Genomic DNA, 134,005 nt, shown 5'->3' on the forward strand with positions numbered 1-134,005 from the left:
CACACTCCAAGAGTGATAATATGAGCCTCACATACACCAAGAGTGATAATATGACCCCCCCCCAGACCCCAAGAGTGATAATATGACCCCCCCCCCAGACCCCAAGAGTGATAATATGACCCCCCCCAGACCCCAAGAGTGATAATATGACCCCCCCCAGACCCCAAGAGTTGATAATATGCCCCCCCCCCCAGACCCAAGAGTGATAATATGCCCCCCCCCAGACCCCAAGAGTGTGATAATATGACCCCCCCCCAGACCCCAAGAGTGATAATATGAACCCCCCAGACCCCAAGAGTGATAATATGAACCCCCCCAGACCCCAAGAGTGATAATATGAACCCCCCCCCCCCACACTCCAAGAGTGATTAACATGACCCCCCACACCCCAAGAGTGATAATATGAACCCCCCCAGATCCCAAGAGGTGATATTATGAACCCCCCCAGACCCCAAGAGTGATAATATGAACCCCCCCCCCCCACACTCCAAGAGTGATAACATGACCCCCCCACACCCCAAGAGTGATAATATGACCCCCCCCCCCCCACACCAAGTGTGATAATATGACCCCCCCCCCACACACACACTCCAAGAGTGATAATATGAGCCCCACATACACCAAGTGTGATAATATGACCCCCCCCCCCCACACACACTCCAAGAGTGATAATATGACCCCCCCCACACTCCAAGAGTGATAATATGACCCCCCCACACTCAAGAGTGATAACATGAAAACCCCCCTCCCCCCAGAGTCTTATACCCACCATGGCCCCATGGTACTCACTTGGCACACTGAGGCCTGCATGATGGCATCGAAGACTCCTTCCGGGGCGTCGCGGTTTCGGGACACCAGCTGGTTCTGCACTTTGGCGTTGAACTTGCTGACTTTATCGGTGAGGGAGAGAACGTGCCGGAAGCCGAAGGACGGAATACAATTCGGGAACGGCTTGAATCTGCGAGAAAAAAGGGGCAGACCGGTCAGTCTCTGACAGCACTCCTTCCATACAATGTACCCAGGAGCCTCCTTCCATACAACGTACCAGAGCCTCCTTCCATACAACGTACCCAGAGCCTCCTTCCATACAACGTACCCAGAGCCTCCTTCCATACAACGTACCCAGAGCCTTCTTCCATACAACGTACCCAGAGCCTCCTTCCATACAACGTACCCAGAGCCTCCTTCCATACAATGTACCCAGAGCCTCCTTCCATACAATGTACCCAGAGCCTCCTTCCATACAACGTACCCAGAGCCTCCTTCCATACAATGTACCCAGAGCCTCCTTCCATACAATGTACCCAGAGCCTCCTTCCATACAAGTACCCAGAGCCTCCTTCCATACAACGTACCCAGAGCCTCCTTCCATACAACGTACCCAGAGCCTCCTTCCATACAACGTACCCAGAGCCTCCTTCCATACAATGTACCCAGAGCCTCCTTCCATACAACGTACCCAGAGCCTCCTTCCATACAATGTACCCAGAGCCTCCTTCCATACAATGTACCCAGAGCCTCCTTCCATACAATGTACCCAGAGCCTCCTTCCATACAATGTACCCAGAGCCTCCTTCCATACAATGTACCCAGAGCCTCCTTCCATACAACGTACCCAGAGCCTCCTTCCATACAATGTACCCAGAGCCATGACTGTCAGACACTTTACACCCCCCTCCCCCTCACCTTCAGTCTTGTAGGTGTATCGGCTCCTCTCCTGGATTAAAACGGCTTCCTCTGATTCTCACCCGCACACTGTGAGCTTCTCACCAGGTGCATTAGAAGCAACAGCAAGTCAGATAGAGCCCCGCCCTCATTTCCTGGCTGGAGGATGTCCAGCATCATCTAGCTCAGGGATAGGCAATTAGCGGACCTCCAGCTGTTGCAAAACTACAAGTCCCATCATGCCTCTGCCTCTTGGTATTGGGCTTGTGGCTGTCAGAGTCTTGCTATGCCTCATGGGACTTGTAGTTCTGCAACAGCTGGAGGTCCAATAATTGCATATCCCTGATCTAGCTCTTTCCTCCCCAGCCTAATTATCCCTGGCCCCGCCCCTTTCTTCCATTTCAGTTCTTGCCTTAATGGAGGTGTGGCCTCCCACGTGGGCAGTCATGCAAATACAGCCTGCCTAGGAATGCCCACTCCGCTGACTTACCCCTTTCCTCTACCCTCATCCAATCACAAAACACCTTTATCCTGGTCACACAATACAAGGCGCTCTGTGAGTGGATGAGGGGCGATGATGGGGTGGTTAGAAAGGATTTCCCCTTGTCCATTCACAGAACGCCTTGTATTGTGTGACCGGAATAAAAGTGTTTTGTGAATAGATGAGGGAACAAGTAAAAAGGGAGAGTGAATGGGACAATCTGCACCGTACAAGAGTCGCTTGGACCAGAAGAAGAGAGCGGAGTGTGTGATATCCAGCATTACGGAGACTCATTTCTACAGCCACCGGAAAACACTTCACTGGGTCTTACTAATAATAATAATAATAATAATAATAATAAAAAAAAAAAGTTCAACTTCAAATGGAAAAAAATAGACATGTTAGGGCCCCTCCCCCCCTCCTCCCCCTTTACCGGGAGAAGTGGCCGAGTTGCAGCTCCTTCCCCTCCAATGTCTTCTATGATACGTTTGTTCCACAAATAAAGCAACTATGTAACTCCGATCACTCATAGTTCCCGGGACTGCGAACCAACAATCGAATGTTCCCCCCTCCCCCTCCTGTACAATCACGCGGCTCACACTGCTACCTGAAGAACAATACCGACTTATAGACAAGAAGAGGAAGAGAGCGACTGGAAGGAACACCATCGTGTCTGCCGGGTACTTTGTTCTAACAATAGGATTCATTTTACTGAGTTGACTATATGAGACACTAAAAGATGACGGGACTGTATGGGAGAGAAGAAGAGGAGGAGGAACAGAGCCCACACAGAGAAACATCGGGATCCACAGTATAGAATATCATCAGAAGATTCTGAGAATCTGGAGAAATCTCTGTGTGAAGGGATGAGGCCGAACCCAATATTGGATGGCGGTGATCTTCGGCCCTCAGATGGTACTGCAGTAAAATCAGGCTCAGGAATACCGCATGGGAACACAGATCGCTGTGCCATCCACAAATCCAAGGTAAAGCTCTAACATGGAAAGAAGAAGCCGGATCTGAATATGATCCAGAAACACCGCTGTCTTCTCTAGGCCAAAGCTCATTTAAAATGGTCTGTTGCAAAGTGGAAAACTGTTCTCTAGGCAAAGCTCATTAAAATGGTCTGTTGCAAAGTGAAAAAATGTTCTCCAGGCAAAAGCTCATTTAAAATGGTTTGTTGCAAACTGGAAACCTGTACTCTGGGCCAAAGCTCATTTAAAATGGTCTGTTGCAAAGTGGAAAACTGCTCTCTGGGCCAAAGCGCATTTAAAATGGTCTGTTGCAAAGTGGAAAACTGCGCTATGGGCCAAAGCTCATTTAAAATGGTCTGTTGCCAAGTGGAAAACTGCGCTCTGGGCCAAAGCTCATTTAAAATGGTCTGTTGCCAAGTGGAAACTGTTCTCTGGGCCAAAGCTCATTTAAAATGGTCTGTTGCAAAGTGGAAAAGGGTTCTGTGGTCAGACAAATAGAAATTTGACATTCTTTTTGGCCACCATGTCCACTGGACTAAAGAGGAGAGGGTCCTTTCCAGCTTATCAGCACTCAGTTCAATAGCCGTGGGAGGGGGGGAATTAGTGTGCATGGAATGGGCACCATCAATGCTGAAAGATAGATCCAGGTGTTAGAGCGGCATATCCTCCCATCCAGAGGACATCTTTTTCAGGGAAGGGCTTCAGCAGGACAGTGCTAAACCGCATACTACGTTTGACAACAGCATGGCGTCCTAGTAGAAGAGTCCGGGGGCTTAACTGGCTGCCTGCAGTCCAGACCTTTCACCAATTGGAAATATTTGGTGCATGTTGAAATGAAAAATACGACAAAGAAGACCCGGGACTTTGAGCGTTTAGAATCCAATATCAGGCAAGATTGGACAACATTCCTTTCCCAAAACTCTGGCAACTGCTCCTCCTCACTTCCCAGACCCTTGCAGAGTGTTGGTGATAGAAGAGGGGGAATGGCTTCACCGGGCTGAACATGGCCACGCCCCCAACTTTTTTGAGACATGTTGCTGCCATCAATTTCAAAATCACCTTTTTTTTTTTTCTTAAAATGGTCCATTTTCTCTGTTTAAACATTTGATACGTTTTCTATTTTCTATTGTGAAAAAAAAATATGGATTTATGAGCTTTGCAGAGCATTGCATTCTGTTTTTATGCAGATTTCACACAACGCCCCCAACTATTTTGGAATTGGGAGTAATATCTTACATGGTAAATTTATGAGCAGAATACGAGGAACCTGCGATGACTGAACGTGTCTGAACTAGAAGACGAAGGTCACACAAGCCTCTCTCCTTCTCTTCCCGTGTAGATGATTATTAGTTTTCGCTGCCTGCGGGGGGCGTCGGTGTCGGGGAAGGGTGACCTCTGTAGTATGCGATCTACAGGAGCGCCGTGCCAGCGAGGAGGGATTGGAAAGGTGGATGCGAGGGCAGTGGAAACTCTAGAGGACAATGGAGGCCGAGGACGGGGCGCTCCAGGGAATTCTAGAAATGTGCGGCTCTTTGTTGACTCTCTTCCCTCCTCGCTGAATAATTCTGCTGAAATTGGCTCCTTCAGATCACGCTGAGCCGGGCTGTGTGGCCCCGAGCCAAGGAAAGGCAAAAGAATAAACACAGAGCCGTCCGAGACAAAGGAACATCCAACATCGGGACCAGCCGAGTGAGGAGCGGAGGACTGGAGAGAAATGTGCGCTGCCCGCAGCCAACAGACCCCCCCCCCCCAAATCCAGGTCACCCCCTATATACTGCCAGGGTTTAACACCCAACCGAAATCCTCCGAACACTCCAGGTGTTTCAAAACAATAAAGTCTTATAGCAGCCACAGCCTGAGCAAAAACGCCTGTCCCCTGCCAGAACACTGCAGATAAAGACCCTTGCTCTCGGGCTAAGGAAGCAGTGGTCTCTTTGCAGAGGTACAACACAGTCTAAGCAAAAACGCCTGTCCCCTGCCAGAACACTGCAGAGAAAGACCCTTGCTCTTTGGCTAAGGAAGCAGTGGTCTTTCTGCAGAGGTACAACGCAGTCTGAACAAAAAAAGCCTGTCCCCCTGCCAGCAGGCTGCAGTGAAAGAGTTTTGCTCTCTGGCTAGGGAAGCAGTGGTCTCTCTGCCGAGGTAGAATACAGTCTCAGCAAAAGAAAAAAAAAAAAAAAAAACAGTCCCTGCCAGCATGCCACAGAAAAAGACCCTTGCTCTCTGGATAAGGAAGCAGTGGTCTCTCTGCAGAGGTATAACGCAGTCTGAGCAAAAAAGCCTGTTCCCCCAGGATGCTGCAGTGAAAGACCCTTGCCCTCTGGCTAAGGAAGCAGTGGTCTCTCTACAGAGGTATGACACAGGGGGGGGGAGAAACTAAAATTCCAATTGTTAGACAGAGGTGGTATAGATTTAAGTGAGGGAACTCATATGTACAGTCATCCACCTCCCTGCACCCGCTGTCATTCTGGGGCCCCGGAGAGGGTAGGGGCCCTAAGCAATTTCCCAGTCTGCCCCCCTCCAATGCTGATCCTGTGGGGATCTATGATGGTCGATCGTTCACACGCCGAGATCCCCGGACAGAACGCAGCTGCGATGAATCATTCTGGATGAGGATTTGATCTTTTATTGGATTGTTTTATTGCCCTATAAAATGATTTCATTGGATCTTTCACAGATTTCTCGCAGCCAAAACCTGCCGACACGTTCAGCGACTGGACTCCTCCCCCTGCAACACGTTCAGAGTCGCTCACACTGGACTCCTCCCCCTGCAACACGTTCAGAGTCGCTCACATTGGACTCCTCCCCCCGCGACACGTTCAGAGTCACTCACACTGGAATCCTCCCCCCGCGACACGTTCAGAGTCGCTCACACTGGACTCCTCCCCCCGCGACACGTTCAGAGTCGCTCATACTGGACTCCTCCCCCCGCGGCATGTTCAGAGTCGCTCATACTGGACTCCTCCCCCTCTGACACATTCAGCGACTGAACTCCTCCCCCTGTGACACGATCAGAGTCACTCACACTGGACTCCTCCCCCCTGCAACACGTTCAGAGTCGCTCACACTGGACTCCTCCCCCCCGCGACACATTCAGAGTCGCTCACACTGGACTCCTCCCCCCGCGACACGTTCAGAGTCGCTCACACTGGACTCCTCCCCCCGTGACAAGTTCAGTCGCTCGCACTGGACTCCTCCCCCCCGCAACACATTCAGAGTCGCTCACACTGGACTCCTCCCCCCGCGACACGTTCAGAGTCGCTCACACTGGACTCCTCCCCCCGTGACAAGTTCAGTCGCTCACACTGGACTCCTCCCCCCGCGACACGTTCAGAGTCGCTCACACTGGACTCCTCCCCCCGCGACACGTTCAGAGTCGCTCACACTGGACTCCTCCCCCCGCGACACGTTCAGAGTCGCTCACACTGGACTCCTCCCCCCGCGACACGTTCAGAGTCGCTCACACTGGACTCCTCCCCCCGCGACACGTTCAGAGTCGCTCACACTGGACTCCTCCCCCCGCGACACGTTCAGAGTCGCTCACACTGGACTCCTCCCCCCGCGACACGTTCAGAGTCGCTCACACTGGACTCCTCCCCCCGCGACACGTTCAGAGTCGCTCACACTGGACTCCTCCCCCCGTGACAAGTTCAGTCGCTCACACTGGACTCCTTCCCCCGCGACACGTTCAGAGTCGCTCGCACTGGACTCCTCCCCCCGCGACACGTTCAGAGTCGCTCACACTGGACTCCTCCCCCCGCGACACGTTCAGAGTCACTCACACTGGACTCCCCCCCTGTGACTCGTCACATTGATCAGGTTCCTGTTTTGACTTTCTGCCAAGTTGGTATTTGTTAGTTGCACAATATCCCCCCCCCCCCCCCCATTAATCCTCCTATCAGTGAACTGCTACAAATATCCTTCAAGATAAACCGGATACATTCCGAATGGAGATCAATAATTATATAACTTACACTGCAGCGAGCTGAGAGTATCAATAATACAAAGTTACATCGACCACAAAGTGCATCAATCGATCAATAATGTCCTGGTCTCTGTACATCTTAGTGAACGCTCCTCCTCGGATCAATTATCGATCGATAGACTTTGCGTTGGATGTGACATTGTATCATTTTAGGTATTAGGACTCGTTCCACACTGGGGGCTGCCCTTCGTGCCCCTCTGAAGAGCGATTCCCAGTCCAGGGAGGGTTTGGAATCTTCCCCGGAGTTCAGCCCCCCCTCTGTCGGTGACACTCACCCGGTGCAGGGGTTGTTCTGATATTTGGGGGCCGTGTAGGAGAACGGAGAGACGTTCTTGTCTACGAAAGTGCCGAATCCCAGCCGGAAGTTGCTGGTGAGTTTCGCCATCTCCTCGGCCAGCCGCGTCCCCAGATTCCGGATATTCTCCAGATCGTCTTTCATGGACAGAGATAAATCCATCAGGTAATAGAGATCCACCGGGTAGTCCTCCACCTGCCTCACCTGCACCTTAAAGGAGGCCGCCGCACCTGGAGGGGGAGAGAGAGAGAGGAGCCGTGAACCTCAGAGGCCAAAACATTAAATACATCCGAAAAAAAACATTTCATTATGTGATGAGATTTATTAGACTTGTGTGTTTTCCTGGGTGAGGCGACCCCCTGACTCTGGACCACCCGACCTCACAGCCAGCTTTGGAATTGCGGTGGTGGGGGAGGGGAGGGGAGACTTTATTTTACTTAGTCCAGGTAAGCATTAAATGGTCACCCGCTGTGCCCATTATGAGGGGTTCCCACCATCCCTGTGCTGAGTTCCCAGGTCTGTACACCCGTTGTGCCCATTATGAGGAGTTCCCACCATCCCTGTGCTGAGTTCCCGGGTCTGTACACCTGCTGTGCCCATTATGAGGGGTTCCCACCATCCCTGTGCTGAGTTCCCGGGTCTGTACACCCGCTGTGCCCATTATGAGGGGTTCTCACCATCCCTGTGCTGAGTTCCCGGGTCTGTACACCCGCTGTGCCCATTATGAGGGGTTCCCACCATCCCTGTGCTGAGTTCCCGGGTCTGTACACCCGCTGTGCCCATTATGAGGGGTTCCCACCATCCCTGTGCTGAGTTCCCGGGTCTGTACACCCGCTGTGCCCATTATGAGGGGTTCCCACCATTCCTGTGCTGAGTTCCCGGGTCTGTACACCCGCTGTGCCCATTATGAGGGGTTCCCCCCATCCCTGTGCTGAGTTCCCGGGTCTGTACACCCGCTGTGCTCATTATGAGGAGTTCCCACCATCCCTGTTCTGAGTTCCCGGGTCTGTACACCCGCTGTGCCCATTATGAGGGGTTCCCACCATCCCTGTGCTGAGTTCCCGGGTCTGTACACCCGCTGTGCCCATTATGAGGAGTTCCCACCATCCCTGTTCTGAGTTCCCGGGTCTGTACACCCGCTGTGCCCATTATGAGGAGTTCCCATCATCCCTGTGCTGAGTTCCCGGGTCTGTACACCCGCTGTGCTCATTATGAGGAGTTCCCACCATCCCTGTTCTGAGTTCCCGGGTCTGTACACCCGCTGTGCCCATTATGAGGAGTTCCCACCATCCCTGTGCTGAGTTCCCGGGTCTGTACACCCGCTGTGCCCATTATGAGGGGTTCTCACCATCCCTGTGCTGAGTTCTGGGGTCTGTACACCCGCTGTGCCCATTATGAGGGGTTCCCACCATCCCTGTGCTGAGTTCCCGGGTCTGTACACCCGCTGTGCCCATTATGAGGGGTTCCCACCATTCCTGTGCTGAGTTCCCGGGTCTGTACACCCGCTGTGCCCATTATGAGGGGTTCCCCCCATCCCTGTGCTGAGTTCCCGGGTCTGTACACCCGCTGTGCCCATTATGAGGAGTTCCCACCATCCCTGTGCTGAGTTGCCGGGTCTGTACACCCGCTGTGCCCATTATGAGGGGTTCCCAACATCCCTGTGCTGAGTTCCCGGGTCTGTACACCCGCTGTGCCCATTATGAGGGGTTCCCCCCATCCCTGTGCTGAGTTCCCGGGTCTGTACACCCGCTGTGCCCATTATGAGGGGTTCTCACCATCCCTGTGCCGAGTTCTGGGGTCTGTACACCCGCTGTGCCCATTATGAGGGGTTCCCACCATCCCTGTGCTGAGTTCCCGGGTCTGTACACCCGCTGTACCCATTATGAGGAGTTCCCACCATCCCTGCTGAATGTTTGTATTATATGATGAAGAATACAATGACTACAGCCATCACACCACATCTCTGCTCAGGATATAATTGTAGGTGGAGCAGCTTCATTAATGACATATCTCTGGTCAGGCAGCCGGTGGGTTTGAGGTCAGGGGGGTTGGACGAGGTCTAAATCTCAGATTTACAGGAATATTCCATGTTGGGTGGGGTGTCGGTCCAATCACTGTCGTTCGGTGGGGGTGTCACTGACCTGGTCGCAGGGACATGGAGAGGCTCTGCGGGGTGACCTGGATGATGTCGGACTGCGATGACCCGGAGCCCTTGCTGCTGAGGGGGAGCTTCTTCGTCACACCGACTCGGCTGTTGGGACCCTCGATATACTCCGCCCCGCACCCCTTCCCCAGGAGATTCTCCATCAGGTCACATCGCGACACCACCGCCTGCGAGCCGCCAAACGTCTACCGGGGGAGGGGGAACAAAATCCACATTATTACACTTCTATTGTTAGCATCATCTCCATTATTGTTACATTGTTACTGCTGAGAGAGCAAAGAATCCTTATTATATACATTATAGATTATATTATATACACTTCTATGCTTAATAATGACATTACATTGTAACCGCTGATAAAACAAAGTATCATTATATTTCACACTATATATAAATTTATTATACATGATTATATAGCACCAACAGTTTGCGTAGCACTTTACAACATGAGGGCAGACATCACAGTTACAATACAATTCAATCAGGAGGGATCAGAGGGTCCCGGATCGTTAGAGCTTACAATCTAGAAAATATTATCTACACTTCTATTATCGAAATCATTTCTACTAATAAAACAACATTGTTACTTCTGATAACACGAGTTGTACAAGCTGACTGACTGTAGACTGCGCTGTCCACTGTTAACTCTTTCCTGTGAAGACAGGAAGTTCAGGGAAGCAGCGTAGAGAGAGCAGAAGCCAGCAGCATTGAAGGTTGTAAACTGCAAGTTTTGGGGGAGGAATTATTACAAAGTTTACTGGGGAATGTTTTTTTTTTTTTTGTAAAAAATGCAGAGGGTTCAATACTACATATAACAGAGGAGGTGGCGGCTATATGAAAAGGAGAAGAAAGAAATGAATACAAATATTAAACATTGTATCCAATTCTTCACTATGGGGGTGCAATAAACCAAATTCACCACTAATCACAGCAGCCAATGAAATCGTGCCAAAGCCTCATTTGTGGGGTCTGTAGTTCCCTTTGGATTGTAGATTTATCCCTTTACAAGGCTCTCTATGGGCAGACTCTCTACATGTGGGCTCTATATATACAGACTCTCTACATGTGGGCTCTATATATACAGACTCTCTACATGTGGGCTCTATATATACACAGACTCTCTACATGTGGGCTCTATATATACAGACTCTCTACATATGGGCTCTATATATACAGACTCTCTACATGTGGGCTCTATATATACACACAGACTCTCTACATGTGGGCTCTATATATACAGACTCTCTACATGTGGGCTCTATATATACACAGACTCTCTACATGTGGGCTCTATATATACAGACTCTCTACATATGGGCTCTATATATACAGACTCTCTACATGTGGGCTCTATATATACACACAGACTCTCTACATGTGGGCTCTATATATACAGACTCTCTACATGTGGGCTCTATATATACAGACTCTCTACATGTGGGCTCTATATATACACACAGACTCTCTACATGTGGGCTCTATATATACACAGACTCTCTACATGTGGGCTCTATATATACAGACTCTCTTCATATACAGACTCTCTACATGTGGGCTCTATATATACAGACTCTCTACAAGTGGGCTCTATATATATATATATATATATACAGACTCTCTACATGTGGGCTCTATATATACAGACTCTCTACAAGTGGGCTCTATATATACAGACTCTCTACAAGTGGGCTCTATATATATATATATATATATACAGACTCTCTACATGTGGGCTCTATATATACAGACTCTCTACATGTGGGCTCTATATATACAGACTCTCTACATGTGGGCTCTATATATACAGACTCTCTACATGTGGGCTCTATATATACAGACTCTCTACAAGTGGGCTCTATATATACAGACTCTCTACAAGTGGGCTCTATATATACAGACTCTCTACATGTGGGCTCTATATATACAGACTCTCTACATGTGGGCTCTATATATACAGACTCTCTACATGTGGGCTCTATATATACAGACTCTCTACATGTGGGCTCTATATATACAGACTCTCTACATGTGGGCTCTATATATACAGACTCTCTACATGTGGGCTCTATATATACAGACTCTCTACATGTGGGCTCTATATATACAGACTCTCTATGTGCAAGCTCCCTATGCTCAGGCTCCCTCTATGCGCAGGCTCGCTATGAACAGATTCCCTCTATGCTCAGGCTCCCTATGCGCAGGCTTCCTATGAACAGGCTCCCTATGAGCAAGCTCCCTCTATGCACAGGCTCCCTATGAACAGGCTCCCTATGAGCAGGCTCCCTCTATGCGCAGGCTCCCTATGAGCAAGCTCCCTCTATGCGCAGGCTCCCTATGAACAGGCTCCCTATGAGTAAGCTCCCTCTATGCGCAGGCTCCCTATGAGCAAGCTCCCTATGAGTAAACTCCCTCTATGCGCAGGCTCCCTATGAGCAGGCTCCCTCTATGCGCAGGCTCCCTATGAGCAAGCTCCCTCTATGCGCAGGCTCCCTATGAACAGGCTCCCTCTGTGCAGAATGACATTTGTTGTAAAGCGTCCCGATCTATCAGAATATTTTGTGTCCCAGTACAGAATCTTCTCCTGTATGAAGGACGAGGTCACTGCGGAGACACCACAACGCCAGGCGGAGGGAAGGCAGGAAGCCGAGCGCTGACTCGCTACTTCCAAAATAAATCTGAGCGAGGTCATTCACCCCGCAATCCATCCAACGCAGGAGACACGAAGGACGGGACGCAGGGGACGCGGCTCTGCCGCCTGCTGACCACATTATTGGAGGACAACGTGTGCGATTCACACCAACATCTCCGAGGAGCCATTCCCAATTCTACAATCACCGAATACACTGCATACAATGTACCGATGTATAGGGAATCGCACCGGACGAGGACGACGCAAAGTGCAGAACTGTAATAATAATAATAATCCTCAAAAAACGAGAAGATAGAATTTTAATAAACCGGAATGCAGAGTGGGGATCACCGCTGTCTGGGGGGCTGCGAAAAATCTCTAGAATGACTAAAAAACATGGAAGAGAAGAACACAAACTATAAAAAAAAATAAAAATATATTATAGTCTATAAATAGAAGGAAATGTTTACATTTATCAGGTTGTTGGAATGTAAACACTGAGCGGAGATCTGGGCGGTTTCATATTATTTTGTATCGGAATAAATTTCTAAATACTGTAAATAACAAAAGGAAGTCAAAATAAACATTGCGGCCCGACTTTAACCCCTTCGTGCCCAGCCCAATAGGAATGGTCAGCCAATCATGTGACCACTCCACTTGGCTGCCACGATGGTCACATGATCAGGAAGCGGTCCCGCCAGCTCCTGATCATCAGGCTGCATTCACACCTCAGCGTTTTGTAGCTTGAAGCTCAAAAACACTGGAGGAGAAAAAAAAAAAAACGAAACAATTATTCTCTATGGAGACGGTTTCCATCTCCACTCCAAATCACCTGAAGCCGAAAGCCTGAAGATCAAACAAGTTCTGGAGCTTTTTTTTGTTGCTCAAATCGAGCAGATTTAGGCGTTTTTGGCGCGTTTCTATTCTCATAGAAATTACTGGAAATATTTACGCATTTTTGTGCGTATTCGTGCGATTTTCTGCTCAAATTATCATGTAGCCTCTTTGCAGCAACTTCCTTTCTACATGCACTCCAACAATGGCTACAATTTCTCAGGGCGGGTTTCCTGATATCAGCGGTCTTGTGCCTGCGTAATGTCATCGGTAATCCTTGGGACAACGCAAGGGGTGGAACTGGGACACAGGGACAGAGCGTTGTCACCATAACAGGAAGTGCCTGAACAAGGACCTCCATGGCAGGATCATTGGACATTACGGTAATATTTAAAGTCATAGTCAACCTGGGAAGATCTAAACACCAGATCCAATAGATCATTAGAGGACATTTTCTCTTCCTATATATAAAACTTTTATTTTTTCTAATATTGATGATCTAACCGATTATCAATTTCCAATCATCTATGGTTGGGGGATGGGTTCATCTATTTCAGGGCAATGACACCAAAGGCTCAACCTTTTTAATAAATATAAAGATACCCAGCTGGGGGAGGGGCGGGTGAAGGGTGATCAGTACAAGGCCAACATGTGGTCTCCAGTTTCGGAGGTGAAGTGTCACCATCACATCTCATTCCTTTCATCAATTTACACATCAGTGCTACTTTCCCCTGGAGGTCTTCTCCGTTGAATCCTCAGGGGTCTCTGCTGAATTCTGGAACTCTTCTCCACTGAATCCTGGGGGTCTCTGCTGAATTCTGGAAGTCTTCTCCACTGAATACTGGAGGTCTCCTTTGGGGAGCGCTGGAGGTCTCTTTTGAGGAACACCGGAGCTCTCCTTGAGGAACACCGGAGCTCTCCTTGAGGAACACCGGAGCTCTCCTTGAGGAACACCGGAGCTCTCCTTGAGGAACACCGGAGCTCGCCTTTGAGGAACACCGGAGCTCGCCTTTGAGGAACACCGGAGCTCGCCTTTGAGGAACACCGGAGCTCGCCTTTGAGGAACACCGGAGCTCGCCTTTGAGGAACACCGGAGCTCGCCTTTGAGGAACACCGGAGCTCGCCTTTGAGGAACACCGGAGCTCGCCTTTGAGGAACACCGGAGCTCGCCTTGAGGAACACCGGAGCTCTCCTTGAGGAACACCGGAGCTCTCCTTGAGGAACACTGGAGCTCTCCTCTGCAGAATCCTGTGGCTCACCCACATTCTGGAGACTAGAAAGCTTTGTAAGGCCCCAAGAGGTTTGAAGGAGACAGGATCCTTTTATAAAGTCCACATAGCTGCAGAACAGATATCTGAAGATCTACAAACCCCTCCAGCCAGGAAGACGGATGTTCCTAAAATGCACCAGATGATCTCCAGGATGGACCCTTCACTGCAGCCGGCACATCTAATCCCAGCTGAGATCATAGATAACAGACACTGTCTAATGAGACGATTGGAATGTGAATGGAGGTCTGCAGATGGGATTTATCGGTCAACCACACATGGAGAGACCAGAGGGCAACACACCAAGATAGTCCAATCACAGACCAATCTCATCCCGAATACGGCCACCTTCACCCAACACAATACTGTCCATTCATGTCATCTACCATTCTATATCCGAGTTATCTTGTCTATAGATATACACCGAGATTGGAGGAAGATTTCCGGGTTGCTTTTCATACAATGTAACAAAAAAATTGCTGCATTTCCACCGACCGCACATCCCATAATAAGAGACGGCGGAGAAGGTTTCCTGCTACTGACAACATGATGTAAACGTGAGAACATGTGTGCAGAGCGACCGCAGCCAGAGCCTCCGCACTCAGCAACCACCGAGAAGTGACATCTGTGGTGTGTACACAGCAAACATCACAATCACCGCCGAATTCCCTCCACACACTGCGAGCAAAGCAACACACAGAGTTCAGGGAGAACACAGAGACCAGACCCCGCACACAGAGATCGGGGAGAACACACAGAGATCGGGGAGAACACACAGAGATCGGGGAGAACACACAGAGAGAGATCGGGGAGAACACACAGAGAGAGATCGGGGGGAACACACAGAGAGAGATCGGGGGGAACACACAGAGAGAGATCGGGGGGAACACACAGAGAGAGATCGGGGGGAACACACAGAGAGAGATCGGGGGGAACACACAGAGAGAGATCGGGGGGAACACACAGAGAGAGATCGGGGGGAACACACAGAGAGAGATCGGGGGGAACACACAGAGAGAGATCGGGGGGAACACACAGAGAGAGATCGGGGGGAACACACAGAGAGAGATCGGGGGGGAACACACAGAGAGAGATCGGGGGGGAACACACAGAGAGAGATCGGGGGGAACACACAGAGAGAGATCGGGGGGAACACACAGAGAGAGATCGGGGGGAACACACAGAGAGAGATCGGGGGGAACACACAGAGATCGGGGGGAACACACAGAGATCGGAGAGAACACACAGAGATCGGGGAGAACACACAGAGATCGGGGAGAACACACAGAGATCGGGGAGAACACACAGAGATCGGGGAGAACACACAGAGATCGGGGAGAACACACAGAGATCGGGGAGAACACACAGAGATCGGGGAGAACACACAGAGATCGGGGGGAACACACAGAGATCGAGGAGAACACACAGAGATCGGGGAGAACACACAGAGATCGGGGGGAACACACAGAGAGAGATCGGGGAGAACACACAGAGATCGGAGAGAACACACAGAGATCGGGGAGAACACACAGAGATCGGGGAGAACACACAGAGATCGGGGAGAACACACAGAGATCGGGGAGAACACACAGAGATCGGGGAGAACACACAGAGATCGGGGAGAACACACAGAGATCGGGGAGAACACACAGAGATCGGGGAGAACACACAGAGATCGGGGAGAACACACAGAGATCGGGGAGAACACACAGAGATCGGGGAGAACACACAGAGATCGGGGAGAACACACAGAGATCGGGGGGAGAACACGCAGAGATCGGGGAGAACACGCAGAGATCGGGGAGAACACGCAGAGATCGGGGAGAACACGCAGAGATCGGGGGGAACACGCAGAGATCGGGGAGAACACGCAGAGATCGGGGGGAACACGCAGAGATCGGGGGGAACACGCAGAGATCGGGGAGAACACGCAGAGATCGGGGAGAACACGCAGAGATCGGGGAGAACACGCAGAGATCGGGGAGAACACGCAGAGATCGGGGAGAACACGCAGAGATCGGGGAGAACACGCAGAGATCGGGGAGAACACACAGAGATCGGGGAGAACACACAGAGATCGGGGGGAACACACAGAGATCGGGGGGAACACACAGAGATCGGGGAGAACACACAGAGATCGGGGAGAACACACAGAGATCGGGGAGAACACACAGAGATCGGGGGGAGAACACACAGAGATCGGGGGAGAACACACAGAGATCGGGGGGAACACACAGAGATCGGGGAGAACACACAGAGATCGGGGGGAGAACACACAGAGATCGGGGGGAGAACACACAGAGATCGGGGGGAGAACACACAGAGATCGGGGGGAGAACACACAGAGATCGGGGGGAGAACACACAGAGATCGGGGGGAGAACACACAGAGATCGGGGGGAGAACACACAGAGATCGGGGAGAACACACAGAGATCGGGGAGAACACACAGAGATCGGGGGAGAACACACAGAGATCGGGGGGAACACACAGAGAGAGATCGGGGAGAACACACAGAGATCGGGGAGAACACACAGAGATCGGGGGGAACACACAGAGATCGGGGAGAACACACAGAGATCGGGGAGAACACACAGAGATCGGGGAGAACACACAGAGATCGGGGGGAGAACACACAGAGATCGGGGAGAACACACAGAGATCGGGGGGAGAACACACAGAGATCGGGGAGAACACACAGAGATCGGGGAGAACACACAGAGATCGGGGAGAACACACAGAGATCGGGGAGAACACACAGAGATCGGGGAGAACACACAGAGATCGGAGAGAACACACAGAGATCGGGGAGAACACACAGAGATCGGGGAGAACACACAGAGATCGGGGAGAACACACAGAGATCGGGGAGAACACACAGAGATCGGGGAGAACACACAGAGATCGGGGGGGAACACACAGAGATCGGGGAGAACACACAGAGATCGGGGGGAGAACACACAGAGATCGGGGAGAACACACAGAGATCGGGGGGAACACACAGAGATCGGGGGGAACACACAGAGATCGGGGAGAACACACAGAGAGAGATCGGGGAGAACACACAGAGATCGGGGAGAACACACAGAGATCGGGGGGAACACACAGAGATCGGGGAGAACACACAGAGATCGGGGAGAACACACAAACTCGCACAGATATTCTGGCTCAGCAGGATAACATTATGCGGATCGATGGCGGTGGGGAGTCGATCACATCTGTGGGGTGTAGACGTGACCTCAGACCTCTCACTGTAGAAGGAAATACGGCTCAGCAATGTTCTGCCTGCAGGCACTCTGAACTCCGAACCAGGAAATAGAGTTCAGGAAGACACAGAATTCATCCCGATATACACTATATCGTCAAAAGTATTGGGACGCCTGCCTTTACACTCACATGACCTTTAATGACATCCCAGTCTTAGTCCGGAGGGTTCAATATTGAGTTGGCTCCGCCCTTTGCAGCTATAACAGCTTCAACTCTTCTGGGAAGGCTGTCCACAAGGTTTAGGAGGGTGTCTATGGGAATGTTTGACCATTCTTCCAGAAGAGCATTTGTGAGGTCAGGCACTGATGTTGGATGAGAAGGCCTGGCTCGCAGTCTCCGCTCTAATTCATCCCAAAGGTGTTCTATCAGGTTAAGGTCAGGACTCTGTGCAGGCCAGTCAAGTTCCTCCACCCCAAACTCGCTCATCCATGTCTTTATGGACCTTGCTTTGTGCACTGGTGCACAGTCATGTTGGAACAGGAAGGGGCCGTCCCTAAACTGTTCCCACAAAGTTGGGAGCATGAAATTGTCCAAAATGTCTTAGTATGCTGACGCCTTAAGAGTTCCCTTCACTGGAACTAAAGGGCCAAGCCCAACCCCTGAAAAACAACCCCAACACCATAATCCCCCCTCCACCAAACATTACACTTGGCACAATGCAGTCAGGCAAGTACCATTCTCCTGGCAACCACCAAACCTAGACATGTCCATCAGATTGCCAGACAGAGAAGTGTGATTGGTCACCCCAGAGAACACGTCTCCTGTGCTCTGGAGTCCAGTGGCGGCGTGCTTTCCACCACGGCATCCGACAGTTTGCACTTGGTGATGGAAGGTTTGGATGCTCGGCCATGGAAACCCATCCCATGAAGCTCTCTATGCTCTGTTTTTGCGCTAATCTGAAGGCCACACGAAGTTTGGAGATCTGTAGCTATTGACATTACAAGCAGTTGTCGACTTCTGTGCACTTCAGCATGCGCTGACCCCGCTCTGTCATTTTACGTGGCCTACCACTTTGTGGCTGAGTTGCTGTTGTTGTCGCTTCCACTTTGTTATAATACCACCGACAGGTGACCGTGGAAAATTAAGTAGTAAGGAAATGTCACCGATGGACTTATTACACAGGTGGCCACCTATCACAGTACCACGCCTGGATTCACAGAGCTCCCGAGAGCGACCCATTCCTTCCCAAAGCCGCCTGCATGCCGAGGTGTGCGATTTTATACACCTGTGACTATGGAGGTGATTGGGACACCTGAACCCAATGATTTGGAGGGTTGTCCCAATACTTTTGGCAATATATAGTGTATATAGTTACAATGTTACAGAACACAGGAGTACGACACCTACAATGTCAGAGACGGAGGACCGCAAACACTCAACCCCGACCCTTAAATCTAACATGTGACTTTGACACATAAAAGTTCCTTCACCACAGAACTGTCATATGTCCCCATTATCTAAAAAAATACCGCTGCGGAAACAAAAAATAAACCAAAAGTGTGTTCAAAGAGGCAAAACGCAAAATGTTCTGCAAGAACACATCAATAGCAACCTGCATAGAAGTGAATATATAATAAAGGTAAGCCAACCCCCCCCCCCCCCCCCAAGAGATTTCTACCGGATCTGTGATAATTGGTCTTTCATTTCCTGACAAATAGAAATCTCTGGATTTATTTATTATCAATTAAAAACAAAAAACACTTGTATATTTCTAAACATTATTATGACTCCCCTCCCCCTCCTAAAAACAAATCCTCCTCCTGGCCTGTACGGGGACACGGCGTATGTGAGCGTTATTCGTGGTTTGTGGCCCATCAGCGCACATTTTGCTGACATTTTTCTGCCACCTAAATCACACGGATACTTTGTATTTCCTCTGAGGATGAAGAGACACAAATGTATCACTTTCTTCTTAAAGGAAAGAATGCAGCACAGGGGGCGGAGTCTAAGGATCCGTTCCCACCATACAGGTGCAATGGAGCGCGTGTCATGTGACGGGCAGATCATTCAATGGGCCGTCCTTCACAGAGGAACTCATACAAGAAGTCCCTGACCCGTCTACAAAATCACGTCACACCAAAATGTCGTGCGCAAAAGACGCACAGGAAGCGCCGTTGTGTTCCAGAGGATGGAATCCACGCTGGAGGGAGAAGAATCCCGGCTAGGAGGAGCTCACAACCTGCAGGACATGAAACCGATCCATGAGAGTCAGAGAACCCCCCCCAATTCCTTCATAGGAAGGGGGTCTCAGTGTCAGACAATTGGGGGGGGGGGATTTAAGAGCTGAGGGTCTTCCAATGGATAAGCAGCAGTTGATGAGCGATCACATGACCAGCGCACTCCGGGGTATCAGACCAGTGAGGTGGTGACTCCAAGTTGAACACATATATGGTACAGGACTCTGTGCAGGCCAGGCCACACACACACACACACACACACACACACACACGGTGACACCCACATAGTGCAACACAAACAGGGCAAGACACACACAAGGCTGCACCCGCACACGTAGGGCAACACACACAGGGTGACACACACACACATACAGGGCAACACACATACAGGGCGACACACACATACAGGGCAACACACATACAGGGCAACACACATACAGGGCGACACACATACAGGGCGACACACATACAGGGCGACACACACACACACACACACAGGGAGGAGGCATACACACACACACATATACAGGGCGACACACACACACACACACATACAGGGAGGAGGCATACACACACACACACACACACACAGGGAGGAGGCATACACACACACACACACACACACATACATACAGGGCGACACACACACACATACAGGGCGACACACACACACACACAGGGCGACACACACACACACACATACAGGGCGGCACACACACACACACACATACAGGGCGACACACACACACATACACACAGGGCGACACACACACACACACATACACACAGGGCGACACACACACACACACACAGGGCGACACACACACACACACACACATACAGGGCGGCACACACACACACACACACATACATACAGGGCGACACACACACACACACACACATACAGGGCGACACACACACACACACACATACAGGGAGGAGGCATACACACACACACATACATACAGGGCGACACACACACACACACACATACAGGGAGGAGGCATACACACACACACATACATACAGGGCGACACACACACACACACACACACACATACAGGGAGGAGGCATACACATACACACACACACACACACACATACAGGGCGACACACATACAGGGCGGCACACACACACACACACACACACACACACACACATACAGGGCGACACACATACAGGGCGACACACACACACACACATACATACAGGGCGACACACACACACACACATACAGGGAGGAGGCATACACACACACACATACATACAGGGCGACACACACACACACACACACACACATACAGGGAGGAGGCATACACATACACACACACACACACACACATACAGGGCGACACACATACAGGGCGGCACACACACACAGGGAGGAGGCATGCACACGTCTCCTTCCACATACAGACGATCCATATAAAAGGACACAATGTAGCGAGTCCAGAGATGAGAAGATCCGGGGAAGTGTCAGTTATGAAATGTGTGAACAGAACATCTGGAAGGAAGCCCAGCGGAACGATCGTGCAGCTTCCATCGCTCACAGGACTCCAGCCGGCAGGAGAGCGCTCAGCTGTGCGACTCATATAATGGAAAACAGATTATCCACATAAAGTATAAACAGAGAAATCCCTGATCACCCCGACGGGAATTCCACTCCATCTACACACAGCGCAACACATTCCCACCAATCACAGCCCCCGACATCAGAATAAAGACATTAAAGGAGAACCCCCCCCTCCCCCTTCATGTGTACCGGCTCCTCTCCTGGACTGAAATGTCTTCCTCTGATTTCACAGCACACTGTGAGCTTCTCACCATGTGCATTAGAAACTACAGCAAGTCAGATAGACCTGCCTTATTTCCTGGCTGGAGGACATCCAACATCATCTAGGACTTTCCTCCCCAGCCTTTCACTCCCATGTACCTTACTGTGTACATTCACATAAAACGACTCCATTTCACATGAAACGTGTGATGATGAAAAGGCCAAGGTGGAGTATTATTATTATTATTATTATTATTATTCTTTACTACAGAGTTGGGGGAGCCTGGGATTGTCCTGTGATTGAACCGCAGTGCGGAGACCCCCTCCCCCCCCCCGTACAATCTTATCCCCGGAGGTCACGACTTTCCTTGTTTGCTGAGTAAACGGAGTGCGGAGTTTGCTTTATACACAGATCAGGGGGATGGGCTGACACCAAACCAATCAGATCTCTGGGCCCCCGGGGGTCCCATGACATTCATCACCAGAGAATACAGAGACAGATGGGGGACTTACCTCCTGGGAGCACCAGGCACAGGAAGGGTGGAGGAGCAGGCAGTCCTGGCATGATGTGACCGAGATGGTACGGCCGGAGCACACATTGGCACCTGAGAGAGAGAGAAAGAGGGGCAATCAGATGAGGCGAGGGGGGGGGGGGCAACCTCTGTGTGCAACGGTACTAATAGGGTTACCTGCTGACTGAACTGCCCAACACCCACCAGAAACTTTCCAATGGTACAGCCCCCCCCCCCCCCGAAACCTGCACACTTTGCTCCCCCCACCAGGTACTATTTGGTGGCGCTGTCCAAAGCTTCCTCCCAGGACTGTCCAATGGCACTGCCCCCCCCACTTCCACCCCATGACTGTCCAATGGCACTGCCCCCCCCCACTTCTACCCCATGACTGTCCAATGGCACTGCCCCCCCACTTCCACCCCATGACTGTCCAATGGCACTGCCCCCCCCCACTTCCACCCCATGACTGTCCAATGGCACTGCCCCCCCCACTTCCACCCCATGACTGTCCAATGGCACTGCCCCCCCCCCCCACTTCCACCCCATGACTGTCCAATGGCACTGCCCCCCCCCCCCACTTCCACCCCATGACTGTCCAATGGCACTGCCCCCCCCACTTCCACCCCATGACTGTCCAATGGCACTGCCCCCCCCCCCCCACTTCCACCCCATGACTGTCCAATGGCACTGCCCCCCCCCACTTCCACCCCATGACTGTCCAATGGCACTGCCCCCCCCCCCACTTCCACCCCATGACTGTCCAATGGCACTGCCCCCCCACTTCCACCCCATGACTGTCCAATAGCACTGCCCCCCCCCCACTTCCACCCCATGACTGTCCAATGGCACTGCCCCCCCCCCCACTTCCACCCCATGACTGTCCAATGGCACTGCCCCCCCACTTCCACCCCATGACTGTCCTGCCCCCCCCCCACTTCCACCCCATGACTGTCCAATGGCACTGCCCCCCCACTTCCACCCCATGACTGTCCAATAGCACTGCCCCCCCCCCCCCCACTTCCACCCCATGACTGTCCAATGGCACTGCCCCCCCCCCCCCACTTCCACCCCATGACTGTCCAATGGCACTGCCCCCCCACTTCCACCCCATGAATGTCCAATAGCACTGCCCCCCCCCCCACTTCCACCCCATGACTGTCCAATGGCACTGCCCCCCCCCACTTCCACCCCATGACTGTCCAATGGCACTGCCCCCCCCCCCCACTTCCACCCCATGACTGTCCAATGGCACTGCCCCCCCACTTCCACCCCATGACTGTCCAATGGCACTGCCCCCCCCCCCCACTTCCACCCCATGACTGTCCAATGGCACTGCCCCCCCACTTCCACCCCATGACTGTCCAATGGCACTGCCCCCCCACTTCTACCCCATGACTGTCCAATGGCACTGCCCCCCCACTTCTACCCCATGACTGTCCAATGGCACTGCCCCCCCCCCACTTCTACCCCATGACTGTCCAATGGCACTGCCCCCCCCCACTTCTACCCCATGACTGTCCAATGGCACTGCCCCCCCCCCCACTTCTACCCCATGACTGTCCAATGGCACTGCCCCCCCCACTTCTACCCCATGACTGTCCAATGGCACTGCCCCCCCACTTCTACCCCATGACTGTCCAATGGCACTGCCCCCCCCCCACTTCCAACCCCATGACTGTCCAATGGCACTGCCCCCCCCCCCCACTTCTACCCCATGACTGTCCAATGGCACTGCCCCCCCACTTCCACCCCATGACTGTCCAATGGCACTGCCCCCCCCCCCACTTCCACCCCATGACTGTCCAATGGCACTGCCCCCCCCCCCACTTCCACCCCATGACTGTCCAATGGCACTGCCCCCCCCCCACTTCCACCCCATGACTGTCCAATGGCACTGCCCCCCCCCCCCCACTTCCACCCCATGACTGTCCAATGGCACTGCCCCCCCACTTCCACCCCATGACTGTCCAATAGCACTGCCCCCCCCCCCCACTTCCACCCCATGACTGTCCAATGGCACTGCCCCCCCCCACTTCCACCCCATGACTGTCCAATGGCACTGCCCCCCCCCCCACTTCCACCCCATGACTGTCCAATGGCACTGCCCCCCCACTTCCACCCCATGACTGTCCAATGGCACTGCCCCCCCACTTCCACCCCATGACTGTCCAATGGCACTGCCCCCCCACTTCTACCCCATGACTGTCCAATGGCACTGCCCCCCCACTTCTACCCCATGACTGTCCAATGGCACTGCCCCCCCCCCACTTCTACCCCATGACTGTCCAATGGCACTGCCCCCCCCCCCACTTCTACCCCATGACTGTCCAATGGCACTGCCCCCCCCCCACTTCTACCCCATGACTGTCCAATGGCACTGCCCCCCCACTTCTACCCCATGACTGTCCAATGGCACTGCCCCCCCACTTCTACCCCATGACTGTCCAATGGCACTGCCCCCCCCCCCCCACTTCCAACCCCATGACTGTCCAATGGCACTGCCCCCCCCCCCACTTCTACCCCATGACTGTCCAATGGCACTGCCCCCCCACTTCCACCCCATGACTGTCCAATGGCACTGCCCCCCCCCCACTTCTACCCCATGACTGTCCAATGGCACTGCCCCCCCCCACTTCTACCCCATGACTGTCCAATGGCACTGCCCCCCCACTTCTACCCCATGACTGTCCAATGGCACTGCCCCCCCACTTCTACCCCATGACTGTCCAATGGCACTGCCCCCCCCCCCCCCACTTCCAACCCCATGACTGTCCAATGGCACTGCCCCCCCCCCCCACTTCTACCCCATGACTGTCCAATGGCACTGCCCCCCCACTTCCACCCCATGACTGTCCAATGGCACTGCCCCCCCCCCCCACTTCCACCCCATGACTGTCCAATGGCACTGCCCCCCCACTTCTACCCCATGACTGTCCAATGGCACTGCCCCCCCACTTCTACCCCATGACTGTCCAATGGCACTGCCCCCCCCCCCCTTCTACCCCATGACTGTCCAATGGCACTGCCCCCCCCCCCACTTCTACCCCATGACTGTCCAATGGCACTGCCCCCCCCCCCCCCACTTCTACCCCATGACTGTCCAATGGCACTGCCCCCCCCACTTCTACCCCATGACTGTCCAATGGCACTGCCCCCCCCACTTCTACGCCATGACTGTCCAATGGCACTGCCCCCCCACTTCTACCCCATGACTGTCCAATGGCACTGCCACCACCCCCACTTAGTACTGTCCCCCCACCCCCACCCCTGCCATTGGACAGTGCAATGGCTCTCTATCCCCAGTACTGTCTGATGGCACTGACCCCCCCCCCCTTACCCCTCAGGACTGTGCAATGCACCCCCAACTTTGTCCAATAGTACTGCCCCCTCCCCCAGTCCTGTCTAAGGATACTGTCCTTCCCCCCACAGGACTATCCAATGGATCTGCTGCTGTCCCCCTCCCCTTCAACACTGATGACAGAGCTCTCACCCCCTCCCTACCCCCACAGTACTACTTGATGGCACTGCCACCCCCCCCCCCCACTTAGTACTGTCTGATGATGTCCCCCCCCCCTTGTGCTATTGGGTAGTGTGATGGCTCTCTATCCCCCAGTACTGTCTGATGGCGCTGCCCCTCTAACACCGTGCAATGGCTCCCTCCCCAGTACTATTTGATGATACCGCCCCCCCCCCCAGTTCTGTCTTACAGCACTGCCCCCCCCCCCCCCACAGGACTGTCAATCCCCCCCCCCCCCCGACACTGTTCAATAACTCTGCCCCCCTCCCCCAAGGACTGTGTGACGGCATGCTACCCCCCTCCCCTGAACACTATCCAATGGGCCCCCCCCCTAAGCTCTGAGAACAATGACTCCCAGAGCGCCCCCCCCCCACAATAATGACAGATGCCACAAATCCCACCTCACCAATCATTAGATGTGACGGCTGCTTTCCCTTTCCTTTAGGCCTGTCACCCCCTCTGTTCTCTCCTGATCTGGCCAGTAACACCCCCCCCTGTATTAGAGCGCCCCCCCCCCCACTCTGGATGAAGGAGCACAGGGAGGCACCTATGGACAGCAGTCTTATCAGTCTGGGGGGAGGGGGGGGGGGGGAGTGTTCGATGGACTAGCAGATTTAAATGCACCAACAAACTCCAGATCACACTTCATAATCAGTTTTCTTCCTTTTGGGGTAAAAGTTTTATATGAATAAATAAAAGCCGATCGTTGTAAGCGCCCCGGTCAGTGATAAACGTTCTGTCTCAAAACTTTAACTGATACATCTGCAGGACAGCTTGTTTTTGATGAAAATAGAAGAGAAAAAAGTCTAAAAAAAGAAAACGAATTCAGCGTCACTTCTAATGATCTGCGATAGAAGAAACGTCTGTAATACCGACTTATAATAACTTTATATAGGAGGGGGAGGGGTCTTCTATCACTGAATACATCACTTCTATAGATCCCCCTCCCATCACTTCTATAGATCCCCCTCCTCCTCCGATCACTTCTATAGATCCCCCTCCGATCACTTCTATAGATCCCCCTCCCCCCATCACTTCTATAGATCCCCCCTCCCCCTCTGATCACTTCTATAGATCCCCCTCCCATCACTTCTATAGATCCCCCTCCCCCTCTGATCACTTCTATAGATCCCCCTCCTCCGATCACTTCTATAGATCCCCCTCCTCCTCCGATCACTTCTATAGATCCCCCTCCCCCTCCGATCACTTCTATAGATCCCCCTCCTCCTCCGATCACTTCTATAGATCCCCCTCCGATCACTTCTATAGATCCCCCTCCTCCTCCGATCACTTCTATAGATCCCCCTCCGATCACTTCTATAGATCCCCCTCCTCCTCCGATCACTTCTATAGATCCCCCTCCGATCACTTCTATAGATCCCCCTCCTCAGGGCTGGACTGGGACAAAAATTTGGCCCTGGACTTCACCCAGACTGGCCCACTTTGACAGGTCTCTCCCATGCCGGCTTGCCACCCAAGCCCCCCCCCCCACTAGCTATTAGCCGTTCTACATTATTTCTCTTATAGGCAGTACCAGTGGGGAAGCTAGACATTATTTCACCTGGGGCAAAGAATCAGTTTGGTGCCCACCCCCCCAATGGAACAAGATTAGGCAGGAAAGTGAGGCCGCCCTCCTTCCAGATCGTATGATGAGCTTCTAAGTGTTGACTCCTGAGCATCATGTCTGTATTCAGGCGCGCTGCATAACTAGCCAGGGAGAGGAGGTGAGCAGTGCGGGGGGGACAGAGGACTGGAGGGAGGCAGCGGTCCACTGTCACTGAAATCGGCCCACTGAGCCATCGGCCCACCGGGAAACTCCCTGTAGTCCCAATGGCCAGTACATGCCTGCCCCTCCTCCTCCCATCACTTCTATAGATCCCCCTCCCCCATCACTTCTATAGATCCCCCTCCCCCCATCACTTCTATAGATCCCCCTCCCCCCATCACTTCTATAGATCCCCCTCCCATCACTTCTATAGATCCCCCTCCCCCTCTGATCACTTCTATAGATCCCCCTCTGATCACTTCTATAGATCCCCCTCCCCCCATCACTTCTATAGACCCCCCTCTGATCACTTCTATAGATCCCCCTCCCATCACTTCTATAGACCCCCCTCTGATCACTTCTATAGATCCCCCTCCCCCCATCACTTCTATAGATCCCCCTCCCATCACTTCTATAGACCCCCCTCCCCCCATCACTTCTATAGACCTCCCTCCCCCCATCACTTCTATAGATCCCCCTCCCCCTCTGATCACTTCTATAGATCCCCCTCTGATCACTTCTATAGATCCCCCTCCCCCCATCACTTCTATAGATCCCCCTCCCCCCATCACTTCTATAGATCCCCCTCCCCCCATCACTTCTATAGATCCCCCTCCCCCCTCCGATCACTTCTATAGATGAAGAAGATACATTGTATCAGTCCGCCCCTCCCCCCCCCGATACTTTGTATCAGAAGTTCCCGCCCACTCGGGGGGCTCTCACCGGAGGTAGTGTGTGGTGCCCGGGACAGGAGGGCGGAGATCAGGAGGACGGTGTCCGCTCTCATCTTCTACCGATCCGCCGAGAGGCCATCACTGATCCCGACCGACACAGACCCCGCCCCTACACCGCCATCACTCCGCCCACCATACAGAGGGAATACGAGACAGACACGCCCCTACATAATCTTCACCCGCCCCTCCGGGAGAGAATGCGAGCTGGCCACGCCCCCAGATCCCGCCCACTATATAATCCTCACCCGCCCCTCCGGGAGAGAATGCGAGACGGCCACGCCCCTGGATCCCGCCCACTATATAATCCTCACCCGCCCCCCAAGAGAGAATGCGAGCCGGCCACGCCCCCGGATCCCGCCCACTATATAATCCTCACCCGCCCCTCTGAGAGGAAATGCGAGAAATCCACGCCCTCCGATCCCGCCTCTACCATAATCCTCACCCGCCCGATCTTCACAGACCCGCCCCCTATCTCCGCCCCCATCATAATCCTAATCCGTCCCCTCTGAGAGGGAACGTGAGAACCTCCTAACCAGCGCCGCCCCGATACCGCCATCGCTCCGCCCCCTCCATAATCCCTCTTCCTCCCCTACGAGGGGTAACAGGGAGACCCTCTGGAGCAGCCCCGCCCACATCCGTCCTCTACGTTATCCCCGCCCACACCATAATCCTCAACCCAGCCCCCCGACAGACGGTGTGAGCCGGCCCCGCCCACAACACATTGTTAACTCCTTCTTGACTGCAGTCCTGTATATTCTGCCCCCCCACAAAGTGCACTGACCCCCCCATAATGTATACTGACCCCCCCCATAATATATACTAATCCCCCCATAATGTGTACTGACCCCCCCATAATGTATACTGACCCCCCCATAATGTGCACTGACCCCCCCCCATAATGTATACTGACCCCCCCCATAATGTATACTGACCCCCCCATAATGTGCACTGACCCCCCCCCATAATGTGTACTGACCCCCCCATAATGTATACTGACCCCCCCATAATGTGCACTGACCCCCCCCCATAATGTGCACTGACCCCCCCATAATGTATACTGACCCCCCCATAATGTGCACTGACCCCCCCCCATAATGTGTACTGACCCCCCCATAATGTATACTGACCCCCCCATAATGTGCACTGACCCCCCCCCATAATGTGCACTGACCCCCCCATAATGTATACTGACCCCCCCATAATGTATACTGACCCCCCCATAATGTGCACTGACCCCCCCATAATGTATACTGACCCCCCCATAATGTGCACTGACCCCCCCCCATAATGTGCACTGACCCCCCCCCCATAATGTGTACTGACCCCCCCCATAATGTGCACTGACCCCCCCCATAATGTGCACTGACCCCCCCATAATGTATACTGATCCCCCCATAATGTATACTGATCCCCCCCATAATGTGCACTGACCCCCCCATAATGTGCACTGACCCCCCCATAATGTGCACTGATCCCTCCCCCATAATGTATACTACCCCCCATAATGTGCACTGATCCCCCCCCCATAATATATACTGATCCCCCATAATGTGTACTGATCTCCCCCTCATAGCTTCTATTACATTCCAGCCCTCAGATTTGCCCCCCTCCCCCACCAGTTGACAGCAAATCAGAGAGATCCAGCAAAACTTTTATAGCACCCCCACTGCTCCCCCCCCCCCCACTTCACTGCCCAGCACCCCTCAAGTCACAAATCCTCAGCAACATCCTCCCCTTCCTTCACCCCCCCCCCCCCCCACTACTCAGCAAATCCCCCCCCCCTTCCTCCACCCCTCACCACTCAGCAAACCCCCCTTCTTCACCACCCATAACTCAGCAATACTCAAATTCCCCCCTTCCTGCTCCCCCCACTAATCATCAGATCCCCCACCCTTCCTTCACTCCCCCCCCCCACTACTTAGCAAATCCCCCCTCCTTCCTTCACCCCCCAACAAATCAACAACCCCCCCTTCCTTCACCCCCAACTACTCATCAAATCCCCCCCTCCTTCCTTCACCCCCCCACTACTCATCAAATCCCCCCCCTCTTCCTTCACCCCTCCCCCACTACTCAACAAACCCCCCCTTCCTTCACCCCCCCACTACTCAGCAAATCCCCCCTCTTCCTTCCCCCCTCCCCCACTACTCAACAACCCCCCCCTTACTTCACCCCCCACTTTTCAGCAAATCCACCTCCCCTCCACCCCCCCCACTACTCAGAAACATCCCCCCTTCCTTCACCCCCCACTACTCAACAAACCCCCCCCTTCCTTCACCCCCCACTACTCAACAAACCCCCCCCTTCCTTCACCCCCCACTACTCATGAAATCCCCCCCTCTTCCTTCACCCCTCCCCCACTACTCAACAACCCCCCCTTCCTTCACCCCCCACTACTCATCAAGTCCCCCACCCTTCCTTCACCCCCACCCCCCACTACTCAACAAACCCCCCCCCCCCTTCCTTCACCCCCCCACTACTCACCAAATCCCCCCTCTTCCTTCACCCCTCTCCCACTACTCAACAAACCCCCCCCCCCCTTACTTCACCCCCCCACTTTTCAGCAAATCCACCTCCCCTCCACCCCCCCCACTACTCAGCAACACCCCCCCCTTCCTTCACCCCCCACTACAAAATAGGAGGGGGAGACGGAGGAAGATACCAATGTCACATAATCGTAGTGGCCCAAAACCTCCACTAGATGTCAGCATAGAAGAGAACAACAGCAACCTGATACAGATCAATATGTCACAGAAAATATATGTAAGGTACACTGATTATTATTATTTTTATTATTATTACTATTATTTTTATTTTCATTATTATTGTTATTACTACTAATACTATTATTATTATTATCTGTCATATTGTGGCCTTTCTCAGAGAACTTTCTCCCGCATTGATCTCTATGGTTGATGGATGAACATAATTTGGGGCTCTTTATTTCACACTCATAGATATAGTCTGTGTCAGTGTCAGGACCCTGAGGAAGGGGGTGTCTGAGCCCCGGGAAGTGTCGGCTTTATATGTTACAATGGAAGGAAGGAACTTGTGTCTGAATATTTACTGTATATGATGTGTGGGGCTTTTATATTGTACAGGGGGAGGGGGGGGTCACCCTTCCATTCTCTACAATCCCCCCCCCTCAAAAAAACCCAACAACTTTTGGCTATACATAAAATGTAATGTGTAATTCTCTCCACAAACTCTACAAAGGTTCTGGGAGGATCTCATGCACCCCAATACAGGGGGACAGGGGGGTCCTCACATCTCTATGGGGGATGGGAGGTGACACGGAGGGGATAAATGTGAATGGGAGGAAAAAATCTCTTCATGCAGGAAATGTGTGAATGTCTCCTCTGTATGATGAATCTCCTCTCCCAGGGGCGCCCCGTCCTTCCTGCTGGAATGTTCTATCCATCTCACCAGATCGGGGGGGTGTCACCTCACTGTCCCCCCCCCCCCCCTTTTTTTTCGGTTCTCTCCCCCTCCCCCCCCCTTGATATTTCTTTTTCTTCTCTCTATTTCTCCTCATTATGGTAATTGTATAATCTCTTTCAGATAATATCTCTCTAGTTCTCACTATACAAGCTAAGACCCCCTTCACACGATTGGACCGTTCAGGTCGGCCTGTCAATTTTTTAGGTGGACCTGAGCGGAAGCTCCATGCAGGTCTATGGAGAGACGGATGTCAGTGGTGACCATGTCCGCTGACATCCGATCCACTAAAATCAGATGTATGGCGATACGTTTGTATCTGTCCTAGTGGATCGGATCGGATGAGATCTGATGAAAACAGACATGCTGTCCATTTTCGTCCAATCCCTCCATAGGAATCGGGACAGGCCCCTCCCCCACTCAGAGATCAGAGACGGACCTGTCATCAACGGAGAGATCTTCTGAGCTGCCGGACTCCGCAGAGCGGATCCACCTCGTGGGAATGAGGCCTTATTCATCAATCATTTGAACCCTGAATGCCAGATCCTTTGGCCTCCCTGCAATCTGCAATTACAATAGGAGGGCTTTCCCACCGAGCCGCCTAGGGCGTCAGCGGTAAAGAGGCGCTATTTTTAGCTCTGATTTACCGTCATTTTAGCGGCGCTATTAAGCCGCTAGCGGGGCCCGCAACACGCCGCCGGAGCAGTATCGCAGCGCTGCAGCATTGATTTCAATGGGGAGCAGCGGTGGAGGAGCGGTGAGTTCACCGCTCCAAAGGAGCTGCTGGCTGGACTTTTTCTGGCGCCATGACAGCGCAACGCGAGGGCTTTCACACTGGACTGAATGGAGCCGCTTTTTTCAGGTGCTATGCAGGCGCTATCTTTAGCGCTGTAGCGCCTTAAAAACGCCAGCAGTGTGAAAGGGGTCTAAAACCTTGGTTTTGAGAGTAACTTGGTTTGAGAGCGTTTTGCAAGACAAGCAAAATTTTTTAATAAACTTTGACTTAATATACAAGTAGCGTCAAATAGTCACAACAGAGTATAAAAGAGAAGAGAGGCGCCTCTTAGTGTAGCAATATGGTTACATTTAATGAAGGTACAACATTTAGCAACATATTGCTACACTTAGAGGCTCCTCTCTTCTCTTTTATACTCTGGAGCTCCTGCTGGATTTTTTTTCTAATCCCCTTGTGGAGGCTTCTATTTGTAGATGGACATTTTATGGTTACACAACCTACATTGCTATAATCTTTTTATATGGACTATAAACTGAAGGACTTCTGAATAAATGTTTGTGGAACGAATCATCTGAGTTTCCATTATTTCTTATGGGGAAATTTGCTTTGATATACGAGTGCTTTGGATTACAAGCATGTTTCTGGAAGGAATTTTGCTCACAATCCAAGGCTTTACTGTACTGTCTATCTAAGCAGAACTACCACTTACTTTTTGCAGGTTGAAGGAATTGTTTCCTTCTCCTTTGCTTGCTAGAAACTGAGTTTTTTACTATAATCTATCACCCCCGCCTGTCCCACCGCTCCTCGGGTTGCCTCGGCTCACCATGGTGGGGGTTATTTGCTCTTGCCCCCCCCCCCCACATCACATTTGGTCTGGGAATATTCAGCGCCCGGCTATGTATGGAACTATGACCATGTGACTTGGTAGACAACCTATAAATACTGTTTATTACTATATATCAATTGTTGGTACTTATTGTATTTTTTCCCACGCAGAGTACCTACCCGAAACTCCTGAAGAAGCGCGTCAGACGAAACATGTAGAGCACTGAGCAATTAAGCTCTTCTACCCGTGACACCAACCCACAGCAGTCCTACAACTGATATACATGACCCTATTTATAGAGGTCGCGTTACAATATGGCCTAAGGGTAGTGCTGGGGATGTCCATATGCTTGTCTAGCGTATGTTGCTAGCAATTTTAATTGCATCGTTGTCTGTGGTTTTTATAATTTTGTATCAATAAATGATTATATTTTTGTGGTGCCTAAAAAGTCCCTCTAGAGTTCACTCATCCCATTATATCACTGACATCACAAATCAGAGATTGCAGATGCAGGCAAACAAATATTGCAGGAGGACAGCGCCATCTAGTGGGGACAGTCCTGTATTTACTAAAACCGCTGTACATAGAATCTGGTGCAGATGTGCATATTAATAACCAATCAGCTTCCAGGTTTTATTCCTGGTTCACACCAATGCGGCTTTGAAATCCCGCTACTTCAGTGCGGTCTCAAAGCCGCAGAACAGTGCGATTTGCACCTCCCATTTCATTGCGGCTTGCAACTTCATGTAAAAGAAGTCTTTGCAAGTCGCAATGAAATCAGAAGAAAGTAGCACAGGAACCTTTTTCAAAGTCGCTGCAACATGAATGGTTCCATTGCCGGCAATGGCGTGCGACTTTTTGGAGCTGTCAAATCGCATTACAAATCGCACCGTGTGAACAAGGGCTTATTGTCACGATAGAAGATGATCCAGCTACACCTGATTCTGTGTGCTCCAATTTTTGTAAATCTCCCCCAATGGATATAATACAATGTATATAATATAATGTGTAGCAAAGTCTTTTACCTCTTTTGGTCTAATGAGAACCTCCAAGGCCAGAGACAGCCGACATCCTTCAATATGTGGTGGGTTGTGAGGCATAGTGGATGCCAGGGGCGTTGCTAGGTCTACAAAAGATCTGGGGCTAGAGCCCATAGCAGCGTAGTAAAGAAAGTCATATGCTTGGGCGAGCATACACATGTATATACAGTAATATACGTGTGTGTGTGTATGTATATCCCCAGAGAGCCCCCTACTTACATCAGGTTCCCCAGAGAGCCTCCTCCTTACATCAGGGTTCCCAGAGAGCCCCCATTACATTAAGGTCCCCAGAGAGCCTATCCCTTGCATCAGGGTCCCCAGAGAGCCTTCCCTCCCTTTGGGGACCCCTGCAGAGACTTGGGGCTATTGGCCCCAGATTTGGGGCTATAGCCCCAAAAGCCACCCCCTAGCGACGCCCCTGGTGGATGCAAAGATGGTGAAAGTCATTGGGCGCCAGACACTTCTCGGATGTAAAAGAGGTTTTATTTCTTTTGACAGTCCTTTTTATATATTTTGGGGGGAAGAGGGTTAGGGCCAGGACATCCTTAGATAGTTGCCAACTCAATTGGCAGACTGAGAGACTTCAATAGGAGAACAGCCATGCAGGGAAAGACCCCAGCAAGGCGCCATGCTGTCTCCTAAGGTAACTATGCTGTCTCCTATGGTAACAGTCCTTTAACAGTTCCTAACTCAACGTATCAGTTCTTTCAGCTCCACTACAGCTGATCCTTCTAGTTCTTCCACACTGAGCTCCTGGTCTCTCACTAGACCCTCTGATTCACTGACTATGAATCCCTTGATCTCCTCCAAGGTTTACAGTGGTATCCCCTCAAGCGTCACCCACGCTTCTCTGCTGGGTCCTTAGCTTGGCACTCCAGATACTCCTCAAGCTTCACCCCTGCTGGCTCGCTCGGTCCCTGGCTTGACACACAAGGCTGCTCTGCAAGCGTCTCCTCCGCGGGTTGGGTCCCTGACTTGATCACCGCCTGAAGTCTCCCGATTCTCCACCGTGCCCGTTCAGTGAGAATATGGTTCTGGTACTTGCTTCAGTTACTCACTGTGGTCCCTGGTAAAGGTCATTGGACCCTTTGTGGCGACAGCTTCCCTTCTACCTCCGACCACGACAGGTTCTCCGGCCGGCAGAACCGTAACTTTTGGTTGGACTGCAAGCCGCAATCCCAACCCTGCGTTGCCCTCTTACTTCTGGATAGGCCCTCACACAGCCTGGCAGCCAGATGCCCCCGGTATAGGTCCAATTTCTGGCGGGGCGTGCGACACACGTCCACCCAGATGGCAGTCTGGGTGGCACAGAACACAGATCACCTGACCTCACCCGAATATATAGGCTCTCCCAGAAGGCCGAGGGATTAAAGAAAACCCTGCCCGTTGGCTGGGACACCCCACATACCCATAACCTGACCCTGGGTTGCCCCTCTCATATCTACTACCACCAAGTGCCTGGCCACCTAGTGGTAGAAGAGAAAAGTACAAAAGGCCAAACTTAGGGAGAAATCAATGGATCTCTAACAACTTAAAGGGGTTGTAAAGTTATTTTTTTTTTTTTTTTTTTAAATAACAAACATGTTATACTTACCTTCACTGTGCAGCTCGTTCTGCACAGAGTGGCCCCGAACCTGGTCTTCTGGGGTCCCTCGGCGGCTGTTTCAGCTCCTCCCCACAAGCATTTACCACCTTCATGCGAGCTCCCTCGCACGGTGGTGAGTGCTTGCGGGCGCGCTCCCGTGATACAGCCGGCGGCTATAGCTGCTCGCTGTATCACTCGGCCCCGCCCCCCGGCGCGCCGCGTCATCGGATATGATTGACAGCAGCGCGAGCCAATGGCTGCGCTGCTTTCAATCCATCCACTGCAGCCAATCAGCGACCAGGCTGAGCTGCAATGAAGATGACGAGCACGAGCAGCGAAGATTCGAGGCGTCAGGTAAGTAAAACGGGGGGGGCTGGGGGCGGCGGTACTGTCAAAAGTTTTTTCACCTTAATGCATAGAATGCATTAAGGTGAAAAAATTTTTACCTTTACAACCCCTTTAACTATGGTAGCTACCCCTGCTAAGGAATTTGGTGAGGAGCTCCCTGACTAAACCCCAAGGCGCTACATATGTATGTAATATAATGTGTACAATGCAAAGTATATAATATAATGTATATAATATAATGTGTACAGTGCAAAGTATATAATATAATGTGTTCAATACAATTTATATACAGTGGAACCTCGGTTTGCGAGTAACGCGGTTAACGAGCGTTTCGCAAACCGAGCACTGTATTTCTAAAAATCCTAACTCAGTTTGCGAGTGTTGTCTCACAAAACGAGCAGGATTCAGGCCAAAAGAGGTGTGCAGTACCACTTTTGGGCTGAGGTGGGGGGCGCCGGAGCCGATCGGCGCCGTTCGGAAATGCACAGGTCCAAGGCCCAAGGACAGTTCGGCTGACCTCGGCAAACCTCGGAAAGGCTCGTGAGCGGAGTCTTTACGAGGTTTGCCGAGGTCAGCCAAAGTGTCCCTCGGGCCTTTTCGGCCGTTTCCGAGGCTCTCCAGCGCCCCCTGCCTCTGGCCGCATGCGGTATTGCATCCCATTAAAGTCAATGCGGAACAAGTTATTTTCGTTTCCATTGACTTCAATGAGAAAACTCGCTTTGATATGCAAGTACATTGGATTACGAGCATTCTCCTCGTAATCCGAGGTTCCACTGTATAGTAATATGTGTATAATACAATGTATATAATATAATGTGCACAATGCAATGTATATAATACAATGTGTACAATACAATGTATATTATATCATGTATATAATACAATGTACAGTATATAATATAATCAGTTAAAGCTTGTACAGCGTATTAACAAGGGCCAGTTTTGCGTCGGATGACATCCAGGGAAATGCTGTCTATGGAGCGCGGACAATATTCCTTCCTTTCTCCTCCCTCTCAGAATAATTCCGACTTCAAGGAATTCATAGCTGATTGAACAATTTGTCTGCCTTCTATCTCTGACATAATCCGCTGCCTCCTATATTATGGTCTCAGCTGCTTTATAATGTAATCCTATGATGTACAATTACAAAAGCAATCATATTCCACATATAAATGATGAGATGCGGGATATACTGTTGTTGATCCTGCTGGAGAATCGCAGGGGGTTCTGTCGCCCCTCATACAGCTGGAAGGTATCTCTGAAGTTTGTCATTTGAAGATTTGGTGTTTTTTCCACCCTCAGAGCCCTATAAAATGGAATAGACAGCCCCCTCCCCCTGCTGAAAAGGTATTTATTTATTTATTTATTTTTTTGCTTTGGTACAGTGGATATAAAAAGTCTACACACCCCTGTTGTCAGGTTTCTGTGATGTAAAAAAAAAAATGAGACAAAGATAAATCATTTCAGAACTTTTTCCACCTTTAATGTGACCTATAAACTGTACAACTCCAACAAACTGAAAACTTTTAGGTGAAGGGAAGTAAAAATAAAATAATCTGGTCACATAAGTCTGCACACCCCTTACACTAATACTTTGTTGAAGCCCCTTTTGATGTTATTGCAGCACTCAGTGTTTTTGGGGGATGAGTCTATCAGCATGGCAGATCTTCACTTGGCAATATTTGCCCGCTCTTCTTTGCAAAAACACTCCAAATCTGTCAGATTGCGAGGACATCTCTTGTGCACAGCCCTCTTCACATCACCCCACAGATTTTCATTAGGATTCAGGTCTGGGCTCTGGCTGGGCCATTCCAATTCTTTAAAGTGGATGTAAACCCAATGACATCCTTTCTAAACTCCTGCCATAGGGGTCATCTATAAGGATATACACACCTCCTGCATGTATCTTTACCTGTCAAATGTCTCCCCTCTGTCTGTTATGAGAGCCGAAAAACTGCAGATTCTGTGGGCGGGGTCTGTTGTCTGGAGCTCGGTGGGTGGAGTCGTGATGTCAATAGACTCCCCGCCCACCTCTACACTCCCCTTGTCCATATGCATTTTCTCCTGTGTATTTCTTACACTGAACTTCTGCTATGATCTCCAACATCCAGTGAAAAGACAGGAAAGTAACCACATGACTTCAGCATGCCCAATCATGGTGAGGTGTGGAACAGCCAATCCTTGCAGAGCTGCTGAAGAAAAGAGTGGGGGAGGGAATTAAAAAATCATGCCGGTCTCTTAGGGTAGTGCATGAGATGTAAATCACCTGTCACTCACAGCAAGGGGGAGGATTTGACAAAGTTTTTCTCTGTTTGTCAAGTTTTATCTCACTGAACAATAAAAGAGGATTGCTCAGAGATGGAGTAACTCTGTGTGGCAAGACTGGGCTCAATGATAGGAAATCTTATACTCTATATTATGACATAAAAAAAAAAAAAAAAAAAATTCAGGTTTACATCCACTTTAATCTTCTTCTGGTGAAGCCATTCCTTTGTTGAATTGGATGTATGTTTTGAGTCGTTGTCATGCTGAAAGATATAGTTCCTCTTCATGTTCAGCTTTCTAGCAGAAGCCTGAAGGTTTTGTGCCAATATTGACTGGTATTTGGAACTGTTCAGAATTCCCTCTACCTTGACTAAGGCCCCTGTTCCAGCTGAAGAAAAAACAGCCCCAAAGTATGATGCTGCCACCACCATGCTTCACGGTGGGTATGGTGTTATTCTGGTGATGAGCAGTGTTGTTTTTGCGCCAAACATATCTTTTGAAATTATGACCAAAAAGTTCAGCCTTGGTATCATCAGCCCAGAACACATTTTCCCACATGGTTTTGGGAAACTTCAGATGTTTTGCAAAATTTAGCCGGCTTGGAGGTTTTTCTTGGTAAGAAAAGTCTTCCGTCTTGCCACTCTACCCCATAGCCCAGACATATGCAGAATACGGGAGATTGTTGTCACCACACAGCAAGGACTTGCCAGATATTCCTGCAGCTCCTTTAATGTTGCTGTAGGCTTTTTGGCAGCCTCCCTGACCAGTTTTCTTCTCATCTTTACATCAGTTTTGGATGGATGTCCAGTTCTTGATGATGTCACCGTTGTGTCAGATTTTCTCCACTCGATGATGACTGTCTTCATTGTGTTCCATGGTATATCCAATGCCTTGAAAATTCTTTTGTACCCTTCTCCTGATTGATACCTTCTAACAATGAGATCCCTCTGATGATTTGGAAGCTCTCTGAGGACAATGACTTTTGCTGTAGGATGGGACTAAGAAAATGTCAGGAAAGACCTACTAGAACAGCTGAACTTTATTTGGGGTCAATCAGAGGCACTTTAACTGATGGCCGGTGTGTACTGACTCCTATAGAACATGAGTTTGAATGTGATTGTTTAATTCTGAACACATCTACATCCCCAGTTATAAGAGGGTGTGCAGACTTATGCAACCACATTATTTAAGCTTTTATTTTTTTACCCCCCCCTAAAAGATTTCAGTTTCTTTTTCAACTGCGTTGTACAGTTTATAGGTCACATTAAAGGTGGTAAGAGTTCTGAATTGATTTACCTTTGTCTCATTTTTTACATCACAGAAACCTGACATTTTAACAGGGGTGTGTAGACTTTTTATATCTACTGTACATGCCCCCCACCCCCTGTACTCGCCCAGCTCCCCATGCCCTTTCTTTTCAATCCTTTGACTATTAGCATTGAAAATGGACAGAACGGATTTCCAAATTATGCCCGCCATTGCCTTCAATGGGGTTCCTATTAAAGTTCCAAATTTCCAAAATGAGTTCACTGGACGTTTCCATAAACGGGCGGATTCACTCATCACTGCTCAGCAGTAGAGATCAGCTTCGGGTTCCGGCTGAACATGAGTTTGACCCTAACCCAGGCTCAGTGGCGGTGCTGCAACTTTTTTGGGGCAGTGCAAACAAACTGAAAAATACTGAACCCCCCCCATCAATTGCAGCCTCACTGTGCCCATCAAATGCAGCCACTGTGCCCATCAAATGCAGCCACTTGCGCCCATCAAAACGCAGCCACTTGCGCCCATCAAAACGCAGCCACTTGTGCCCATCATATCCAGCCACTGTGCCCATCAAATGCAGCCAGGCTCGACTATCACTTCACTAACCCCCCCCCCCCCGTGTGCCGGGGCTCTGCTCCTCTCTTGGAGCGATGGGGCTCTCCTTCTCGGCGGGAATCAGCGGCTGCGGCTCCTGTGTCCGCTTGGCTTGTCTTCAGGCTTCCTCCGCCGTGTCTCCTCTTCCGCCAAAGCGTTAGGCATCCAATAGGATCGTCTAATGCTTTGGCCAATCGGGAGACAGGTCTCACTGACGACGTTAGTGTGAAAATAGCAAAAATTCATTTGATTTGCCACACATCAGGGTGGGATCGGGACGCAGTGCTCTGCGCCCCGAGCCTACCCTATTTTGAAGCCTATTAGAGCCTCTGGCTCTTATCACGTGCTTCAAAATACCCACCCCCGCCTATCCCTGCCATAGTATTTCATGTCTCCGGCATCCTGAAAGGGGCCGGGCACGTGAATAGGGAGGGCGGCGGAGGCGTCATGGGGAGCGGCACCTGTGCGCCCATAATGCACGGGCCGCCACTGCCAAGGCTGCTCACAATTTTGGTGAACGGTCAAACCAAATTTTCCATATTCGGCCAGTTTGCTGCCCCCCTCCCCTTGCAGGGCACTTTGTCCCCTCATGTTGATGGGGACAAGGGCCACATCCCCACATCCTGTCCTCCAAGAGGGATGTGGAAGGGTTATTAGAATTTGTGCCCATGATATGCAGCCACTCTGCAGCCCCCCCCCCCCCCCGTGCTCGCTGTCTGACCGGCACTTACCCCATCTTGGTGGCGGGTCAGGCAGCGGGTGACGGCGTCGAGCTGTGGGACGGGTAGCGCGGGTCAGGCGATGTCTCCTGTGGCCTCTGTGTGTCTCTTCTTCGCTTCTGCTAGCTGGCCAATGGGATCGCCTGTGCCTTCAGTCAATCAGGTGACCGGTATTAGACCTGCATCTCCTGATTGGCAGTTCAGTGTTAGAAAAGCAAATATTAATTTGCTTTTCTAGCAAGCCTGGGTGAACTGCGAGCTCAATGCTCTGCGCTCCAAGTCCACCTTTTTTGAAGCCTATTAGGCTCTAATCAGGTACTTCCAAAAAACACCCTCGCTGCTGGATTTCAGGCCCCCAGTGGGGGTGGCAGCAGCGGCCATGGATAGATTCATGCAATGCAATGCATTGGGCGGAGCCAACTGAATATTGGACCCTACGGACTAAGACTGGGATGCCATTAAAGTTCATGTGCGTGTAAAGGCAGGTGTACCAATACTTTTGGTAATATAGGGGTTTATTTACTAAAGGCAAATACACTTTGCACTATAAGTGCACTTGGAAGTGCAGTCACTGTAGATCCGAGGGGGACATGCAAGGAAAATAAAAAAACAGCATTTTTGCTTGCACATGATTGGATGATAAAATCAGCAGAGCTTCCCCTCATTTCAGATCTTCCACTCAGATCCAAAGTGACACTTCCAAGTGTACTTGCAGTGCAAAGTGGATTTGCCTTTAGTAAATCAACCCCATAGTGTATGTTTACTTTGTAGCGACTTTTGTCAGCTTTTCACATACATATTATCCAGCAAATATAAGAACCACTAGATGGTGCTGACATCATACAGAAGAGCATTTTCATTACCAAGAAGATTTTTTTAAATTTTAACCCCTTTTACAACCACCTGACACGTGTGGAAGCAAAATGTTGATTAGGATTAGGGGTCAGGTTAGGATTTGGGGTTATATGTTAGGTTAGGAGTTATGTGTTAGGGGTTAGGTTAGGGTGAGGGGTTAGGTTAGTGGTTGGATTAGGGTTAGGGGTTAGGTTATATTAGGGATAGAGGTGGGTTAGGGGTTAGATTAGGGGTTAGGGATTAGGTTAGGATTAGGGGTTAGGTTAGGGCTAGGATTAGGGATTAGGTTAGGGTTTGGGGGTTAAGTTAGTGCTAGGGGTTATGTATTAGGGGTTAGGTTAGGTGTTAGGTTAAGGTTGGGATTAGGAGTTATGTTGGGGGTTATGTGTTAGGGTTAGGTTAGGGATTAGATTAGGAGTTTGGTTAGGTTAGGGTTGGGGGTTATGTTAAGGTGTGCATTAGTGGTTAGGTTAGGGTTTTGTGTTAGGGATTAGGTTAGGGGTTATTTGTTAGGTTAGGGGTCAGATTAGGGTGAGGAGTTAGGTTAGGGCTAGGATTAGGGGTTAGGAGTTATGTTGGGGGTTAGATTAGGGGTTTGGTTAAATTGGGTTTAGGGGTTATGTTAAAGTTTGCATTAGTGGTTAGGTTAGGGATAGGGGTTATATGTTAGGTTAGGGTTAGGATTAGGAGTTAGGTTAAGGTTAGGGGTTAGGATGAGGGGTTAGGTGTTATGTTAGGAATTAGGTTAGGATTAGGGGTTGGGTTAGGTGTTAGGTTAGGGTTGGGATTAGGGGTTATATTAGGGGTTATGTGTTAGGGTTAGGTTAGGGATTAGGTTAGGGTTTAGGTTAGGGTTAGGGGTTATGTGTTAGGTTAGGGGTCAGATTGGGGTGAGGAGTTAGGTTAGGGGTTATGTTAAGGTTAGCATTAGGGGTTAGGTTAGGGTTAGGGGTTATGTGTTAGGTTAGGGGTCAGATTAGGGTGAGGAGTTAGGTTAGGGTTAGGATTAGGGGTTATGTGATGTGTTAGGGTGAGGGCTGAGGGGTTAGGTTAGGGGTCAATCTTAGGGTTTGGGCTCTGTCATGGAGCTGGTCTGGTTCAGATGGAAATTACAGAACATTTCCCCACCTTCCATCTGAGATGTCACATGGTTTAGGGAGCCCCATAGTGCTGGATCAGCAGTGAGGAACCTGAAAGGAGTATTTAGGTGCAGATATCTGACTTCACAAGGTGGGGGGGGGGGGGATAGATGTCCATTAGGAAGGAATAGAGGGGGGGTGGAGGGGGAATGGTAAAAAAAAAATTAGTTTTAGCTGAGTATGGGGGTTTTATACACAATCCAGTGACTGCAGTATACAGGAGTGTGTGCCTATCTGACAAACCGACTGTCAGATGAAAGTGATCTGGCAGCCATACAGCCTATTGTAAATGCCACCCCCCACCTCCCATGACCCTGCCATATTTCCCAGGTTCCGTACACCCATTGGCAGACCCGGGACCGGCATGGCGGGTGCGGCTGGGTAGAGAGGAGGGAAATAAATGAATGTCTATTCACTGATCTCTTCTTCCTGTTAATGTAGTGACCTGTAAAACGTCACTTCCGGGTCCTGGTGTCACTTCCCCCAGCCAGTATGTCCGAGGAAGAAGCCCATGGAGCGCAATCTACACTCTTCCAGCTCTATTAGAGGACAGGGGAGACATTAGGGGTCTTTTAGTCTTCTAGACCCCTTATGTCTCATTAAAAAGAACCTTTTACCAAAAACTCATCATGTAGGGGACTTTTTGCCAACCCCCCACATACATGCACCTACCTTCATGGGTTGGAGGCACCTAAAGCACAAAAATGCTGATTGTGAGAGTGAGATCAATAATTCTCGGCCCATTATTCGCAGTTATCTATACACTAATGACCTGTAGGGGGCTTTTAAATCATCACCTATGGAAAATACAGGGTACCAAAATGTGTTGCCATTTGACAGGTGCACACAATTTTAACCACTTGCCGCCCGCCGTATAGTAAAATGACAGCGGCGAGGCAAACCTCTCGTTCTGGGACGACATCATATGAAGGTAGAATAGAAACCTCAAGAGATTGGGATTTTTGGGGCAACAAAAAAACAAAATATATTAAAAGATTACAATAAATTTTATTTATACAAAAGATTATTAAAAAATGAATTAAACATATAACCATATATATTTGAAAAAGAAAAACAGTATGATATACTATAGACGTGGCACAAAATCTTATAATCCGACGCGTTTCGAAATAGTAAAATTTCTTCTTCAGGGATAAGTTTTTGCCATTATCTGAAAGGCACAAAATTGGCATAAGTGTACATACATATGTGTTTACAATACCAAAAGAGAAATAATATATGAAAAAAGCTTACAGCAATCATGATTGACCCAACAAGTTCTCAGAATGACACTCCAAAGACTCCCCCCTTCCTTCCAGCTGGTAAGCGGTCTTTTATCGTGCAAAAGAGCCCCCAGAAATTGAGATCCAAGGAGAGACGCCAAATTACCCCAGACGAAAGGAAAACGCTGGGGGAAAGGAGGGGATGTAAAATCTGAAAAAAACATGTATATATATATTTATATATCATCTGTGTGGGAGACATGCCATCTGTGAAAGTCAAAACCAACCTTGTATGAAGAAAATAGGTGGAGTATGTCTTCAATAAACAATAGAGAAGGAAAGTTTTCCTTCCTATAAAGAAAAAAATGCAAAAATATGAGACATAAAAAATGAAAATAATAAAATAAATATAAAATTAAATTGTCTAAATAGCAAAAAAAACGGGCAAATAGCCGAGCAATGTATGGGCGTAAAGGCCTAGAGATACAGTGAAGAGGTGAAGGATCGCCCCCAAAGGGGGAGATAATCATTCTACTCTTCAATAGTTTAAATACTTTTACTTCTATATGAATGATTGAGAACCCTCTATTGGCCATTCATGTGCGGCCATGTAGAAAAATCCCCCCAAAGAAAAGAGGGGAGGAAAAAGGTATCTCACTTCCCAGATGGTGTCCATCATATGGGGAAAGAAGAGATCCGGAAAAGAGAGGTAGTTAAACATGGGGTGTACAATGAAAAAAAAAAAACAATTAGTGATTGGGACTTACCACAGTTTTATTGCATGTCTCCAATAGATGAACACAGATTCCAAAAAGGGTCCAGGAGGGGACAAAACGCCGTCCCGAACCTCAGCATAAGCCCCAAGAGATATCCAATCTCATAAATAAGTGACCGAGAAATGGCGCTGGCGGCTCAGGGGCTCCCGGCGTTCTCTTTATGAGCCTGTGCTGTCAATTAGCTGAAGGGGCGTGGGGCGGTGACGCCAATCCGATATGCGGAAGTGACGTCATTCCCCCGCTCACCTTACTGGTCGAACAGGCGTCCATGTGACCGGATCGTGGTGCAGGACAGACCGGAAACCCGCCTCCTCCCCCACGTCAGTCGCCGGAAGCGCACTGTGATAAAAAACATCCATTGCTGACACTAAAGTGAGCGCCCGCCTGTCCGGAAGTGAGGACAGGCCGGCATTCCGCTCCACCTACCCTTCAATCTACAGGATCAACGGATGTGTGTCAAAACAAAATATTACCGATACTGCTGAGAGAACATTCATAGCAGATCCTGGAAGGGGCAGAGACGTCCTCCACCAAATCTACACATACAGGGGGACATGTCAAAAGACAGTAGAGAACAAAAGCCCCCGACACAGAAAGATCCATTATATGCCAGAAGATGGCATCACAAGGCACCATCGAGTGGCAATGGAGAAAGGGGGCCCCTACATTGAAGTCTGAGCCCCCCCCTTGTGCCGGGTGCACGATATGACCACGCATCCGAAAGGGAGGGGGGGGGGGGAAACAGAGCGCCATCCGAGAAAAACCGTCATATCATGAAAGCTGAAGCTACAAATTATATACATACAATTGAATAAATAAATGGATCCTGGAGGACACTATCATGGACGGGAAAAGGAGAAAAGGATCAAAGCCTAAAATTCTCCAAACCAGCCCATGAGATGTCACTCCATGGAAAAAAGAAAATAAACGATTTTTGCATAAAACCAACATATAAGCGGAAATCTCCAAGAAATCTCCAAGAAATCAATTTTTTGGATGTTACCATCTACAAGAACAAAAATGGTCGAGTTGCTAGTACTCTGTTCAGGAAGGAGACTGCCGGCAACACCCTTTTGCATGCTGACAGTTTCCATCCAGAACCCTTAAAAAAATCCATACCCTTTAGTCAGTTTTTAAGATTAAAACGTAACTGCACCACTATGGAAACTTTCCAGTGTGAGGCGGATAAGCTCAGCAAAAGACTGCTTTCAAGGGGATACACCAAGTCCTCCTTGAAAAAAGCATTTAATCGTGTCAAAAACCAAGACAGACACGCTTTAATTTTTGGGACCAAAACCCAAAAATCTGATGACACGACAAGGATCATCCTACGCTATTCTAATGAACACAACACTATAAGGAAAATCCTTACGAAATACTGGTCAATTCTGACTGATGATCCAGTTTTGGGAAGTCTGTTAACTCCAAAACCACAAATTACCTTTCGGAAGGCAGGCTCTTTAGCCGATCTACTCACCCAAAGCGAATATAAGGGGAACCAGAGAGGGGACCCATGCAAAACATGGGGGACCTTTCCCTGTGGCAATTGTTCTTTCTGCAATGTGATTGGGAAAAGGACTTCATTTTTATTACCCAATGGGGAGCGTTTTCAACTAAAACATTTCGCCAATTGCCAAACCCGAGGGGTTGTCTATATGGTACAATGCCAATGCGGGGCATTTTACATTGGCAAAACCCGCCAGGAATTTAGACAGCGCGTCAGCAAACACCTGCTGAGTATGCAGATTGGCAACCTGTATCTTCCCCTCGGCAGACATGTAGCCAGGGGACATGGATATAGGATGCCATCTGTAAACTTCACAGTGATTGATCGTGTCCATGTCCCCCTACGTGGGGGTGACTGGAACAAGACTCTCCTGCAACGCGAAATGCGTTGGATCAGACATCTTGATGCCACTACCCCACCAGGCTTAAATGAAGCAGAAAGTTTTAGACCTTTTCTTGAAGGTTTTAGTTCTGGCAAAACAGACTGATGTGATCTTTTCTGCCTCTCCTTTGCTTTGATGGCTTGAACCTCCTCTCCCCTTCTTTCTCTCCCTTCTTTTCTCTTTCTTTTGCATTTCTCATCCATCCTTTCCTACATCTTTATAGCTTATGGATTAACATGTGAAATGATAAATGTCTAATAGGGGTATTTTTCCGCTTATATGTTGGTTTTATGCAAAAATCGTTTATTTTCTTTTTTCCATGGAGTGACATCTCATGGGCTGGTTTGGAGAATTTTAGGCTTTGATCCTTTTCTCCTTTTCCCGTCCATGATAGTGTCCTCCAGGATCCATTTATTTATTCAATTGTATGTATATAATTTGTAGCTTCAGCTTTCATGATATGACGGTTTTTCTCGGATGGCGCTCTGTTTCCCCCCCCCCCCTCCCTTTCGGATGCGTGGTCATATCGTGCACCCGGCACAAGGGGGGGGCTCAGACTTCAATGTAGGGGCCCCCTTTCTCCATTGCCACTCGATGGTGCCTTGTGATGCCATCTTCTGGCATATAATGGATCTTTCTGTGTCGGGGGCTTTTGTTCTCTACTGGAGGATTTATTCCCTTCTTTGGGATTATTCTCCTATAAATGAGTCACTGCTCTAATACTAGACACAGAATAATTTTTCTCCCAGCTGTCTAGTTATATATGATAATAACTTTTGATTTTTTGCTGTACACTTTATTAACACAAATTCTTTTTTCCATCAAACAACAGGTTGGAAACTGTCTTTTGACATGTCCCCCTGTATGTGTAGATTTGGTGGAGGACGTCTCTGCCCCTTCCAGGATCTGCTATGAATGTTCTCTCAGCAGTATCGGTAATATTTTGTTTTGACACACATCCGTTGATCCTGTAGATTGAAGGGTAGGTGGAGCGGAATGCCGGCCTGTCCTCACTTCCGGACAGGCGGGCGCTCACTTTAGTGTCAGCAATGGATGTTTTTTATCACAGTGCGCTTCCGGCGACTGACGTGGGGGAGGAGGCGGGTTTCCGGTCTGTCCTGCACCACGATCCGGTCACATGGACGCCTGTTCGACCAGTAAGGTGAGCGGGGGAATGACGTCACTTCCGCATATCGGATTGGCGTCACCGCCCCACGCCCCTTCAGCTAATTGACAGCACAGGCTCATAAAGAGAACGCCGGGAGCCCCTGAGCCGCCAGCGCCATTTCTCGGTCACTTATTTATGAGATTGGATATCTCTTGGGGCTTATGCTGAGGTTCGGGACGGCGTTTTGTCCCCTCCTGGACCCTTTTTGGAATCTGTGTTCATCTATTGGAGACATGCAATAAAACTGTGGTAAGTCCCAATCACTAATTGTTTTTTTTTTTTTTTTTTCATTGTACACCCCATGTTTAACTACCTCTCTTTTCCGGATCTCTTCTTTCCCCATATGATGGACACCATCTGGGAAGTGAGATACCTTTTTCCTCCCCTCTTTTCTTTGGGGGGATTTTTCTACATGGCCGCACATGAATGGCCAATAGAGGGTTCTCAATCATTCATATAGAAGTAAAAGTATTTAAACTATTGAAGAGTAGAATGATTATCTCCCCCTTTGGGGGCGATCCTTCACCTCTTCACTGTATCTCTAGGCCTTTACGCCCATACATTGCTCGGCTTTTTGCCCGTTTTTTTGCTATTTAGACAATTTAATTTTATATTTATTTTATTATTTTCATTTTTTATGTCTCATATTTTTGCATTTTTTTCTTTATAGGAAGGAAAACTTTCCTTCTCTATTGTTTATTGAAGACATACTCCACCTATTTTCTTCATACAAGGTTGGTTTTGACTTTCACAGATGGCATGTCTCCCACACAGATGATATATAAATATATATATACATGTTTTTTTCAGATTTTACATCCCCTCCTTTCCCCCAGCGTTTTCCTTTCGTCTGGGGTAATTTGGCGTCTCTCCTTGGATCTCAATTTCTGGGGGCTCTTTTGCACGATAAAAGACCGCTTACCAGCTGGAAGGAAGGGGGGAGTCTTTGGAGTGTCATTCTGAGAACTTGTTGGGTCAATCATGATTGCTGTAAGCTTTTTTCATATATTATTTCTCTTTTGGTATTGTAAACACATATGTATGTACACTTATGCCAATTTTGTGCCTTTCAGATAATGGCAAAAACTTATCCCTGAAGAAGAAATTTTACTATTTCGAAACGCGTCGGATTATAAGATTTTGTGCCACGTCTATAGTATATCATACTGTTTTTCTTTTTCAAATATATATGGTTATATGTTTAATTCATTTTTTAATAATCTTTTGTATAAATAAAATTTATTGTAATCTTTTAATATATTTTGGTTTTTTGTTGCCCCAAAAATCCCAATCTCTTGAGGTTTCTATTCTATATTGTTAAGGGATGATGGCAACTTCTTCACACTAAATTTCTGAGAAGTCTATACACCTTCCGACATCATATGAAGGTGCCCCAGAACCGCCGCTCTCGTGCAACCGCGGGGGCATGCAGCATGGGGATCGTGGCTACGCAGTGTTCCTAGGACATGCCGCGACCCCGATCTCGGTAAAGAGCCGATGACGCAGCATCTTCCTTGTGAACAAGGAAGTGCCGTTTATCGGAGTGTGAGGAGAGGAGAGCCGATCAGCGGCATCTCCTCTCAGTGGAGACCTGTATAGGTAATCAGTGCCCTGATTACAGTACAAGAGAAGAAAAATATTACAGCGCACACATGCAAAAAAAAACAAAAAACATTCACCTCCAGCAAGGCTAGTTTAAAGACACCTAAACATTCTCAAAAAGACATTTTCAAAAATATGAGGATTTGGTCACAGCATATTGCTATATGTTGCTAAGCCCACTTACTGCGACAAAGTACCCCATGATTAGTGGGTCCTACACTATCCATAGATTTGGGAGATCCTCCTTCTCTGAACCATGAGAGCTACACTCTTCTATATGGGAGAATTTTGAGGTCTCCACCTATGACACAAGTGGACACTAATGAGAAGTACTTAATGAGGGAATAAGGTGCTCCTATCCCAAAAAGGATTTGGTCATAATCCATACAATACACAAACAAGATATTTGGGGGGCACACCTTCTCATTAAACATGGTGCAGCCATAAGACCATACAATAGAAGAAAAATGTCTTTTTGAGAATGTTTAGGTGTTTTTAAACTAGCCTTGCTGGAGGTGAATGTTTTTTTGCATGTGTGCGCTGTAATATTTTTCTTCTATTGTATGGTCTTATGGCTGCACCATGTTTAATGAGAAGGTGTGCCCCCCAAATATCTTGTTTGTGTATTGTATGGATTCTGACCAAATCCTTTTGGGATAGGAGCACCCCACTCCCTCATTAAGTACCTCTAATTAGTGTCCACTTGTGTCATAGGTGGAGACCTCAATATTCTCCCATATAGAAGAGTGTAGCTCTCATGGTTCAGAGAAGGAGGATCTCCCAAATCTATGGACAGTGTGGGACCCACTAATTATGGGGTACTTTGTCGCAGCAAGTGGGCTTAGCACCATATAGCAATATGGTGTGACCAAATCCCCATATTTTTGAAAATGTCTTTTTGAGAATGTTTAGGTGTTTTTAAACTAGTCTTGCTGGAGGTGAATGTTTTTTGCATGTGCGCTGTAATATTTTTCTTCTATTGTACGGTCTTATGGCTGCACCAGCTTTAATGAGAAGGTGTGCCCCCGAAATATCTTGTTTCTGATTACAGTACTGTCCCCATCAGTGACACCAATCAGTGCCCATTAGTGATGCCAGACAGTGCTGCCTTTCAATACCTGGTCATCAGTGTTGCCCATTAGTGACGCCCATTAGTGCCCATCAGTGCCACCTATCCGTGCTGCCTATCATTGCCCACCAGTGCCACCTATCAGTGCTCATCAGTGCGGCATATGTGTGGCAAATTAGTGCCTCCTCATCAGTGTCACCTATTCAGTGCCCTTCAGTGCCGCCTCATCAGTGCCCATCAGTGCCGCCTCCTCAGCGCACATTAGTGAAGGAGAAAAATTACTGACAGAAAATGAAAAAAAAAAATTCTTTTTTAAATTTCAGGGTTTTTTTGTTTTGTTTTAGCGGAAAAAAAACCCAGAGGTGATTAAATACCACCAAAAGAAAGCTCTATTTGTGTGAAAAAAATATAAAAATGTCCTATGTGTACAGTGTTACATGACCGCGTAATTGTCATTCAAATTGTGGGAGCGCTGAAAGCTGAAAATTGGCCTGGGCAGGAAGGGGGTGAAAGTGCCCGGTAGGCAAGTGGTTAAAGTTTGACATGTTGAGTATCGGTTTACTCAGTGCAACCTCCTCTATTATATTTTACTAAAGATTGGGGTAATATATTGTGTCTGTGTGCCCTGAAATTAAACTTTAGTGTATTTTTTTTTTTTTTTTTACTGAAATTTTGTGCTTCAAACCTCTGCGCTAATATTATGTGACATAAAAAAATAAAGAAATTAAAGAAATAAAGAACTACCACTATTTTATTCCTCAGGGTATCTACCTGCAGACAATATATCATGTTTGGGGCGTTCTATGAAATCTTCAGGCGTTTTTTTTTTTTTTTTTTTAAGCATGTGTGCAAAAAAAAAAAAAAGGCGAAAACGGCTCTGGCAGTGAAATAGTTAAACCCTCACTCACTCTTTCCCCATTCCTCTTCCTTTATACTGGATTTTGGAAATGTAAAAATGTAACAATTTAGAAATCAGATAAAAGGTTAAACATTGTAACACACTTTGTGTTTGATAAATAGTGAATTTTGTTTATACATCAGACAAAAAAGAGGGACAATTGAGGAGGAATGAGGGACGGGATTGGGGGGACTTTATCGGGGACAGACCCCTCAGATCGGGGACAAGGCTGACATACGGCACATATAGGTGTCACAGGGCCTCCAGATATAGCTGAGTATATAACAAGTCATGGGATAGGACGGGGCGGAGCTCTGTTAAGAAATGAAAGTGAAAGAATATTTCTGACTTTCTCGGAGCAGAGACGGGCCTAATACTACATACCCTGCCCCCGCCTCACTGCCCCGGACACCTTCACCATGGGGGACACCGAGTACCCCTACCCTGTGGCCCTCCAGTGGAAGGAGGACCCCAAGGTACTGAAGAAACTAAAAAATAAACTTCTGGTGTATTTCCAGAAGAGGAGCGAATCTAATGGAGGAGAATGTGAGATCCGAGACACCGACTGCACCCAGGGCCACATCCTCATACACTTCAAGGAGGAGAAAGGTAGGTACTGGGGGGGGGGATGGGGAGGAAGTTCTATACAAGAAAAGATATACCTGTGCTCAAATCCCAATCACCTGTACATGTATTTCAACTATGAGGTGCTAAACGGGTGTGACCACATATTACACTACAAATCCTGGATGGACCCTCTGCACCCTTCCCAGCAAACTATGCCATGAATATAGGGAGTATAGCTGTGTACAGAGGGTGCATCCAGGTAAGTACTGAGGACTGGAGGGGATCCTCATACACTACAAGGAGGAGGGAGGTAAGTACTGAGGACTGGAGGGAGATCCTCATACACTACAAGGAGGAGGGAGGTAAGTACTGAGGACTGGAGGGGATCCTCATACACTACAAGGAGGAGGGAGGTAAGTACTGAGGACTGGAGGGGATCCTCATACACTACAAGGAGGAGGGAGGTAAGTACTGAGGACTGGAGGGGATCCTCATACACTACAAGGAGGAGGGAGGTAAGTACTGAGGACTGGAGGGGATCCTCATACACTACAAGGAAGAGGGAGGTAAGTACTGAGGACTGGAGGGAGATCCTCATACACTACAAGGAGGAGGGAGGTAAGTACTGAGGACTGGAGGGAGATCCTCATACACTACAAGGAGGAGGGAGGTAAGTACTGAGGACTGGAGGGGATCCTCATACACTACAAGGAGGAGGGAGGTAAGTACTGAGGACTGGAGCGGATCCTCATACACTACAAGGAGGAGGGAGGTAAGTACTGAGGACTGGAGGGGGATCCTCATACACTACAAGGAGGAGGGCGGTAAGTACTGAGGACTGGAGGGGGATCCTTATACATTACAAAGAGGAAGGAGGTAAGTACTGAGGACTGGAGGAGATCCTCATACACTACAAGGAGGAGGAAGGTAAGTACTGAGAACTGGAGGGAGATCCTCATACACTACAAGGAGGAGGGAGGTAAGTACTGAGGACTGGAGGGGATCCTCATACACTACAAGGAGGAGGGAGGTAAGTACTGAGGACTGGAGGGGATCCTCATACACTACAAGGAGGAGGGAGGTAAGTACTGAGGACTGGAGGGGGATCCTCATACACTACAAGGAGGAGGGAGGTAAGTACTGAGGACTGGAAGGGATCCTCATACACTACAAGGAGGAGGGAGGTAAGTACTGAGGACTGGAGGGGGATCCGCATACACTACAAGGAGGAGGGAGGTAAGTACTGAGGACTGCAGGGGATCCTCATACACTACAAGGAGGAGGGAGGTAAGTACTGAGGACTGGAGGGGATCCTCATACACTACAAGGAGGAGGGAGGTAAGTACTGAGGACTGGAGGGGATCCTCATACACTACAAGGAGGAGGGAGGTAAGTACTGAGGACTGGAGGAGATCCTCATACACTACAAGGAGGAGGGAGGTAAGTACTGAGGATGGGGGGGATCCTCATACACTACAAGAGGGAGGGAGGTAAGTACTGAGGACTGGAGGAGATCCTCATACACTACAAGGAGGAGGGAGGTAAGTACTGAGGATGGGGGGGAGGGGCAGCTGATGTCTCTTTTCGCTTTCTATATATTCTATTCCGGGAAGGGATCGGAGTGTTGTCACCTCGGATTAGATTTCTGCAGGAATTGGGGGGGGGGGGGGGGGAGATGTCGGATATCTGACATGTAGGTGTAATGAGGGGTGTAGCCACTCCATCCTTTCATCGATGTACGGGGTATACTGTAGGTGATGTTTTGTAGATGTTCATAATTACAGAATAGATGTCAGTCTGGTGAATGTTCTGCTTTCTCTGGTGTTTTATAAATATTTCCTTTTTATTGTAATCACATGTTTAGGCGTGGCGCACACAGGCATTAAAAAAAACGCCACTTTTCCAGGCGTCCAGCATGTATTTTCTTTTTCTGTCTTTGAATGTGACTCTATGATTGATTTTCTGCCATCTCCTGGTGGAAAGGTGCGGTGTAGATAGGAGGATTTTAGCACACCTGTGTGCATCGGGCTGTATGTAGCCATGTGATGTGAAGTGGGCAATGCGATGAGCAGACAGGAAGTGAGCGGCGTGTAAGAAATGTCCTCCCCGGGACCAGAACTTTCTCTGATTCTGATTGGTCTTTACAAGGATGCTGGATTCCTGGCAGGACCAACAGGAATTTTCTGTATAAGCATTATTGTACCTAGCCTGAAAATTGAAAACCAATGCAGACTCCACTTCTAATGCCGCGTACACACGAGCGGACTTTACGGCAGACTTTGCCCGGCGGACGGGATTTCGTCGGACAATTCGATCGAGTGTGGGCTCCAGCGGACTTTGTTTGCTCAAAAGTTGGACAGACTTAGATTTGAAACATGTTTTAAATCTATCCGTCGAACTCGAGTCCGGTCGAAAAGTCCGCTCATCTGTATGCTAGTTAGACGGACAAAAAGCCACGCTAGGGCAGCTATTGGCTACTGGCTATGAACTTCCTTGTTTTAGTCCGGTGTACGTCATCACGTACGAATTCGACAGACTTTGGTGGATTGTGTGTAGGCAAGTCCGTTCATTCGTAAAGTCCGTCGTAAAGTACGGGCAAAGCCTGCCGTAAAGTCCGACCGTGTGTACGCGGCATTAGACTAGGTTCACACCTGTGCGTATGCTTCTTCATCCGTTCTTTGGTGCATTTTGACAGCATGTTTCTGGGCATTTTTGATGTGCCTTTTTTCTGTAGGAGGAGACTGGTTGGTAAACACAAAATCCTACCAAAAAAACATGTACATGCGTTTTTCATGCACTTCCATTGAAATCTATGGGGCCAAAATCACATCTTCCAAAGAAGTACCACCAAAAGAAGGGCCCCACCTCTTCCAAAAACACTGCAGGAAGATGCATCAATGCAAATGTGTGTTGTAGCACTTCAGCACAGATGTAAACTAAGCCTAAAGCTACATGACGCAATGCTTTTTTTTGCGCGCTTGTCCCTCAACAATGTACAGCAGAACATTCACTTGCACGAGCTTTCCTATGCACAAGAAACACACCAAAGTATGTCCTGCATTTTTTTTTTGGCAGTGAGCCAAGTGCATATTGCGTGTTTTAGCGCGTATATCGTGTGTTTCCAGGTACACAAAGGTGTGACTGCAGCCCGAGGACAGGTAATCTGCAATATTTGACTTTCTTGTTCTTGGGTTTGGATACAATTTTTAGACATTTTTGTTCTCAGGTTTGGATACAATTTTTAGACTTTTTTGGTTCTCAGGTTTGGATACAATGTCAGTTTTTCTTCTGTATTTTCAGTTTCCTTGAACTGTAACTTGGCAGCAGAATTTCTGTTTCACATTCCTGACCTCACTCCTCTCATATTACAGACAGGGATGGGGTGCTGCAGAAAGACGCCCATGAACTTAAATTGCCTGGAGGGAAGAGGATCAAACTAGACATTCGGTCTCCGGGGGTGGACGGCGGTGGGAGCCCTGAGGAACCATCAGCGGTAAGTTTGACTTGGGCTGAGTAAAGTTTGAGAAGTACCTACGTTTGATTTGGTGTCAGCCTGTTGCCATTCCTGTACAGCAAAGCTCAGACTGGGAGAGCAATAGAAGGAGCCAATCAGGTGTGCTGTAGTGCTCATGTGTCAACAAGGAACATACTGATAGGAGGAGACAGCAGTGTGACAGAGAGATGTCACATGCCGGTGTTCTGCCGAGAAAGTTCCGCTCGGCGTATAATTTCCCCCCTCTACTGCGCCTGCGCAGTAGGTATCGGCGGAAATAGCCGAAGCAGAACAGCTGAAAATCAGCTATACACGGCACCTGTAAGAGGGCCCCTCGCAGGCTCGCTTAGCTCGCCATGCTTCGGGCACGGCCTCGCTGCGCTCGGCACTTTTAGATTCCCCCTCTATGTCCACTTGGATGGTGGGGAAGGAACCTGGACCCAGAGCGCAGGCGCCGTGTACAGCTGATTGAAGCATTTGAGCTTCGGCTATCTCCGGCGGCTGAGAGTAGTATGTACTGCGCAGGCGCTGCGCCTGCGCAGTACAGGGGGGGAACTTATCCGCCGAGGGAACATTCTCGGCAAGACACCGGTAAAAGAACATGTACACTAGAGCATGCATGGCAGAGCGGGCACTGTGATCCCCCAGAACAGCAGACAATGTATTCCCCCAGCACAGAGGGCACTGTGATACCCTCAGCACAGCGGGCACTGTGATACCCCTAGCACTGTGATACCCCCCAGCTCAGCGGGCACTGTGATACCCCCAGCTCAGCGGGCACTGTGATCCCCCAGCACAGCGGGCACTGTGATCCCCCCAGCACAGCGGGCACTGTGATCCCCCCAGAACAGCGGGCACTGTGATCCCCCCAGCACAGCGGGCACTGTGATCCCCCCAGCACAGCGGGCTCTGTGATCCCCCCAGCACAGCGGGCTCTGTGATCCCCCCCCCCAACACAGAGGGCACTGTGACCCCCCCAACACAGAGGGCACTGTGACCCCCCCAACACAGAGGGCACTGTGACCCCCCCAGCACAGAGGGCACTGTGACCCCCCCCAGCACAGAGGGCACTGTGACCCCCCCCAGCACAGAGGGCACTGTGACCCCCCCCAGCACAGAGGGCACTGTGACCCCCCCCAGCACAGAGGGCACTGTGACCCCCCCCCAGCACAGAGGGCACTGTGACCCCCCCCAGCACAGAGGGCACTGTGACCCCCCCCAGCACAGAGGGCACTGTGACCCCCCCCAGCACAGAGGGCACTGTGACCCCCCCCAGCACAGAGGGCACTGTGACCCCCCCCAGCACAGAGGGCACTGTGACCCCCCCAGCACAGAGGGCACTGTGATGCCCCCCCCAGCACAGAGGGCACTGTGACCCCCCTGCACCTGCCTGATTCTTTTTTGGCAATGTCCCGCAACGCAGGTGTGCTGCTTTAGTGCTTTGGGGTGATGCACAATAATGCACGCACTATTACATTGTGATAACATGAGCATTGCAAGAACTAATGCCGCGTACAGACGATCGGACATTCCGACAGCAAAATCCATGTTTTTTTTTTCTGACGGATGTTGGCTCAAACTTGTCTTGCCTACACACGGTCACACAAATGTTGTCGGAAATTCCAAACGTCAAGAACGCGGTGACGTACAACACATACGACGAGCTGAGGAAAATTAACTTCAATAGGCAGTGCGGCTCTTCTGCTTGATTCCGAGCATGCGTGGACTTTTGTGCGTCGGAATTGTGTACACACGATCGGAATTTACCCAAACGGGAAAATTTGAGAACCAGATCTCAAATTTTATGCGACGGAAATTACGATGGAAACTGTCTGATGGAGCCTACACACGGTCGGAATTTCCGACGACAAGCTCCGATCGCACATTTTACATCGGAAAAGTTGGACCGTGTGTACGGGGCATTAGAGGTGTGAAGCCACCATTAGATTGCTCGGATAGACCAATAAGACATTGGAAATCACAATTTAACTTTAGGCAGAGGTGCGTATGTGCGGACGAAGGAGCGTATGTGCGGACGAAGGAGCGTATGTGCGGACGAAGGAGCGTATGTGCGGACGATGGAGCGTAAGTACACCGCAGCCTGTGTGCATCCGTGCGAGGATCAAGCTTCAGTAAATAAGGCCTGCTATGCTGGTGATATAATATCTCATATATATGTGTGTGTGTGTGTGTGTGTGTGTGTGTGTGTGTGTGTGTGTGTGTATATGTATATATATATATATGTGTGTGTATATGTATATATATATATATATATATATATATATATATATATATATATATATATATATATATATATATGTGTGTGTGTGTGTGTGTGTGTGTGTGTGTGTGTGTGTGTGTATATATATATATATATATCAGTTGTCCCGCAGTTGGGTTGGGTCGGGTCTTTGTAGTTATCTCCTTCCAGCAGCTCATCTACAAACCTCTACATTGAGTACAAAAAATAAAATTATGAAACAGTCCAAGTAAACTTATAACACGAGATATGAGCTCATGGAACGTACTTCTCCTTCTCCTCGTTGTTTGTCGGAGAACGTCCTTGTTCTTTGTACATTATATGTGCCGTGTCATTCACATGTGAAGATAAGGAGATATCGGGACAATAAAACTTCGCTGATCCCTCAGGCAGCCATACACAGCTGTATATTGTGACATGGGGGAGTTCACTCCAGAGCCGGATCTAGCCTGTCTGATGTGGGGGTGCAGTAAAAATGTCAGGGGGGGCAGAGGATGGGAAGCCAGCAGGGCAGAGGACAAGGTCAGCAGTTTTCAGGGCAGTGTACAGAGGCCATTATTTGTAGGGAAGTTTAGAGGGTGTCAGCAGGGCAGAGGACAGGGGTCACCGCTGGCAGCAGGGCAGAGGACAGGGGTCACCGCTGGCAGCAGGGCAGAGGACAGGGGTCACCGCTGGCAGCAGGGAGGACAGGGGTCACCGCTGGCAGCAGGGAGGACAGGGGTCACCGCTGGCAGCAGGGAGGACAGGGGTCACCACTGGCAGCAGGGAGGATAGGGTCCAGCAGAAGGGAGGACAGGGGTCACCGCTGGCAGCAGGGAGGACAGGGCTCACCGATGGCAGCAAGGAAGACAGGGTTCACCGCCCGCAGCATGGAGGACAGGGGTCACTGCCGGCAGGAGGGAGGACAGGGGTCACCTCTGGCAGCGGTCACCACCGGCAGAAGCTTACTCAGCTTCAACTGCAGTACCACGCTGCACCTCATACCTCATCACACCTTGTATCCGGGACCCTGTCCACCACCACCCCCCAACCTAACCAGATTTAAACCTTGTATCTTGTATCCTGGGCCCTGTCCACCACCACCCACAACGTGAGCAGATTTGCACCTTTGGAAGAAGTGCAAAGCAAGCGACCTCCTGTGGCCAGTGTGCAGAGGGGAAACCACTTGCCCAGAACCCAAAAGATGGCGGTGATCACTGTAGTTCTGTCCACCACCACCCCAACCTGAGTAGGTTTGTACCTTTTAGGTTTGTTAACTTTTCGTAACAATAACAAATGTTCGTTATGATAAATTTAGGGGCTCCCACCATCCCTGTGCTGTGCTGACTTCCTGGGTTTTTAACTTTTAGGTTCCACCACCACCCCAACCTGAATAGGTTTGTACCTTGTATCTCGTATTCAGGACACTGTCCACCACCACCCCCAACCTGACCAGGTTTACACCTTGCATCCAGGACCCAGTCCACCACCACTCCCAACCTGAACAGGTTTACACCTTGTATCAGGGACCCTGTCCACCACGACCCCATCCTGAGTAGGTTTGTACCTTTTATCTCATATTCAGGACCCTGTCCTCCACCACCCTCAACCTAACCAGATTTACACTATGTATCCCACACCCTGTCCACCACCACTCCCAACCTGACCAGGTTTACACTTTGTATCGGGGACCCAGTCCACCACCCCCCCCCCCAACCTGACCAGGTTTACACCTTGTATCGGGGACCCTGTCCACCACCACCCCATCCTGAGTAGGTTTGTACCTTTTATCTCATCCACCACCCTCAACCTAACCAGATTTACACTATGTATCCAACACCCTGTCCACTACCACTCCCAACCTGACCAGGTTTACACTTTGTATCGGGGACCCAGTCCACCACCCCCCCCCCAACCTGACCAGGTTTACACCTTGTATCGGGGACCCTGTCCACCACCACCCCATCCTGAGTAGGTTTGTACCTTTTTATCTCATCCACCACCCTCAACCTAACCAGATTAACACTATGTATCCCAGACCCTGTCCACCAACACTCTCAACCTGACCAATTTTGCAGCTTGTATCCAGGACCCAGTCCACCACGACCCCCAACCTGATCATATTTACACCTTGTATCCGGGACCCAGTATACCACCACCCCAAACTGGCCCGGTTTACACCTTGGATCTTGTATCTAAGAACCTGTCCAACACCACCCCCAACCTGACCAGGTTTACATCCTGTATCCAGGACTCTGTCCACCACCACCCCCAAGCTGACCAGATTTACACCTGGCATCTTGTATCCTGGACTCAGTCCACCACCACCCCCAACCTAACCAGGTTTACACTTTGTATCCGGGACCCTGTCCACCACCACCCCACCCTGAGTAGGTTTGTACCTTTTATCTCATATTCAGGACCCTGTCCTCCTCCACCACCCTCAACCTAACCAGATTTACACTATGTATCCCAGATGCTGTCCACCACCACTCCCAACCTGACCAGGTTTACACTTTGTATTCGGGACCCAGTCCACCACCACCCCCAACCTGACCAGGTTTACACCTTGCATCCAGGACCCTGTCCATCACCACCCCCAACCTGATCAGGTTTACACCTTGTATGAGGGACCCTGTCCACCACCACCCCCAACCTGACCAGGTTTACACCTTGCATCCAGGACCCTGTCCATCACCACCCCCAACCTGATCAGGTTTACACCTTGTATTAGGGACCCTGTCCACCACCACCCCAATCTGATCAGGTTTACACCTTGCATCCGGGACCCTGTCCAACACCACCTTAACCTGATCAGGTTTACACCTTGTATCAGGGACCCTGTCCACCACCACCCCCAACCTGAGTAGGTTTGTACCTTTTATCTCATATTCAGGACCCTGTCCTCCACCACCCTCAACCTAACCAGATTTACACTATGTATCCCACACCCTGTCCACAACCACTCCCAACCTGACCAAGTTTGCAGCTTGTATCCAGGACCCAGTCCACCATCACCCCCAACCTGACCAGATTTATACCTTGTACCCGGGACCCAGTCTACCACCACCCCCAACCTGGCCCGGTTTACACCTTGTATCTTGTATCTGAGACCCTGTCCAACACCACCCCCCAACCTGACCAGGTTTACATCCTGGCATCTTGTATCCTGGACTCAGTCCACCACCACCACCAACCTGACCAGGTTTACACCTTGCATTTGGGACCCTGTCCACCAGCACCACTCCCCAACCTGGCCAGGTTCACACCTTGTACCTTGTATCCTAGACCCTGTCCACCACCACCCCTAACCTGACCAGATTTACACCTGAAATCTTGTATCCTAGACCCTGTCCACCACCACCCCCAACCTGACCAGGTTTACACCTTGTATTCGGGACCCTGTCCACCAGAACCACCCCCCAACCTGGCCAGGTTCACACCTGGTACCCTAGACCCTGTCCACTACCACCCCTAACCTGACCAGATTTGCACCTGAAATCTTGTATCCTAGACCCTGTCCACCACCACCCCAACCTGACCAAATTTACACCTTGTATCCGGGACCCTGTCCACCTCCTACCTGACCAGATTAACACCTTGTATCTTGTATCTGGGACCCTGTCCACCATCCCCACCCACCTGACCAGATTTAAACCTTGTATCCTGGACCCTGTCCACCACCACCCCCAACCTGAGCAGGTTTGCAGCTTGGTAGCATTGCAAAGCAAGCAACCTCCTGTGGTCAGTGTACAGAGGGGAAACCACTTGAAAAACAGAAATGGAAGGCGCGCACACCAAGTGCATTACTAAATTATTAAGATAATTTAATAATAATGTTTTACATAAAAGTGGGTACTTACAAAATGCAACTGACAAAAGGCCATAAAAACAATGCATGGGCATGCACAGAACACAGGGTACAGCTAACGCGTTTTGGGGGCGCACCCCCTTCCTCAGAGCTAGGCCCAGGGGAAACCACTTGCCCAGGACCCAAAAGATGTTGGCGGTGATCACTGTAGTTCTGCCATCTACTGAAGTGAATTCCAGCTTCTCCAGTGCTCCCATGAGTACGAGATCATAGACTGTGCCAAGCTGGAGTTAACTGCAGAGTGCCCAGCGAGTAGAAGGGACCACACATGCTAGGAGACCTCTGCCTGGCTATGTCCTTCATCTTCATTGCAGAGACATTGGTGATCGGTCTGCTCTGCCCTCTTTCACCTGCAGATCTGTTGGTTTCTACTCTACATGTGAGATGTTTGCAGGCATGAGCTGGCTGGCAGAGTTGTGTGTCGTTGGCAAAGCTGCCATGTGGTATTATGGCCTTATTTAGAGCTCCTGCATGGGCAGCTCGGACCTGTTTGACAGTTGTGACTGGGAGACAGAGGTGTGACCGCAGAGGTTTCTATCAGAGATGCAGCTGAAATATATTTTTAATGATATAAATGAGCCTGGGGCAGTTCCCCAACTTGGAGATGAGCCTTCACTGTGTGCGGTAAAATACAGAGTTTTTCTGAAACGTGCTGTCCCGTGTCACTACACCCTGTATCTGATGTATGTTGCATTAGGAGGGATGTGCTGAGCCTATGCCGACTCCACCAGTCCAGCGTACCTCTGTTACCACTTTCCCAGTAACAGAATGGGTTCCCGCCATGCACATAGCACAGGCGTTATGCGTGCAGTTTTTAACTACTTCTTTCCCGTACCATGCGACAAGGCTATGGATCTCTGTAAAACACTGTTTGGTATCCAGTTGCTACTGGAAACCGACTACTGGGGAGGAAGCCAAATCATCAACCTCCTTCGCTCCCGGAGGACCAGTCATCTACACCAGGTACCAGGCTTCCCAACTGGTTGCAATGTACCTTGCACTAGTCCTTGGTTATCTAAAGCAACTATTGTCTTGCCGAGTGAACCTTGTAGTAGTGGCTTTGCTTCATACCCCACATGTGCTTTACTGACCCAAGTTCTTTTGATACACCAGAAACCCTCATGCGCCCCTTTAAATTACTTCAGACCAGGCTTAGAATGGTAGATGCAACTTTACTCAAAAATCTTTAAAGATACAGTTCAACATGAACTATAATTTTAAAAATGCCCCTAAACTATCTCTACTTGGCTGACCAGGCATACCTGCATAAGATAGTACATTTCAGGCATTTCCCAGAAGCTGGTATATCTCTGGACTCCCAGTGCCTCCGACAGACTGCAAGGCACAGCAGTCCTCCTCTGCAGCAATCGCATCCCTCCGTAGAGAAGGAACAGACTGGCGACCGAGGCCCCGGACCACAGCCTTTCCCCCACTTTTATAATACGGGGCGGATAGGCTGGACCCAAAAAGCCCAGGAACAGCAAGGCACAGCCTTAACCCCTTTCCAGCCTGAGCCACTGTATAGCTAGAAAACCATAGGCAACCTGCCTACACACAACTATAAGTTAGAGAACATCATTGTCTCTGCAAGACTTCACCTGCTCTAAATAAATCCTCTTCTGGAATTAGAAAGGAAACTCATTTATTATTACTGTAACATTTGTAACATGGAACATACAATGGTGTAATGATGGTTCTGAAGACAATGCCTATATTCTATTATGTTTGTACATATCATCAGCATCTACTTCCTAGAATAGGTTACTATTTTCGTTGAGTAAAATGTTTTTTTGTTTTTTTTTTCTTAGGTTTCCAAAGTGGATCTCACCCCCCAATCCCCAGGTAATGTGCTCTAAACATATGGCTGTTTAATATATCGGAGATGATGTTGTCTGTAGGACATGATGGTGGCTGCAGTGGGCAGAGAACATAGGACTGTAGGTGGTTTCTGGATATCTTGAGATGGTGGAGGCTGTAGGACACAATGTTGGTCCGGATGGTTGCAGGAGGTGATGGTAGTCATGGTAAACGCATAGGGGGATATTTACTAAAACTGGAGCGTGCAACATCTGGTGCAGCTGTGCATGGTAGCCAATCAGCTTCTAACTTCAGCTTGTTCAATTAAGCTTTGACAATAAAACCCGGAAGCTGATTGGTTTCTATGTAGAGCTGCACCAGATTTTGCACTCTCCAGTTTTAGTAAATCTCCCCACAGTATGATGGGTCTTATGGTGAGTGTTGAATGTCATGTGGTCCTGTTAGAATCAGTCTTTCATAACCCTCTGAACTAGGAGGAACCCTTGAAATAACTTTCCGGTCTTAGGGAACCCCTGTTAAACCTGAATTCCAGGAATTCAGTAACTTTTTAAAAAGTTCAGGTACACTATGAGTTAAAATGATTGTAAAGTCTTGTTTTTTTAATTAAAGATAACAAACATGTTATACTTACCTGTTCTGTGTGATGGTTTTGCACAGAGCAACCCAGATCCTCCTCTTCCTGGGTCCCTCTTCGTTGCTCCTTGCCCCTCCTTCCTGTTGAGTTCCCCCACAGAAAGCAGCTTGCTATGGGGGCACCCGAGCTGAGTCACTGCTCTGTGTGTTCTTTCAGACATGGAGCCGTGGCCCGACCCTGCCCCCTTTCTCTTTTCATTGGCTGCCTGACTGACTTTGATTGACAGCAGTGGGAGCCAATGGCACTGCGCTGCTGTCTCAGCCAATGAGGAGGGGAGTCCTGAGCAGCCAAGACACTGCTGCCACCTTTCGCTGGATCTAGATGGGGCTCAGGTAAGTATGAGGGGGGGCTGCTGTACGCAGGTTTTTTAATCTTAATGCATAGAACGCACCTTCTGCTTTTACAACCACCTTAAGTCCAATTAGGTGCATGTCACCCCCGGATGTATCTCTATTACTTATATGGCAAAAGGTTTATTGCCCCCGGAGGATACACTCCTGGCTGTGAGAGGAGAGAATGACACAGGTCAGCTATATCTGTCCCTCCCATCTGCTGTCCATTCACAGAAGCCTTTGTATTTTGTCAATGAGCTCACGTAATACAAAGGCTTCTGTGAATGGGCAGAAGGAGTAGAGGGGTGAGCATAGCAGTTCCAGTGATTCTGCTCTTGAAGGAACTGAGACCACAATGAGCAGTGTTGGAGCTCTAGAAGTTATCTTCCTGGAGCACAATAAACATGCTAGATGTGAATAATAGAGATAAGTCCAAGAGGTGGCAGGCTCCTTGTTAGACTGAACTCATGGTATGCCTGCAGTTTTTACAAAGTAGCTAAATTCCTGGAATTCAGTGTTAATTACAAAACCTTCAGCTCCCAGTACATTAGCATGGCAGTAGTAGGGAAGAATGCTTCTTACATTTATGGTCAGTGGGAAATATTCAGTCCATACAGATGGCTACAAAAAAAAAAAATTGTCAATGGTTACTTATCTGAGCGTAAAAAATTCCTCATTGCTCAAGGAACCTCTAGTGACTTCTGGAGGAACCCTAGGGTTTCAGGGAACCTTGGTTGGGAAAAGCTGTGTAAACTGTTGGACATAATTGAGGGGCTGTAGAACATGACAAAGGTTATAACGGCTGTAAAGGGATTATTGTAGTCAAGGAGGTTACATGACTTAATAGTGGTTGCATTTGCTGTCAAATATATATTTTTTTATGGTGGCTATAAAATACAATGGTGTTCATGCCAGCTGTGGAATATGAGGGTGACCTGGATGCCTGTATAACATGATGTTGGTCAAGGTACATGTAAAACATAATGGTGGTACTTCGGGCTGTAGAACTTGATGATGGCCACAGCTGGTATATAAAATGATGGTGGTCCTGGCTAGTGTAAAACATGATGAACATCATGGTTGGTGTATAATATGGTGGCGGTCATGGCTGGTGTAGAAAATAATGAATGTCGCAGTTTTTGTGTAATATGGTGGTGGTCATGGCTAGTGTAGAAAATGATGAATGTCACAATTGGTGTATAATATGGTTGCGGTCATGGCTGGTGTAGAAAATGATGAACCTCATGGATGGTGTATAACAGTAGTCTCCAAACTGTGGCCGTTTGCTTGCCTTTATCCTTCCCTTGAGGCATAATTCCTGCCACTGACACCAACAATGGGGCATAATTCCTTCCACTAACAACAAAAATGGGGCACTAATCCTCCCGATGACACCAACTATTTCTCCCCCTAATACCAAAGATTGGGCATTGCTTACTCCCGCTAGGTCCATCCCCCCTAAAGTCTGAAGGATAGCCCTTTCTTTAGAAAGTTTGGAGACCCCTGGTGTATAAAATGGTGGTGGTCATCGCTGGTGTATAATATGGTGGTGGTAACGCTGTATCCTGGCCTAGGCCGACAAGGCCCAGGCCTAGGGCAGCACTTTGCAGGGGGGCAGCACAGTAAGAGAGCAAGTGTTAGTGTATTGTAGCACCAGTCTTTTGGGGCGGACTGGGCTGAGAGGCAAATAAGTCTAGCGCCCCCATAAAGCGTCTGCTTCCGGTATGCGGGTGGCCAGCATTCCGCAACTGTTGGGGGGGGGGGTGCCGCTTCTAATTTTGACTGTCCTCACGTCCTGCACCACAAACCTTCCTCACAGTGCTATCTGTTTTCTGCTGCGCCATTGGCATGGCTATATCTTCTTAGTCCTCTATCAGAAATTTGTACTTAAAGTAGAACTATAGGCGACACTTTTTTTTTTCATTTTGGATAGAATAAGGGAGGGTTTATTTTTTACCATCCCTGTCCCATTGCAGAGACTTCCCTTCACTTTCTGCCCCATAGCCAAACAGGAAGTAAGAGGAAATCTATGCAAATTAAGGAAATCCAGGGCGGGTTTTAAACAGCAAGGGGTGTGATCTTGACATGAAGGGGTGAGTCATATTTAAATTGAGGGGTGCACGAGTTTAGTCAGGCCTAGGGCAGCACAAAACCTAAATACACTACTTGGTGGTGGTCATGGCTGATGTAGAAAATGATGAATGTCACGGTTGGTGTAGAAAATGGTGGTGGTCATGGTTGGTGTAGAAAATGACGAATGTCACTGATGGTGTATAATATGGTGGTGGTCATAGCTGGTGTAGAAAATGATGAGCGTTATGGCTGGTGTAGAAAATGGTGGTGGTCATGGCTAGTAATAAAAACAATGAATGTCACGGTTGGTGTATTTTATGGTGGTGGTCATGGATGATGTAGAAAATGATGAACGTTATGGATGGTGTATAATATGTTGGCAGTTTGGCTGGTGTAGAAAATGACGAAAGTCATGGTTGGTGTATAATATGGTAGCGATCATGGCTGGTGTAGAAAATGATGAACGTCTTGGATGGTGTATATTATTGTGGCGGTCGTGGCTGGTGTAGAAAATTATAAATGTCATTGTTGATGTATAATATGGTGGTGGTCATTGCTGGTGTAGAAAATGATGAACATCATGGATGGTGTAAAACATGGTGGTGGTCATGACTGGTGTAGAAAACGATGAATGTCAGGGATGAGGTTGTATAATATGATGGGGGTCATGGATGAGGTAGAAAATGATGAACGTCATGGATGGTGTATAATATGGTGGCAGTCATGTCTGGTGTATGTAGAAAATGGTGAATGTCACGGTTGATGTATTAAATGTTGGTGGTCATAGATGATCATGGTGAATCTGGTTGGCAAATAAATTGATGGTGGTCATGGTTGTTGGAGAGGCCTGATGGTGGTCACAATATTAAGCTATAAGAGACAATCCATTTCATGATGGCTGAAGGAGATGATGGTCATATTGAGCAGAGTGAATTTTAGCTGCAGCGGTATGAAGTTTTATATACTGGCTGGTGATAAAAGATCAGTTTAATGTTTCTCTCTTTAATTTAACAGCTGCCGAGGCTTCAAGTAATCAATCACACGTTACACAGGAACCCCAAACCTCTCTGATTCTGATAGAGAACATCCAGGACAGCTACTCTTCGGAGATGTTAAACCTTCTGGTGGAGAATATAAGTGGCATTAACGAGGACACGGACTTCCAGGTGGAGAGAATTCCAGAGAAACAAAGTGCAATCATCACCTTCACATGTGATATCGGTGAGAACCAACACTGACCCCAATCCCTTCTCTTATGAAGTACACAGATATGCGGGTGATAATAGTCTCTATGTCAGGTTATTAAAACAATTTTATTGTATTGCGGTTCTGAACATACTTTATTTTCCTAGGTATAATCGTGCTTCATTGTATGCTCCGTGGCAAATGTTCATGAGTAGAATCCTAGATGTACTAAAAAAAGAACTTTGAGCTCAATACTTATTTTAAATTTCTCTGCTAAGGTACCCGTAGTCCTGAGAAGTCAGCTCCCGATCATAGTCCTGGAGACACCTCTGGGTGGCACTTCTCAGGACACATCTGCTATGGACAATTATTTCTAATACCAGGACAATAATGACTAAAAATGCCAACTGAAAAAAAAATACAATCAAATGATACCAAGGGAAACAATTAGGAAAATGTATCCAAACAATTTAATCAAGTAATCAATCAGCTTTCAAGATGAACCGATAAACTTTAATAAGGCTTGTGGTCTAAAATCCATTTCATTCTCAGCTCTTGTGTTCATTCTACACGGCTGGAACCTGGTGGAATGGCTGCCATGAGGGTGCTGGTGGGTTTCCACTTTACATATTCAGAGGGCAGCAGCCCAGAACTTGCTGGTGGGTCTTTCATCTGACTTTGCTGCCCTGGCTTTGTATAGCTTTATGGAGCAACCATGTCACAGAATTAAAGTGTATCTCCAGGGAACAAGGTTTTGGATAGAGTGATTAAGGGTTAGACTCCCTGTCAAGTTCCCATTGTTATCATTGTCCCCATTGGGGGGATCCACAACCCAGACTCTCACTGTGGAGACTCTTTCTCCAAATTCCACCAACAAAACATTCCAAGATAGTTGGAGAACAACAATTTTTTCCAATAACTTCTTTCTGCAAAGTCATCCCAGCAAGTGAACACTTTATTATATAAAGAACCTAACATTAGCATATAAGCACTTAATATTGTTATTTGATAATTAGTAAAACACATAATAATTATTTTTATTGATAAAGAAAGTGAAGGGAAATCTAAAACTTTAGAGTTGTCCCCAGAACAAGAGATGAGTAGAAATCTTCCAATGGGGACGCTGGTTCTGGTGACAACTGTTTAAGCTAAGAGGGGACATCCCCCCACTGTGTGAGATTTTCTCATACTTCCTGTTGCATCTCTGGGACCAAAGGCTCACATAAGCTGCTGATCCTCTGGTGCCTGACTTTTTTATGCCGCGTACACACGACAGGACTTTCCGTCAAACTAGGTCCGACGGTCTTCCCGACGAACTTTTGGCAGAGGTCCGACAGACTTTCAGAACGAACGGACTTGGCCACACTTCGATCGGACTAAGTCCGATCGAAAGTCCGTTCGTTTTGTACGTGATGACGTAAACGGGACAAAAAAAGGAAGTTCAATAGCCAGTAGCCAATAGCTTCCCTTGCGTCGTATTTGGTCCGCCGGACCAGCACACAGATGAACGGTTTTCCCGATTTTTAGTCCGTCGGACTTGAATCCGTCGGACAGATTTGAAGGATGTTCTATTTTTAGGTCCATCGGATTTTTTACCCAAAAAACGATCGGACTAGCCCACACATGATCGGATTGTCCAGCGGACTAATCCCGTCGGACCTAGTTTGCCGGAAAGTCCTGTCGTGTGTATGCGGCATTAAAGCTTTTATGCTGAAAGTAGTAAAGAAGATTGCAAGATTCAAGATAAACAAAACCTCATCACCGGTGTACAATATGTCCTGTCACAGTTTAGCAATCACATTCATTCATCATTCAACCAACTTCTTTTTTTTTTGCCAGATGTTTTAAAATTTGTTGAAAATTTTTCAAGAAACTCCAACATCCGGAAATGTAAAATGAAGGTAAAGCCTCTGGAAGAAACACGAACGATCAGGGTTGAAGGCCTCCCACCCAACACCCCTGAGGATTACATTGGCCTGTATTTTGAGAACCCGAAGCATGGCGTTCCTGGAAGTACGGAAGACACCATGGCCATTCCTGAAGAGGGCGCCGCACTGGTTACATTCTCCACTGTAGAAGGTACGTTGGGTGTCAAGCTGGACAGCACCGGGTACTCTGATCACAGAACCGCACGCATACCGGGGTGGGGATGGCCGGCAGTTTATCATCATGAATTAATATGAAGAATCTTTCTGAAGATCTCCTGATAAAACTAAGCATTGCGGTATCAATTCTCCAAATTAGTTCTAAAAAGTTAAATCGCATTATTGTTTTTTGTAATTTAAATCTTATACTACTACATACAAAGGCAGATCATTGGTGAAGATTTCCTGCTTGTTTTATACTCATGGGGCTTATAGAGCTGCTTAGTTAGAGGTTATATCAACCAGCCGCCTGGACAGTTGCCATGTCGGACATAATAAATCATTTAGATACGAATTAACACAAGCAACACACCATTAATTACAAGAGACATTACCGTATTTATTGGCGTATAACACGCACCCCAAGTTTAGGAGAGAATTTTAAGGAAAAAAACTTTTAAGAGGAAAGTTTAAGGAAAAAAACTTACATTTAAATGCCCATCAATGCAGCCTCATCAGTGTCCATCTGCAGCCTTGTCAGTGTCCATCTGTAGTGTTGTCCCCCATTGCAGCCTTGTTAGTGTCCATCTGTAGCCTGTGTCGTTTGCATCTTTGAAAATGGCGCTGCCGTTCTCGGCCGCTTTCGGCCATTCTTGGCGGCTCTCGGCCGCTTTCGGCCATTCTCGGCGGCTCTCGGCCGCTCTCAGACGCACTCGGCTTTCGGCGGCTCCCGCAGGACTGCGAGAGACGTCGAGAATGGCCGAAAGCGGCCGAAAGCCGTCGAGAATGGATGAGAATTGCCGAAAGCGGCCGAGAGCCACCGAGAATGTCCGAAAGCGGCCGAGAACGGCGGCGCCATTTTTAAAGCCGCCGAGAAAAGCCAAAAGCCGCTGAGAGCTTTCGAAAAGCTCACAATCTGCGGGGGATCAGCATATAACACGCACCCACGATTTTCCCCTGATTTTCAGGGGAAAAAAGTGCGTGTTATACGCCGATAAATATGGTAATTCCTGTTATTTTGGAACACCTGATCAGTATTACCTTAACCCAGACTCTCCCAGTACACTAAACTAAAATACACTAAACTTACTGGTAAATAATAATACTACATTAATAATCAGAGGTACAGGGGGGAGGATGCAATAATTCTTGTACTAGAGGGCTTTTTTTGGGCTTGTTGGTCGTCATTAGTGGAGTACATGGAAACTATGGCTTCTATGGAGTAGTGAGCAATGAGAAAGGATAACCATACAGTTAATTGGGAAAGGCACCAAAAAGACTCCACTAGACCAATGAAAACAGCAGATATCAACATGACCCCATCCCCCATCACAAATCAAAAAATGGCTCCACCCACTATCCTAAAATGAAGAGTATGTCCCCCTGTATATTTTTTAGCTGTGTGGAAGTGAGACCAGCTCTCCTACCTCCACACCTTGAACAGACTGTACCATATAATAAAATAACATTGCGGGGAGTGGGGGGGGGGGTTAAACCGGAGCCGCAGGGGCAGCTGAGCATGGCAACCAATCAGCTTCTATCTTCAGCCTGCTCAGTTAAGCTTTGGAAATGAAAGATAGAATCTGATTGGTTGTCATGCACGGCTACTCCAGATTGTGGCTATATATGACTCTCTATATCTTTAGAAGCTGCCAGATTAATAATTGGTAATTGGAAATAGAAGACATTATGGAAAGAAAAATTTTTTTTCTTGAGGTCAAACTGAAAAGGAAACAATTGGACAGGTTTGGGTTTTCACAATATCGTTTGATGGGGTTGTAGTATTCAAAGTGCAGAATATTTTTTTTTACCTTCAATTATTTATAGAAAAAGATGCAAAAAATAAATAAATGATCAAATGGAAAAGGCGTTCATATTTATAGGAGAGGTGATTTTTTTGGGTGGGAGTTGTGCTGGGGGGGTTGGGGGGGGGGGTAGAGTGATTTGTGCTGGGAGGGGAATTTTTTTTTGGGGGGGGGAGTATTTGTGCTAGCAGGGGTGATAGGGGGGATTTGTGCTAGGAAGGCTGATTGGGGGGGGGAGATTTGTGCTGGGAGGGGAAATTTTGGAGGGGGGGGGGGAGAATTGCGCTAGGAGGGGTGGTGGGGGGGGGGTATTTGTGCTAGGAAGGGGTGATTTAGTGGTAGGTTGAAAATGTGTGCTAGGAAGGGTATTCGAGGGGGGAGGGTAATTGTGCTAGGAGCAGGGCTTTTTTTCAGCAGGAACTAGGGGGAACTCAGTTCCACCACCTCTGGCTCAGGTCTTCTGCTCCCTGCTCACCACTATCACTTGGTAATATTGAAGTCCAGCTTCTGCGTTTACAAGTGATAACTTATCTCCCAGTAGCTCCCACAGGTCATATCTCCTGCGCAGATCCCACTGAGTGCCGGACAGGGACAAGGGAGATACAGAACGGGTGCCCAGGGTTCAGTGCAGTCATGGGCAGGAGAGGGTGCGTGGTAGGCTGCACCCTCTGTGGTCTCCATTTTGTTCCCTGGTGACCAGTTGTTGATGCTCCTACTGTATGATCTCCCTTGCAAGTGAATGTAGTATAGTATAGTATGCTGGGAGGTACTACAGCCAGATAGGTGCTTCAGCTTAATGCAGACAAGCAAAGAAAGTGTTTCCACCGCTCAGGCTGACACTGACCCAGGTGTAAGTAGAAGTTTCAGAGCAGAAGAGCTCCAGGTGCTGGCTGAATGCTAGGCAAAGCAGGCTTGAATGGAGGAGAAGATTTGGATGCCGCACACTGGATGTAGTCAAAAAACTTCACTTTATTGAAAAAATGGGATCATCAAAACAACAAGACTGTCATGCAGAAAGTACAGGTAAGCTGACGCGTTTCGCACTCAGGACTGAGTGCTTACTCATAGCTAACAAATATTAAAAAGACAAAACTCTTATATAGCTCAATGGAGTATCACATGATTGCCCAATTAGATGGTCATTGAGTCTCAGCTGGAAGCCAATTTAATGAGGTCTCGGCATCTGCTGGCTATTTGGTGTGTTAACTGATTGAGAAATGTTTTCAAAACCGTGACATGTAAATAGATGACAAAGAATGTGAAAAAAGATGTGTATATGTACATGTGTAGGCAAAAAATATATATGTGTGTGTGTATATATATATATATATATATATATATAGTGAATCCTATCAATAAACGTGTATATAATAATGAATGTACTTCTATAACGTGTGTATATGAAAGGTGATAAGTATCAAAAAAAGGGGTTACTATTAAGTGAAAGGAAAAAATGTGTAAAAAATATTTCTCATTAAAAAAAAAGAGAGAAAATATGTTGATAAAAATATTCAGACAACGTGCAAAGTAAATGTGAAGAGTGAATGTAATAAAACTATATGTGAACAAAATATATAAATATGATGAGACTCTCTATAATATGCCGGTGAAGTGGATGAAGCTCTCTATAATAAGCCGGAATAATACAGGTGAAATATAGAGCAATGTGACCTGAAATAATGCGTGATATGCCCGCGGTTGATAACAAGGTACATATAGGGCCCTATAATAATAAAAATAAACTGTGGGATTCAAAGACATAAAATCACGCTGATTTTATGTCTTTGAATCCCACAGTTTATTTTTATTATTATAGGGCCCTATATGTACCTTGTTATCAACCGCGGGCATATCACGCATTATTTCAGGTCACATTGCTCTATATTTCACCTGTATTATTCCGGCTTATTATAGAGAGCTTCATCCACTTCACCGGCATATTATAGAGAGTCTCATCATATTTATATATTTTGTTCACATATAGTTTTATTACATTCACTCTTCACATTTACTTTGCACGTTGTCTGAATATTTTTATCAACATATTTTCTCTCTTTTTTTTTAATGAGAAATATTTTTTACACATTTTTTCCTTTCACTTAATAGTAACCCCTTTTTTTGATACTTATCACCTTTCATATATACACGTTATAGAAGTACATTCATTATTATATACACGTTTATTGATAGGATTCACTATATATATATATATATATATATATACACACATATATATTTTTTGCCTACACATGTACATATACACATCTTTTTTCACATTCTTTGTCATCTATTTACATGTCACGGTTTTGAAAACATTTCTCAATCAGTTAACACACCAAATAGCCAGCAGATGCCGAGACCTCATTAAATTGGCTTCCAGCTGAGACTCAATGACCATCTAATTGGGCAATCATGTGATACTCCATTGAGCTATATAAGAGTTTGTCTTTTTAATATTTGTTAGCTATGAGTAAGCACTCAGTCCTGAGTGCGAAACGCGTCAGCTTACCTGTACTTTCTGCATGACAGTCTTGTTGTTTTGATGATCCCATTTTTTCAATAAAGTGAAGTTTTTTGACTACATCCAGTGTGCGGCATCCAAATCTTCTCCTCCATTCAAGCCTGCTTCAGCTTAATATTGCAACAAAGGTAAGAAATATGACAGATGGTGGAGCTTTTAAGGAGGGGGGAGGGATATGTATGCAGAGGGAAAGGAGGGGTATGTATGCAGAGGGAAGAGCTATTTGATGCCATTTGTCAGGGGTATGTGTGTGTGGCGGGCATGGTTGAGTTCCTGCACCTATTCTCTGAGAAAAAAAGCCCTGGCTAGGAGGGGTGATTTGTGGAGTGGGGGAAGATAGGGACGGGATTTGTGCTGGGGGGGGATTTATGCAACTTTAGGCGACTTGGTGAGTTCCTGCCGCAACAGCAGCAGACAGCAGAAACACTCTACAGGTGTAGTAGCAGTGAACTCCCTACAGGAGTGGTGACAGCAGCAGAGAAGAGGAGAGATTCATAAAGGGGTAAGGGCTGTGTGCATGCGGCGGCATGTGGTTTTCCATTTTTGCTTGGGGCGCTAGATGACCATGTCCTGGCACTGGTAATGATAATAATTTAACTGCATTTGAAATAACTCAGGAAACAGTAACAAGTAAAACCTCGTACACACAATCGGGCCGTTGGCGGAAGATCCAACCGTTTGTACGCTCCATTGGACAATTGTTGTTGGATTTTCCGTGGACAAATGTTGGATGGCAGGTTTTAAAATTTTTCGCGGACAAATGTCTGTTGTTGGATTTTCTGAGCGTGTGTACACAAGTCTGTTGGACAAAAGTCCAAAGTACAAACACGCATGCTAGGAATCAAGGCTCATTAAACACGTCATTAGGAAAAGGTGCCCAAAGGATGGCGCTCAAGAGCTGAAATTTCACACAATACGTCACTATGTTCGTGTTTGTGGGCAGACAAATATATGCCGTTTGTATGCAAGACAAGTTTTTGGCCAACAAAAGTCCGAGGCTTTGTCTGTGGAAAATCCGATCGTGTGTACTAGGCTTAACAAGAAAATACTTCCAACCTATAAAGAGATTATATATATATATATATATATATATATATATATATATATATATATATATATATATATATATATATATATATATATATATATATATATATATATATATATATATATATATATATGCAAGATTGATGTGTGTGTGTGTGTGTGTGTGTGTGGTATGAAGTAAGTATTGGTGAAGAGTTACAATTGTAGCAAAGAGAAACAGACCCGCATTCCCCAAATTCCTCCATTCATGAATTGTTAGTAAAATTGTAACTGTAAAAAGTATTCTTGATATTCCAGCAATGAGATTCTGATGACCTTTTTCTTCCTCTGTTCTGTGCAGCTGCTAAGAAAGTTCTGGGGAAGAAGCATCGGTTTAGTAACACAGAAGTATCTGTTTATCCGTATTATCCCGAACAGGATATCGTGCTTTATGGAGACCAAAGACCCCAAATACGAACACCAGAGCCGCTTACCTTCCCAGTAAGTCCGTACATTCTGGAATTCATCCTCAGTAATGACCAGCTCAAGGACAGCATGGAAAAAACAATGAGGACTCGTACATGTGAGATCAAATGGCCAGATCTACTCTGCCCCAACCCCGTCATCACATTGAGCTTTCCTGAGGCTCAGTCTACTGATCTCAGGTTATTGGTGAAGCTTGTCCCAACATGGAAAGATGAGGTCCATCTGGAGTTCTCACGTCTCATATCAAAGTACAAAGTCGAAGAATATAAAATGGATCAGTTGGTCTGGGATGCTGTTAAAGAACATGCCAGCAGCTCCACATATAAGGGAGTGCTTATCAAACCTGAGTTAGGTTCAGGTAAAGTTTTCCTAGTGGGAATGGTAAAGGATGTTACCAACACTGATCCCACATTTAGACAACTGGTAGAGAAAACCACCAAAGAGGTGGAAAGAACGAGCCAAAGTATGACTGAGACCTTACCCATGTCTCCAGCCCTCTATCAGATTATGTGTAACAGCGGCCTGCAGAAGAAGATCCTGGACCAAGTTCCAGAGCTGAAGATGGACTATGATGTGTCAAGAAAGGCGATCCAGCTATCTGGACTGAGAGATGAAGTGCTCACTGCCAAATGTGAGATACTCAACATCAAACAACAAATGAAAAGTAAATCCATCCAGATGAACCAGCACCTTGTCCAGTTCCTGATGTCCACTGATAACGAGGAGCTGTCCTCTCTGCTATTTGTACGTCACAAAATCAACGCAATGCTGGAAATTGAGGATAACGCAGTTCAACTGACGGCTTACTCAAGGAAAGACTTGACAGAGGCTGAAGAACAGATGAACCAAGAACTCATTTGTAGAGAAGTTCCGGTTGAAGAAATGAGTACCCTAAAAATTCCAGAGTGGGGAAGTCTTCAGTCATATCTTCTTGAGTCATATAATAAAGAAAAAATCACAGTCCTGATACTGCAATCCAATTCTGGAGCGGAGAACAATGTGGTCATCGCCGGCCTGTCTTCAAATGTGGACATATGTTACCAAAAAGTCAGCGACTTTCTAGAGAAGAACACTCCAATGAACAAGAACATTAAAGTGAAATCAATGGTGGTCATGCAGTTCCTCAAAGAAGAGAAGAAACAAGTGTTAGATGGTCTGAAAAATGATAACCTGAGTGTGGTAATCCGTAATAAAAATATACGCTTGAGAGGCCCCAGGCTCTATGTAGCAGAAGCCCACTCCCATATTAGTAATGTCCTGAGTTCCCTCTGCTCCGACACACTGACCATCGATAAACCCGGAGCCAAGAAGTTTTGTTTGGCAAATGAAGAAATTTATATCACTATGGCAAAGAATACCTACAGATGCCTCATACGTTTACAAAAGGAAGAGGAGGAAGAAGAGCTTGAAGAAGAAGAACCTGAGGAAATGGAAGGATCACAATGCCAAATAAATCTTCCAAATGGAATGGTCATCTCAGTGCATAAAGACGACCTGTGCCGTCATAGAGCTGATGTCATCGTTAATGCAGCCAATGAGGATCTGAAGCATGTTGGGGGTCTGGCATTGGCTTTACTGAAAGCTGCAGGTCCCAAACTACAAGCTGATTCTGATCACATTGTCAAGACAGAAGGGCGATTGTCCGCAGGGGAGGCAGTAATAACAGATTCTGGCAGACTGCCATGTAAGCAGGTTATACATACAGTTGGTCCCAGATGGTACAATGAACAACCTGGAAAGCGTGAACGTCTTCTACAGAAAGCCATAACCAGCAGCTTGGAGCTGGCTGAGGAGTACTGCCATACCTCCATCGCCATCCCAGCCATCAGCTCCGGTATTTTTGGTTGTCCTGTAGATAAAAGCGCAGAGAATATTATCAAAGCCATCAAAGAATACGCGGAAAAGAAACCTAAAGGCAAATCTACCCTTAAAGAAATTCGTCTGGTGGACACTAACGTGGATACGATACGTATCTTCTCCTCCACTTTGAAAAGAACGTTTGGGGAGGAAGAATCGGAACCCCCTCCGAAATACAGAGTGAATAGAACTGAGAGGGGGGAGAGGCCTGTCCCCAGTGAGAGAGTCTATGGATCCAGAGTATCTGCTAATGAATCCAGAGTATCTGCTAATCAGATGATGACCAAAGAAAACATCGTCATTAGAGTCAGAGAAGGATTCATCCAAGATGCAGCAGTAAGTACTCAAAACTTTCTATACATATATATATATTTTTTTAATTTTTTGGGATAAAGTACAGAATGTTTAAATATGTTATTGTTTTTTGTTGTTGTCCATGTCCTTTTAGGAAGAATTCCCTCCTGGTGACACACCAGGAAATGAGAGATAATCACTCCAAAGTGAAAGGAAATCACCCCTTTGGCCCATTTAAAACATTTTGTAGAATGATTTTTAGCCGATACAGATAGAGGTGAAGGAAAAGAAACAAAATTGCCTAATTAGATGTACTGTAATAAACAGTTTACTATGCTTCAGTTATGAATGGACACAGGAGCAATTGATACCGATCACTCACTCTGTTCAAAGGAAAGGATCAGTAAATGACATATTTACTGGCCCCTTCCCTGCTCTCCATCCTGACCCATCCCCCTCCGTGTGTCTGCAGCATCCAGCGAGAGAGAGAAAGGGGGGGGGGGGAGCATACAGCCGGGCACACAGCAGGGGAAAACAGATTTGGGCAGGACAGGGTGGGGGGGGATTGGTGCATTGGGGGGGGGGGGGAATTACAGGAAAAAGGCCATATGTCTCTCTCCCTGCAACAGCTAAAAGCCAGTGGGAGACAGTGGGAGAACCCATCTTTCAGCTGTTGCAGAGAGCATCGATCCTGTAATTGCCCCACTACCACCACACCAATCCCCCTCCCTGTCCTGCCCACTTTTGTTTCCCCCTGCTGTCCAGGCCCCCTGTATGCCTGGGCCCGCTACAGGAGGACCGGTGGTACTCCCTTATCGGTGGCCCTAGCTGTCACCAATGCTTGTTCTGATTCAGGGACTTAGAATATTAAACCTATTAGATCAGCATAACAAATAAGTACATTTTGCAGTTTATATACATTTTAAGATTTTTTTAAGTACCGGATTATATATTTTTTTTTAAAGTAAGAGATACACAATCCCATTAGGTCCATCCTCACAGGAAGGGCACACAGGATGAAAACACAGAACAACATAAAAGGAAAAACAGGTACAAGTATATTAGGTGTGAGGTAACTTTATGGTGCAGCAGAATATCTAATATATACTGTAATTGAAGGGTACGTGTAGTATAGAAATCAAGGGCCCAAGAGCATCCCTTAGGGCCCAAGGAGTGGTAGGTGTATGGATAATCCATGGTAGAGGTCACTAATAGTAAAGACCCAGTAGTGTATGGAAAGCCCATGAGCTTGGTATGTAGGATACATTGTATGAATATCAGTGGCCATTAGTGGATCATCCAGCCAAGGTGCCCATACTTTGAGAAAACCAATGGTTTATATAGATTGGTATTTATAAGGCTTTTCCAAAACGTTAGGATAGGCAGCAAGACTTTTTTTCCAGTGAATTCTTGATTATTAAAGTAGTAGACCTATGAGTAGTAGACCTATGTGTAGTAGACCTATGAGTGGACCAGGTTGTCCACTAGTCCTAACAGACACCCATCATGTAAGTACGGTAACTGTCTCAGGACAGAAGCTCTGGATCTTGACACATGTCCAAAAAATGTTAGAGATTAGTTTCCATCATCTCCTTCGCACCTCCAACAGGATGAGAAAAGTGGATTTGTTCAGCTTGTGCAGCCTTTGTGGAGTCAACTATGCTCTATGTAGGAGCTTAAACTGTATCTTACATTTTAGGTGTGCAAACTGCACCGCTACAGATAACAGGTTGGATCACAAAGGTCTTTCCCCAATGCCAAATAGTCTCCAGAGGGGTCTACAGGACCATACCTAATCTGTCCCTTCTCCTCAGGAACTTTTCCCTAGGCTTAGTCTACCTTTCCCTAACCAGTAGGTATCTGCCCCTATCTATTTATTCGCCACACTACTGATGCACCAAAATGATGATTCAGTTCGTAAGGAATAGATTTTCGTACGAATTTGTTAGTATTCGTACATTCGGATCAATTCGAACATCCGAATAGCTGAAAGAACCAAAATACGAAAATTATGAATAAGCAAAATAACGAACATGCGAAAATACGAACTTACGAAAATACGAAACTCCGAAACAGTAAAAGAAAGAAAATGACATCAATAACGAATGATTAACATTTTGTATTTTCAATCCTTTGTCTGTTCATAATTTCGTATGTTCGTATTTTCATTCGTGTGTTCGTAATTTTGGTTCTTCGTCTGTTCCTAATTTCGTTTGTTCCAATTCTCGATTCGTTCTTTTGAATGGACAGTGTAAGTGTATCTTAATATGTATGTTCGTAATTTCGTATGTTCGGAATTTCGTGTTCTCGAATCGTTCTTTCGAATGCGCAGTGTATTAGTGAGTGATGTATCTTACTTAATATCTTTAGCCAATCAGCTTATCCCTTTTTGTGTCTGAGTCACACGGCATTCCTGAATCTGTTTAGATTGAGTTGAGGAGGAGACGGAGTCCGGTCTGGTGACTGAGGGAGTGGACTGGAGGAAGTACACAGGACTTATTAGAAAAGCAAGCATAGGATTATTATTCTTTATTTCCTACGAAAGTGCGAATCAACGAAAAAGGCGATCTCACAAAAGTAACAATTACTAAAATCCGAGTAGTGTACCGAATAAACGAAAATTATTATCTAACAAAATTACGAATTTTTAAATCAAAGAAAATTAGACTAACGGAATTACGAATCATTTCGTATCAAAGAAAATATAACTGTTACGAAAATACGAACGAGTCCAAATATGAAACCTTTCGTCTTACGAAATTACGGATCGTTACGAATCAACTGAAACGTAACAAAACGAAACAAATCTTTTTGTTGTGCACATGTCTAGTTCTAATTATTATTATTATTATTATTATTATTATTATTATTATACAGGATTTATATAGTGCACTTGTTCATAAAAGTGGATAACACCAAGTGGATAAAATAATAACTAAAATTCAAAATATTAGATGAAAAAAAAAAAAAAAAAAAATATATATATATATATATATATATATATATATATATATATATATATATATATATATATATATACACAAAATGACTGTTCAGTCCATATCTTGATAGAAGGGAACCAAATATCAATCCAACAACAAAAAGGAATCAAGGAAAGAAAGCCACCACCAAAAAATGTATATATTGGTCGCTCACCTCCAGGTATGACTAATGCCGTGTACACACGGGGGGGGGGGGACTTTTCGGCATCAAAGGTCCGACGGTCTTTCCAATGGACTTTCGACGGAGTTACGATGGACTTTCGGCGGACTTTCTAATGAACGGACTTGCCTACACACGATCACACCAAAGTCCGACGGAATTGTATGTGATGACGTACGACCGGACTAAAATAAGGAAGTTCATAGCCAGTAGCCAATAGCTGCCCTAGTTTCGTCCGTCGGACTAGCATACAGACGAGAGGATTTCTCGATAGGAACTGGGTCCGGCGGAGTTCTGGCGGAAAGATTTGAAACATGTTCCAAATCCAAAGTCCGTCTGATTTTCAACAAAAAAAGTCAGCTGAAGGTCCGATGAAGCCCACACACGGTCGGATTGTCCGACGTTTTGTTCCGACGGACCAGTCCGGTCAAAGTCCGCCCGTGTGTACACGGCATAAGAGGTCAAATATGGCTCAACAGATAGCTGATGGAAATCCTGCTGATATGTCTGTGAAGACACCCTCCAATACCAAGCCAAAACACTACTCCAGATATAGTCGTAGGATCAGACCATTATAAGATCACCAATGTGAAATTCCAGCAGGTCTATGCAGGCTCGCTCCAATATGATTGCTTCTTGTATAAGCGTCACTCAGAGAGAACAAAGACATCTTTTATGTATTATGTAACCTCAGATATGGCTGTACTCAATTGGATTGCAATGAAAACAGGGCTGGTGCAAGGATTTTTGACAGCCTTTTTGAAATCCTTGCACCAACCCTGTTTTCACTTGGACAACTTTTTTCATCTAATATTTTGTGTTTGAATTTTAGTTATTATTTTATCCACTTGGTGTTATCCACTTTGATGTTTTGAGTGCACTTTCAGTAATTGCATCTGTTCACAATCAACATTACATACACATTCTTTGATGTTTATAATTTTTTCAGGTTTCACATAGCAGCGCGCACGTTATTCCCATTAGCACAAAATTTACTGTATATAGTGCCAACAGTTTACGCAGCGCTTTACAATATAAAGGGGAACAGTACAATTGCAATACAGTTCAATACAGAAGGAATGGGAAGGCCCTACTCCTGGAACTTACAATCTAAAGGGAGGGCGAGGTGGTACAAAAGGTAATGGCTGCAGGGGAAGATTTTATGGAGGTGACTCAAATACGGTTCTTAGGTGGAGGTGGGGTAGGCTTCCCCAAATCGGTGAGTTTTCAAGGATTGCTGAAAGGCGTACAGGATAGGAGCTGACCTGACATACTGGAGCAGGGAGTTCCAGAGGAGGAGAGAAGCTCTGGAGAAGTGCTGGAGGTGAGCATGGGAGGAGGTAACAAGGGAGCTATAGAGCAGGAAGTCCTGGGAGGAGCGGAGAGGACAATTTAAAGCCCATCTGGGTCCAAGATAGCTGCCTAAATTTTTGGGGAACTCTGTGTCCAATCAGGCACAGGCTTCCCCAAAGATGGCCGCTGGTAGCCAAATGCGGAGGTCAAGTAAGTCTTTTGCAAGGTTCTCCCAGTACCAGAGGTAGGCTAACCAAGAAGTGAGCAAGCGATCTGTGGAACATCGTCCAACTATCCATGCTTGGGCTTCACAACACGGTCCTCTATGTTAATATAGTAATCTAATTACATTTCACAATCATTTTTGGGCATCACATTTATGACATTTTGACCTCCTGCACAAAGTCACAGGTGAACTAATCAGTGCACTTATTCTATGCTGATACTAGCTGTCACAGCGGGGACACTATCCAAAGTCTGGAGAACGTCACACACTACTACGACTAGAGGATCTCACCATTCATTGTGAACTTTGTGATGTCTTTCAGACAGATGCCATTGTGAACAGTGTGGGGAAAGACTTGTTCCTCGGCAGCGGTGGAGCATCAAGGGCTCTTCTAAGCAAGGCTGGGGACAAGCTTCAGAAATGTCTGAAGGATGTCAGTTCTGGAGTCCAGGTGAAAGAAGGTTCAACGTTCATCACTGAGGGCTGCAACCTGAAATGTAAGACTGTTATCCATGTCGTGGTTCCTGATTGGGATGGAGGACAAGGTTCTTCTGAGAAGGTAACAAATCGTAACAAAAATGTAACAAGTTGCAGCTTACCAGTTCTTACTGTAGATGTGGTGACTTCATTCATTTTCTTTCCTTTCACCTGCCAGTTACTGTCCTAGGGTGACAACACTTACTCATTGAACTAAATTTATTAAGGAGCTGTGTTGCCACTCTAGAAATACAGAAGATCTCCCCCTCTTCTCCTCTCCTTTGCCTGGTTTGGTGTTATGTAGTATGCATAAGATATCTGGTAAAGCTGATAACAATGTTTGAGACTTCAGTTCCATGTACAGGAAGTTACAAGGACACTGCAACAGGTATTTTCTGCTACTTGCAGAAAAAGTGCTTAGGTTCAAAAAAATGAAAACTAATGTGGCCACCAGATCCAAAGACTGATAAGCTGCCAAAAATATATAAATATATTGCAACCTAGGTTTGTTGTTGTTACCGTGTGATATCCTGGCTAGTCACATCTTTGCTAAGGTCGGTTTTTGATAACTGTTCAATTGTAGATTTTCAGGGACATTGTGAGGAGCTGCTTGTCTGAGACAGAGAAGAAAAAACTGAGATCCATAACATTCCCGGCCATCGGGACCGGAGCTCTGGGATTTCCAAAAAGGACCGCCGCCTCTTTCATGTTCGAAGAGATTCTTAAGTTCAGCAGCAAAAGTAACTCCCAACATCTGAGAGAAGTCAACTTCATTCTGCACCCCAATGATAAAGAAACACTAGTGGTAAATCAACTTCAATATGAATAATAAATTGTGACTTGAGGTCGATCTCAAAGCAATACTATAAATAAGATCTCCCTCCCCCAATACCTTACCCTTACTAACCCCATTTATGGTGAAAAAGTCACATGAAACCTGGTCATGTGATGTCTCTGCCAAACAAGAGGTCCCAACAGCCAAGTTAAGTATTTTGGGGTTCTCTTTTATTGGATTGATCTGCCTGATGGATACTAGGTTGACCATAGTTCTGTAGTAAGTCACATAATTCAGAATTCTATTTCTCTGTATGTAGAAGGTCTACTGTGGTAAGATCCCTTGATCTGATTCATAGTTCATCCATATTACTCAGGTTCTCATTCTGTACACTGTGAGGTCACACAGACATTTGTGAGGGATGGAGAGGCTGAGTATCGGGTGACATTATAAGGTGTGTGATTGGCGACCAATTGTGAACTGCTGGGCTTGTGGTATCTGAATGATCTGTAGATGTCAGGGCAGGAACCTATTCTTCCATTATGAGTTCATCAGACAGACAATCAGTGAGTTTAAAAAAAATTCCATTTGTAAAATAGACAAAAAGAGGCCTGTGCACAGCAATAGGGGCCAATAAAATGGTTATATGGGGCCTGCTTATGGGGGTCATGTGATGTTGGGATTCACTACCATCAGGATGAAGCCCTGGTCTCAGAAATCCTAACCCCAACCCAGCCATTAGAACTTGAAGGTCTATATAACTGAAGACCTCTTTAGAAGGCAAAAACCCTCCTCACGGCAGGTGAGTTAACACCCCCAGAGGTGATTGGACAAGGGTAAGAGTCCATACCTCCATACCTCCCAACTGTCCCTGATATGGAGGGAATGTCCCTGATTTGAAACAAAGTCCCTCTGTCCCTCTTTCCTCATTTGTCCCTCATGTTGGTCTAATCTATATAATTGTATATAAAATGCACTATTTATCTTTTAACCACTTACGGACCGCCCGCCATCATTATACGTCGGCAGTTTGAAGAGGAATACTGTTGTTATGGCAGCAGATAGCTGCCATAACCCCGGTATCCTCTTCTTTAGAGGGTGGTCCGCTTTCAGATAAAAGTGGTCTCTGTGGCGGATTCACCGCAGGATCACTTTTATTGGGGGCGGGAGAGGGGCCCCCCGCCACACTCCGGTCGTCTCTGCCTCTTACCGGAGCCGTCAGTAGTGGCAGAGATGATCACGTCCACTCTCCTCTGAGCCTGAATGCCGAGTGAGGGGAAGATGGCCCCCAATCGGCTCCATAGCATTGGAGGGCAGAAGGGACGTCAAACGTCACTTCCGCCCAATGCTCTTAAAGGGGAATTTTCTTCTCCTTGCATTCTAGTGTAAATATGAGATCTGAGGTCTTTTTGACCCCAGATCTCATATTTAAGAGGTCCTGTCATGCAATTTTTCTATTACAAGGCATGTGTACATGCCCTGTAATAGGAATAAAAGTGACCCAAATGTTTTTTTTTTATTAAAAGGAGAGTGTCAAACAAAAAAAAATGAAAGCTTGCACGCAGAAGCGAACGCATAAGTAAGTTGCGCCCGCATATGAAAACGTTGTTCAAACCCCACATGTGAGGTATCACTGCAATTGTTAGAGCGAGAGCAATAATTCTAGCCCTCTAACTCAAAACTGGTAACCTATAGAAATTTTTAAACATCACCTACAAGGCAGAGGCTTCTCCCCCTCCCTTACCTACAGGGCAGAGGCTGCTCCCTCTCTCTCACCTACAGGGCAGAGGCTTCTCCCCCTCCATGACCTACAGGGCGAGACTTCTCCCCCTCCCTCACCTAGAGGGCAGAGGCTTCTCCCTCTCCCTCACCTAGAGGGCAGAGGCTTCTCCCTCTCCCTCACCTAGAGGGCAGAGGCTTCTCCCCCTCCCTCATCTACAGGGCAGAGGCTTCTCCCCTTCCCTCACCTACAGGGCAGAGGCTTCTCCCCTTCCCTCACCTACAGGGCAGAGGCTTCTCCCCTTCCCTCACCTACAGGGCGAGACTTCTCCTCCTCCCTCACCTACAGGGCGAGGCTTCTCCTCCTCCCTCATCTACAGGGCAGAGGCTTCTCCCCCTCCCTCACCTACAGGGCAGAGGCTTCTCCCCTTCCCTCACCTACAAGGCAGAGGCTTCTCCCCTTCCCTCACCTACAGGGTGAGACTTCTCCTCCTCCTTCACCTACAGGGCGAGGCTTCTCCTCCTAGCTCACCTACAGGGCGAGGCTTCTCCCCCTCCCTCACCTACAGGGCAGAGGCTTCTCCCTCTCCCTCACCTACAGGGCAGAGGCTTCTCCCTCTCCCTCACCTACAGGGCAGAGGCTTCTCCCCCTCCCTCTTCTGCAGGGCAGAGGCTTCACCCCCTCCCTTTTCTGCAGGGCAGAGACTTCACCCCCTCCCTCACCTAGAGGGCGAGATTTCTCCCCCTCCCTCACCTAGAGGGCGAGACTTCTCCACCTCCCTCACCTAGAGGGCGAGACTTCTCCCCCTCCCTCATCTACAGGGCAGAGGCTTCTCCCCCTCCCTCACCTACAGGGCAGAGGCTTCTCCCCCTCCCTCACCTACAGGGCAGAGGCTTCTCCCCCTCCCTCTCCTACAGGGCAGAGGCTTCTTCCCCTCCCTCTTCTGCAGGGCAGAGGCTTCTCCCCTTCCCTCTTCTGCAGGACAGAGGCTTCTCCCCCTCCCTCTTCTGCAGGACAGAGGCTTCTCCCCTTCCCTCTTCTGCAGGACAGAGGCTTCTCCCCCTCCCTCTTCTGCAGGGCAGAGGCTTCACCCCCTCCCTCTTTTGCAGGGCAGAGACTTCACCCCCTCCCTTTTCTGCAGGTCAGAGACTTCACCCCCTCCCTCACCTGCAGGGCAGAGACTTCACCCCCTCCCTCACCTGCAGGGCAGAGGCTTCTCCCCCTCTCTCTCCTACAGGGCAGAGGCTTCTCCCCCTCCCTCTTCTGCAGGGCAGAGACTTCACCCCCTCCCTCACCTAGAAGGCGAGATTTCTCCCCCTTCCTCACCTACAGGGCAGAGGCTTCTCCCCCTTCCTCACCTGCAGGGCAGAGACTTCGCCCCCTCCTTCACCTGCAGGGCAGAGACTTCGCCCCCTCCTTCACCTACAGGGCAGAGACTTCTCCCCCGCTCACCTACAGGGCAGAGGCTTCTCCCCCTTTTTCACCTACAGGGCAGAGACTTCTTCCTCCCCTTCCATATGATTTTGTCCAAGGTTTTATTCAGAGGCAGAAAGCCTAATGGTGACCCACCTATACTGTTGTCTTTTTGGTTAATGCATAGTACTCTGGGAATTATTTTATGTACAAAAATTTTTTACATATGGTATTAAGAAGATAGAAAACATCAGTTTAAAAAGTTTTAGAAATCAAAATAAAATTAAAGCAAAGCTATTATAGTTTCCATTTAATGCAATTTTAATTCAAGCCAGCCACAGAGATGAAATGTTATCTCCTGTATGACAACATCTTTTGTGTGGGCTTTAGGAGACTCCATTAAATGACCAACTTTTAGAGAAAAGATTGATTGGACATGCAGAACCACCTTGTCTGATGACTTTTCTTTGAGATAAAATACTGTATATACATTAACAAACAGGTCTGGGTGCCCTAGTGTCTAGTGTCCAGATTGGGCTTACTCATCCAGCCATCCTCTGAGGTCTATGGCCATCCTTGGCTTGGGCATTGATTGGCAGATATGACCCCAAGATCTTCAGATAAGGGTGGGAACAGCTGCAGTTCCTGCCCCATGACAGACAAGGATTGCTCTCATAACCTCCTAGACACACTGAAAATGTGTCCTCTCACCAGGAATGATTGGAATGCCAGATCTTGGTGTCTTGAGTCTTGACACACAGGCCACCACTGGGATGAGTTGCAGGGTTTTTCCCCTGACTTGGCCAGCAAATGGAGGAGGTGCATGTAAAAGGCTTGTTTGTGAAGAGATGAGTTTTTCAAGATGTCAGAAATTCTCTGCATGCAATAACATCACTTATATTATTTGAAGCTGCTCTTTGTAATTCAGATCATGAAGCTGGGCTCGACAGCATCTGTTAGAAGCAGGGGCGTAACTAGAAATGGCAGGGCCCCATAACAAAATGTTGTATGAACCCCCCCCCCCACCACAGCTGCCCTAGTGTTAATGCAGTGTGACCTGTGCCCCATACAGCATGACCTGTGCCCAATGCAGTGTGACCTGTGCCCCATACAGCGTGACCTGTGCCCCATGCAGCGTGACCTGTGCCCCATGCAGCGTGACCTGTGCCCCATGCAGCGTGACCTGTGCCCAATGCAGCGTGACCTGTGCCCAATGCAGCGTGACCTGTGCCCAATGCAGCGTGACCTGTGCCCAATGCAGCGTGACCTGTGCCCCATACAGCGTGACCTGTGCCCAATGCAGCGTGACCTGTGCCCAATGCAGCGTGACCTGTGCCCCATACAGTGTGACCTGTGCCCAATGCAGCGTGACCTGTGCCCAATGCAGCGTGACCTGTGCCCCATACAGCGTGACCTGTGCCCCATACAGCGTGACCTGTGCCCCATACAGCGTGACCTGTGCCCAATGCAGCATGACCTGTGCCCAATGCAGCGTGACCTGTGCCCCATACGAGACCTGTGCCCAGTGCAGCCTGACCTGTGCCCCATACAGCATGACCTGTGTGCCCCATGCAGCGTGACCTGTGCCCCATGCAGCGTGACCTGTGCCCCATGCAGCGTGACTTGTGCCCCATGCAGCGTGACCTGTGCCCCATGCAGCGTGACCTGTGCCCCATGCAGCGTGACCTGTGCCCCATACAGCGTGACCTGTGCCCAGTGCAGCGTGACCTGTGCCCAGTGCAGCGTGACCTGTGCCCCATACAGCGTGACCTGTGCCCAATGCAGCGTGACCTGTGCCCAATACAGCATTGCCTGTGCCCAATACAGCCTGGTCTGCCTGTGCCCCATACAGCCTCACCTGTGCAGAGGAAGAGGCAAGCCACCCGGATCAGCAGAGAGCAGGATTGCCCGATGTAATAGCTTTCATTTGAATTTCCCGTCTTCCCGGGGCTCATCGTCACATAGCCCCACCTCTTGGTCTGACGCCTTTGATGACGTCACATGTTCCGCATTGGATTGGCGTTCTGTCTAGCAAAGGCGCCGGGCCACGAGGTGGAGCTATGTGACATGAGCCCCCGGAACACTGGAAGTTCTAATGAAAGCTATTACATCGGGCTGATCCGGGTGGCTTGCCTCTTCCTCTGCACAGGTGAGGCTGTATGGGGCACAGGCAGACCAGGCTGTATTGGGCACAGGCAACGCTCTATTGGGCACAGGTCACAGCTTGCCTCTTCCTCTCCTCCCTCTTCCCCTGGCTGGGAGACTGTGCTGGCGGTGCTCTCATCCTCACTGGGCCCCACTTGGCTGTGGGCCCCATAGCGCCCGCATGGGTCGCTATGGTGGTAGTTACGCCCCTGGTTAGAAGCATAAAGACACACATAGGTCTGCTCATGATGCAGGTTTATTGCTCAGGTTGCCAATGCAGCAGAAGAGTGTAAATAATAAGATTGGCTGAACAGAATTACCATTCCCCGAGTAAAACTGTCTACATATGTGAACTATTAGTCAGTTAAAATCACAAAAAAAGGTGAGCAAAGCCTTACCGTTTTGTTTTCTTTAGAAAGCAGCCACAGCCTGAATAGAAAGCCTGTTCCCTGCCATTCCACAGAGAAGGAGTCTTGCTCTGCAGGGAAGCAGTGATCTCTATCCAGAGGTCTGGCACGCTCCCTGCTGAGTTAGACAGTCAGCAAAGCTCACACTCCCTGCTAATTGGAGAGCTCTAGTTTTGACTCACTAGGGGGCACGTCAGAACTCTGCAGAGAGACCACTGCTTCCACACAAAGATTCAGGATGTTTATAACAAAAGGGGACACTCAAAGGAGTACAGACAGAAGGGCTGCGCACCCCACAAGATGCATAAGATAAACACAAAACCCCCTAACGGGGCTTTAATGCAGCCAATATTATAGAATTAAAAAAATGAATAGATAATCAAAAGTAGCTTTATTGGTACAAAAAAAATATAAAAGTAGTAAGTTCCGACATTAAAAGTCAAGACATGAACTGGAGTACAAAATTAGATAAAAAAAAGACAATGCCCATGATCGGGAACAATGTACAATACAGTGTATCCAAGACAACAAGATCAAAAGATAATAAAATCCTGACGTGTTTCGACCCTGACTGGGTCTTCTTCAGAGGATAGATGGTTATCAGCTGTAAGGATGTAAACATGTATCAAAAAATCTTTTACAATAGCACAAAGCAACAACAACAATGAATTTGTGTGTATGCATAAACAGCTTCATAAGTTGCATAATTACCAGTCAAAAAAGTTCCCGATGACTATGAATGGCCATGATATGAAGAAAGTAACCCCTCCTGTGTCCTTGACTTCCTGAGTAATAGGCTGGTTCCCCAGAGAGCAGGTATCAAGCCAGCATGCCTTACAAGGGATCACACATAAACTACCCCCGAAGGAAGTTGGAGAGGGTGAGGGGCACGCACTGCACCGGCAGTGAATTAACGATAATGCTAAATTGGGATTAAGAACAGGGAGGGGAGTTGTTAGTTCCCAGAACGGTAAGAGAAAATGCCAAATGGCAATAACTTTGAAGGTTTTGACTAATATGGGTTGTAGGTGGGTCCATAGATGTGCAGGGAACAAAATGACAGGGGGGGAGGGGGGGGGGTAATTTTGTACAGTTTATGTCTTGACTTTTAATGTCGGAACTTACTACTTTTATATTTTTTTGTACCAATAAAGCTACTTTTGATTATCTATTCATTTTTTGAATTCTATAATATTGGCTGCATTAAAGCCCTGTTAGGGGGTTTCGTGTTTATCTTAAGATCCAGGATCTTTATTCTCTTTCTGGGCTCATATTGTGAGTATTGTATGAAATAACTCTTTTCTACACAGTATTTATGTATAATGCAGTATGACCGAACTCAGTGTTGTTTTCTGCATCCTGTTAAGGAGTTTTCCAAAGAACTCAACAGCCGGATGGACAGAAATGTCGCAAAAAGCATTGAGAGCGATATGTCGGCACCAGGAACCTCCCAGAGCTCAAATGCCAGTGCCGGGGCCGGTTCAGGTGAGTGGGGATGGCCACAGACCAGTCGATGTCTCCCTCAGAGCAACAGACAGTATGAAGCTGCCTGTCCATGTTCAGAGTAGCAGGGCCCCTTACAACCCATTCCTCTACTCTCTGGCACACTGCCTTCGTTTTTAGCTTTACATGCGCAAAGACCAATGAGAGATCCAAACAAAGGTCTGAGAGCTTTTATTATTGATATTTGCTCACATAGTACCAAACAGAACACTAACGCATTTTGAGGGCTCAAAGATCTCCATCTTCTTCAGGGCTTGAGTTTATTGGGGAGATTGGAGGACTCCAGTGGTGGCTGGTGTTTTTTGTTTTTTTTTGGGGGGGGGGGGTTGGCGGAAAGCAACCACCCCCCCCCTGGTCTGCCAGCACCATCCCCCCTGCCCGCTCTAGGTAGGTCGGTGGATGGGTCACCACCCCCCCCCCCCAGTTGGTCATCAAGCCTGGCACCTATCCCATCTAGGTTTGTGGGTGGGCAGTGGGCGGTGTGCAGGTTGCGGGCTCCTACGGGCGGTGAGCAATGGCTCCTGTGTCCTCTACTCCTCTTCTGCATCACAGCGGCTTCTGCCGTGCATCTCCTCCCATTTCCTCCTAGGCCTGTCCTTTCAACCAATCGTGTGACGGGTCTCAAGACCCGCTTCCTGATTGGCCAGGAGTAGGATCGGTGTGGCGATAGCGAATATTCATTCGCTATTGTCACACAACTAGGTGAGCTCAGAGCGCAATGCTCTGCCCAACCATTTTTGAAGACTATTAGAGCCTCTGGCTCTAATCATGTGCCTAAACACCCCCCTTCCCCCTTTGGAATCCATGGTTCGGCACCCTGCACGTAGATCAGGGGGCGCATGGATGGGGGGGGGGGGGGGGGGGCGCGCTCGTGCACCCCTCATGAATGAGCTGTCTCTGAAGGACTCTAAAGTGGTGCAATCACCGGGATGTATCTGCTGGCTTCATCAAAAATCAGATATGACAGAGATGAGTGGATCAATGGATCAGCAGAGATTCATTGGTAGTATTGGTTGCAGAGTTCAGGAAGAATTATGGAATAGTCCTGGGTGGGGATAATTCCTCTTCCTCTTATCTGTTGCAGTCGTCTATGGTACAGCGAGCACGCCGACATCGGGGACTCATGAAATGACGATCGGATCGCTCACTTATCAGGTGAAAACTGGAGATATAACAAAGGAGGATACGGACATCATCGTCAATTCAACTGACCGAACATTTACCATGAGATCAGGTACTTCCTGATGGGGGGGAGGGGGTGATAAATCCCTTTAAACACTCTCACCCTGATACAATTTATTTCCAGTCTGGCCCCAGAAATAATCATCTCTAATATAATTGGGTTTCCAGTTCTTGTACATTTGTCCTCTTCAGTCTGTCATCTCCTTCATTGTCCCTTCCTCCTCCAATCCTTTATTGTGATAAGAAAAGCGCCAACCTCTGATCACCAGGAACTGTTACAAGGAAGATAAATGTTACAAAATAAAAGTAAATATTAGAAAGCTGAGAAATAACACACAAGGAGAGCCTCAGGTAAGACTGTAATGAATTCTGATCTGAAAAAAAAAAAAGGAGGATTTTTACCCTTTCACTACCAGAGCAATTTTTGCATTTTTTGGCACACGTTTAAAATACAATTTTAAGCCTGAAGATTACGTAAAAAACCTCAGAAAACACAATATTTTTAATGAAAGCAGACACCTAGTGGTAGTTCCAATTTTTTTTATGTTGCACAATATTAGCGCAACAATTTATGAAACACAACATTTCTTTTTAGAAAATATAGTAAAGTTGATTTTAGATTCGCCCGTAGGACAGATGGGGAATACTGGTCGAAAAAAGGGGTAAAAACCATAATGCATTTATTCTCAAACAATACGTTCAGGTCATTTGAGGAATTTCGCCAGGACTACCAGCTGCCACGCACAGCTTACTTTCTTTATTTACAAACACGCCACACAGCAACCACCCAGTTTGGGTTGCGTAATATAACTGTTCGATTATCTCCGCTAGAGCAATTACTAATAGATCCTTCCCATGACAAATTGATCTCCACATATTATAAAACTCTACTGCACACCACAACGTACAAACTCAGTACCACGCTCACTAAGTGGAAAGCTGATATCCCTGAGCTGACGGAGGATATCTGGCAGGACATACTTCCCCTCCAGGTCCCCTCTGTCATCTCTTCCAGGGACAGGGTCATACAGACCAAACTATTATACAGAGCATACTTTACGCCATCCTTATTATTTAAACTTAGAAAACTACCATCGGCAATGTGCTCCAGATGCAGCATCGTGGAGGCCACCTTTTTCCACTTGATGTGGGAGTACACCGAGATCAGGCGGTTCTGGTCAGGGGTTACTGCTTTTGTCAGTTCCTTGACTCAATTGCCTAATATCTGCAATCCCCTGAGATGCCTACTAGGATATGTGGATGACGAGAGTATATCTAAAAACAAGCAAACTTTCCTGAGAATTGTATTATTCTACGCCAAAAAATCCATTACTATTCATTGGAAATCACAATCCCCACCTACGATAGCATTCTGGCTGAACATGGTTAATCAGGCTATACCATTATACAAATTAACATACGAAGCCAGAGGATGCCCAAAAAAATTTCACAAAATATGGGGTCTGTGGACTAGCTCTGAAAACACTATTACACCTACCATATAAAGCTAATAAAGAAACTCCAGTCAATGATACCAAGTTTATTAATAAAAATTGAATAGACATATGCAGCTGTACAATATGAAAACATGTATGCCAAATGTATACCATTGTCTTACACTCTGTATTGCAATGAGCAATGTTTGCTCGAAATATGTGTATTTATGTTCATATGTTTGTTTTGTACCACAAAACCAAATAAAAATTTACCTTTAAAAAGTTGATTTTTAGGACAAAAACGCAAAATAGTACCCAATTATTTCGGGGTAAAATATAATAGATGAGGTTGCGCTGAGTATATACACTGGAGATCAAAATTAGAGAACAAACTACAATTTCCTAAAGTCTCAAGGTCACTGCTCAGTCCTATGTGAAATGATGTAAACAGGAGTAAAAGAGCAGTTTTGTGAAGCGCATTTCATGAGTTGCATATATTTTGAAGCACAGAATAAAAAAAAGAGAAACTTCAATGAGATTTGAAAAAGAACATTGATGAGAATGAGAGAACACGTTCCTATCCCAGTTATTGGTGGTAATCTGGCACCTTGTTCTATTTTCTTGAATTATCTGACAAACCTGACGGTACTGGTAGCCTAACTTTCCAGTTTTCACTGACTTTGCAAGATGGTGAGCTGTTCTAAAGTTGGTGGAAACCCTCTAGCAGCAGGTTGTCCAGATGAAGGCCAAAGGGATGACCCTTTCAGCCATAACAAGAGAAGTTTGTCGTTTCAAATCTGTGATTTCTAGAATATTGCATGAAAGACAATGACAAATGCAAGTGAGGACAGGATAATGCCGAGGATCTCACTGGGCAATCGATACCACTGGAGCTGCGATTGTTCGCCCGTTCAAAGCTGAACAGAGTAAATATCTGTCTCATCATACAGGGTCCCACCGTGTAAGAGAATTTGGAAGGAAAGCCTGCTCTGCACTGACCAAACCTCTCATTATCAGAGAGAATCAAAAGACCAGACTAACCTTTGTTCACGTTAAAGCGGAGTTCCCCCAAAGCACCTTGTCCCCATGTTGATGGGGACAAGGACCTTGTCCCCACAACCCTGGCCCGGTGGTTGTGGGGGTCTGCGGGTGGGGGGCTTCTCGGAATCTGAAAGCGCCCTTTTAACAAGGGGGCCCCCAGATCCCGGTCCCCCCCCCCCCTATGTGAATGGGTAGGGGTACATAGTACCCCTACCCATTCACCAAAAAAAGTGTCAAAAAGTAAAAACCACAAAAGACAGTTTTTTACAATTCCTTTATATAAAAAATAACAACTAAAGTGTCCCGCGACATCCATCCATCTTAAATCAAGCCGCCCGACGGACCCTGAAAAATAGATTTAAAAAAAGCTCCTCCCCAATGGGAGGCGTCCCACCGATTGCTGTCTCTTGGCTGTGACAGCTCTTATATAGGCAAGGACGGGGCCACTCGGTGACGTAACTGAGTGACCTCGCCCCTTCCGACGTCATGTGCCGTCAGAGGTGCGCTGGTTCGTCTGGTTACGTCAGCGGGTGGCCCCGCCCTTGCCTATATAACAGCTGTCACAGCAAACAGACAGCAGTTGGCAGGAGTCTTCCCATTGAGGCAGAGTTTTTTCGTTTTTTTTTTTTTCTATTTTTGGGGTCCGTCAGGCGGCGTGATTGAAGATGGATGTACATCACAGGACACTTTTTTTTTTTTTTAATAAAGGAATTGTTAAAAACTGTTTGTTGTGGTTCTTTCTTTTTGACACTTTTTATGGTGAATGTACCCCATACCCATTCACATAGGTGGGGGGGCTGGGATCTGGGGGCCCCCTTGTTAAAGGGGGCTTACAGATTCCAATATGCCCCCCGCCTGCAGACCCCCACAACTACCGGGCAAGGGTTGTGGGGACAAGGCCCTTGTCCCCATCAATGGGACCCCAAAACTCACTCCCCTTGTTGGCAAGTGGCCTGGTATGGTTCGGGGGGGGGGGCTCGCTCCTCCCGTTTCCTGGCCTGTCAGTCTGCTTGTTTGGATAAGGGTCTGGTATGGATTTTGAGGGGGGGACCCCACGCCAATTTTTTTAAAATCTTGGCGTGGAGTTCCCCAATATATGCTGGACATAACCATGTAGGACTTTCCAAACAAACATTTTACATATTAACTAATTTAACCACTAGCTGACCAGCCGCCAATGTTATACGGTGGCAGGTTGGCTCTCCTGGGCAAATCGCCATAGCAGTTCTTTAAATAGCCTTAGCAGGCCCACCCCCCTCACCCCCCACCATGTGACATAGGAGCTGACGCACGTTCTCAGCGGCCCGCGATGTCTGCCGGGCACCCCCGATTGCTCCTGAGAGAGACAGAATGGGGATCTGTCAATGTAAACAGACAGATCCCCGTTCTGTAAGGGAGAGGAGAGAGATCGTCTGTTCCTACTGATCTGGAACAGCGATCTCTCTCCTACTCCAGTCAGTCCCCTCCCCCCACAGTTAGAAACACCTCCCTAGGACACACTTAACCCCTTTGAGCGCCCCCTAGTGTTAACCTTTTCCCTGCCAGTGACATTTATACAGTGTCCGCCGCAATGTCGCAGTCCTGCTAAAAATCCCAGATCGCTGCTAATAGTAGTAAAAAAATAAATAAATGATAAGAATGCCATAAATCTATTCCCTATTTTGTAGACACTAAAACTTTTTACCAAAAATATGTAGAAAAATACATATTGGCCTAAACTGATGAAAATTTTTTTTTATTTATTATAGCAAAAAGTAAAAAATATTGTTTTTTTTTTTTTTTTTTATAAAATTTGTCGGTCTTTTTTTGTTTATAGCGCAATCAGTAAGAAACCGCCGAGATAATCAAATACCACCAAAAGAAAGCTCCATTTGTGGGAAAAAAGGACATCAATTTTATTTGAGTACAGTGTCGCATGACCGCGCAATTGTCAGTTAAAGCGACGCAGTGCCGAATCTCAATAAATGGCCTGGTCATTAAGGGGGCAAATCCTTCCAGGGCTGAAGTGGTCAATTAGGAATTTACGTAAGATACACATCAACACTTACAGTAGACATTCATTTCTGTTCTTCTGGAACACCTTATCAGCTTGGCCCGGACTGTGAAATGCTGTAGAGAATATGGAGACTGATTGTCTCTTTATGCTGCACAAGACTTTCCAAGGATGCAGGGACAATATTTTGTTCCCATAACATCTTTCTGCAAAGTTATTCTAGTAAGTGAATCGTTTATTAAAGAACCTAACATTAGCATATAAGCACTCAATATTGTCCTTTATTATTATTATTATTATTATACAGGATTTATATAGTGCCAACAGTTTACGCAGCGCTTTACAATATAAAATGGAGACAATACAGTTATAATACAATAAAATACAAGAGGATTAAGAGGGCCCTGCTCAGAAGAGCTTACAATCTAATGGGGTGGGGCAGGTGGTACAAAAGGTTGAAACTGTGGGGAATGAGCTGGTGGAAGTGGTAGGAGATTAGTTGGAGACATGATCGGCTTCCCTGAAGAGATGAGTTTTCAGGGATCGCCTGAAGGTAGCAAGAGTAGGGGATAGCCGGATAGATGGAGGTAGCGAGTTCCAGAGGATGGGAGAGGCTCTGGAGAAATCCTGGAGACGAGCATGGGAGGAGGAGATGAGAGAGCTTGAAAGCAGGAGGTCTTGAGAGGAGCGGAGAGGACGATTTGGGTGATATTTGGAGTATTCATTAGTAAAACATACAATTGTTTTTCTATATCCGTTGGATTCTCCTAATCATGTTTCTGTTTCCTTCCTAGGTGTGTCTAAAGCCATCCTGGACGCTGCAGGACAGAGTGTGATAGACGAGTGCATCCAGCTGGGTGAGAAGCCTCAGATTGTCATTGTCATACCTGGCAGCCATATTGGCAGTGGGATAAATATCCTGTTCTGGGGATGTCAGAGCATGAAACTCAATGATTGTAGATCACTGCGGCCTCCATTATCTTCCAATATTCTGAGGATAATATCTGCCTCTAATGCCCCATATTTCAGTGTCATAGATATGACATCATTGTAATGCTTTATTAGAGGCAGTGTGATGGCAGTTGGCAGAACTTGGTCCCAAAGTCAGAGAAATCAGGTTCCAGTTATAAAGTCAAACCGTTTCAGAGGGGCACACAGAGATGTGTTTTGGCTAATAAAGGTGATAGTGGTCATCTTATGGTGTTTGCTCCAGTGGCGGATGGTGGAATATTTTTTAAGGGGGGCGCCACCCCCTCAGTCGTTCGGGTTGCCTACGCCTCCTGATGACCCCCCCCCCCCCCACCCCCGTCGGCCGGTCAGCCCCGCACTTACCCCATCTAGGTCATGGGCAGCGCTCCTCTGGGCGGCAGCTACCCTGCGTCTCCTCCTCCAATGCATCCCGCCATGCGTCTCCCTCCTCCTCTCCTCCGTGCACCATGCGTCTCCTCTTACTCGGCGGCCAATTGGATCGCCTCTCCGTTCAGCTAATTGGGTGCCGGGTCTCAGGACCCGCTTCCTGATTGTCCCGGAGCAGAATCAGGAAGACAGTAGCGCATAATCATTCGCTATTGTCACACAAGTGGGTGGGCTCGGGGGGCGCAGTGCTCTGTGCCCCGAGCCCACCCTTGTTTGAAGCCTATTAGAGCCTCTGGTTCTAATCATGTGCTTAAAAAAAAACCCCCATTGGAATCCATGTGTCTGGCGCCCTGCATGTAGACTAAGGGGCCAGATGCATGGATAGGGGGGCGACGCCCCTGCGCCCTGCATTAAGGTCCACCACTGGTCTGTTCTTAGACAGACCAGTAATATTTCCTATTATCCTAATATAATTCCTCAACTTTTTTGTGTTTCAGATCTCTTTTTAGAACCTTTACCGGATCTTTATTGCTCTTTGTGTCCTTGCTGTGGAGATTTTTTTCCTTTCTATTAGTCCTGGGGACCATTTTCACCAAAACCCAAAATGATGGGAAATTAAAATATTTTGAGTTGTCACCAGAACAGGAAGTGAGGTGACACCCGTTCTGGTGATAACTGTCTAGGACAGTGATGGCAAACCTTGGCACCCCAGATGTTTTGGAACTACATTTCCCATGATGCTCTTGCACTCTGCAGTGTAGTTGAGCATCATGGGAAATGTAGTCTTTAAAGATCTGGAGTGCCAAGGTTCGGCATCACTGGTCTAGGAGGATATCCCCCTCACTTAGGAAAGATCACCTCTTAAGTGGGTAAGAATGTGGTGCTGCGCTAATCCTTTAAATAAAGTAAAAAATGACTCTGTGTGTGATACCACAGTGATGGTGGGTGTCTCTAAAATATAAGCGTATTACAATAAAACATAACTGCCTAAGTGTGGCTCTGTAATACAAATAACGTGATGGTATGACTTCTAGCAAAGAATATAGCTATATACCTATCATAAAAAGTAATTCGCAGTCAAACAAAAAAATATGAAAAGTGACTGGTGCTCATAAACAAATCCTTATACACAAACTTATTAAAATAGCAACCAACTCTAAAATTACTAGTCTCTGACTGGACTGATATGCACCTGGTGTAATTCAACACACAACCAGGTGACCAAGAAGTCACGTGACGTCACGCGTAGGGACGGGACAGGCACTCTATGTTTGTTTTGCATCACAAGCTCGCTGCTCGTCGGATCTCCGCCCAGTACTGTTGATTTTAATGTGAGTACATATGAGTTTTAATAAAGATTTGTACGTTTGCCAAACAATAGTATACCATTGTGGGATCTTCCTTTTCTGATTTATCTGGGTGACCCCGGGACACTACTTAAAGGAACATACGCCCTTATAGGAGATAAACCAGGATAGGATTGCATCACTACCATCCCCCACTGCTGGTTGATTCCATGGTTTTTACAACCAAAAGGTTGCCGTGCCTAAAAGTGGCTAAATGCGAGTACCCCATTACCTTCAGGTAAGGGGCCACTGCCCACCAGTGTGTGCCGTGTTGCATGAAGAATAATCACCATTGTCACGTATACTTGGCACCAAGTGGATCACTTACATATATAATTTTTGGACTTTGAATAGATGATTATTTCCAAGTGGAGCACTGTCGTTTTGCATTTGTTTTGCATGTATACCAATGAACTTTATATCACTCAGTTCTATTAAGACTGTCACTTTATGTTATGCACTATGAGCACTATTCACGTTGCACATATAAAATAAAAAACCCAAGAAAAGGGTTAACGCTGCGCTAGAACAGTGTAAATTGATAAGTGAATTGTAAAAGCTGCCAGCACTAAAAGTCCAATACTAAACTCCAAAACACCAAAAAAAACACAAAATGAGTGCAGCGCTAAAACAAGATATGAATTGTATATCATACTAAAAATAACCATAAAAAAAAAATTGATTAATCCACCAAAAATGAAATATAAATACACAGAACAAGTCTCCCATAAAGGAGAGAGACAGATGTCTCACCATATATCACATGTGAAAAATTATAAAAAAAAATTATATATAAATAAAAAAGTGATAAAACAAGTCCCAATTATAAATATTACAGAAAATCAAAAAAGTCCATAAATAAAGTGAATAGATGATCAAGGTGCATATATTCAGGAGAGATGTGACACAGGTGATACAGGTGAATCCAGCATCCAAAGTGACTTGCACCCAAGTGAGGTATGAGGCTCCTTACCAGCTCAAGATGACCACTATGACAGTGGTCTCACCAGGCATTTGGGAAATTATCAGGTCACCCACAACCTATACCGATCTATCCAGTAGTAAAAAGTAAAAACCACAAAAGACAGTTTGTGTGTATGTGTATGTCGGTAGGCGGAAGCTCGTGGAGACGCCGCGATCGTTATGTTCGGTTACACGTTGTCTTTGAAGAAAGATTTTTGTAAGTGCAATCTTTTAGCTCAATAAATTACACTATTTTGCAATTTTACGCTATGGGAGCTTTTTTCTTGATTTTGTCTTCTGAGTTCCACATTTACTACTGGATAGATCGGTATAGGTTGTGGGTGACCTGATAATTTCCCAAATGCCTGGTGAGACCACTGTCATAGTGGTCATCTTGAGCTGGTAAGGAGCCTCATACCTCACTTGGGTGCAAGTCACTTTGGATGCTGGATTCACCTGTATCACCTGTGTCACATCTCTCCTGATTATATGCACCTTGAGCATCTATTCACTTTATTTATGGACTTTTTTGATTTTCTGTAATATTTATAATTGGGACTTGTTTTATCACTTTTTTATTTATATATACATTTTTTTTATAATTTTTCACATGTGATATATGGTGAGACATCTGTCTCTGTCCTTTATGGGAGACTTGTTCTGTGTATTTATATTTCATTTTTGGTGGATTAATCAATTTTTTTTTTATGGTTATTTTTAGTATGATATACAATTCATATCTTGTTTTAGCGCTGCACTCATTTTGTGTTTTTTCACGTTGCACATATACTCCTGGTTGTGTGTTGAATTACACCAGGTGCATATCAGTCCAGTCAGAGACTAGTAATTTAAGAGTTGGTTGCTATTTTAACCCCCCCTAGCGGTATTCCCGAGTCTGGCTCGGGGTGGATTTTCAATACCAAAAGCGGCATCCCCGAGCCAGACTCAGGATCGCATCGCAGGATCCAGGAAGAGATTACTTGCCTTGTCCCCTGGTTCCTGCGATTTCTCCCCACTGTGATCAGCGAGCCGCTGTGTCTCGCTGGATTCACAGTGCCGAGCCCCGTTCCCTGTGAGCGTTGCGACGCTCGGGGACGGAGTTCGGCGCCAAATTCAAAAAGTGAAACACACAGTATAGATACAGTATACTGTAATCTTACAGATTACAGTACTGTATCAAATAATTACACATCCCCTTTGTCCCTAGTGGTCTGCCCAGTGTCCTGCATGCAGTTTTATATTATAAATACTGTTCTTTCTGCCTGGAAACTGGAGATTGTCCATAGCAACCAAAACTGTCCCTTTACATCAAAAGTGGCTTAGAGCAGCTAGAAAACAGCGATAATAAATTAGAATCACTCGCAGAATTGAGCGATAGCGATTTGTGGGAAAATCCATCACCAAACACTAAAAGTAACGAAAGTGACAATTCTGCAACTGAGCAAATTTCAGTGTTTTTGATTTGATTACATTATTGAATCATTTTTTATTATTATTATATTATTATTTGGTATAAATATTTATAGTTATTTATTATATTATAATTTTTTATTTCGTTTTTCAAAATTTATCATACCCGGGATGTCTAATAGACTATGGTTTGGACAGATTTAAGTGAATTATTCCTAAGAATTACAGGCCTACAATATAAAAATGCCAAATTTCTGTGCAAAATAATTGTACCGCTTTCAGCACCTAAAATCTGAAATAATCATACCGCCAGGGAGGTTAATAAGGTTTGTGTATAAGGATTTGTTTATGAGCACCAGTCACTTTTCATATTTTTTTGTTTGACTGTTATATCTAGCGAATTACTTTTTATGATAGGTATATAGCTATATTCTTTGCTAGAAGTCATACCATCACGTTATTTGTATTACAGAGCCACACTTAGGCAGTTATGTTTTATTGTAATACGCTTATATTTTAGAGACACCCACCATCACTGTGGTATCACACACAGAGTCATTTTTTACTTTATTTAAAGGATTAGCGCAGCACCACATTCTTACCCACTTATTCTGTAGCCAGGGGCAGGCTGTACCCTATCCGGTGTAGGCTGCTTTTCCTTATTTTACATATATTTTGTTTTTTTCCTTTCTTCCCCCGTTTCACGATAGCGCAGGAATACTCTCTATCCTTTAAGATCACCTCTTACTTCCTGCTGTGTGTCTGGGGCAGGAAGTGAAGGGAGATCTACTTTGACTGGACACAGACAGCAGATCAAACCTGATGGGGTCATAGAAATTCCCAAATCTATAAGAAAAAAAAAGAGCTTTGGCTTTACGTACACTATTTACAGATTTTTTTTTTTAAAGGATTAACTTTATTTTTCTGATTCTCTTTTTGCAACTCTTGTAATCTTTATAACTCTTATAACATTTGTAACTCATATTTTCTCATTATTTTGTATTATTTAACATTAGAAGTTACATAGTTAATCTGGTTGAAAAAAGAAACAAGTCGATCCAGTTCAAACAATAGAAGGGGAAAAAATGTATATACAATCCTGTACTCACAGTTGATCCGGCTACATTTGTTTTTATTTGTAGCTTTTTATATTCATCAGCCCTAAGAATGAATAATGTATCTATTTGCATCAGTCCCTATCAGTCCCTATCTCACATACTAGGGCTAGAGAACATACAAACTCCATGCAGACAGTCCTGGTGGGGTCTTGAATCAGGGACCCCATTGCTGCAAGGCAGAATTGCCAACCACTAAGCCACTGTGGTGCCCTGTTATATCTGCCTAAAACTGATATTCCTGATTCTGTTTGGTTGACAATGTTGTGAAATGAGTGTTTAGAGATCGGCCGGTAACGGTAGAATGTTCTGTGATTGGTGATTGGGAGTCAATACTCACATTCGCAGTATGACATCTCACTGGGACAATATGATTGGATAATATGGACTTACATTGTATAGGTTATTGATTATTGTATTTTCCCTTTCCCCCATCTACAGGATTTCAGGTTAATAAAGAACATATTGTGACACAGAATGGAAATCTTCGCTGCAAGAAAATCCTCCATAAGGTCGGCACCAATTCAGCCAGCGGAATAAAAACTTTCATCACCGAGGCACTGACTGAGTGTGCCCGACTCCAGGCGACATCCGTGGCCTTCCCCGCCATAGGGACAGGTCTGATAAATAATGTTTCATATTCCCATCGCACACGTTCCTGGTATAAGCTCTAAAGATTGGGTGCTGCAGCAACAACCAGCTGGATACTGGTTCAAGTCACAATGTAGATATTTGCCAGCACACCAAGGATCAGCACACGGTGGCGTCCAAACGGTTTAATTTATTGCATGATCACAACACAAAAGGTGCAACGTTTCGGAGTCACATGCCTGACGAAGGGGTCCTGCACGACTCTGAAACGTTGCACCTTTTGTGTTGTGATCATGCAATAAATTAAACCGTTTGGACGCCACCGTTTGCTGATCCTTGGTGTGCTGGCAAATATCTACATTAGGTCTGATAAATATTCCCATGTACAGTATCATATACATCTCCTGTAGTATGTCTGCAGCATAGGCGTGCACAGCCTATTGCATTAGGGTGTGCACCTCAAAAAAAAAAGCTCAAACACACATGCGTATATATATATATATATATATATATATATATATATATATATATATATATATATATATATACACACATACACACACACACACACACACACACCACACTGAAACCTCGGATTTTGCAGTACCAGCTGTTTTTTTTTTTTTCTTTTTTTTTTTTAAAATCCGTTGACTCGCAAGACGAGCAGGATTCAAGCCTCTGAGGTGTGCAGTACCACATTTGGCCAGAGGTGCGGCGGCGCCAGTGACATTCGGAGAGGCTCATAGATGCTCTGTTCCCGAGTGTCTCCGGTGCCCCCCCCCCCACCTCTGGCCACATGCGGTACTGCATACACCAGCAGTGCAGCACTGTGGAACAGATTATCTGAGCTTCCATTGTGTATATATATATATATAATATATATATATATATATATATATTGATTGTAATATGGGGGATATCTAGCTCAGTGGTAGATGCATTTTCAGTGAGTTCACAGCCAACAGGAACTTCAGTTTTAGGGCGTGGTAGCCCACTTTTATTAACCACTTAAGGACAGAGTCTCATTTTGAGATTCGGTGTTTAGTGGTTCGATTTTGAACTGTTGCTTTCTTTTTTGGTCCATGTGCCTGCTCTGCTCAGTGCACAGTCTCACCTCTATCTTGTTGCTGCCAGGGTGCCACCCGCCTGCTGCTACCCAGGCTCTGCTGCTTCTTGCCGGGGAAGAGAGAGGCCGGAGGGTGGGCGGAGTTCAGGTGTATATCACTCTGCCGGCTCCTGCAGGACCTGCAGCCGGAACTATAAAAGCTGCATCGGGAAAATGCACCTGGATTTCTCTGCGGCTGTGTTCCCTCGCCCCTTCCCACTTCCCTACAATCCCTTCCCACTCGCAGCACAGCTGTTTTTGCTGGCCTGGACCCGACTCGGTTAAGTTACACAGACATATTCCAGCAGTCAGCACAAGCTGTAGTATTTGAAACTGAAAGCAAAAACAGAGCACGGGGTGATTAGGGTGTGCCTGGGCACGTCCGGCACACCCCGTGCTCACGCCTATTGTCTGCAGTCTATGACAGCTTTTTTTAACGTAAATAGTGGTACACAAACTGATAAACAATAATTGAATTATATTGGAAAGTCCGTGTTCTTCAGTGAAGTGTCCAAACAGATGTGAGTAAAAATCCTCCACCGCCTAAATGATATCCAAATCACACCCAAGGTGCTCAAGTAAATAGACCAGACAGCCATGACCTCTTTAGACAAAAAGAAGGTCTAAATGCGCTTGTTGTAGCAATTCTGCAGCCCGGTGTGGAATCAAACACCTTCCGAGCTGAACTCTCCCCTCCTGGAATGAGAAGACAAGGAAGGACCTATTGCGTAATTCTGCTTTTTATTTGACGAATAAAATCATAAAAAATGCCTGCTTACATTAATTTGTGCCTGTGTCCCGGGCACTAGGAGATTTCGCCTGTGAGCCAGATGGAAGCCGCACTCTGCCCTGCTTGCGTTGGGAAGCGGCGTGCGTTCCACTGCCACTGTGAGAAGAACCTGGAAGCTGGGACCCGGAAGTGACCAAAAATAAAAGAAGAAATCTTGCGAGCCACAATAATCCAATACCTTTATGAAGAACCAACTAAATAAATACCCAGCTGCAAACGCAGGTCATGTATTCATGGCCGTGCAATAAACATAAACAAAAAATTGCGCTGCGCTTAGGTGTGTATCTTTCGTGTCCGTTCACCCTAGTGGTGCCATATATAATAAATCTAAAGTGCAATGTGTAAATGATACGGATCTGAAATCAACTCTACATACATAAAATAATAAAATAAATATATCAGAAAAGTGCACCAAACACTTAATTGATCAATAATTCTCAATGGAATAAATTAAAAAAATCAAAATAAAAAAAAAAAAAAAAAAAAAAAAAACGTGCACTATAAATAACATATTATATACATGTCACATGCAAAACTCCAAGTGACCGGAAGTCACCTCAACGTACGTTTCGTAATTCTTACTTCATCAGAAAGCGTGGAGACATCTTACGTCATCAGGGGACACTTCCTGATGACGTTAAAATTACGAAACGTACACCGAGGTGCCTTCCGGTCACTTCCGGGTCCCAGCTTCCAGGTTCATCTCACAGTGGCAGTGGAATGCACGCCGCTTCCCAACGCGAGCAGGGCAGAGTGCGGCTTCCATCTGGTCCACAGGGGAAATCTCCTAGTGCCCGGGACACAGGCACAAATTAATGTAAGCAGGCATTTTTATGATTTTATTTGTCAAATAATAAGCAGAACTACGCAATTGGTCCTTCCTTGTTTTCTCATTCCAGGAGGGGAGAGTTCAGCTCGGAAGGTTGTTGATTCCACACCAGGCTGCAGAATTGCTACAACAAGCGCATTTAGACCTTCTTTTTGTCTAAAGAGGTCATGGCTGTCTGGTCTATTTACTTGAGCACCTTGGGTGTGATTTGGATATCATTTAGGCGGTGGAGGATTTTTACTCACATCTGTTTGGACACTTCACTGAAGAACACGGACTTTCCAATATAATTCAATTATTGTTTATCAGTTTGTGTACCACTATTTACGTTGCTTCTATTGTTAATTATTCTTATGGGAGTATAATTTAAAACTAGTCACAGCGCCCCCTACCCACATTACACATTACTGCATGGTAGAATCTCTACAGCCATGGGGGGGGAGCAGCTATATAATTTAGAATTTTCCTATTGGCGTGAGGTCACTCAATATTCATGATCCAGATTTTTTAATTAGTAGTTTACAGATGGAAGACAACATTGTTTTTGGCTTCCAGTTCAGCTCACAGGAAGTGACAAGGACGCAGCATTTCTGGCAGGATCAACAGGAATTTTGTGTTTTTACTGGAAACTATCTTAGCAAATAAAAATGAAAACTAATGCAGCCGCCACGCCTATGGACTGGGAATCTGCAGCGTCGGACATTTTTGTTTTTGCCTTTACATTTATATTACCTTATAACCGTGTGGACTATGTTGCAGGTATGGGTAACATCTCCGCGTCGGAGGTGGCGGACTCCATTTTGGAATCGGTGGCCAATTTCGCCAGATCTCCCCAATCTGTCCGGATGGTGAAAGTCGTCATTTTCCAGAAGCAAATGCTGAATGATTTCCACGCCAGTATGAAGAAGAAGGAGGGGGGATCTCTATCCAAACAGGAGGGATTCTTCGCTAAGATGAAGAATTGTGAGTAAAGAAAGATCTGCTTATATGATCAGCCAACAGGAAATAAACTGGGATAAGTCAGCTGCAGTATGGGATACGAGATGTATACGAGGTGCCCAAAAGATAACATCTTCCTTCCAGACTCAGCTAATGAACAGCTGCCTTCTGTCCCCTAATATAGGTATTGATTGTGGGGTAAATATCACACATAGTCCAAGGATAAAACATTTATATAGCTTTGCATCATATCAGTGATAGAAACATAGAAAAGTGACGGCAGAAAAAGACAGAGTAGCTCCCCTGGAGGTGATGACAGGGAGTGCAAAGCACAAAGATCACGGGAGCCAATGGACCAGTTCACTAGGGGTTGCTCCAGGAGATGTTTAGCTGGGTAGTTCTTAGATGGGAAGACAAGGATCTCAGCAGGAACATGAGGGAGCACTGTGGAAGAGCAAGTCAGGCCCAGCAGCTGGCGGGATCCCAACACCTGCAGTGGGTAAAAGTGATGAAGGGCGGGGCCAGCAAGAAAGGAACTGAAGTGTCACTGTTGAGGTCAGAATCCAAGGCTATGTCATTCATGGATGACAGAGTGGTCAGGAGCTGGAGCCAGGGTCATACACAGCAGATCAGAGGGGTGAAGACAGCAGAGTAGTCAGCAGTCAAAGCTGGGGTCATGCACAGGTGAACAGAAGAAACAGCCGAGCCGAGGTCACAACCAGAGATCAGGCAGAGGGGAATCCAGGGGCAAGCCGAGTCTCTAACAGGAAGTCAGGATACACACGATACACGTGGTCGTGGACAACCTGGAGATCATCCAGCATCTGTTACAGCTTATTCCCTTTAAATAGAGCATTTACCACTATTTTCAGAATTGCAAGCATCCATGCAGCATGCCTGCGCATGTTCTCATGCAAACCAGAGTGCCTACACAGGGTGCTGGTCTGCATATTGGCGCAGGTGCACCTCAGTTCTGGATAGAGCCCTAATAACAGGGGTGTTTCTAGGTCTGCAAAAGATCTGGGGCTAGAGCCCATAGCAGCAATCACCAACCTTTTTGCAGGCCCGGGGGGGGGTTCACGCCGGTGGTAAGGCAATGGCTGGTGTTGGCACTTCAATCATCATGGCACCATGGTTGATATGGTGTCAGGGTGATTGAAGCGCATTATTTATATTATTACATCGTAATATATAATATAATATAATATACAACTCACCATAATGCAGAATCAGTGGGAGCCCCAGAGTGGAGCACATCTCCTGCCACCAGATGCAGCTTGTCACTTGCCACTGTCGCCTGGCACCAGATGTGGATTGTCACTTGCCACATCACCTGCCACCAGATGTGGATGTTCGCCTGCCAGTATTTGCAGATTGTCACTTACCATGCCAGCCAGTGCATTGTCGCTGTATTGGTGGCAGGCTAGAAGCACTGGTCCATTTAGTTCTGAGTGAGGGCAGGAGAGTGGTGATGCGGGGCGGGCAGTGAGAGATGATGTCATCTCAGCTTGTCCGCCTGCTGGCTTCTCTGATCCACCAGCTCTCTCATGCAGCCGGCCCACCGCACCTGTGGCCCAGCTGCAGAGAGGCCACGGCCCGCTGGTTCGGCAGGGACCCCTGCGGCTAGAGACTCGGGGCTATGGGCCCCAGGTTCGGGGCTATAGCCTCAATAGCCACCCCCTAGCGACGCCACTGCCTGACAATATCAAATGATCCATAAATCTATAAAGCCCCCTTCTAAGCAGTTTGATATTGAACTATTTTATTTTATGACACCTCCAGCCCAATCTGGTAATTTTTAGCTCAGATAATTATCTGTGTATATTTTTGTTCAGTCTTAAGCCTTGTACACACGGTACGATTGTTGGACAACCGAGCGTCTAATTTTTGTCAAAAGGGCGTGTCCCGGGATCTTGTCTTGCATACTAACGGTACACAAGTGTCGTACCACAAACACGAACGTAGTGACGTACTACGAGGAATTTCAGCTCTTGAGCGCCACCCTTTGGGCCCCTTCTGCTAATTTTGAGTTTGGTGAGCATTGATTCCAGGCATGCGTGTTTGTACTTTTGACTTTTGTGTGACGGATTTGTGTACTGACCATACGAAAATCTGACGTCAAACCGTTGTACGCCGAGAATTCAACATTTGTTAGCGGAAAATTGGACAACAATTGTCAGAAGGAGCGTACTAACGGTAAGATTTTGGGACAACAGCCTGTCAACAGACAGTCCCCTGCCAACAATCGCATCATGTGTACGAGGCTTTAGGCATAGGAATTGGATTACACGGGCTGCACCACTTTACCGCCCAGGCAAAGAACTCCTAGTTATGCAGAGAGCACTGTTGGGAGAGGATCTGTCTTAGGATCACAGAATGCAGAGTTGGAAAGGGCCAGAATGGGTCTGTGGTGTTACCGAATCCAATTGAATCCAATTATACCCCTAGGCAATGGTGAAGAACCCCAAGATGGCTCAATGGGCCAGCATTTCATCTCAGGGCAGAATCCTTCACTCTTTGTGGGGCAAAAGAAATTGAACGGCAGCATAGGTGTGCGCAGCCCATTGCATTAGGGTATGCACCCCAAAGCTCAAACACACATTACCGATAACTCACAATGTTCATTCAGATAGGGAAGAGGCCGGTAAATTACATATTTAAAATAAAACATCTCCACAGTAACAGCCGTCGGGAAAGGAGAGGAGGGAAGCCAGAAGCGCTGTGGGAGGAAAGGGGGGGGAGGGGCAGTAGGGGGAATCTGTGCTGCACAGGGTGATTAGGGTGTGCCTGGGCACACCTGGCACACCTATGAGCGGCACTTCAGGAAGATTTACCAGAGTTTATTATAGAACCATAAACTAAGGGACACAGGGGTTAGAGCTCCTGGATACCCAAAAACAAGCAAAAATGCAGACTCTGCTTACAGTTAGTTAACAAAAAAAGCAGAAATATTCAGAAATCACTAAAATCAGAATGAAAGCTCCGGGCAGGTATGTTTCCCATGTGGTCCCTGTGCTTAGTCATGTGATCTGTGTTGTCATATGTTAGGAAGGCATAGCGAGATATTTCTACTGGCTTAGTTTTGGTATTTTATCTCTGGAAATTAAATGGGTTTGGAGGAAGTTGCTATTGCGCAGTGACAGAGGTCTCAGCAGAGTGGATGACATGTATAATAGAGGTGGTTGAAGTATGAGGGGGAAGGCGTTAGAGAGGCTCTCATCCAGATTGCACTGACTATTTATTCTTTTTTTCACCTACACAGCTTTTCTCGACTTTATTGGGTATAACACCGAAGGCTCAGAGGATCCCAAGGTTTTTGAATTAAGAGAAAACATTGAGCCGGTTTCTTTCCAGTTGTGTGCGGAAAGTCAGCGTGCCGTGGATAAGACGAAAGACTGGCTTCGTGATCTGATAATGAAGGAGCAGTACGAGAACATCATCACGGAGGACTGGATCCAAGAGTTTGATGAGAAGGAACGTGAGGCCTTATTCCAGCTTCAGAAGACCTACCAAGTTAGTCTTATCATTGACTTGCCCAATTTCACAGTCAAAGTGCTGGGCCTGTCCAGGGATGTCCTGGAGGTCAGTAATAAAATCCAAGACATGATAAAGAATGTGCGAGATAAGAAGACGAGAGAGCGGGAGGCGGAGCTGTGCAGTAATCTGGTGGAATGGGGATACCACAGCGGAAGCAACTTTACTCCTTTCGACAAAATGACAAACATGGAGCTGGAGAAGGCCAAGACCGAGGACAGACAAAGTATACATATCAATATTAATGGGGCAAAATACACAGTGATTGTAGAACTGCTAAGTGCGAGAGATCCCAGAGGGAACACCCTGAAGCTTCAACGTAATTCTAAACACGGTAATTAACATTTTATGTCAGATATCGGTCATTACATTCCTGGAAAATCCCAGGAGTTGGGCAGCCAATCTACCAAAAGACCAAGATCGTGAGTCTTTTCTATTACTATTATCTTCTATCTATCATTTATCTATCTCATTATTGCACTCTGGGCACAATCCGATCCAAATGACTTTATAACTCTGCACTGCAACCTTCCAACAATGCTTGACATTGTCATGGGATTTTTATAATTTAAGCCCTTGGTGTGCAGGACCCTCTCAACCCAATACAGTCCTGCAGACTCAGACAATATCCTGACATGGTGCAGCCTCCAGCCGTTATAGTGGAGCTGGATTCCATTATAATGAATGAAACATAAGGTTTATTCATTTGCTAGAGTTGTAGGCACCTCATCCCCCTTACAATCATCAGCTGATTGTAGTATATGGTATATAGCACACAGTAAACATTATAATACAGGCAAATACTAGAAAAAAGGAGCCGCGCTAAAATGTCCAAAACTAATACATGCAAAGTCCTTGAGGAGCAAGCATAAAAACATGAATCCGTATGATAGTGAAGTAAAGATCCCTCTGCTGGTAAAACACCACAGTGATTCACGTCACAAGAAGTGCACCGCCACCTTAAGAAAAACTTGCTTACCAGAAGGCAAGCAAAACAGGCATGTGGCCAGTGGCGTCGCTAGGGGGTGGCTTTTGGGGCTATAGCCCCGAATCTGGGGCCCATAGCCCCGAGTCTCTGCAGGGGTCCCCAAGGGGAGGGGAGGCTCTCTGGGGACCCCGATGTAAGTGGGGGGGCTCTTTGGGGACCCTGATGTAAGTGGGGGGGGCTCTCTGGGGACTCTAATGTAAGGGGGGCTCTCTGGGGACCCTGATTTAAGGGGGAGGCTCTCTGGGGACCCTGATTTAAGGGGGAGGCTCTTTGGGGACCCTGATGCAAGGGGGAGGCTCTCTGGGGATACACATACACACACATACACATATATTACTGTATATACATGTGTATGCCCACCCAAGCGTATGACTTTCTTTCTTTACTACGCTGCTATGGGCTCTAGCCCCAGATCTTTTGTAGACCTAGCAACGCCCCTGCATGTGGCTATAGCCCAGCCAAGGCCTTGTAAGCTTGAATGTATGCTTGTAGATGGAGCTAGCATAGGTGAGCACATCCAAGCCACACGTGTGAAAGGAATCAGGTAGAGAAACACTTTTTCTGGGCTCTCTAAAGACCGGGTGACGAGATTTGACTTCACGTGTCTGCGAGGTGTATGAGGTCCCGTTGCAGCGATCCATCCCACAATCGGCTCCATCTACAAGCATACTTTCCAGCTTACAAGGCCTTGACTGGGCTATAGCCACATGCCTGTTTTGCTTGCCTTCTGGTAAGCAAGTTTTTCTTAAGGTGGGGGTGCACTTCTTGTGACGTGAATCACTGTGGTGTTTTACCAGTAGAGGGATCTTTACTTCAATATCATCATACGGATTTATGTTTTTAGTATTTGCTTGTCTGTGTTATGTATCTTACTCTGAGCTGCAGCTTTTATTCTCTTATGGTTTAACATTAGCGTGGTATTAAACCAATTTTCATTATACAGGGAGGGTGTGTAAGCAGGGGACAGATATCACCGCTGAGTGTTTCTATTACAGGAAAATTAGATGTCCCCCAACACTGGGATCCAATGAACAACGACAATGTGAAGGTGGTCCCGTTAGGTGCTAGTAGCCAGGAATTTATTGATGTAGATACACAATTCAAGAAAACCTGCCAAATGCGAGTTATCAAGGTAATCAATCTTTTTGATTTGCTTGAAGTAGCCAACGAAGATGAATGATGTAACAGGTGTTTTGGGGGTGCGCCATACATTATAAGGGTGATGGACCGAATGATTGGAGGATTGTTCATAGAACTTGTAGTGTTTTAAGATCATTTGGTCCCGCTTGGTGAACATTTCCTATATTCTATGATAAGATCTCTTACATTTGACTGTTTTGTATCTTCCCATTCCTTGCGATTTAATTTGGGCCGTAATAACATTTGTGTCCTGAGCAGATTGAGAGGATCCAGAACCGCCACCTGTGGATAAACTACCAGATAAAGAAGCAAAGCATTGATGACAAGAATGGCTCCACCACTAACGAGAAGCAACTCTTCCATGGTCTGGACTCCAATACTGTGAACAGTGTGAACCACAATGGATTTAACAGGAGCTACGCTGGAAAGAATGGTGAGTGACCACATCTGCTAATACCTCTGGTAGGGGCCCCTGTCATCATGTAGGGACATCCATATCCAGGTAGTCCATTACTTGTAGAAGCCCCTGTATCCAGCGTCCCATTTTGTAGATCTTCTGTCTTAAAAAAAAAAAGGGGGGGGGCAGGACTCTAAAAGGGGGGGGGGGCAGGACTCTCTCTGGTGCACAACCTTAGAATGTCAGGTCTTCGCCAGGGCCACTGAGTCTGGATGTTGAGTTGCAAACACACCGGGTTGTAAACACATGGGAATTCCCAGACAGTGACAGCAGGATAGACATTGAAGGAGTACGATATCCCTCATCAGGTGGGCATAGTTGATGCCTGATAATAGAAAAGACAGCAGGCAGGTGATCAGAAGAGCTGCAGGCAGGATTCAGATGCAGTCTAGACAATTCACATTGGAATACAGAGAATGGTGCAGCAAGACGGAAGTCAAGCTGGAAGATGAGGAGCAGGCTGGAAGCTCTGGCCACACCTTAAAGCCAGCTCATGAAGCCAGGTATGGAGACTACAAAGTGGCAAAAGAATGTCCATAACATGGCATTGGAGAACAAAATGCAGCAGATCTAAATCTTCTATGTAGAAAAGAGGAAGAGCAACCTGTCCCCAGTCCAGGACCCAGGTGTTGTCATAGGCAGATCGTTACACCACTGTTGTCAGGGGCCTCTGTACCCAGGTAGACCCTTCCTGTCTGTGATCCCATATCCAGAAAGCCCAATGCCATCTAAAACATTGATGTCCCCGGCTCCTTTCCTCACCTGAAAATGCTGTCTCAGACACCCAACCAATAACTTTGATATCATTTATGTATATGTGATGCACATGTGATATCACCATTGTACTTAATCAGATTTGCTGTATTACATTTCATCATCTATTCTTTGTTTCCTTGTACAGCGGCTTGTTTTGGAAATGGAACGTACTTTGCAGTGAACGCCATTTATTCTGCAGACGACACATACTCCCGTCCGGATGGGAATGGATACAAGTACATGTACCTGGCCCGCGTGGTCACAGGGGTATCGTGTGTCGGAAAACAGGGGATGATTGCCCCCCCTCCTAAGAATCCCGCAAACCCCACCGACCTGCATGACAGCGTCACAAACAATCTGGCAAGCCCTGTCATGTATGTGATATTCCATGACATCCAGGCCTATCCCGAGTATCTCATCACCTTCACTAGATGAACTGCTGACCCAAACTATATACTGATACCGGTATACGGGAGTTCTTCCAGCTGGACACAGAGTCTTTACTACGAGTTCATAATACAATTTTGGTGATTTCATTTCTTAGTCCTCCGAACACATTATATCACAAATTCTTGCTGTAGCTAAAATAAAATTGATATTATAAAGTTGGATGAAGACTTGTTGGTTTAGGGTGGAACAGTTGTCTGCTTTATTATTCATGTTAAGTGTTATGCTGAGTAATGTGTCAATGTAAGACTGCCAGGTATTTATTACAGTACTTCCCCTGGCAATGCCCTTATCTACTTTTCCTTCCACAAAGATGACGCCACCTATCTACAAGCATCATCCAGGGTCACCAACTACTTCTTTTCTGGACTAAAATCCTTCCCACATATGAAATGACACATGAGCTTTTGACATGCCCCTCCCACAATGGGGAGATTTCCCTGCAGGAGTTTGTGTCTCTGCCCCTCCCACAATGGGGAGATTTCCCTGCAGGAGTTTGTTTCTCTGCCCCTCCCACAATGGGGAGATTTCCCTGCAGGAGTTTGTGTCTCTGCCCCTCCCACAATGGGAAGATTTCCCTGCAGGAGTTTGTGTCTCTGCCCCTCCCACAATGGGAAGATTTCCCTGCAGGAGTTTGTGTCTCTGCCCCTCCCACAATGGCGAGATTTCCCTGCAGTAGTTTGTGTCTCTGCCCCTCCCACAATGGGGAGATTTCCTGCAGTAGTTTGTGTCTCTGCCCCTCCCACAATGGGGAGATTTTCTGCAGTAGTTTGTGTCCCTGCCCCTCCCACAATGGGGAGATTTCCTGCAGTAGTTTGTGTCTCTGCCCCTCCCACAATGGGGAGATTTCCCTGCAGTAGTTTGTGTCTCTGCCCCTCCCACAATGGAGATATTTCCTGCAGTAGTTTGTGTCTCTGTACCTCCCACAATGGGGAGATTTTCTGCAGTAGTTTGTGTCTCTGCCCCTCCCACAATGGGGAGATTTCCTGCAGTAGTTTGTGTCTCTGCCCCTCCCACAATGGGGAGATTTCCCTGCAGTAGTTTGTGTCTCTGCCCCTCCCACAATGGAGATATTTCCTGCAGTAGTTTGTGTCTCTGCCCCTCCCACAATGGGGAGATTTCCCTGCAGTAGTTTGTGTCTCTGCCCCTCCCACAATGGGGAGATTTCCCTGCAGTAGTTTGTGTCTCTGCCCCTCCCACAATGGGGAGATTTCCCTGCAGTAGTTTGTGTCTCTGCCCCTCCCACAATGGAGATATTTCCTGCAGTAGTTTGTGTCTCTGCCCCTCCCACAATGGGGAGATTTCCCTGCAGTAGTTTGTGTCTCTGCCCCTCCCACAATGGGGAGATTTCCCTGCAGTAGTTTGTGTCTCTGCCCCTCCCACAATGGGGAGATTTCCCTGCAGTAGTTTGTGTCTCTGCCCCTCCCACAATGGTGAGATTTCCTGCAGTTGTTTGTGTCTCTGCCCCTCCCACAATGGTGAGATTTCTCTGTATACTGACACAACCAGAAGCACAATCAGTACTAAGTTTCAGTAAGTGTGTTTGGTAAGGAGGAGAGGCGGGGGGTGTCTATGGTGCCCGATAGTCCATGAAGTGATGGGCATGCTAACACGCCTTCGATGACTGCAGTATGATTGTTCTCGCCATGCGTTTGGTAACGAGACATTATTCTGGATCTTGCGAAAATCTGGGAATACAATAAATATGAAGCCTACGTGACAATATTGTTCTTTCGAAGACATAGTGTCCAGGGTGTTAGTGGTCCTCAGAGATGTACAGGGGGAAAAAAAGAGCTCCACCACGAAAAGAAAAATAAGAGAAGAGGCGGGAGAATCCTTATAGTGCAGTAAGTAGACAGCATTGTTTATGGTATATTATGTTTAGGAAGATGAAAAGGATTAACTTATATTTGGCGAGGTCATGAAAAACCAAGTAGTGTGGTAGACACAACCTTCTGTGTGTGGAGAACACCCATTTCCACGCAGGATAAGAAAGGTCACTCTTGATGCTTCCAGGAATCTGATTGGAGGTCCTCATGGGGGACATCGGGGGGGTGTAGCAACAACAACAAAAAAAATAATAATTTGCATTTGGAACAACAGAGGGGTGTGTAGCCCCTTGTCCTATACAGGGCCTACTTCGCCAATGTCGTTTTTGGCTGGGCTGTAGTCAGCTCAGACTGATTGTATAGTTGTTCACCTGGTTTCTCCTAAGTTTAAAGCGGAGTTCTGCTTAAAGAAAAAAAATTAAAAAATTAAAAGTCAGCAGCTACAAATACTGCAGCTGCTGACTTTTTTTTTTTTTTTAATTGTTTATTTATTAAGTATATTCAAGTATACAGAAACCGAGTGTTCATTCTCATAGAAAAGACATTGATAGCAGCATGTTTTCAATGAGGTAAAACATTTTTTGTAGCTTATTGTATATCAAGAAGAAATAACATTGAGTGTCAAATGATTTTCAGACAATACATACACATCATGGTAGAAATAAGAGGGTCAGTTAGTGAAATAAAGTAGTGGCATGGTCTTTATACCTCATTAACTCTGGACTACCTAGGGGTTCTCTATGTTGTATTCAGAGGAGTCCCAGTGTCACCATATAGCCTCAAATCTGGGAAGGGAATCATCAATTATGGCTGTGATACGTTCCATCCTGCGAATATCTGTAATGACTGACAAAAATTGTGCAAAAGTAGGGGGGGTGTTGGCTAACCAGCATTGGGGTATAACCCGTTTAGCCGCTAATAAGATGAAAGCCATCAGTTTCCTAAGCGTTTTTGGCATCTTAGGGAGGGGCAAGCCTAGCAAGAGATGTAGAGATGTATAGGTTGATGGGGTATAGGGAATTCTAGGATTTTTTCCAATAGGGCATGGATCTGTGACCAGTATGGCGTTATCAAGGGACATTCCCAAAATATATGGAAATGGGTGCCCAGAGATGAGCCACATCTCCAGCATTGTCCGGATGTAGTCAGTTTCTGTCTTAAAAGAAACTCCGGGGTTCTATACCAGAACATCAGTATTTTATAGGTTGTTTCTTTCTGAGTCACACATCTGGATGTCTTAGATGCACTTTCCCAGATATTCTTCCATTCACTTAATTGGATAGGTCTGTTTAAAATATGGGACCATTTGTGCATATATGTGTGAGTCTGTTCCGTGACAGGGGAGGCAACATGCAGTATTTTGTAAATAGTGGATATTAGATGAGGATCATGAGGGCCTCTGGAGCACACCATTTCAAATTCAGTAGGGATAGTTAGGGTCAGTTGTGGTATTTTGGTGGAGAGAAAATGTTGGATTTGTAGAAAGGAGTAAAAGAGGTTTTTTGGGATTTTATATTTGGATTGTAGGTCAGTAAAAGTGAGGAGTTTACGGTTCACTGGGTTAACCAGGTGGCGTAGTTGGAAAATACCGGCTTTCGTCCATGGCAGCATGGCATCATAAGAGAGGCTATCAGGGATTTCCGGATTAAAGGTAATATTTGTTAAAGGAGAGCATGGGGATGAAAGCTTATATTTACCGGAGCAGCTTTTCCATATTGAGAGGGTAAACAGCATCGGGTTTAAGCTGATTTTACGTAACCGAGAGATGAATTTATCCGAGGATGGCCATAACATATAGCATGGATGTGCGGGTACCGTGATGCCCATTTTTATCTCAGACCATCTGTTAGGGGCATATCTAGATGTCCAGGAGGTTATTGTTCTTAGATTGGAGGCGTAGTAATATTTGATTATGTCGGGTGCCCCCAAACCTCCACCGGCTCGGGGTGCAAAAAGCACTGAGCTAGCTATCCTATGAGATTTATGATTCCAAATAAAATTTAGGAAATTTTGTTGGATTAACTTTAATTGGGACATTGGAACCTTGACTGGAAGGGTCTCAAAGAGATAGAGGAGCCTAGGGAGCACCGACATTTTGAGGACGTTTATCCTTCCAAGAAGGGATAAGGGGAAATTTGTCCATGACTTTAATAATTTGTTGATTTCTATAAACATAGGAGGAAAGTTGGCCTGAAAAAGAGTGGAGTAAGAGGAAGTCAGATAAACCCCAAGGTATTTCAAGGAATGGGTGCACCAACGATATTTGAAATTTTCCTGTAAAGTTGAGAGCATATCTGTGGAAAGATTAATAGGAAGGGCTTCAGTTTTGGTCGGATTTATTTTAAAACCTGAAATGCTGCCAAATTGGTGCAGAATTGCATGGAGAGAGGGGAGTGATATATGGGGATGGGTCAATGTTAGTAGGATATCATCAGCGAATAGGGACAGTTTGTATTCCTGATGTCTCAGCGCCACTCCCCCTATGTCAGGGTGGGAACGAATAGCTTCGGCCAGAGGTTCCAAACTTAAAATGAAAAGTAAGGGGGATAGAGGACATCCCTGACGGGTACCATTACTTAGGGAGAATAGCGGGGAGACATGGGAAGACAACTGTACCTGGGAAGTGGGCGTGGAGTAAAGCGCTTTTAAAGCGTGTATAAAGGGACCTGAAATTCCATATCTAGTCAAAATGGCGAACATAAAAGACCAGTTTAGGCGATCAAACGCCTTCTGAGCATCTAGACTGAGGACTATCGCAGGTTTCTTAGTTTTAGTCAGTAGGTCAATAAGATCGATAGTTCTTCTAGTGTTGTCTCCTGCGTGTCTAGTGGGAACAAAACCGACCTGGTCCTTATGTATGAGTGAGGGAAGAAGTAGGGACAGTCTGTTAGCTAAAATTTTTGTGAAAATCTTATAATCAGAGTTCAGGAGGGCGATGGGGCGATAGTTGTCTGGTAGTGATAAGTCCTTATCCGGTTTCGGAATAACCGTAATAAAGGCATGAAGAAATTGGGAGTGCAGAACTTTTCCTGACATCAGAGAGGTAAATACACTTATCATATGGGGTATTAGAACTGGTAGGAAGCTTTTAAAGTATGAGTAAGGGAGTCCATCGGGTCCCGGGGACTTGTGGGTCGGAAGCTGGTTAATAACTGCTGTGATTTCTTCGGCAGAAATGGGAGCATTGAGTCCTGAGCGTTTCTCAGGAGAGAGTGTAGGGAGATTTAGAAATTTAATAAAGTCATCAAACTTTTCTTGAGTGAATGCGAAATTTTGGTCTGTTGCTAAGCAGTTATAGAGTTTTTGGTAGTAATCACCAAAGACCTTGGACATGTGTTGGGGGTAATAGGTAGGTTCACCATTGGGTTGTAATAGTAAATCAGGGATTGAGGCTGCAGGTCTAGGCTTTAATTTATTGACTAGCATTCTATGGGGCCTATTAGCAAATTCGTAAAACTTTTGTTTGGACCAAAGCAAGGATTTAGCAAATGTATTCAAATCAAGAGATTTAATGCGGTTACGTAGCGATACCACTGATCTAAGGCGTTCCACCGTAGGGGAGCCGACAAGGGATTCCTCCGCTTTGGATAAATCATGTAAAAGCGATGACCTTTGGAGAGCTCGATCATTTTTAAGACGGGAGCTTGAGGAGATGCACTCTCCCCTGAAAAATACCTTATGAGCCTCCCATAGGGTGGACGCCTCAGAAACCGAACCTTCGTTAAGTTCAAAAAATTCTGTCATTTTTTTCTGGAGATGGATATGGATATCAGGTATTTTAAGAAGGGTCTCATTAAGACGCCAGTGGCACGACCTAGATGTAGGTTTGGTTAGGAGAAGGTCAAGGGCTATGGGGGCATGGTCCGACCATGTGATTGTATTTATTTCTGAATGGACTACATATGATAGTAAGGGTGCTGAGACAAAGAAGTGGTCTAGTCTTGTATATAGCTTGTGGGGGGGTGAATAAAATGTAAATTGTTTGGCTGTAGGATGTTTTACCCTCCAAGTATCAAAGAGGTTGTGAGCTCTGATAAGTTTTCTAAAGGATGTAGCCAACTTTTGAACCTGGGGAGGTGGGGTATGTGTAAAAAGGGCAAGTCTATCTTTAGTCGGGGACATGCACAAATTGAAATCACCCCCGATGACCATGAATGGTTGGGAGAAAGATTGCAGTTTTTCAAAAAACATCTCAAGAAAACCAATCTGTCCTGTGTTGGGTGCATACACATTGGCAAGGGTAAATGAAACATTTTCATGATCACAGTTCAGGAGAACAAAGCGACCTTGAGGGTCTAAGTATGTCGATTTGACACGGATATTAGAATTACGTTTCAGTAATATAGCTACTCCAGCCTTTCCAGAAGGATCTGATGCTATATAAGCGGTAGGAAAATGTTTGGAGGCAAATTTAAAAGATCCCTCCGCCTTAAAGTGTGTCTCCTGAACCATGATCACTTCTGCTTTGGATGCCTTAAACTCCTTCAACGCCAACCAACGTTTGCGGATGGAACCTAGACCTTTAACATTACATGACAGTATACTTACAGCCATAGCTCAGGTATATGAGTAAAGCATATATTAAAGTTAGAGAGTAGAGAAGGAACGTGTACCATGATGTATAAAACATAATAATAAATGTATCATAAAAGATCATATGACAGTATTGTATAATTTTTGAAACATAACCGTATTTTGAACATGGGCCTAAAAAAAAACCCCCATATGTAGGAGAAAATCAATCGAAACAAGGGGCTGGGGAATAGAAAAAGAGCACAAAAAGAGTGATAATAATAATGATTAAAAAAAAAGGGGATCCAGGATAGGACCAAAAAGGGTCTCTATTAAAAAGAAAAAAATAGAAAACATATACCAATTAGGTATTAGGCCTAAGGCACATGAGAGCCTCAGGAAATCACGGTCTCGACTCAAGACCATGTTAACAGGGGGTATGTCAGCCTACAGAAACAGACTTATGGGCCTCCGCCCAATCCGAACCTTAAAAAAAACAAAAAAACAGAAAAACAGAGAACCACCAACATGGGGGTTATGTGCTGGGTTATAACAAACCAATAAGCATGTAAACATGTAAGGCACTTCAGATATGGAAGTTCGACTCTGAGCCCAGAGTCTCAGAACACATAGGTCTAAAAAAAAAAAAAATAGGACCTATGTGTAAGGAGGAATCACAGGGACATGTCCCAGGATGTTTTCAAGTAGGGCCTTTAAATGGAGCAGCTCTTTGAGGTGTAACTGGTGTCTTCTTTGACTTCTGGCGCACCGGGGTCCAGATTTTCCCAGGTGTGGACATCTGTCGGGAAGGCGGAACTTGTATCTGCAGGTCTTCATCTGGTATGGGAGGGAGACCTAGATTTTTGATAAAAGTTTTGCATTCTTGTAGGTCCCGCATTGAGTATTGTGAACCGTCTTTAATGACTGATAATCTGAACGGGAAACCCCAGCGATAAGGGACTTGATATTGTTGCAAATGGGAGGTAACTGGGCGTAGAGCGCAGCGTTTAGCCAAAGTGATGGGTGATAGATCGTTGAAAATTTGGAGTTTTGCACCTTTGAATTCGACCCTTGATCTGTTTCGAGTAGCAATGGTCAAGGCCTCCTTGCTCTCATAAAAGTGGAAACGAGCGATTATGTCCCTGGGATTAGCACCCTGAGGAGGTTTAGGAGCCAGTGATCTGTGTGCTCTATCCAGGCGCCATTCTATGTCAGGAATATGAGGTACTAACATGACAAATAGAGCAAGGAGATAGGATCGAATTTCTTTATCTGGTATGGATTTCGGGACTCCACGAATGCGTAAATTCTGACGGCGTTCTCGATTTTCGAGGTCTTCTTGCTGTGTTTGTAATTGCGAGACTGCATTTTTCAGGCCTGCATTTTCCTCTTCTAGGACATGGATATATTGAACCATGTCGTCGAATTTAGTTTCCAGATGATCCGTGCATTCACCGAGTTGATCTATTTCACCCCTAAGCTCGTGGGCTAGCTTATTTACTTCTTTGGTGATGTTATGGGTGATGCTGTGAAGCAGAGCCTGTAACTTAGTATCTAAAACGTCCACTGTTACGGGTAGTGATGTTGCGGGGAAAACAGGTGGTTGTGGGTGTTGCGAAGAGTCTTCCATAAACAGAGAGGGGTCTACTAATGGGAAATTGTCCGTTTGGTTCATAGCTACCTCCGGGGTACTTGAGGCCGGGGAGTGAGGCCTCCGTAGGTATTTCTCCATTGGGTGGGTTCGCCGAAGTGCGGCCTGTGAGGCTTGTTTTGAGTATACGATGCGTTGGTCTCCGATTTTACCCATGTACTGATTGAGAGATAACTATGGGGTTCCCTGAAAGGTTAGTGCGTCTCCCGGATCTTGAAAATAATGGCGTTGCGGAGCGGGAGATTCGGATCTGTAGGCGGAGGCCAAAGCTTAAAACTCAGACGGCTTCCATCTTTGCAAGCTGCGTGTGTGTTTTACATGAGTGATTTGTTAGGCAGTTTCTCTTTCAGGGTATTATTGAGCTCAATTTAGATCCTCAGATCCCCTAATTACATCTCTACCTCCCCCTCCTGCCAGCCTGGGGTGAGAGGAGCAGATCCTGTAGTCCCCAGCTCCTTGCAAGTAACTATGCAGCTGAAGCTACAGAGAGGATGGCTTCTGGGTGTATATGAGAGTCCCAAGATGGCCGCCGGGCTCCAGAAGTAGGCCGAAGCCTCGGTCTGTCCTAGTAGGTGGCCGCCGAATCAGTAAACACGGCCGTTTGCAGTCACTGGGGCACCCACGGGGGTAGGGAAAGGGATGATCGGGTGGTCTGACTCCCCCCAGGGATCCGACAGCGGATGATTTTACTTACTGTGGCCCGGAGTGTCTGTAATTTAGCCCGCAGGCCGCGTCAGGCCGCTAGGCCGCAGGACACCGAGGCCGGGTGCCGGATGACTCTCCGCGGCCTCTCCGGTTCCACAGGTCAGTGGGGCTAGTCAGAGCAGGCCCCGTCCGATCGCTCTTTGATCCGCAAGCCCGCGGATTTAGGTAGAAAGCGCCGCCGGCCCGCTTGTAGGCCCCAAGATGGCGGCGGAGGGTCCTGGTGGCAGGGAGAAAGTTCAGCTGGAAACAAGGTCAGACCAGCCAGAATGTGAAATATCAGTCCAGGGCAGCTCAGCAGGGGTCTGGGATCAGTATTATGTGGCTTGTGGCTGCAGGGGCACTGTATATAGCAACGGATGGATATAGATTGGTGTGAACCAAGAGGAGCTCAGCTCACATACGTCCTTCCAGCAGCAGGTCCGGACACGCCCCCCTCAGCTGCTGACTTTTAATAATCGGACATTTACCTATCCCAGGGTCCAGCGATGCGGGGGATCTCCACTTTAACCACTTTAAGCTCCAGAAGGTTTTACCCCCATTTATGACCAGACCATTTTTTGCGATACGGCACTACGTTGCTTTAACTGACAATTGCGCGGTCGTGCGACGCTGTACCCAAATGATATTGATGTCCTTTTTTCCCCACAAATAGTCAGCGTCGGGTATAAAGTAGCCCGAGCTTACAAACTTAGCGTCAGGTGTGGTATAACAATTCCTGTGAAACAAAGTGCAAATTCACAGCTGCTAAGCATTGATCGCAATCCCATAATCTGTGAAAACATATATACAAAAAACTAAAAAAATAGATGCATAGATAGTGCCTTAAACAATGAAGATCAATATTGCTAAAAAAAGTAACTATGAACATAAAAAAAAAAAATGTGTAACAAGCAAGCTCACAGTAAAAGAAATGTATTATTATTCCTTAGTATCAAGTGTCCTAAAAATATTTTTTCTCCCAATTTTCATCAATCCACAGGGACAAAAGTGCAAACTGAGGTACAGTGGAACCTCGGATTGCGAGTAATGAGGTTAACGAGTGTTTCCCAATACGAGCACTGTATTTTTAAAAATTGCACGAGCACGATTCAGGCCAAGGTGTTGTGCAGTACCGCTTTTGGCCTGAGGTGGGGGGGGGGCGCCGGAGCAGAGCCGAACGTCACTGTGACGGAACGTCCCACACTCCGCTTGAGTGCTTCCGTCAGTATATCGCTTCCTAAGTCCTGGAACACGAGTCCAATGGATCTGGCTATAGGGACCCCCAAGAACCAGACAACACCAGTCTTGGAGTACATCAGGAATAGCCCTTTTATTTGAGATCTCACACAAATATATACAGCAGGATGACTAAAACCTAACCTAATCAACATGAGCTAATTTTCTAATCCTTTATACAGCCTAGGTGACTAAGAGACATGACCTTTTGGTCAGACTTGTAGTCACTGAGCTTCACACAGTAGCAGAGTTAATTAACACAAACAACAATGGGTGAAAAGAGTCTTAAGAGCCCACACTCAACGTATTTACAATAAACACATTATAGCAGATAACAGACAGGTAGCTGGAATTGATGACATTAGCATCTAACAGTATGAGTCCCAACAGTATGAATCAGTCACTATTTTAATATGGCATATAAAGGGTTCCCAGAGTCTGTGTGTCTTGGGGGGACATGGACCTGATTTCAAAGTAACACCTCCTCCAGGGTCCCCAGGCATACAGCTCACAGAGAGCACCATTCCCCCAAATGCCAGGGCCCATAATCGGTGGGCAAGAGGCTGGCATTCAGTCCCCTCCAAAAGCCTCTGTCCCGGGTGAGTCTGTCACATTTCTCCCCCATCAAAGGTTGACTAACAAGGTCCCAGACCTCCGACTGGTCTGGACATGCGTTAGTTAGGCAGAGCGAACTCACATAGTCTTCCCGCATGATCTACTTTCTTGGCTGCAAGGAATAGTTGACCTCAGTAGGTGTTGGGCAAAGGTCATTTACTCTCTGTCCGGCTGCCAGCGCTTCAGCTGGGTGGTTTTTAACAATCCTGTGCTCGGTCTGCTGCTGGGCAGAGGGGCTGATCACACTAGCTTCCTGAAGCTGTAGAGACACACTAGGTGCTAGGCAGAGGCCAGCAGTGCTCTGCCCTGTTGCCAGTGATTCAGCTGTGAGTAGCAGCTTTACTACCTCAGCTTGTTGCTGGAGAGAGGGGCCGACTGCCCCGGCTCCCTGGAACTCCAAAGTTGTTGCCGGTGCTGGGCAGAGGTTGGTAGCACTCTGCCCTGTTGCCAGCACTTCTGCTGGGGACTCCACATCCTCCGCTCTAGCTAACCGTTGGGGCAGGAGGCTGGCTTCCTCCACTCCCAAACTGTCTAGCTGCCATTGGGGAGGTGAGCCGGCTGCTTCCTTTTCAATTCCCTCATCTGGCTGCTGGGACAACATGTCTCTGGTACTGTCTCCCAGGTGCACGGATCTTTGCTGGGGAGGAAAGACAGCTTCCTCCACCCTTGCCAACTGTTGGGGAGGGACGAAGAACACCTCCTCTCCCTTCTCCCCCTGTATCTGCTGCTGGGAAGTGATTGCCACCTTCTCACACTGAGCCTCCGAAACTGCCACAGGTGTGGGGCAGAGGTTTGGACCCTCTGTCCGGTGACCAGCGCTTCAGCTGGGGAAGTTCCTTGTAACTTCACAGATACTGCTGTTGGTGCTGGGCAGAGCACAGTGAAGTTTGGCCCTGATACCAGCTCTTCTGCTGGAGGCTCATCAGGTTGTTCTTCCTCAGCAGAAAAGTCTATCAAATCCCCTGTCTCTGCAACTGGTGTCTGGGGATAGAGGTTCACCATCTCCTGTCCATGGAACCCAGAAGATGCTATCAGTGCTGGGCAGAGGTTAGCAGAGCTCTGCCCTGTTGTCAAAACTTCAGGTTTGGGGACGGCAATCTCCGGAGTTTCCACTGCCGATTCTCTGGCATGCTTCTGAACGTGTTCTAGCATTTTCCTGTATGCCCTTTCTAGATGCTGTTCCTTCCTTAGCAAATGGTCCAGATCATGTTTAAGCTCTGAGACCCCTGCAAGACCGAGCATAGCCTCTCTATATTCTCGCAGGTACTCAAGAGTAGGTTCTCCTTCATCGCCAAACACAAAACGATCTGTAAGGCTCTCCCACAGCAATCCAGGGCCTCCAAAGTCATATCCCTCCGGAGAGCATTCTGTTGTCTGCCCTAAATAACCTGGCTCTGCATGCCATTACAGAGCCCGATAATGATTGTCCAGACCAGCTCTATCTCCTGCTGGACCAGTCTGTCCAACTCAGTCACCCATTGCTCCTGGGGCCGCTCTCCCAGGAATGCCATCCGCAATGCCCCTTGGTCACTGGCCCATTGCTCTTGGGTTGGAAAGCACTTGCCCTGTTTTATACCAGCGAGCTGGAGGGCTCCAATCCAGAGCTCCACCCGAATCTGCTGACTGAGCTCCAGGTATTCATCCTCAGACACAGTCCTGGTGTATGCTGAAAGGATGATCTGCAGCAGCCCCGGGAACTCTGATGCCAGGTCCATATCTCCGTTGGGGTGACTAAAGTCTGCTATACTGATCTTGGATCCAGGTGGAGGATTGGATGTCCCAGACTGCAGGAAGCGTCCCACTGCTTGCCACCAATTATGACGGATTGTCCCACACTCCGCTTGAGTGCTTCCGTTAGTATATCGCTTTCTAAGTCCTGGAACACAAGTCCAATGGATCTGGCTATAGGGACCCCCAAGAACCAGACAACACCAGTCTTGGAGTACATCAGGAATAGCCCTTTTATTTGAGATCTCACACAAATATATACAGCAGGATGGCTAAAACCTAACCTAATTAACATAAGCTAATTATCTAATTCTTTATCCAGCCTAGGTGACTAAGAGACATGACCTTTTGGTCAGACTTGTGGTCACTGAGCTTCACACAGTAGCAGAGTTAATTAACACAAACAACAATGGGTGAAAAGACTCTTAAGAGCCCACAATCAACTTATTTACAATAAACACATTATAGCAGATAACAGACAGGTAGCTGGAATTGATGACATTAGCATCTAACAGTATGAGTCCCAACAGTATGAACCAGTCGCTATTCTAGTGGCATATATGGCATATATGGCATATAAAGGGTTCCCAGAGTCTGTGTGTCTTGGGGGGACATGGACCTGAATCCAAAGTAACACCTACTCCAGGGTCCCCAGGGATACAGCTCACAAAGAGCACCGTTCCCCCAAATGCCAGGGCCCATAATCAGTGGGAAAGAGGCTGGCATTCAGTCCCCTCCAAAAGCCTCTGTCCCGGGTGAGTCTGTCACATTTCTCCCCCCATCAAAGGTTGACTAACAAGGTCCCAGACCCCCAACTGGTCTGGACATGCGTTAGTCAGGCAGAGTGAACTCACATAGTCTGCCCGCATGATATCCTTTCTTGGCTGCAAGGAACAGTTGACCTCAGTAGGTGTGGGGCAGAGGTCATTTACTCTCTGTCCGGCTGCCAGCGCTCGGTCTGCTGCTGGGCAGAGGGGCGGATCACCCCAGCTTCCGTGACAGTCACGTTCGGAAATGCACGGAAAGGCCTGAGTACAGCATGGCTGACCTCGGCAAATCTCGGGTAGGAAGTCTTTCCGAGGTTTGTCGAGGTCAGCCGAGGTGTCCTCTGACCTTTTCAGCTGTTTCCGAGGCTCTTCGACGCCCTCCCCCGCCTCTGGCCACATGCGGTATTGCATCCCATTGAAGCCAATGCGGAACAAATTATTTTCGTTTCCATTGATTTCAATGGGAAAACTCGCTTTGATATGCGAGTACTTTGGATTACGAGCATACTCCTGGAACGGATTATGCTCGTAATCCGTGGTTCCACTGTATTATACGTATTACTGTCCAAAAAGTGACTCTAGTGATGATAATCCTGATCAGAAGAGGGTGACTTCACATACGTGCACACACACTAGCGATAGTGCACTATCCAGCCTCTTTCTTGTTTTAAAATCGAGGACAACTTCTCTGGATTTTTCTGTGGGATCCTGCTGAGCCAGTTTCACTTAGAGCCCAGGAGAGGTTCTACTGCTTATGTGGACCAAACTTAAGTGTGTGGTCACACTGTTGGAGGTGAGCGCATTCACACGGGGGGAGCACATGTGTGAAGTCACCCTCTTCTGATCAGGATTATCATCACTAGAGTCACTTTTTGGACAGTAATACGTATAATACCTCAATTTGTACTTTTGTCCCTGTGGATTGATGAAAATTGGGAGAAAAAAATCTTTTTTTGGACACTTGATCTTAAGGAATAATACTACATTTCTTTCACTGTGAGCTTGCTTGTTACACAAATGTATTTATTTTTTTATGTTAATAGTTACATTTTTTTAGCAATATTGATTTTCATGATTTATAGCACTATCTATGCATTTGTAAGGTTCATTATCACACAGCGCTCCCTTTTTTTTGTTTTTTAAACAATATTTTTTACTTTTTGCTATAAAAAATATCCAATTAAAAAATCTAATGCCTTCATAAATTTAGGCCAACATGTATTCTGCTACATATTTTTGGAGAAAAAAAAATCCCAATAAGCGTATATGGATTGGTTTGCACAAAAGTTATAGCGTCTACAAACTACGGGATAGATTTATGGACTTTTTATTTTTGTTATTGTTTTTACTAGTAATGGCGGCAATCAGCGATTTTTAGCAGGACCATGACATTGTGGCAGACAAATCTGACACTTTTTGGGGACCGGTGACACCAATACAGTGATCAGAGATAAAAAAAAATGACACTGGCAGGGAAGGGGTTAACATCAGGGGCAATCAAAGGGTTAAGTGTGCTCCTAGGGATTGCTTTCTAAGTGTGGGAGGGGGGGGGGTGCTGTGACTGGAGGAAAATAGAGATCCGTATTTCAAGATCTCCATTTTCCTCCCTCACAGAACAGCGGCCTGCCTTGTTTACATAGACCGCCGTTCTGCCTCTCCTGTGAACGATCGGCTGGTCCCAGAGGCCATCGCACGCGTGCACCAGAGCAGAGAAGAGGAATCGCGTACAGGTACGTGATTTTGGGCTTAAGGGCCACCCTGCCACTGTATATGTATGTGGGGTGGTCTTTAAGCGGTTAAGTTGGGTTGTGATTTCTTACTGTCACTAGTAGATGTTACTGGTATCGCTGGTCATAGTATGAGATTTCACAAAATAAGTTATGAATATTTATATTTCCTTCAGCCAATCCATTAGAAGGTTCAGGCCACTGATGCATGCTAGGGAAGGATATACATAGTTGGGACAGGCCGTTTGCTCTCTCTCTTCCCCTGGGCTTAGGCTTGAGGAGGTGCTGCTGGATGGAGCTTTGATTTTAGGCCCAATAGTCTGATTTGGGGCCTAACATGTGCTGAAGTGGTCCTGAAGTTGTCCTGCCTGGTCTGAAAGAAACTGTGCCAAAGAGGAGACCCCCTGCTGGAGAGAACAAGAGGGTCCTGGTGACTCACACGGAGGATGCACTGAAATTTGGGAACGTGCTTACAGTGTTGCCGGGTTGGCTTAAAGGTTCTGACACTGTGAAGCTGGACATTGATTTTGAGAGTCTGTAAGTGATCTGCTACAGTAACAATCACCTCTTTAACCGCTTGCCGACCACCGCACAACGATATACGTCGGCAGAAGGGCACGTACAGGCAGAATCACGTCCCTGTACATTGCCCTTTAAGAGGCGGCCAGCGCGCGCGCGCCAAGCTCCGTGAGTCCGGTCACGGGTCCCACGGACTCAATCGCCGCGGGGATACCCGCGATCGCCTCACGGGGAGGAAGAACGGGGAGATGCTGATGTAAACAGCATCTCCCCGTTCTGCCTACTGACAGTGTCACTGGATCTCTGCTCCCTGTCATCGGAGCAGCGATCAGTGAACTGTCACACATAGCCACCCCCCCCCCCCCCCCAGAGTAAGAAACACGCCCCTAGGACACACTTAACCCCTACACTGCTACCTAGTGGTTAACCCCTTCAATGCCAGTGACATTTTTACAGTAATCAATGCAATTTTTTAGCATTGATCGCTGTATTAATGCCAATGGTCCCAAAAATGTGTCAAAAATGTCCGATGTGTCCGCCATAATGTTGCAGTCACGGTAAAAATCGCTGATCGCCGCCATTTAAAAAAAAAAAAAATTATTAATAAAATGCCATAAAACTATCCCCTATTTTGTAAACGCTATAACTTTTGCGCAAATCGATCAATAATCGCTTATTGCGATTTTTTTTAACAAAACTTTATAGAAGAATACGTATCAGCCTAAACTGAGGAAAAAAAATTGGTTTTTTATATATTTTTGGGGGATATTTATTATAGCAAAAAGTAAAAAATAATGCGTTTTTTTCAAAATTGTCGCTCTATTTTTGTTTATAGCGCAAAAAATAAAAAATGCAGGGGTGATCAAATGCCACCAAAAGAAAACTCTATTTGTGGAAAAAAAAAGGACGTCAATTTTGTTTGGGAGCCACGTTGCAGGACCGCGCAATTGTCAGTTAAAGCGACGCAGTGCTGAATCGCAAAAAGTGCTCTGGTCAGGAAGGGGGTAAATTCTTCCGGGGCTGAAGTGATTAACCACTCTACAATAAAGGACAAAAGTGACTTGCACCCAATATCCTTTCTCAGTCCCCCCATTAGCCATGGACTCAGCCCTGGGGTGAAATACTAGCCTGCCCCTGCCTCTGGCGGAGGTATTCTGCCTTTGGGGTGTCAGAGGGGTGCTACACGTGCACAGTAACATGTGCTATTGCTTAGGGAGAGGTCAAACTCGTAATTGTAACAAACATCAGGCAAATTTATTGTTACACCAAAGATGCATTTTGTGGCTAAAATATTCCACTTCCTCAGTTGATGGTGTCACACAAGAATTCTACACTTCCTGGTTTCTGTGTACGTTTTCCAGAATTTCTTCATGTAAATCACAGGGTCGGTGCTTCGTTTATCATAGAAGTCCAGGGTCACGTGTGCACCCGAAACAAGGCCATTATTACATTATAGAAGAAGGGCCTATGAGTTGTTCAGGGATCTTTGTTGAAGAAGCTGGCGTCACAGATCCAGCGGCCTGTGCCTGAACTCCCCTTCTTCGAAGCCCTAACCAAGTTTTAGGAGGTTGGTGTCACGGTCAGGGGTCAGGGGTCAGGTTTGGAGATCAGTAGCTACAGCAGTGGGGAGGCTCCCACTGACCAGCTGAATAAGGACACAAGCAGGTCACCCTGGTGCATAGGCATGCGCAGCCTATTGCATTAGGGTGTGCACCCGAAAGCTCAAGCACACATACATACATATATATTGTCAAAAGTATTGGGACACCTGCCTTTACACGCACATGAACTTTAATGCCGTCTTAGTCCGTAGGGTTCAATATTGAGTTGGCTCCGCCCTTTGCAGCTATAAAAGTATCAACTCTTCTGGGAAGGCCGTCCACAAGGTTTAGGAGGGTGTCTATGGGAATGTTTGACCATTCTTCCAGAAGGGCATTTGTGAGGTCAGGCACTGATGTTGGACAAGAAGGCCTGGCTCGCAGTCTCCACTCGAATTCATCCCAAAGGTGTTCTATCGGGTTGAGGTCAGGACTCTTTGCAGGTCAGTCAAGTTCCTCCACCCCAAATGCGCTCATCGATGTCTTTATGTACCTTGCTTTGTGCACTGGTCCAAATCATTTGGTGGAGGAGGGATTATGGTGTGGGGGTTGTTTTTCAGGGGTTGGGTTTGGCCCCTTAGTTCCAGAAAAGGGAACTCTTAAGGCGTCAGCATACCAAGACATTTTGGACAATTTCATGCTCTCAACTTTGAGGGAACAGTTTGGGGATGGCTCCTTTCAACATGACTGCACACCAGTGCACAAAGCAAGGTCCATAAAGACATGGACTTAGCAGGGGTGGTGGGAAATTAACTTCAAGTGCAAAAAATTCACATTATAACTGTAACTAAAACATATACAATTAAGTGTAACACTCTAAAAAAATCAAAAATCCAAAGTGCTATAATGGTGGGAACCTCCCAACTAAAAAGTTGTTGCACTTGAAGGTAATTTGTATTGCAATTATCTGTAGAGGGGTTTCCACCATTCCTGCTAAGGCAGCACTGATTGGCAGTGTTGATGGGCACTAATTGGTAGCACCGATGTGCACTGATAGGTGGCACTGATAGGCAGCACTTATTGGCACTAATGGGCACTGATTGGCACTGATAGGTGGCACTGATGGGCACTGATATGCATCACTGATGGGCTCTTATTGGTAGCACTTATGGGCACTGATAGGCTCTGATTCGCAACACTGATTGGCAGCACTGATGGACACTGATAGGCAGCACTGACTGGAAGCACTGATGGGCACTGATAGGCAGCACTGATGGGCACTGACTGGCAGCACTGATGGGCACTGGTAGGTGGCACTGATAGGCAGCACTGATGGGCACTAATTGTCAGCACTGATTGGCACTGATAGGCAGCACTGATGGGCACTAATATGCAGCACTGATGGGCACTGATATGCAGCACTGATGTGCACTGATTGGCAGCACTGATGGGCAGCACTTATGGGCACTGATAGGCAGCACCGATGGGCACTGATATGCAGCACTGATACGCAGCATTGGTTGGCACTGATAGGCAGCACTGGTTGGCACTGATAGGCAGCACTGGTTGGCACTGATAGGCAGAATTGGTTGGCACTGATAAGCAGCACTGGCACAGATAGGCAGTACTGGTTGGCACTGATAGGCAGCATTGGTTGACACTGATAAGCAGCACTGGCACTGATAGGCAGCATTGGTTGGCACTGATAGGCAGCACTGGTTTGCACTGATAGGCAGCACTGGTTTGCAATGGTTGGCACTGATAGGCAGAATTGGTTGGCACTGATAAGCAGCACTGGCACGGATAGGCAGTACTGGTTGGCACTGATAGGCAGCATTTGTTGGCACTGATTGGCATTTGTTGGCACCGATTGGCAGCATTGGTTGGCACTGATTGGCAGCACTGATGGGTACTGACTGGCAGCACTGATGGGCACTAATTGTCAGCACTGATTGGAACTGATAGGCAGCACTGATGGGCACTGATATGCAGCACTGATGGGCAGCACTTATGGGCACTGATATGCAGCACTGATAGGCAGCATTGGTTGGCACCGATTGACAGCATTGGTTGGCACTGATTTACAGCATTGGTTGGCACTGATAGGCAGCATTGGTTGGCACTGATAGGCAGCACTGGTTTGCACTGATAGGCAGCACTGGTTGGCACTGATAGGCAGAATTGGTTGGAACTGATAAGCAGCACTGGCACAGATAGGCAGTACTGGTTGGCATTGATAGGCAACATTGGTTGGCACTGATAGGCAACACTGGCACTGATAGGCAGCATTGATTGGCACTGATAAGCAGCACTGGCACTGATAGGCAGCATTGGTTGGCACTGATAGGCGGCACTGGTTTGCACTGATAGGCAGCACTGGTTTACAATGGTTGGCACTGATAGGCAGAATTGGTTGGCACTGATAAGCAGCACTGGCACAGATAGGCAGTACTGGTTGGCACTGATAGGCAGCATTGGTTTGCACTGATTGGCAGCATTGGTTGGCACTGATAGACAGCATTAGTTGGCACTGATTGGCAGCATTGGCTTGCACTGATTGGCAGCATTGGTTGGCACTGATTGGCAGCATTGGTTGGCACTGATTGGCAGCATTGGGTGGCACTGATTGGCAGCATTGGGTGGCACAGATAGGAGAGAGGGGGAGTTTCACATTCACGAGATGGTGAGAATTGCCAGAGCTGTTCAGTGTATGAAACTGTCAGATAATGACACTGCATGCAGGGAGAGAGACCAGCTGTTAAAAGTCAACGGTGATGTTGGTGGTGGGCGGGACTGAACAGTTACCAAACACCAGCCAATAGGATGGGTCTGGGCGGGCGGCTACATTTCTCTGGCTCCGCCCCCTCTCTGAAGCAGCCCAATCATTGGCTGGTGTTGGCGCTT

General features: G+C 47.1%; 2 protein-coding genes across 2 annotated transcripts; one reads left to right on the forward strand and one right to left on the reverse strand.

Annotated features, from left to right (window-relative positions):
- Positions 1-799: 799 nt before the first annotated feature.
- LOC141147290 (integrin beta-5-like) lies at positions 800-28,186 on the reverse strand (the record flags this gene model as incomplete). Its single annotated transcript, XM_073634498.1, is given in 5 exon segments — positions 800-958; positions 7,381-7,630; positions 9,542-9,749; positions 22,027-22,118; positions 28,031-28,186. Coding segments are annotated over 5 exon segments (773 nt in total), but the record flags the coding sequence as incomplete, so codon positions are not given.
- A 23,598-nt stretch (positions 28,187-51,784) lies between these two features.
- Positions 51,785-114,457, forward strand: LOC141147291 (protein mono-ADP-ribosyltransferase PARP14-like). The gene is made up of 17 exons (XM_073634500.1): positions 51,785-52,080; positions 55,410-55,531; positions 63,450-63,483; positions 67,513-67,719; positions 69,523-69,762; positions 75,481-77,798; positions 82,760-82,996; positions 83,498-83,719; positions 90,742-90,859; positions 91,962-92,111; positions 97,324-97,386; positions 103,161-103,337; positions 106,794-106,997; positions 110,236-110,841; positions 112,491-112,627; positions 112,894-113,068; positions 113,994-114,457. Exons 1-17 carry the CDS (start codon positions 51,891-51,893, stop codon positions 114,281-114,283), a joined length of 5,490 nt encoding a protein of 1,829 aa, XP_073490601.1. The 5' UTR covers positions 51,785-51,890; the 3' UTR covers positions 114,284-114,457.
- The last annotated feature ends 19,548 nt before the right edge of the window (positions 114,458-134,005 follow it).

The sequence above is a fragment of the Aquarana catesbeiana genome, linkage group LG06, assembly GCF_042186555.1.
Source record: "Aquarana catesbeiana isolate 2022-GZ linkage group LG06, ASM4218655v1, whole genome shotgun sequence".
NCBI lineage: Eukaryota > Metazoa > Chordata > Amphibia > Anura > Ranidae > Aquarana > Aquarana catesbeiana.

Coding starts and splice junctions, on each gene's coding strand:
- LOC141147291 (XM_073634500.1), top strand. CDS start 51,891: ATGGGGGACACCGAGTACCCCTACCCTGTGGCCCTCCAGTGGAAGGAG. Junction 90,860..91,961: donor CAGTGCCGGGGCCGGTTCAG/GTGAGTGGGGAT, acceptor TATCTGTTGCAG/TCGTCTATGGTACAGCGAGC. Junction 113,069..113,993: donor GAGCTACGCTGGAAAGAATG/GTGAGTGACCAC, acceptor TTCCTTGTACAG/CGGCTTGTTTTGGAAATGGA.